Raw genomic sequence first — 144,179 nt, forward strand, 5'->3', positions numbered from 1 at the left:
CTCCCTTCCCAAGTCTATTTTTAATATAACGGCTGGAGGGAGACTTTTCAAATCCAAGTCTGAGGGTGTTACTGTTCTCATCAGAATCGACCAATGGCTTCCTGCCTGCCTCACTATAAAACCCAGAGATCTGCCATCATTCCACAGAGCCTATAGGATCTGGTATTCAGGTAACTCTCTGGCCTCAGTGCCCACTATTCTCCCCTGTTTCACGAACATGCCAAGGATATTCCTGCCTCAGGACCTTTGCGCTTATGAGGCTCTATATCGGGGAGGCTCTTCCCTGAGATGTGCATATTAGCCCTCAGATACCCAGACTGTACACAGGCTCGCTTCCTTAGGGCCTCTGCTCACATGTCCTCTTGTCAGAAAGTCTTCTCCTTACCCCCCTCAACATGTTCTGCCTTTTTAACTTGATTTGTTCTCACCAGCCCTTACCATCACCCAACAGGGCAATACATTTATTTGTCCATGGCTCATCTATAAATCTGATGAAGGTGGGGACTTCATTTTTGTTCACTTTTGTATCCCCAGTCCCTAAGATTGTGATGGGCCCATGTTAAGCACTTAGCTAATATGGCCAAGTGCATTTGCCCCTCCAGGGAGCAACATATAGAAATGAGCCCTTTCTATCCCCCTCCCTTGCCTAGAAATCCCCACCCCCATTTAACCTCAATGAAACCCAAAGTCTCTTCCACTGTAGCCAATCAGAGTTGTTCTCTGCAATGACCCCAGGGCGTCCCTGCATGGAACATGTTTACTCTCGATTTCCTGGCAGTCACCCTTTCCAGGGATGGGAAGGTGGTGTTTCCTGCTCTGGAGTCTTACTGGTGCTTCTGCTGTGGAGGGGGAATTTATCACATTTTGGCTTCTTTTGTCTATAAGAGAACCTTCCAATGCCTCCCCACTGTTTTATTCCCCCAGGGAAAAGCTATCTTATTTTTCAGTATGATGTTTAAGACAGAGAATACGAAGCAAATGGAACTGCTAGAAGTCATCTTCTTGCCCACACGGGCAATGAAGGAGTGTGAAACTTCCATGTCCAAAAGGAATCAAGAATTGTCAGTCCTGGGGGTCATCAGAGTACACCTCGCCTGGTGATGTCATTTCACAGAAGCTAAGACATCTGCCCAAGCTGGCAGCCCCTGGGGGACAGCTGGGGCTAGAAACCCTGTCCTGACCTGTTGGTTGTCCCCGTACTGTGGTGGATGCCCAAACCGATGTTCTTCCTTCTCATCGGGGTCCTCCGCCTTTGCAGTCACCAAGTAGATGAGACAGGGTGCAAGGGAACGCTCAGTCTGGATTATTTTGGTTGAACCCTTGTCATAGCAACTGATTCCATTCATGATTCTGTGCCTGGCCTTCCCGTGTATCCTTGTACGCACCATATACAATATAATCTAGAATAGGGAAGGTGGCAAATCACATTAACAGCTAACATTGATGGGGTGTCACCCCTACCTCCTGCTGACCTTAGTGCTTTTTATTGCATTAACTCAATCAATCCTCAACAAAACCCCTTTGAGTGGAGGTATTACTAATGTCCCTATCTGAAAGGGGAGACAGTGGAGAAACAAAGATCAAGTTGCCCAAGATCACACACCTGGAACGTGATAGAACCAGGATTTGGACAGAGCTGGTTTTGATTCCGGAAATTAGGCTCTTAACTACCCTTCTAACTGTTTCTCTAGCTACTCAGCAGGGGAAGAAACACCGCTTTCTGTTTTGATCTCTGATACATGTAATCCAGGAAAAACTAAAAGAAAAATTCTGCCCGAAATAACCTGCTTTCTCCTGAAGTCAGCAAGTAGACAGCACACATGCACGTGGCATCTTTGGTTCCAACTCTTTGTTTGGTTGTGATCGTCTTCCATTTTGCTTTTCCTGCATAAATACAGACTTAGTGTAAGCTGTATGTATTAGGGCAGTATTAGCTGTTGTAACAAACCAACCCTCTAATTTCAGGGACTTAATAGAAGGTTATTTCTCACTCTCGGACCAGTCCAATGTCCTGCCCTAAGGGTGGCTTTATTCTTCAAGGTGATTCAGGGACACAAGCTGCTGCTTCTTCTTCTTCTTCTTTTTTTTTTTTTTAAGATTTTATTTATTTGACAGGTAGAGATCACAAGCAGGCAGGGAGAGAGGTAGAAGCAGGCTCCCCAGTGAGCAGGGAGCCCGATGTGGGGCTCGATCCCAGGACCCTGAGATCATGATGTGAGCTAAAGACAGAGGCTTTAACCCACTGAGCCACCCAGGTGCCCCAACAGGTTTCTTTTATCTAGTGACTCCACCACCCTCTGGTGTCTTGGAGTCCCCGGCTTCTGGCTAGGCACTTTTTAAACACCCCAGCCTAGAAAAAAGTGAACATCACTTGGCTCCTATTCCACTGGAGAGAACAAGTCACATGGCCAGGCTTGGAGGCAGGGGAGGCTGGGAGATGTATCCCCAGCTGAGCAGCTGTCTGTCAGCCAGCACCCTGTGGAAGGACAAGCGTGACTATCTGGTGGTTACTTAGCAGTCTCCTGCCCCGGGGAAGAATACGTACCTTCTCGGGTTGTTCCTTAGTGTAAGATGTCTAGCAGACTATATACTTACATTAGAAATGGCACGATGAGGCATCTAGGTGGCTCAGTCCATTAAGCTTCTGACTCTTAGTTTCGGTTCAAGTCATGATCTCAGGGTCGTGGGATCGAGCCCTGCACTGGGCTCTGCGCTGGACACGGAGCCTGCTTAAGAGTCTCTCTCCTCTGCCCCCTGTGCCCCGCCCCCACCACTCACATGCATGCGTGCACATGCTCTCTCTCTTAAAAAAAATAAAAAAGTCACAATCTTAGGTAGCCTTCTAGAACCTCATCTAGAGAAATGGAAGATAAATGTCAGCCAAAGCACAGCCATTCATTGATATGAACTAAGATGTCAGGGAGCTTGGAATAGGAGTCAGAGCAAAACCTGAGTCAGAGACTTTGGTTCCAATTCTGACCCGGGCAGCTACTGCCTGGTCATAGGCACCTTAACCTCTTGAGGCTCCCTATTCTTAACAGCCAAATGGGGCTCACAACGTCCACCTTCCATTTTTATGATGGTGATTATAAACAATACATATAAAGGTCCTGGCAGACAGTAGATGGCAGGATAACTAGTATGGTGATGTTTTCTGAACAAATATTCCTCAAAAAGCAAACATACTTTCTTTTAAATTGCTTTGAAAATATAAAAGTATAATAAAGAACAAGTAACGAGACTTAAGTAAATATGAGTTGAAGGGCAGTGCAGGTGTCATGCTTCCAACTTTGGATGTTATTACCTCTGTCCCGTAATGAGAAGGAAGCCAGGAATCAGAGTCAAATCATGTAAGTAATATGATTAAATGGCTTTTAATTGCCTCAATGCCAGCAGCAGTCATGCAACATGAAGAATAAGTATAACAAAATCAAGTATGATATCAATAGCCACGATTTACTGAGTGCATATATTATATCTCTTAATCTTCACACAAGCCCTCATGCATATTATTGTTAGCACCCTTAATACCACCTGCCGTTCTGAAGATGAGAGAGAAGGGAGGCATAGAGAGCGAAAAGAATTGTCCAAGATGGGGGCGCCTGGGTGGCTCAGTGGGTTAAGCCGCTGCCTTCGGCTCAGGTCATGATCTCAGGGTCCTGGGATCGAGTCCCACATCGGGCTCTCTGCTCAGCAGGGGGCCTGCTTCCCTTCCTCTCTCTGTGATCTCTTCCCTTCCTCTCTCCTACTGTGATCTCTCTCTGTCAAATAAATAAATAAAATCTTTAAAAAAAAAAAAAAAAGAATTGTCCAAGATGGTCAGTTACTAGTGGCAGAACAGGGATTTGAACCTGGGCTGTCTGACTCTAGATCTCATGCTCTTAATCAAGCAGCCTGGGATCTTGTCAGAGGAAATGCGTTATCTACGTGAAAACACTTGAGCACAACGCACGATAACATTGTGCTGAAGTGTGGCTCAGATTATAAATGCTATAGGAATTCAGTCTGGAGAGGAACTCCCAGTGCCTGGGTAGGACTGTGTGCCAGGCATTGTACTGGGTGTTTCCATCCTTCCCATTTAAGGATACAAGGCATGGCATGTGTAGAAAGAAGAGCGTGAGCTTTGGAAATGCACAGGTAGGATTTAAATCCTGGCCTTGTGATTCCAGGAAAATTACTTAATTGAAAATAGGGACTATCACAGCCACCTTCCAGCAGAGGGTTTACTATTATCAAATAGTATCAGATACTATGATAAAACAGTATTAAAATAATATCATAATCGTATAATATTGTAATCGTATCAAAATGCTATTCATTCAACAAATACCAATGAAGTCCCAAGCATTTGGGAGCAATGCTGTTAGCCAGAATAAGCTACGTTATGCTGTTTTAACAAACAAACCCCAAATCTCACTGGTTGAACATAACCCAAGTTTAAAAATCTGCTCACACTACTTTTCTAATGCAGGCTAGCTAGACCTGCTCGGCCATCTTTGCAGGGTCTCACACTGGCCGGGAAAGGCTCTGTCATCGCTGTCATCTTCAATGGCTGAGAATATAAGAGTGCCAAGATTGAATTTTTGGGATTGCCCATTGGCCCTTAACAGTTTCTACCTGAAAGCAATGCATAGCACTTGTGCTCTCGTTCTACTGGCCTACGAGAGTCATATAGGGTAGTGGATTACTACCACATCTCTCAGGAGGGAAAGAACCAGGAAATATTTGGTGAAGAGTTTCAATTCCCACTACAGACACAGTCTGTTTACCTGTAACACTGTTCTGCTATTCCCTATATTAAGGAGAAGAAACAGAGGTTCTGAGAGGTTGAGTCCTTTGAGCAAGGTCACACAGCTTACCCACCGGGGAGCCAGCATCATGCACACTTTGCTCACCCAGACTCTTTGATTTTCACACACAATGTCGTACAATGCCCACACAATGCGGATGCACAATGCCCACAGACTTCATAGAAAAAACAATACGCTTTCAGAATGGGGTCAGGGAGGCCCTGCAATTGTGGAGAACAGCGTAGTAAGGAACAGAAATGGCCTTTGTCTTTGTATCATGCAATAACCCGTGTGCTCTTGGGGAAGGCAGGAAGGGGACGAGCGGGGTTAATGTCAGCATCCCTAGGAGAGAAGCTTGGACAGATAAGGACAGATAAGAACTGGACTAGGGCAGAGGCACGGGGATGGGGGATACGATGATGGAGCATTTTAGGCCGCTTCTCTTGCAGCAGGGAGGGGGCCCAAGGGCAGGACAGGCTGTTGCAGGAGTCCAGAGTAAGGTGATAAGCGAGAGATGGGAGCGAAGACAGCAGGAATGCAGAAGGGATGGACCAGAGAGCTGCAGAGGAAGGCTGAGCGGGGCACCCTGGTGAAAAAGTAAAGACCAACCAGGCAGACAGTCTTCCTACCTCACTCTCCCTATCCCAGGCTACTGCACCATTATTAAAAAAAAAAAAAAAAATTCCCTAAAGCCTCTTTTTCTCTGGCCTTGCAGCTTCTGAGGAGGTGTGTGTGTTTTGGGGGTGGGGGGGAGGGCAGCTTCGTGGATGTCTGAATTCCTTCCTGCCTGAGCCTCAGCTTGTGGGGTACAAACGCCGTTACCAACTTCAGGATCTGGTCCTTTCAGTTCAAGGAAAACTCCCAAGGCCCAAGGGGGCCAAGAGGCCTGCAAGTCGCCTCTCGCTCCGAAGGCTCCCGGCCCTGCTCCCTCTGAGGTCCCCGTTTCGCCCACCTCCCACCTCCCACCTCCGAAGGAAGCAGTCGAGGACAGGGTGGGCGCCCGGCTCCGTCCCGGCCCCCACTGCGCCCCACGTCCTCCAAGCCCCCAACTCTGTCCTCCCCTCCAAGGCGGCCGGAGTCCCGGTGATTGTCGGCGGCCGGCGGGCCGGCGGCGGGCCCCAGGTTCAGCCTCCCGGCCTCCCTTCTTCCCGGCCTCTGCCTTTCCTCCGCGAGGGAGCGGGGCCGAGGTCGAGGCGCCCCTCTTGGAGTCCTCCGCGGAGCACAGCCGGGCGGGCCTGAGGAGGGGGCCTCGGAGGCGGGGTGCCAGCCCCGGCTGGGCGGGAGGGGTGCGCACTGCGGCGGAGGGGCCGTGACTCACCGCCTGTAACCCAACACCCGCCCTGCTCCCCTCCCCCAGCCTCTCCTCCGTCTCGGGCCTGGCGGCCGCGGCGACACCTAAAACAAAATGAAGGGGCGCCCGGGCCCCTGGCGACCCCGGCCGGATCGCGAGCGAGCCCCGGCGGCCTCTGGCTCGGAGCGCTCCCGCTTCTCCCGCCCCGGGGCTCGGCCAGCCGCCGCCGCCGCCACCGCCGCCGCCGCCGCCGCCCGGGCGCCAGCAGGCGGGGAGGCCGAGCAGCCGGAGCAGGAGGCGGCGGCGGCGGGCCCGCGGTAGCTGCGGCGGGCGAGCCCGGGGAAGGGGCGCCCGGGCTTGGAAGCCTCCGGTCCGGGTCCCAGCCGAGCGAGGACAAAGCCCCCCGGCCGCCGCTGCGGCCTACCCCGCGCGGCACAAAGGGCGAGTCGCGACACGCACCCATCCCCCTCCCAGCTCGGGTGGCCCCGGGCCCCGGGTGGCGGCGGGGAGGTGGGGAAGCCCCGGCCACGCCGCCCCTAGCTCCCCTCCCCCGGGGGCCGGCCGAGCGCGCGCCGCCCCCGCCCCCGCCCCGTCTGCGCGTCCTCCCGGGGAGGGGTCGGGGGGCGCGGCGCCCCACATAACACTCCCCCGCTTGCGCTCGGAGCCACCCCTCTCCCCTCCCTCCTGCGAACACCGCCGCCTCCCCTGCCACCGCCGCCACCTCGCCCGACGCTCCGCAGCTCGCCGCGGCCGGGGGGCGGTGCGCGGACCGTGCGCGCCGGAGGCGCCAGATGTGCAGTCCGCGCCGCCGCCAGTGACCGAGCCGCAGCCCGAGCGGGATCGGGCCGCCTCTCCGATGCTGCGGGGGCGACCTTGAGTGCGCCCCGGCTTCCTCGGCGGGGACCCCGACACCGCGAACGCTGTGCCCGGTCCAGCCCTCTCCAGCCCGGCTCGCCCAGCTTTCCGACATGGAGGGGGCCGCTGCTCCCGCGGCCGCGGACGGCCCCGACTTGCGGCCGGGGGCTCCGGGCTCCCCCCCGGAGGTGGTGGCGGGGGCCACTGCAGCCCCCGCGGCGGCGGCGGCGGCCCCGGAGCCCAGGAAACCGCACGGGGTGAAGCGGCATCACCACAAGCACAACTTGAAGCACCGCTACGAGCTGCAGGAGACCCTGGGCAAAGGCACCTACGGCAAAGTCAAGAGGGCCACCGAGAGGTTTTCGGGCCGAGTGGTGAGTGGGGAACCCCCACCCCCTCCCCGGAGCGAGGGCCAGACGCGGCTGCGGACCCAGGGCGCCCGGGCCGGGGGAGGGGGTGGGGCTGGAGCGCTGAGACTCTTGTCCGAGAGGGGCTTCCCGGGAACCCCCAGACAGACTCCTCACTCTCTCCCCAGCTCCCCGTGACTCAGGCGTGTTTCTCTCTTGAAACACTTGTTACATCCTGTCTGCGCATATTTTGGGGGTTTTTCTCCCAGCAGCAAAGTAGTGTTTATGATTTGCAAACACTTTGCAGCCGTTGGGACCATGGAGGTCTCCTTCCCGGGCACGCATTCAGACCAAGCCCTGGAATGCCTTATTGCTCTAACTCCGAACAGACCCACATTCTCATCGGGGAGCAGGTCCCCGGAGTCCCGTGTCCTGTACGTGAGGGCGACCCCCCACTCTCCCACTCCTACTCTCCATCACCCGGGTGCTGCTGTGAGCTGCAAGGGAGGGTGGACTCCTGCCTGTTTTTTAAGAGAGGGGGTTAGGGAGCAAAAGTGAAGGCTGCTGCACGCCTGAGGGTGGTGACAGTTTGAAATGCCCAGGGCATGGGTAGCCGCACAGATGCTGGATTGCAGCAGACCTCACTGCATTTCAGGTCCTGGTTGGAGGGCTGCTGAATTGCTTTAGGGGACTGGGCCAGCCTCCCCACTCTTTGTGACAGCTGAATCCCTGCCAGGGTCCCAGTCCCATTTGGAAAACATTGGAGTACCTTGGGGTCTCTGCCTTGTCCCTAACTTGGCACGCTGTCCTTTTCCTTTCTGTGGAACAGGCCCTTGAAATGCACACTGCTTGTGGCCAGAGGGTTGGGTTCAAAGTGACTGACTGTTGCAGAAAGATTTTTGTGTGGTGTGTGGCAGAAAATTAACATGGTTCTTGGATTTGAAGCATATCAGATGTATTTTAATTGATTTAGGGCCCAAGTCAGGAACTAATTATGGTATGCCTCATGTGCACTTTTGGGGGGGATGTTTTGGGGCCCAGGGTTGCTTATAAACTTAACGAATGACCCCGGGGTAAAAGCAAAATGAAGGGTTGAATGAAGTGGTAGGTGGGTTGATGTTGCTATTTTTCTTTTCAGTCTGTACAGGGACCGTTCTGTGGAGAAAATTGGGCCCCATTCAGAAGGTTTAGCCCCCGAATTCTCAAACACTTGGGTCCCTGGATAACTCCCTCATCTAAGCTCCATTGTTTGGGTTGATCCAAATGTATTCTGTAGCTTAAAAAAAATGTCTGGGATAGGTTAATTGGAAACTTGAGACATTGTACATTGTATTTTTAAAGCTGTCTCCAATAAACAAATCCGATAGCCAGCAGTAGTTAAGAATTCACTCTGGGCAGGTGCCATTTTTTCCCCAGAGGTTGAACACGTTAAAGAGGGAGATGATTGTAGAGATGTCCTCTGAGGAACACACTTTCAGGTCAGTGGAAGAACAGACCGAGAAACGTGCACTTCATTCATGCTTTTCTTCTGAGGTGATATTCCCCAGGCTGGATGTTGAATAAGCAAGGACTAAGCCTGGCTCCTTGCTCGGGTTGTCTTAATAGCTGTTGAAGAATCGCACTGGGAAGTTGGAAAGCGGAATAATGAAAAACAGACCCGGTCAGAGCTGCAGGTTGAGGATGTGAACTCGTGAGGGGCTGAGTGGTAAGGGTGTGTCTGGGATCTGCCAGGGGACCCGGAAGCCTGAATGCTGGGGACCTGCCGTTAACTGTTTGAAAGAGTGAAATCTTGTCTTAGGGCCCACTCCTTTGTGAGCTTCGGTGAGGCTTCCTGTCGGGCCTTCGGCTCGCCGTCTGATCCACAGACGAGGTTAGAGTGGAAGGGATTGCATCAGTAGCCGTAGTCGGGAGCCTGCCTTTCTCTTTTGGTGGGTGTCTTTCCCTTTATTTGCAGAAACTCTGAACATTCCGGCGGGGTTTAGTAGAATGGCCACTAGGGGGCGCCCTGAGAACGGGAGAGGCTCGTTTCTCCGTCTGGAGACTGGAGTCCTGCTCCGTTATTGTCCAGCCCTGGTCGGTTCCCATTGTGTTATTAATTTCAGCTAAATCTCTTGTTTTACTCAAACATTATGTAAAGATTTTGAATCTGGTAGCAGATCCAGGCTCAGAAACTAGCAGTCCTCAAACTGCTTTCTATTCGATAGATAAACTGAGAACGTTAGCAGAATCATCTGGTGAAAGGCTTGCATTAACCAGATGGGAAAACTGAGGTTTGGGGATGGGAAGTCCTCCTTGGCCTTGGGTCCTCCCCCTGCGGAGTACAGTGCTCACAGATGGCGTAAGAACTTAAGTGAGAAACAGGAATTGTCAGGTGGAAAATTCCCTGTGCCTGGCTGAACAGAAAATAAAGCAAACACACAAAACAATTGTTTAGCAAGTCGTTGTCGCTTGGACAGTGCTTGGTGACTCAGATTCTGTCAAGAGCAGCAAGACATTCTCATCTGAAGTATGAACTTGGAGTTTGCTTCTGGTTCTAGGGATGGACTGAATAGCTACAACTTGCTTTTGGGGTGCGGTGGAAGAGATTTGAGACAGGGCAGTCTCAGGTCTGCCTTTTCAGGTTTTGAGTAGAATTCCGAAGTGATGTTTTCATGTCATTTGTACCCCTGTCTTTTATGGCACCTCTCAAGAGGACAGCGGCTTTAAGCCGCATTGCCAGCGCGGGTGGCTGGCGTCCCGGGCACGAGACACTGTGGGATCAGCACTCCTACTGAAAGCAGCTCAGAGACAGAGAAGTGTTTAAAAATGAAAATGTTGTGGCTTTTAATTGCACATCTGGAAGGGCCTTCTGAATCAAACAGAGCACCACGCAGCATCATCGTCTGTGTTCTGGGAAAGCCACTTCTGAAGAGGGCTGTAGGACCGGGAGCTTGGAGTGGCCCTCGGCCTGGCCTCGTCCAGGCACGCTCCCTTCTGAATTCCCAGATGTGGTTTGTGGCCACGGCCGGAGGGTGTCCATGACACAAGGACTCCAAGTGGCTTGTTCTGGAGATTAACACACCCCACAAGGACGCACTCTTGCAGAAGGGCTAAGAGCCCTGGTGGACATTCGGATCCCGACTTTCCGGTAGCTCCATGAGCTTGTGCGAGCTCTGTAACTTTTTGAAACCTCAGCTTCCTCATCTGTAAAATGGGCTACCAATAGTACCACATGCGTGGACTTGTGTAATGATTGAGTCAAATAATCTATGGAAAGCCTCAGAAGGTGAAATTAGCCAGTTTAGTTCCTTCCGTGGACTTTCCCTTGGATTTTAAGACCACCAGGGAGACCTGGAAGCTCAGACAAACCAGTGTGCTTTCACTCAGAGAGTGGTAGGGGAAAGAATCCACTTTTCAGATTAATTAGGGAAGGCAAGATTCACAGAAAAGTGTGCCCATAAGAAGCCAGGACCATCAGCCAGCTTCTGATAGGATCTGAATGCATTTCTAAAGCCTTGAATTTGGGCTTTGTTTCTTGCACAACTTTTGTTTTGCTACAGTTCTGGGCAGGGCTGTTGAGTGGAGCCCCTGTGGCATAACACGGCATGCATTTTCTTTGAGCCAAACTGCCTGGACCTTCAGGCTGCGCAAACTATTGCCAAAACACCCAAACCCAAAAACAAACACCATTTTGAGACGTGTCATATGATCCCCTTCCCACCAAGGGCCAAGTTCAACTTTCCCTCTGCACCAGGTTGTCTCTTGCAAGCAGTATGCTGTGTGGGGTGGGCAGGAGGCGAGGTCTCTGGGAGGGGTCTGGCATGGGAGCAGCAGGTCCAGTGGGCAGAGTGTGCCCCCAATTGTCGTTGGTGTCCCTGGGTGTCCCAGAACTCTAGTATGGGTGATGGGGGGTCCTCACTCAGCAAAGGAACTGAGTTGACCAAAAATAGGTGTTTGAAGCACTGGCCCGAAGTTACTCCTTGTCGGTGCTAGAAAACTGCAAATGAGGGGTGCTGTCATATGGTAAGCTGGCCTGCTGGGCCAGATGGCTGTCATCTGTGGTGGCTCAGGTGCCATGTTGCAATGAAGGTCAGTTTCAGGGAGTAAGGCTCGTTGGCCAACACATGGGCCAAATTCCTCATCTTGGGGATGGGAAAAATAAAGCATGGAAGCGTTAAGGGACTTCTCCAGGGTTGCACAGCTGGTAAGTGACCAAGCTGGGTCCAAGAAACCTGCATCACTCTTTTAATAAATCTTTACTAGAGCGGGACATGATGCTCACTCTTAAGGGGCTTGTAGTCTAGTAGCCAAGATAAAATGTACTTACAGATATTGAACTAGTTCTATGTAGGTGCGAGATTTATAACTGTCTCCCGAATGCTGCTTTCCATGTTAAAATGCTGGGACCCAGGTGTGACCAAGGCCCACAAAACCACCCATCTGGTGGAAGAGGTTCTAAGCACTTACAAGGTCTGAGTGCCTCTGCTCTATGGGACTGGGTTGTGTCAGGTGATTTTCCAGTTGGAATGCAGCTCACTGAAGCTTAGTTTGTTCAATCGAGTTCCGTTCTGGACAGGAACACCCCCCCTCCCCGTATTGCCACGGGTGCTGTGATTACTACCAGCTGACATTTTTGAAAGCTTGGTGTGTGTCACGCTGGGCTAACCGCTTTCCAGACATCTTCTCTCATTTAACACTCAAAACAACCCTGAGAGGTGTGGGCTCAAGTTAGACCCATTTAACAGATGGGCAAAAGGATGCATAGGGAAGTTAAGTAACTTGCCTGGGGTCATACAGCTGGGGGGTCAGGTGGTCTGTTTCAAAACCCACTGCTGCTAGAGAAATGGAGAACCTTCCTTATGTTGTACAACGGGTGACCTCTGGATTTGGGTGTGCTGCCTGCTCATGGTGTTGGAAGACTAGCCGTGGGGTTATTCTTCTCCTGGAGGAGGGGGGTGGGTTCCGTGCAGTATTCAGGAAATGGATAGAGAGAAGGGACTGTGACATTCTGCAGGGTTAGGGAAGACAGCTGATGTCGAAGATGATCCTTGATTTGGGCTTCAGAAGATTGAGATACGGGGCATTTCAGGCAAAGGGGAAGTCTAGGGTGAGCAGGTCAGATTACTTATGAATGGAGGGTTTGTGCTGGGATGCAGTCGAAGACAAGATTGACAAGATAGGATGGGGTCGTAATAATAATATTTAGTAATAGTAATAGCAGCTACCAGGTGCATCACCAGGTACCTGTTAACTGATTTAATTCTCATAATGCGCCTGTTATTATCCCATTTTCCAGATGAAGAAACTGAGTCACAGACCACAAAGGTCACATGTAGTAGCAGTGGCCGGAGGTTGGACCCGGGCAGTGTGAATGTAGAGACCTGGACCATATCTCTTTTTCTAGGTGGAGAGCCCACCCTCTAGGTGGACTGAGCTGGGTTCTGGTCTCCACGGGGCTTTGAGCCCAGGAGTCTGGTGTGCTGGCTTGGAGCAGGGTGGGGAGCCTGGAGGTTTTCGCAAGAGTTGAGGTATGAGAAGATAAGGATCGGAACCACAGTAATATGTCTGCTTCTGGCGAGCTGTCTGCTTCTTGGGCCATGAGTCTGTTTTAATGAATCAAGTCAGGGATCTCTCCACTTGGACACACACTGAGTTCTTTGTTCCTTGAGTAGCCTCAGATTCTGGAATCCCTAGCAGGCCTGGAGAGGTCAGCCGGTTCTCTTCCCTGCCTGCAGATAGAAATGCACCCACAGCGCGCAGGACATCTCACTTCCTCCTGGGAAGCAGCAGCAGGTGAGGTTTGAGGCCAGTGTCTCGTCGGGTGGTAACCCCTGTCTTGCTGTCTCAAACCTCCTGTCGCGCCTAGCAGCCTGCCTAGCACATAGTAGGTCCTCAACAAAGGCTTGTGGGATGGACACTGATGTGAATGGGGTCAGTTCTCTGACCCCAAGGAGCTCTCTGATTGGCTGGGATTGGAAAGCGAGGGCTGGGGATGAATGGCGGCTTACACGGCAAAGTCTGCAAAGCCAGGCGAACCGTCCCGAGCATGGATTCCCCATCTGTTACATGCGCTCATGCACTCGTGAGGGAGAGCGATGTCCATCCAGGGCCTGTCGGCTTCCTGGCCATGGCTTCCTGTCCTCAGTGGCTCCGGAGTCAGACGGCCTAAGTCTCATTTGTGTTTCCCACATGAAAGTCCCGGAGCATCTGTAAGTTATGATTTGTGAAGTATCTGTTTTAAAGCAGAACGCATTTATCATCGCGCTGGCCCAGACGACACTGTACAGCGCAGGAATGAGAGGATCCCAGGCCCCAGAAGAGGAGGGGCTCGGCCAGATGACCCGCCCGTGAGTGGAGTCTGGCCGTATTGATAAAATTCTCTGGAATCGGCCCAGGAGCAGGCAGATGTTGACTTCACGGCGGGGCTCTTCGGTAAACTTGTAACTGCCTTTTAAGATGGGGATGGGCGGTTCCCCACCCGGGCCTGCCCAGGAGAAATGCAAACACACGTCCGCACGGAGACGGGAACACAGATGTTCCTAGTGGCGTTCCTCTTAAGAGCCCTCAGTAGGAGCAACCCCAATGTCCATCAGCTGATGAACGGATAAAGAAAATGTGGCATGCTCAGTTTATTTATGGAATATGGCATGTGATTCTTTCCGTAATTTTATTTAGGGAATATTTAGGGATGATTGTTCTGCAGTCAAAAGGAACAAGGTGCTACGGACACGCTACAACACGGGTGAATCTTGAAAACGTGACACTAAGGGAATGAAGCCGGTTACAGGAGATCACATATTGTATGCTCCCATTTCTGCGAAATGTCCAGATTCGCAAAGCTGGAGAGACAGAACGTAGATGAGGGGTTGCGTAGGGCTCGAGTGGGTTGGAAGGAAATGGGGAGTGGCTGCTAATGGGGGTGGGGTTTCTTTCAGAGAGAGGGAAATGTTCTAAAATTGATTGTGGTGATGATTGCACAGCTCTGTGAATATACCGGAAGTCCCCGAATGGTATATTTTGAATGGGTGGATTTTGTGATATGTAAATTAGATCACAATAAAGCTGTTATTAAAAAAAAGACAAACAAAAAAACCGAGGCGGGGCTCAGGGGAGTGGGTGGGGAGTGAGGATGGGAATGGAAGCCCATATCAGTCAGGCCTTCAAGATTCCAGTCTGTGGGTCTCCAGAACTCTCATGCTCATTTTGTGTCGGAAGTGGAAAGCAGTGTCCTGTGTGCCATGGTCCAACCAGTGCTGCTAGTGGCCTTCACCATTCTTTTTATTAGCCACCACTCATCCCTGCTCTATGGCTGAGTAGTAACGTTCAGACACAACATACTAAAAACACACAAAAAACACCCAACTTATGTAGAGGGTTGACGTACCTTTTCCTTTGAATCCATTGGTCAACCAGATGTATGGACAAGTGTTTCCTTTGTCCTCGGGACTGTTGGCCATTTCAGAGAACATGACAAGTCCTGTACTGAGATACGGAGACTTTAGTAGGGGCATGTGAGTCATACATCTGGAATAATCTGGGAACAATGCAAGATAGTATCTAAATGAGGTGTTGAGGAAGAAATCATGGCTGTAGGACCAGATGGATTTGGGTTCAAATTCATCCCTGCTACTCAGCAGCTAGATGGTTCTGAGCAAGCTACATGTTTTCTCTGAGCTTCTGTTTTCTCACCTGGAAAGTGCAGCTCCCTCCCAGCACCCTACCAAGTGGAACTGCCACGAGAAATAGGATTTAGAAGCTTCCGACACAGAGCCTGGTTGCCTAGCAGGCTTTTGAAAACCAGGGTGGGTGTTATTATTTATTTTGGTGAGAAGTACCAGCAACGCCTACCTGGTGGTCTTTTATCCTAGAACATGAGTCTCCTTGCTTGAAACCCCGCCATGGGTTGTGTGGGGGAATTTGCCACATCCTTCAAGGCTCCTTCCAGGGTCCAAACTCCCACTTCTTCATTCTTCTATCCTGGCCCTTTGTGCGTTTCCTTCAGAACACGTGAACTGTGCGGCTTTGATGATTGGTCTGCGGATCTCCTCCCCTTTCTCCCACGTTAGAAGGGCAATAGGGGTCCCATCTTACTCCTCACCACTTTCTGGCCTGTGGCCCGGTGCCCTGCCTACAGTAGGTGCTCAGTAAGTCTGAATGAATGAATAAATGAATGAATGAGAAGTGCAGGAGCAAGCCTGAGAAGGGGAGTTCTGTGACCATGGAGGCAGCAGGAAAGGAAGGCCCCTTGGGTCCACACCCTCTTCCCTTTCTGGCTCACCTCCCTCCTCAGTGCTGTGTGGACAAGTGTGGAGAGCCTAGCATTGTTTGTTTGTTTGTTTTAAAGATTTTATTTATTTATTTGAGAGAGAGAGAGCATGAGCAGGAGGAAGAAGGGGAGAGAGAATTCAAAGCAGACTCCATGCTGAGCACAGAGCCTGATGCGGGGCTCAGTTCCACCATCTCGAGATCATGACCTGAGGCAAAATGGAGATGAGAGTTGGATGCTTAACCGACTGAGCCACCCAGGCGCCCTAAGAGCCCAGGGTTGGGAGCTGCAGCTCTGCACCCCTGCGGGAGAGGAGGAGGGATCCTGTTTCCCACCCTGGGCGGCTGCTCCCACACTTTCATATCTTCCCGGGAGACCCCAGCACCCCCATCTGAGAAGCCCTGGTGATCGGCTCCGCAGGCTCTGCAGGAGTAGGCAAGCTTTAGATGCAAAGTATGTCTGCAAAGATTTTCAAAACATTTTCTCCCTGGGTTGTAAATCAAGTACTTTAAGAATTGTACACCGGCTGGAGTTCAGAGTTAATGTATGTCTGGAAAAAACACCATCATGATTTGCCTTTTAAACTCAAGAGAAGAATTCCACATCGCTTACTTTCGTGAGCGATCCTGAGACAGCAAGAGGTTTCTGGCTGGAGGAGCTGGGAGCAGCTGTGGTAGGGTCCCCTGTCCCTGGGAGGGGAGGGGGTGGCAGTCAAGTGGCTCAGGGCCTGAGGGCAACTTCCCAGGGAAATCAAGGGGAGTTGCTTGTTTGTCTTGGTATGTCCTGAGGGCCTCACCCCTCCTCCTTGTCACATTTCCAACCCCTCTGCTTGCCTCAAGCCTCCTATTGCTGTGGCTCCAAACCCATAAAGACAGAGGATTGCTGTGGGTTTGGGAGTTCTTGTTGGCTCTTGTCATTTCATCAAGAACTGGGTTCCGCTCGGGTATGGTTCGCAGGGATGTTCTCGTGTCTTCTACAGGACAGAGGTGGAAGGGAAGTGGGTGATCCCACCTGTGGATCTGAAAGGGAGCATGAGGGTAGGTGCTGAGCGTGGCCTCTGAGCCAGGCTGCCTGGGTTTGAGAGCCTGCCTGAGCCTCCTGGGTAACCTTACGTTGGTCAGCCTGACTCAGTTTCTTCATCTGTGAAATGGGAGTGGCTGTGAGGCTACATGCACTGGGTGTCAAGGTCTTAGACACGTGTGTGATCCACAGCGAAATGCTCTTTAAGTGTTACTCTTAGAAGGAACCCTCCTGGGAAAAGCAGGACATCCTGTCGGCTGACATCACGTGTCGTAGGTACCCCGGTGTTGAACCCCCTTTCCTCACCTGTGAATCGAGGGGCCAAGACAGACTGGTCTCCAGGCTCACAGGAAGAGAATCTTGGAATTCATGAATGAAACGGGTGAAATGTAGATTTCATTTCCTGTTGCCTGGTTTTTGGCAGAAGGACGCGTGTTGCGGGGGAAGGGAAGTATCTTTTATTTCTCAAAACTCTTTTCAGGTTGTCTGGTGCAGGCTTTGACAAGTGTAAGGAGAGTCGTCCCATGTGGAGTGTCAGCCCGCCCTGGGGAGGCCGTCTTACTCCCAGGCTCCTGGTCCCGGCGGATGCCCTTTAGCCCAAGGCAGGCGGTGCTTTTTTAAGCACGTCTGTGAGGTGGGTTCTGCGCTAGATTCTTCGTGAGAGAGAAGACTCTCCCCTTCCGAGGACCTGTCCGTTTTCTCATGTGTGAGATGAGATGGTGAGAGTAGTACATGTCCCCTGGGTGGTCCTGTGGATTCAGGAACGGTGCTGAGAGCAATGTCTGACATGTAGCCATTCCTTGGCAAGTGCTAGCTGTGATCATTCAAGGTTTGGAGGTGGTCTAGCTCATGTTTTGTGCGGTTGCTTGGAGGGAATTTTTGCTTATTCCTAAGATACCTAGCGTTTCTAGGGCTTTCCATGGGTCCCCGTGAGGCCAGAGCCCATGGCTGTCTCTGCTTTTGGTTGTGACTTTGGCTCTTCCTGGAGACAACATTTTTTCCTCCCCGTGGCTCTAGCAGTGATGGGGGCATTCGGCATCCTGGGGGGCGGGGAAGGGGGTGCGGCTCAGCTCCTTCATCCTGGAGGCAAGACTTGAGGGTTAAGGAAAAGAGAAGGAAGGTCTCTTCCCAGGGCAGGAGATGTTTTTGGCAGCTTCATTTAAAAGGAAGACTGACTCATGGGTTTACTACCATTTCATCCTTAAAGAGGAAGACAATTGATCAATGGATCAAACTCCTTTTTAGGGAGCACTCCATTTTTGCCAGCCTCAGGGTAAGTGCGTCACCTGCTGTCTTCGCTGATGTCTTTGTCATCCTTAGAGCCATTCTGTGGGAGAGATGCTACAGCTATTCCCACCAACCAGGGAGGGAACTGAGGCCCAGGGCCCCACTCTTCGTCACCTGGGGACGATGGCAGGAATTTAACTCATTTCTGTCTCAGCTCTCAGTTATGAGCCTAGACAGCTTCCCAAGAAGGAATGGAAACATCTGCTGTCATTTTTCCCTTGTGGCAGGTGTTCCTTCTGCCTCTCCCACATGGCATTTAGATATGTATTCAGATAGTTGATGAACATGTGTGCCAGGCACTGTGCTGGGCACCAAGGAGACGAGAAGGAGCATGACACAACCTCTGTCCCAAGGGGACCCAACCACTTCTTGGCTCTAGAACTTGCAGCTCCCCCTGGTTATTTCAGATCCCGATTTTTGTGGCCTACAGTTACCCCTCTTAGCTGATCTATTTAAGGAGACTGATTCCCTGGTGTGTGTTTGTGTGTGTGTGTGTGTGTTGCTTTAGTCTGTTGGAATTGTAGCTTTAGTCTGTTGGAATTTCATCTGTTGGCCTCAAGTACATCCCTCATGTACCCTTGACTTTCTCAGAGTCAATTAAAAAAGATGCCAAGAAACTTAGAGAAACTCTCAGTGGTCCTAGACGCCAAGGAATTAGCTTGTAATAATGGTTCTTGGTAGAGCTGAAAGTGAACTTTTCCTTCAACTAGCAGAAGCGGCGGGAGGGAACGGGCTAGCCCTCCATTGATTGGGTGAGCTCCAAGCCCAGCGTGTGAATGTGTCTGGGTGGAAAGGCAGGACAGGGATGTGCTCACTCTAGGGAGAACCCTACCTTGGGTCTTCCTCATGGTCAAATGGTATCTGTTTCCCAGGAAGAATCAAATGGGTTGTTCAGGGAGGGAACAGGTCGGTGTGCAGTGGGTATACAAGCAGCTGGGAACAGAAATCCTGGAGAGGAGAGGAACGAAGGGGAAATATCCCCTGAGTCCTGTGCATCTGCTTGAGTGTGTCATCCGGAGCAGATGGAGGGTTCTTTCCCTAACAGTGTTAGCAGCAGGAAACCTTTATTGAGTGACCAGTGGATGCCAGGTGCTGTTCTGAGTACTTGACAGGCCTTCTGTCCTTCTCTCCTGTATCATTAGGATGTTCATTTTGAACATGAGGAAGAGGAGTTTTAGAAAGCTCGGGTGACTTGCCCAAAGTCTCAGAGCTGGGATTTTGGGGCTGGGCTATCTGATGTCAGGGTCATGGTCATAACCACTGGGTTCCTTTAGCCTTTCATGGGTCTGGGAATTTGGAAGCTTAGGCAACCCTCCTTCTTGGCTTTTTACTTGCACGCTGGATGGTAGGTACCCATTGAACCCAGACTTAAGGCTCAGAGAAGTTGTCTCCAAGCTTGTGAAAACAGTAATTGGAGGAACTCTGTCCCAAAGTCTCAATGATTCTGTCTTAGTCAATTACGTCCTCTCTGTGCCTAGTTCAGGGCCTGCCCCATGGTAAACGCCGTCAATACTTGCCGAGTGGCTGTGGGGCATCTTGAGTCTGGGGGTGGTGTCAGGAGACTTGGGGTCAGTCCCCTCATGGGCCACAACTTAAGCTGCACGAGCTGGGGCAAGATCCATCCCTTTTATAGCGTCGCCTAACTCATCTGTGTGATGAGAGTTCTGGGACCGATTTTGGTGTCAGGCTTCATTATTCACTCAACAAATATTTGTTGAGGGCCAGCTGTGTGTCAGACGTTGCTCTGCTCTGGCTGCAAGGGGAGAGGGACGGTCAGACGACGGGGTTCCTGCTCTTCCAGAGCCCCCTTTCCCGCCTCTTCCAGAGTCTGTCCTTGGCGAGTCTTCAGGTCCTGTCCCCGCATGACTCCGAGGCAGCCGTCACCGAATCCTCCCTTGCTCGTCTTCTCGCGCTAGAATGCACGCTGCCGCCGGGCAGGGGTTTTTATTGCTTTCACTTGCCGATGTATCTCAAGTGCCTGGTCCAGTGTCTGGTGAATCAGGGTCGGCGACACATATGCACGCGTGCCTGGGTGCGTGATTCGGAGATCCCTCTTGCTCACGACATCTCTGGAGGTGAACGTTCTGGGGCTAAAGCCCAAGAAGAAAAGGAAGGAGCAAAAATCCCCCTTTTTCCAGGAAAAACACCGTCTTTCCAAAGCGAGATGCAGCCAAGACTGGGAAGGAAGGTTTATGATCTCCGCGAGCTGCGGGCGAGGGAAGGCAGCAGGATTCCCCCCATTTGTCATCGGGTGATGCTTTTTGCAAACCACAGAGAAAACAAAACAAAAACAAAAACTCTCCCCTTCCTCCCCCCCTCCCCGCACCTCTCCTCCCCCCATGCTTGCTTTATTTCAAGCAGAAAGGGCACTTGCTTCTTAAAACAGCTCATGAAGGAAAAAATTATAACAAATATCTTCCATTTCTCTGGTGGCGGCACAGCCTGAATTCCTTTCAGCCCCACAATGAGTTCTAATTTTATGAAATGTTTGGATTAGCCACCAATTTTCCGGTGGAATTTAGGAGGCTTGTATTCGTACTTCGGCTTGAAGCGGAGAAATCTCATAAAATCCATGCCGTGTCTTGGGCCCAGTGGGACGTTCTAGCCAAGGACAGAATGACCGACCATCCGCACAGCGGCGGAGCCGAAAGAGATCTCTCTGGCAGCTGTGGGCAGGCTTTGCGGGCGGCAGTGTGTTCCCGAACCACGGTCCCTGGGGCTTGGCCGGGCTGCATACCTCTTCCAACGGATCATGGGCTATAAAAATTCCAGCCCAAGTACAATGCCTTGTACCTGACCTTGTTCTTTCAGTCCTTGGAGCCAGAGAACATTAGGGCATCTGGTAATTGGGTGAGAGGCATTTGATAACACATGGTGCTCTAAGCACACTGACCCCACCCCCCACCTGCCACCCGTAGGACATAATGCCTGTGTTATCATTTCTCATTTCCATTTCTTCTTCTGCCTCTAGACCTGCACTAACTAGGACATGACTGGCTGTTAAAATTAATTACAATTAAAATGAAAACTTCAGTTCCTTGTTTACAGTAGCCACATTTTAAGTGCCTGATCACCAGTGTCTTCCTACCAGTGGGCAGGGCTGAAGAGGTCTCTTCCATCTTCATAGAAATTCTGATTCGAGCTGCTCTAGGTGCCGAGTTTAATGACAGAAACATGCTGCCCTTTGCTTCGCTTTATTAGTTCCGTACGCAGCCCTTGTCTCTATCTGTAATTAGCAATCCCATCTGTCATCTTTTCTGTATCTGGTGTCTAGAACACTGCCTGGTATGTTGTCAGCACCCAGTAGTGATGTTTAGAGTGAATGAATGAAGTCTGACTCAGCATTGCTTTGCACGGGCCTTACCCAGAGTGGGCCTTCAAAACACTGAACGAACACTTCGAGAGTCACCTAGTGTTTGTCAAGCACCTGCTGTGTGTCAGGCATGGTGTGAGGCTCTGGGGGATACAGACACGGATCCTCTAGCTTAGCCAATCCAATGATTCTTAATTTTGAGGGGACTTGTGGCTCTGCTGGGTGTGCCAGTCAAAATGTACCATCTTTGGCATCTGCCCCAGAGAGTCTGACCCAGCAGGGCTGGGGTGAGATGTAGGGAGACCTGGGAATCCACAGCATGTGAAGCAGGCGACTCAAGTGAATGTGATGGGATTGGTCCATGGTCTGCACTTTGGGAAGCACAGCTGTGGCTGTGGGCACCTGGGAGACGCAGTAGGGGAAGCGTCCGACTTGGTTCTGGCTCAGGTCGGACCTCTAGAGCTCTTGTGAGATCGAGCCCTGCTTTGGGCTCTGTGCTCCTCTGGGAGGCTGCTTAAGATTCTGTCTCCCGGGGCGCATGGGTGGCTCAGTGGGTTGGGCCTCTGCCTTCAGCTCCGGTCATGATCTCAGGGTCCTGGGATCGAGCCCCGTATTGGGCTCTCTGCTCAGCAGGGAGCCTGCTTCCCCCCTCTCTCTCTCTGCCTGTCTCTCTGCCTACTTGTGATCTCTGTCAAGTAAATAAATAAAATCTTTAAAAAAAAAAAAAAAGATTTTGTCTCCCTCTCCCCCTGTCTTCCCTCCTCCCCTGCTTCTCTCTCAAATAAATAAATGAATCTTAAAAAAACCCCAAAAACAAAAAACTCAGCTCTGGACAACGGGAAGCTCGTTGCTATATTTATCTGGGGGTAGAGCACTCCACTTTCTTTAGTCCACACCTTCTTTCGTGATAACCAGAGGGCCCTCAGACCTTCATAGAGTGGTCTGGAGTTCATAGAGGGGTTCCTAGGGTGGACCTGAAGCGTGTGGTGTCTTTGCCTGCTGTCCCTTCCATGGAGTGATCATAATAGCAAACAATTGCATAGCAGTGATTGTAGCTGGCTGTAGCTTATGTGTGTTAGATCCTGACCTAAACTCATCCTCACAGAAACCCTGAGATGTGCACACCATGACTATCCCCATTTTACAGTGGATACACTGAGGCATAGAAAAGTAAGTCACTTGTCCACACCTGCTGTGCTCATAGGCAGGATCCAAACCCTGAAATTGGGTGACATTGCTGCTCACGGTCACTGGGCTTTGAGCAGCCACCTTCTGTGCACGTTGGATGGACCTTCATATCTTTTTCTGCCAGTTCCTTGGAATCAGAGTTCAGGTGTGTTTATGCAGTACCTATTTCGGGAATTAACACGGATGGACGTTATGAGCTCTGTTGATCTACACATGCCCATCCCTGGCCTTAAGGAGCAGAATTAACTCATTCATTCGGCAGACATTCCCTTGGGCCCACTACGTGCCAGCTCTGTACAGAGAGACTGGCGCTTGGCCTGATCTGCCCTGATCTTGACCCTTCAAGGCTACACCTGCATTGACTCTGGTCCATTTGACCCCGCTGAGGGCAATTCCCGCTACACTGCTGGTTCCTGGCTGAGCAGTAGAATAACCTTTTAAAAGCTCTCTGGGGATGGGGCCCAGGCACCCGCATTTTAAACCATCCCTTAGGTTATTGGCTGGCGCACGCTGAGTGTAGAGGTCCGAGGTCTGCTCTCCTGAAGATGCCTCATGGATGCCTGGCCAGGTGGGGACCTCACCCACGGGGAGGCAAGGCCCCCCCTCGCCAGCCCCCAACCTTGCCCCGGTAAGCTTGCTTTCTCTGGGGAGGACTGGTGTGTCAAAAGCCATCCGCCTGGATCTGGGCCGGGACCTTTTGCTCCTGTTGCATCAGAGGCTGCCCGTAAATGCGGCAGCTGGCTTGTTTTCTTTTTAGGCCCCAGTGGTAGCGACCTTTGTGTGTCTGTTTATTTCAGCGAAATAATTCCATCCTCCAAAATCAATTCCCTGGGGGCTACAGAAGTACATTCGGAGGGACTTCTTTCGGTGGGGTGACCTGAAATGTCCTCTCGAAAGTGGCCCCAGCTGCTCCCCTTCTCCCAGCCCCTTCTCACGCTGCCCCTGACACTGTCCTCTGGACCTCGCAAGATTTGAAAGGTCTCATTGGAGTCGTTTTCTTACTTATGTATCTCTCTGCATAAGGCCTCTTTGTTAACTACAATCGTAAAAGCATTTTGGAGCACTTAGCGTTGTCGGGACCCCTGTGGGGTTATTTTCTGTGTTATCTTCTTGCATTTTGCCTTTTCTTGGCAGTGAGAGATGAAAGAAAAGTCTGAAATCCGGGGCTTTTTATCCTTAGGCTGGAAGGGCTTATAATCATGTCATAGTTTGCTAGCCCTGCTGGAGGATGAGGAGTTCCATAGGCTGTAGAGGCTGCCATATTGGACAGTTGACTTGGCTGGGGTGACGGTGGGTGGGTAGTCGGCTGACTGGACAAGAAGGCTGTAGGGAAGGCAGAGAGTAGCCATAGGGAAAAGCAAGGAAAAGCAAGCTCCTAGCGTTGAACCTGCCATGAGTCTCAGTCAAAGAAATGGATTTATTTTGGAATTCTTTTTCAAGTGCACATACACTTTCTTTCCTTCTTAAAACAAAAGACAGGAACATTAGACTCTCTTTGATGTCCTTGGGGAACTTCTCCTAACTGGTCCTTAGAACTTTATTTTGGGGTTCTCCTGTCTGCTGTAGTCTGTCTGTCTTCTCCCTCATCAACTTTCATTCCTTTCTGTGACCTTTTTAAAGGATAGAATCCTTCTTTGCCGATAGCAAAAATAATGCCTGCCCCATACTTAAAAACCCACAAGACACAGAAGTTGCAGATGGAAGGTAAAAATCAGTTGTCCTGTCTTGGTTCTGTGAGTGAGGCCCCCTCTGACAGCTTTCTCCTTCCATTTTTCCACTTCCCCAAAGATTTGCTGTGACCAAGTTTATTATAAATATTAGTAAGAAAAATTGTGGGTTGCCATCTGTGGGGACTCAGGGCATGGATTCAATGACATTTCTTGGGTGGCTTTTCTAACAGTTTATTTCCTTTCCTCTTATAATCGTCACAGCTGAACAGACCCTGACCATGAGTCTCGTGAACTTCCGTTTTTCTCATGTGACAGGATGAGCCGTTGTGGGGGGAGTAGGGCTGGCCAGGGTCACTTGAGGAGTACATTTTCCATTTCCCCATCTCTTACCTGTGTTTTTGAGTGTGGCTTAGAGGGTAAGTGGCGTTGGAACACAGGGGACACCACTGTATCTGAATGATGAAAACGAGGAAAAACCTACCTTTACCTCAAGGTGGCTCAGGTGACCGATTTTTTTTAAAACTTCTTTCCTGTGGGAGTGAGAAGCAGAACGTGGCCTCCTGTTCAGCAGGCCAGACCCACTCTCTGTTGGAACATCGGTCTTCGATTAATTCGGAGATGGACTCAGAAACACACTTGAAAGCAACTTGCATTATTAGCCATACATAGCTTACATTTTATGACCTGCTTAAAGATGCAGGGAGCATAAATCTTGGGGAAGACTGTCTTATTTACTTGTTCGTCTTTTCTGCAGATGGGATGCTTACATCAGAGCCGGGCTGGCCTCAGATGTCTGATCCAGGACATTTTAGCTGAACTGTATGAGTCCATTAAACAAATGTAAGGGTTTTTGGGAAAAAAGGGCTGCGTCTCAAACCAAATGTTTTACATAGAGAACATCTGGGGAATATTGGTATTTGTGTGTACAGTACATCAGAAAGCAGCTTGGTGGGGCTCAGCTGGGATGTTTCTGGCCTGCGGTTCCTGGGTTTGACAGTTTTGTTGTAGGGGAATGGTTCTTATGAAGTGTTGCCATAAAGGCGGTGCTTGATCCAGGAAGGGGTGTCCTAGTTTAGCCGCACACCCGAACTGTTCTGATTAGCTCCCTGGCTGGATCGTCCACGAAGTTTGAACAGTTTGATATCTGAGCTAGTTTCCCCCCAGGCCTAACTTCCCGAGAAAAGAAGCATCCCAGTGTCGGGACTCAGGGTGTTCCTTCCTTGTCCTGCCATTCTGGGGATTTGATGGAATCGTGGGAACAGTTGTGGCCCCACAGAGGCAGCATTGGCCACAAAATCCAAGTACTCCCTTGACCATTGGGTGTGGCCCTCATGACCTGTGATGTGGGGAGTCCCTTTTTCTCAGTTTCTGTTTTCCTTTCCTGCAACACGAGGAGCCTGTCTCAGGGGCTGGTGGGGCAAGTACAGTTAAGTGGGACAGAATGGTGCGCATAGTGCCTGGGGGTCGTTTACCTATCCTGGTCTTGCATGCCTGGGTTTGCCATCTTCCCCGCAAGGATAGAGATGATGTGGATTAGAGTGGAATCCGGGGTATCATCTAGGTAGGTCGTCTGACTTTAACAACTTGAGGTACTGGGCCAGGTTGGTGGCCTGAGAGGGTGGGTGTTTTCATTCTTACAAAAGTGAAGACTTGATTATTATTATTCACTTGATTCGACTCAACAACTATTTATTGAATGTCTGCTGTGGTGCCAGACTCTATTGTAGATATTGGGGACACACAGATGAACAAGGCACTGTAGGCTCTGCTTGTTATGCTTGGTATTGACTGTGAATGACCCTCCCTTTGGTTGGATTATATGTTGACTGTGATTTAGGTCAATTGGGCAAGGAGTAGATTATTCGTGTGCTCTGGCCGGATAACAGAATACCGCACACCGAGTGGTTAAATAGCAGAAATTAATTTCCTTACAGGTCTGGAGGCTAGAAGTTCAAGATCAGGCTGCCGGCAGGGTTGGTTTCTGGTGAGGCCTCTCTTCCCAGCCTGTAGACTGCCACCTTCTGGCTGTGTCCTCACATGTTCTGTCATGGGTATGTGAATGCTCCTGGTGTCTTTTCATCTTCTTATAAGGACACCGGTCCTGTTGGATCAGGGCCCCATCTTTATGGACTCATTTACCCCTAATTACCTCCTTAAAAGGCTCTTCCTTCAAATAGAGTCACATTGGTGGGTAAGGCCTCAACATATGAATTTGGGGGGGGACACATTTCAGTCTATAAGAACTGGTAAATATAGATATGAACATTATTTGGCAGAGAATATGGCTAGACTCTCTCTACTTTTCTGCAAGATAGGTAAAAAATAACCCTACTGAACCCCCAACCAGCACGGGGAAAAAAAAAACCCCATAAACAGAAACAAAAACTAAAACTAAAGGCAAAACTCCATAACAATTTACTATGGCTTTATTTTGGTGCAAGAGGAAATTATTGTAAAAATTACATCTGGATGGTCCCTGAAGATTGGCATTTTGACTTGTACCAGTCAAGTGAGACATGGCCCATTTCGTGGAGGAGGTGACTGAGTGTAGGCACACAGTATGTGTGAGCAAAGGGGACAGAGCAGATATGTCCTTTTTAGGGATGGAAAAATGAATGAGCAAAATGAGACTCAATTTTGGTCATATTTAGGACTGTGAGTGAAACACAGAGGTAGAAATGGCGGGAGGTGATGCACGGAAGGACTTCTTAGGAGGCCCCAACTCTGCATACCTAAAACAGTTCATGATCTCCCAAAAAGACACTTTGCTGGAAAGGGTCTTACAGTCCTAGAAAAAGCATCATCTTGGCCAAACGCTAGGCTTATGTGTTTGCCTGTTGGCTTGAGGAGGGTGAGATGTCTTGATTGGTAGTCTCCTTGTCTGTGTCGAAGACTTGTATCTTCTGGTCCAGTCCCTCATCCCACCTGCTCCCAGGAGCCTGCCCTGACTTCTCTAGCCCCAAACATAGCAGGTGCTTCCCTGCTCAGTAGTCTTGTTCTGTCTTACCACGCTGACCCATTGACGTCTCTCAGTAGAAGTTAGGGGTCTTGGTTGCTAGTGACAGAAATGGACTCTGTGACTCATGAAGGAGGAAGTGAACTTGGAAGGTCTGGTGTTCCCAGAGGACGAGGCTGGGGAAAAGACAAAACCCAAGGAAGCCCCAGGGAACTAGTTCTTTTCAGAGATTGTTGTTGGGATGAATGGCCCAGCCATTCTCAGACCACTCAAAACTCAATTCTGAGGAAGCAGCCTCTTCTTAGCCCAGTCCTAGGATCATGGGCCCACCTGTTGACATTGGGAGAGTGCTTTAATTTGACTGACATTCTCTTTTAAAACTCCACGTGGTGGGATCCCCAGAGCAATGTCAGAGTGTTCCTATCAGTAGAAGGGTGAACAGGTGCAGGGCAGGGAGAAGCTTTGATGTCCACCGCCCTTTCCAGTAGGATTGTAAGCCCCTTAGAGGGAATGTCTGGATCATGTCCTACGGGGCCTAGATCAGTGCCTTGTCCAGAGCGAATTTGCCCGGATTGCTTGCTGGAGAATTGACTCATGATCGCATCATTTTTAAGGACACACCTCTCACACCCTTCTCCAGCTCCGCCTTTTGTCCAGTTGCATGGGCTGGCCTCACAGAGAAAAGCAAGCAACACCAATGGAGGTGCTTTTGAAGATGGAAGCAGTTTAAAAACTAGCTTAAAACAAGACTCAGGGCGGAAACGAGGTGTTATCTCCAGATACTCGGATTCAGCCCCTTTTCATCAAATCCCCGCACTGAGCCAGGCGCTGTGGCACCTGCTTCGTGGGTGTGGTCCAGAGTTTAAGAATACGGTTATTGGGTTTTGTGTGACCCAGCTTCCCTACTTGTGAGTCGTGTACCCTGGGGCAAGTTACATCACCTGCCTCAGACTCCGTTTATATTCATGGAGAAGCAGAAATAATAATGTTTCTGCAAGAATTTAATGAGGGAAAGGTTAAGCAACAGGACGGTGCCCGGTGCCTGGCTCACAGTCAGGGCCTGATAACCTGTAATTATTAGCATCACTGTTAGCTGTTGTTGTGAATTATCTTCCAGCCTTCCGCAGTGGGTGCTGTTCTTATCTCCGTCTTATTTTTTTAGGAGCTTATAAATAATGGAAATTTATTTTTTATAGTTTCGAAGGGTGGAAGTCCAAGATCAAGAGCACCCAGAGGTTTTGTGTCTGGAAATGGCCCCTTTCCCAGTTCATAGACGACCATCTTCTCACATGCCCCCACTTGGCAGATGGGACAAGGGAGCTCTTTGGGGTCTCTCTACTAAGGCCACTGATCCCGTTCATGAGTGCTCCAACCTCAGGACCTAATCCACTCCTGAAGGCTCCATTTCTAAACACCATTGTATTTTTTCCATTTTAGAGATGAACAAGTTCGGGCTCAGTGATTTCAGGGTAAGTAGGGATTCAACACTTGAGAGATGAGTGAGTAAAAAAAAGACCCAGTGGCAGGTGGCCGTGGAATGATAAGATGTTCTCCTGTGGTTTTCCATTTTTTTAAGGGTCCTTCCTTCCCAGTTCCAGCTTTATTGAGGTATTATTGACATAGGATGTATGTCAGTTTAAGGTCTATGGTGCAATGATTTGATACATTTCCATATATTTGCAGTTTGGTATATTGCAAAATAATTACCATTATCAGGTTAGTTACCACTTCTATCCTTTCATCTAGTCATCATTGTGTGTGTGTGTGTGTGCGTGTGTGTGTGCGTGTGTGTGTGTAACATTTAAGATCTACTTTCTTAACTTTCAAGTACCTCAGACAGTATTTGTTAACTGTAGTCACTATGCTGCACCTGAGGTCCTCACGACTTAGTCAGCTTAGAGCTGGGGGGTGTGGTGCCCTTGGACACACATCTCCTATTTCCCCCACCCCACAGGCCCTGGGACCCACCAGTGCACTCTCTACCTCTATGAGGTTGGCTGTCTGAGATTCCACAGGTACGTGAGATCATACAGGATTTGCCTTCCTCGTCTGGTTTATTTCACTTTCACAAAATGTTAAGGGTCCTGTGTAATACTTGGAGTCCTTTTGAGCCACAGCTTCTTGGCGTCTACTATGTGCCAGGCACTTGCAAGGCGCTGGAGACGTGGAGACAGAAATGGTCTCTGTGTGAATGGTGACCAAGGTTAGGGAAGCGGACCTGTACATGCGTCATGGGGGCTCCTGGTGGGGGACAGATACGGAGGTGCTGGCGGTCAGTTGAAGACAGTTGCAGATGATTGGGCGTGGAGAGGTCCCGGCAGAGAAAATAACAAGCACGAATGTCCGGGAGTGCCTCACTTTCCACCCAGGCTGTTCTTTGGGGTCCTCATAAGAGCCACAGACCCCTGCCCCATACTCCGTGAGGGTAGGAACTGAGTGGTGGGTGTTGGATGAAGGTCACAGAGCTAACCTGCCTCATGGGGTGGCCGGAAATGCCTGCTGGGGGCTGCGCGTGCTCTTTGGGGGTCCGGTTGGCATCGCCTGGGGCTGTGCCTGCGAAGCTGGAGGAGCTGCTGTGACAAGCCTCCCTGGGCAGGTTTGCAGGGGGAGGGGGTCATTAGCGGGCTGATAAGCACCAGGGATGGGGGTGTGTGGGATTTTGCCCTAGGGCTCTGGAGCAGGGCCCAGCCTGTTAACTCTCTGGGCAATGGACAGTGAGAGCTTCCTTTGGAAGGAAAAGAAACTCTTGTTTGTGATGAGATGCTGAAGGAGGCCTCCAGGGGGACAGATCACAGCCAGACTGTTGTTCCTTACCTGTCCTGTGTGTCTTCGCACACTCTCATTGCCACGAATCAGCTTTCCCAACAAGGGTTTCGTCGGGATAAAAATAACATCTGAAGAATCTTCCCTTTCACTTATTTATAAAATCATCCACAGTTAAAATATGCAATATAATTTAAAGCCACACTTTTTTTTTTCATGTTCCTATATATTTTACCATCTTAAGAAATTTAAAAAAACTTTTCTTCTTTGTTCTGCTCACCTGGACCAGCTAAATTCAATGGACAAATTTTTCCCCCCCTTTGGAAAACTAATTTTGGGTCTTAGGTCTTCTGCGTCCCTTGTTCACTGTTCCCAAGGTCAGTGACTTAGTAGCAGCCCGAAGTTAATATTTAAAAGCAGTGTTTTCAGTGAATTAAGAAATAAGGGGATAAAAACTCTCCAAGTATGCATACTTGGGGAGATATGATATGTGTGATATATCACATATATGTGATATATCACACACACGTGTGATATCAAGTAAGACTTCAGAAACTGGAACATGGTTTGGGCTGAATTGGAGTGAATACCATGTCTCTGGCATGTCTGTGGGAGGACAGCCCTTGGCACGACAGGGAAGTGTTGTGACGCGAAACGAGTCATAATTTGCCAGCACGCCCAGGGGGATCTGTCATTCTCCATGTCGGCTTGTTCACAGTGCGGCAGTCCGGGCCCCTGGCTGAGCTGGGGCTGGGCTTCCCAGCTGCATGGTAAATCTTCGGGTGGCAGTTTTGGTCCTGCTGTTAGATGTGGCTTGGGAGTTGGTGAGCACCCCTAGCCCGGAGTATTCGTCCCAGACTGGGGGTCCAGTACCGCTATTAACTCTGTGAACACGGGCCTGTGCTTTGACGTCCCCAGGACTCAGTTTCTCCACCTATAAAGTGAGGGGTTTGGGATAGACCATCCCGAGGTCCTTGCAGCTCTAACATCTGCAGATCATCATACCTTGTGCCCTACGACTGTTTGCCTTCTCCGCCCTCCATGCTGCAAGCAATCTCTGATCCCCCCCCCCCCCCACCTCCTGGTGCTGGCACTGTTGACATCCTCATTGGCAGAGGAGGGCACTGAGCCTCTGGCATGCTGGCCTGGGTATGTCCGCGCAGGGGCACCTGGCCACGTTGCTGTGAGCGAGGACAAGGCCAAGGTGCTGATGTGGTCTCTCAGCTGTTCTGGCCGGGGCTCAGCTGGGCTCGGAAGTTGATAAATAAAAATTGCACAATTCTATGCTTATCCAGACCGGGTTATGAACCGCATCAGAGCAATCAGATGCTACCAGTCGAGGCTGTCCAGTGTCAGCCTTCAGGTCGGGCCCTTCCTCTCCCTCCTCAGGACAGTTGGAACCTGGAAGAAAAGCAGCTGCTCTGTAGAATTCTGAGTTGGTGTTGCATTTGGCTTTCGGAAATGTGAAAGTCCAAAAATAAACAGCTGCTTGGCCATTTGGGTTCCAGCTAAACAGCCTTACGAATTGAGTCCCTCTGTAGGCGCTGCTGTTGCCTGGGTCCCATCTCTTGTGCTTCCAGAGGACTTGACGTGCCACGGGCCTTGGGGTCATTTATTGGGGGGGAACCTGGAGAGACTTCTGGAGCATCCTGGTAAGAGGAAGCTCCTTGAGGTCCCAGCCAGATAGATCTTCTGTCACAGAGCCGGCCGGACAGGAGGCTCCAGGGCTCACTTCCTCTCTCTTCCTTTGGAGACATTGACGTGGGAACCCCGGGTTGAGTGCAGAGCATGGAGAGGAGATCATTATCAGCCAGCTTCTGGGGCCTCCACAGCAGCCACAGGCTCACACGAGCAAACTATCCCCAGGGATCAAACCTCCCTTGCCAGGGTTAAATTAAAAAACAAAATAAAAAATAAATAAATAAAAATAATAAAAATAAATAAATAAACAATAAATAAATAAATAAATAAATAAATAGATTGTCACAGAGTCCCCCTCAGGGAATCAGCTTGTTTTTAATTCCCCTCTCTAGGGATGGACAGTTCATTAATTTTCATTAATCATCTCATGTTTAATACGACTGCGCAGTGTTTAAGTTATGGAATAAGAAGTGCCATCATGGCCGCCATTTCTCCGACGGTTTGCAAACATCAGAGTGCAGCAGAATCCCCTGGGAAGCTTGTAAAAAAGGCTGTTGCTGGAATTCAGTAGATTATTGGGAGGGGTCGGAAGCTGCATTTTGACAGTCAGCCCCCCCTCCCCAAGATCTGATGCAGGCGGTGTGCTCAGCACTCTTTGAGGGAAGGACTGCTCTCCCAGAGAATCAGATCATGTGCTCTGAGCTCTCACTGCTTGCTTTTGGCATTGACACTGTTGTGAAGTTTTCATGGGCCTTTTTCTTTTTTTTTTTTTCCTGCCGCTCCTTTGATTCCTGCCTGGTCAGCCGTGGCCACTGTCTGGTGTTTACAAACCCCGGCCTGGTAGAGGGAGTGTAAATGTGCCCACAGTTTTTGAGCCATGAATTCCACTTCCCTTGTGGCATCACCCCATGCAATAATGACGTACTTAGCCCAGACCTTGAAGAGGGGCTGTGGGGATAAAGATAAAGACGTCCCGGCCTCTCTGAGGTCCTCTGAGCAGTCCCATCAGATAAAAATCTGATTTGCTATTCAATTCTGGAAATAGAACACATTAAAAAAAATATTTATTTATTTTTAAGAGAGAGAGAGAGAGCAGGCAGAGGAGAAGGGCAGGGGTGGGGCAGAGGGAGAGAGAGAATCTCAAGCAGATTCCCCGCTGAGTGTGGGGCCCGACGCGGGGCTTGATCTCCAGACCCTGAGAACAAGACCTGAACTGAAATCAAGAGGAGGACGCTTAACTGACTGAGCCACCCAGGCGCCCTTGAAATAGAACACATTTTTCACGGCGGGAGAAAAACCAGTCAGGCCACATCACCCCTGATGGGGAGTTTTGGGAAATCGAGGCTGGAGTACCACCTCCAACAGAGGACTCTATTTTCAGAACCTTTGATGAGGTTCAAGGGCTGCTGGTGGTGCACGGTGGATTCTGTTCTTCGAAGAAAAAGCTCTTCCACACGCCAAACTTCCTGGCGTTGGGGTGCATCTCCTCCGGGCCTGTTGCTACAACTCTTGGCTCCCGGTCGGCTTCTGTCTGAAAAAACATCCATGTAGTGACATGAATCAACAGCCCGGAGAGGAAGAGGCCCCTGGGCCCCGTGGAGGAGTTGGCTTGGGTCCCTGTGGGGTCGGTTGCATCATGGCAACTTGTTCGAGTGTTCTCCCGAGTTGGCCAGGCTCCTCGCAAAGAGCTGGAGGTCATTTAATTAATTAGGGGCTTTGGCTGCAGGCTGGCCTCCTGGGTGGCATTGCCGCGGTCATGGCCGTGCACAGCCTTTCTTGTGTGGCTGGTGTGGAGCTGTGTCCTGCCCTGAACTCTGACCGTCAACCAGACGCGAGCAGGAACCTCTCCACTGGCCTCCAACCTCATTTGGCAGCTCACCTCTGCTGCAAGTGGCCTCCAGGCCCCTGGGTGAGCAAAGATCCCCAAGCTGCCTCTGCCTCTGTGCCCCGCAGCTCCTGTGGAACGTGGCCGGGGGGTGAGATCACACCTTGTGAATGGCAGGGAAGGAAGCTGCCAGCTCCTGTTGCCGGGGTTAGAATGCAGACTTGTTCCTACTAAGTGATGCTAATGCTGTGTTTCTGGCTGCATTTCTTTGCTGCTACTCAGACTCGAAATGCTGCCTTCTTACACCTCACCTCTGACCCTATAAAACTTCACCTGCTTGAAGGGGGTCCCATCACAGCGAGTTTTGGAGACTCTTTAAGATCCATGGAGAGATTCTGTCCCTTGCCCTGTTGCTGTCCATGCCAGCTTCACCCAGAGCTGCTAGAATCAGCAGCCTCCGTGGAAGTCTTAGCTCTGTCTTTCACAACCTGTTTGAGTTTGGGCAGTATTTGTCTTTTCTGTATCTCAGTTTCCTCCCCTGTAAAATGGGGTTGCAGTTAGGATTAAATGAGATAATCTCCACTGATGCATAGTTAACGCTTAAGAAATGCTAAGAATCTTGCTGCTGATTTTATTTATTTATTTACTTATTTTTAAAGATTTTATTTATTTATTTGACAGATCACAAGTAGGCAGAGAAGTAGGCAGAGAGAGAGAAGAGGAAGCAGACTCCCTGCTGAGCAGGGAGCCTGATGCGGGTCTCTATCCCAGGACCCTGAGATCATGACCTGAGCCGAAGGTAGAGGCTTTAACCCACTGAGCCACCCAGGCGCCCCTTGCCACTGATTTTAAAATGTGGCTATGTCCCGGGCAAAGTCAGAGCACTAAGATCTTGCCCCTCAGATCGGCTTCACTGTTGTCACAGGAAACTTGCTAGGAATGCAGAATCCCAGGCCCCCTGTTAGAACTTTGGACTCAGAATCTGCATTTTAACAAGGTGTCCATGACCCCTGTTTGAGAATCAGGGTTCTGGGATGCTCCCTGCAGGCCGAGAGATGGCAGTGACTGAGCATCATGGGAGGGGCTCTGGAGGGAAGAGCGCAGTGATGCTCTTGCTTAGGGGCAAACATACAGCCTGTCCAGAACTACCCCCAGGCCCCAGGGCAAGCCAGGAGGACGGCTGGCGGCCTCACTCTCTGCCGGCCGGCAGGCAGGCAGGCAGAATTTTAACCCGCTCTGGCCTCAGTACAAATGTGGGGAAGGAGAGGATGTGTGGGGCATGGTGGGAGGGAGGCCTATAAGATGATTTGCTGGAGCTCATCACCCCTGAAACGCGGTCCAGGACCCCATATCTTCCAGGCCTCATCTATCATCACAACCATTTAGTAAACACCTACTGTGTGCTACTTTACTCACATCATTCTCACTCCTTATAACAGCCCCAGGAGGGGGTGGGGTGGAGGTGGGGGTTAAGAGGGGGTTGGGGGGCCATGCTTCCTAGCCCCCTTTAGCAGATGAGAACAGACCTGTGATGCTCCGGCTCCCCTGAGGTCAGCTAGCTACTGTCTCCCCATCCCTGCTCAGCCACCAAGCCCTTAACATTCCTGGCAGCCACAGTGGCAAAGGACGCCCAGCAGGGTGCAGAACAGGTGATTCCTCCAAAAAACGAAAAAGTGCCCTGTAGGGAAGAGGAGGCAGGGCCTGCTCCCTTTCAGGAGGGCTGAGGGCTGAGGGCTGGCTGAGCACCGCTTAAAGAGGCAGGGCAGAATTCACAGGTCCCCCCGCCAGACCTGCTGCTGCATACAGTTTAGACATTAAACTCTAGGGTGGCCTTATTTAAAGGCAGACCATTTTATAAGGCGCACGGTGCTGTCTAGACTTGGGAACATTTATGAATGTGGCCGTACTGCGCGTGAGTTCCCGTTGCTTTGCAGGCAGGGTGACATCTCTTTGGCTCCTGCGGCAACAAATTGGATTTTTTTGGGAAGGTGTATGATTTCAGACATTTGGTAATCTCTTCCTGCTGGGCCTTTCTTCCCTTACCTCTATCTTTCTTTGTCAATGTGGGTGAGGACTAGGAAAACTGCAGAGCACATTTTCTCCAGAATGCCCACACCTCTCTGTGTCTGTTTGGTGGCCTTTGGCCATGAGGAAAACTACGTAATTATTTGTGCAATTTTTGCCACCCCCCCCTCCTCCCCCTAACCTTGAGGGCTGGGACAGAATCTTGTTGGTTCTCTTCTGGGTTGTGCCAGCGCTGTGCTTGGTACCTGGTTGGTGTTCCAAAGAAAGAAGTGAACAAGCAGCCCAAATCCAGAGATGCTGAAGGGGGTATCTTGAGACAGACTTTTGATTCGAGTGTGAATCTCTTATTCCCCTCTTCACTTAATCCTCACAGGAGTTCCTCCTTGGTGGATGAGGAAAGTGGAGCACAGAAAGGTTATGCAACCTGCCCGAGGTCACACAGCGGCTAGTGAGCTAGTGAGTGGTTTCAGCCAGGACTCAAAGCCGCGCCCCAGTGCCCCTGACCATTAGGCAACCCTGCTTCCCTGCGTGCTGGCTCCGTTTCTCCCTCGACCTCATGAAGCAGGCGCTTCCTTACGTTACAGCACCTTCATTGATAGATCTCTGTCTCCTTTTATAAACGACTCTTTAAAAAATACGACAACCGTTCTTAGCTTTCTGGGTCCTCCAGAAACAGGCCACAAGCTGCACTGGGTTGCAGGCTGAATATGCAGCAAACAGAGAAGCCAGAGAATTTCATGTGGTGTGACAGGCCCCCAAGAAGATAAAGTGGGGGACCGTGTGGCGAGAGGGGTCAGGGAGATCCGCGGAAGGCATCCTGGAGCTGGGGCCTGAGCGAGGATCTGGAGATCTGGGGTGGGAAGGGCCGGACTGCTGTTCTTACCGGTGGTGTTACAGTGTCCGAGGTTTGCCACTGACTGGCGCGTCAGCTCCCTGCTCCTGGGAGTTGGGCGGAGGGTCTCGCCCTGGCCTTGACAGTTACATGGCTCTGAGAGATCTCTAGCATTTGTCTCCGACTGACTTCCTCCAACCCTTTGAAAGAGAGGGCAGAATGAGCCCTCTTTTACATTGTCAATAGAAGATTCATTTCAGGAAGAGGGAAGCTTTTGTGGAGGGGCAGCGACCATGGTTATTAACATTTATGGAGCCCTTTTAGTTCCTCAGCACCGAGTGGGGTTTTATTAGAATGTGAACACTTTCCTTTTCATACTGGGCTGGAAGCATCCCCCTGGCAAACGTGCCCCTGATCCACTGTTGAGGGGAGCCCACTGACAAGTGAGCTTCTTTTCTTACCCCCCCCTGTCACCAGCCTCCCCTAACCCTGGAAGGGGAAAGAATTTATGCCTATTGTTATTTGACAATAGGGCCTCCTGGAGGCCAAGTTCAGCCTGCTGCATAATCCAAGGGGTGGTTTCTCCCCTAGCCCGTCTTTAGTTCCTGGAGGAATGCAGGAGTCGATCCAACAGCCACCCACATCCTCCAAGGCCTGTGTGTGTTCCCTGTCTGCTTCCTTCGAGAGCAAGCTCCCAGGATCACAGTCCCAGCTCAGACAAAATAAAGCCTGCCAGTCATATCTTTACATTCCACTTCAGCACAGGGAGGCTTTTCTTGCTGCATACAGAATGGGGCTCCGGGAGGGGCTGGGGTGGCTTTGAGCCCAGCACCCTGGTGAAAAGGGCCTTGAAGCTGGAAGCTCATTCATCTCTGGGCAGCCCCCTTTTATGCAGCTTCGGGAGGCTGAGGGAGAACGGTGCTGGCCCCTGGGTTTAGAGCCCAGCGTCCCGTGTTTCCGCTCTGCTTTATCCATTCCTCGGTTCCTCTTGCAGCAGGATGCCAGAGAAAAACTAAGCAGTTTCCCAGGGTGCCTGTCTCAGGGGTGGTGTCTGATTAGGCTGGTCCTTCCTTTTTTTGCTCCGGCCACTATCACTTCGGCCATCTGGGCTCTCCTAACCTAACGGCAGACATCACCCCTGCTTCCACCCCCTCCCTCCTCCCTTGTGCTCTCCTTTCTGTCGACCTAACACCTGCCCACCTGCTCACACTAAGGCTTTTCTCAGGCCTACCTTGTGCCAACCCAGAGTTACACACTGGAGATCAATGTGTGAATCAGATCCCCAATTAAATCCCCGCAGAGCCAAGTGACGACGTGAATACTGATTTCATTACAGCTGGGGAGGGTTCTGCAGAGGAGACATATGGGGATCTGCCCATCCATTTCCCCGACTTGTTGGGAGGTCAGCAAGCAGCAAAACCAATAATAATAACGATGATGATGATAATAGCTACCCAGTTCTTACTGAATTATAGATGGACCGACTGTATTTTAGAAATGTTTCCACGTATCGTGCTTGGCGGCGACCTGGTCTAAGCCAGGAGATGCTAACGATCACAGAGGGGAGTGCGCTCCCAGGGAGGCTGATAGGAACCTGTCTTAATCCAGGTGGCCTGGTAGTAACAAGGAGCACTTCATGGTTTTGTGGTCTGTGGGATGCGCTAAGAGCCTTCCGTCTAGGAGAGGGTGGTCCAGGTGGGAGCTGACATCACAGGAGGACTACTTTGGAGGGGACTAAGCAGGCTTTTGGACCTGGGCACACACTGATTGGCAGGCTTCCTTGTTATCCATGGATACCTTCCCCCTCCAGAGTACTTTTTGCCTCCCTTAGAGCCCAGGGTGGATTAAATTACGAAGCAACTTGTTTATGAGCGAAGATGAATCCCATTGGCAAAGCCATTCTTCCTTAGTAGATTCCCATTGTCATTTAATACTTTTTTGTGTATGTGTTTCTTTTGAGTAAATGCTCTGTGCGTTGGCCCAGGCAGCTCTCTGTGCAGTTCAGCTTTGCAGACACTGGTGCGGGGATCAGCTGGGCCTGGGCAGGGAGTCTGTGTCCCTCCCTTTGTTTTGTCCTGATTTTTCTACAGCAGAGGCTTTTGGTCTTGTCATGTGTATCAAAGGTCCTTGGGCAAGAGGAAGGGTGAAGGAAGGATTTGGCCGCTGAGCAATTGCACAAACACAGTGTAGGCTGGAGTCTTAAAACCGGACGTTTGAGCAGAACTGGCCTCCAGAAGCCCCATGCAGGAGAGCTCTTGTTAGCCTGTGCTGTGGCAGCTGCCCGGTGGAGCAGAGGGACACTGATTTCACCCACCCATGTTTAATCATCGATACCCTGTAAACCGAGCTCTCCCTTTCCCTTTTTTGCAAAGGATCAGGATTCCTAGAGTAAATGGATCTGGCCACGTGATGCAGCCTGTGCTTTATGGAAAACAAAAACAAAAACATAAACATAAAACAAAAAACCAACCCAGCATTCCAAACCCTCGGCTGTTGAAACCCGATGTTTTCTGTTGTTGGGAGAAGGGTGTTTTTGCTATAAAAGAAAGATGTGACGGGGGTATTTCGAAGCTTTGTTTTGGTTATTGTCGGTTCTGCCAACAAGTAACATCTGTATTTATTTTCCAAACTCCCCCAATGGCTGATTTGCATCTGTTTAGTTCTCTGGGTAACATTTCATTTCCTGACTTTATAGGTTGCTATAAAATCCATTCGTAAGGACAAAATTAAGGATGAACAAGACATGGTTCACATCAGACGAGAGATTGAGATCATGTCATCCCTCAACCATCCTCATATCATCAGTATTTATGAAGGTCAGTGATTTTTTTTTTTCACCCGCGTATCAGTTACCATTTTTCATACCATGGGGCCTGCCAAGATTTTTAGGTAATTGCCCTTCTGGGCAGGAGCCAAGTATTTTTCCTCATGATGCAAAAATAGCTGGGTGTTATCTCTCATTTGGTTACCTTGCATGCAACCAGACACACGTAACACAGCTCACTTTGGTCATAAAATAGCTCTGGCTGGTGCCTTCTTCTGCCTTCTTGCCAGTTCTTGGCGGTTGCTAAGCAACCCGCCTTATTAAAAGCCGGTATGCGAGACAGCCACTGTTTCTGAAAAACGGCAGTTTGCTGTTGACCAGGGTCACGGTGGAGCCGTTGTCCATGTCGCTCCCCAAGGCAGATGCCCCAGTGGTGGAGTCATGAGTTACTCCAAGTGGAGGCTCTTTGAGTTGGGAATTTTCTTTGAGCAGGTCTGGGAAGTACCAAGAAAGAAGAGGGATCTCTTGGTGGGGCAGATGCTTCTCCACTGGAATCCGAGTTGTAGTCAGTGTTTGTAGGAGAGGGGGGCCTGGAGAAAGTTACAAAAGCTCTCGTGCTTCAACTCGTTACTCCTTCCTGGGAAGAAATAGCGAGTATAAACTTCCTCTCGCCTCGATCTCTCTCTCTCTCTTGTTTAATGTCTGTAAAAAAATTTACTCAAGCAATATGTGTTTATTGCAGAAATGATTGAGATACACAAGTTAAAACATCAAAATAGGGGTGCCTGGGTGGCTCAGTGGGTTAAAGCCTCTGCCTTCAGCTTGGGTCATGATCCCAGAGTCCTGGGATCAAGCCCCGCATCGGGCTCTCTGCTCAGCCTGCTTCCCCCTCTCTCTGCCTACTTGTGATCTCTGTCAAATAAATAAATAAAATCTTAAAAAAAAAAAACCAAAAACCTTCAAAATAATTTCAGTTCTAACCTCTCCTGCACATTTTCCTGTGTCAATAAATATTCCCTGTCAGGACATTTTAAAAGGTTTTAGAGTCTCCCACTTATGGATGTACCATAATTTATTGGATCTAATTTCTTTTGTTAAACATTTAAGTTGTTTCAAATTTCTGGTGATTATAAGGAGGGCTTTTGTGACCCTCCTTGTAATCATTTTTATGTTCATTTCTGATAATTATTATTTTTGTCTTACAAAAAAATTTCTAGGCTTGGACTTACTGAGTCAGAGTGTTTCTCCAGAATATTTTTTAATATATGGTTGAGTCAGAAAATGAACCTATTTTTAACTTGGGCTCATCATAGTATTTTTAATTATGGTCTGATCATAATATGTTACACAGTAATGGCTAAGAGGAAACCAGATGGTAACCTACAAGTTTTTCTGTTATCTATCTTAAGTTTTCCTTCTGGTTCCCTGCTGTTTTTGGCCATTTTTTCCCCCCTGTTGCTTCTATTTTTGATCCTCATCTAGAAGTAAATGTTGGTGACAATTTTTATCTTGATTTCTCTAAAGCTCATTTTTGGAGCCCTTGGGGGGAGGGTGCTTAAGGGAAATTTTCATTCACTCAATCATGTATTCATTCCACAAACATCTCTTGTGGAGATTCTCCAAGTGCAGTCTCTGAACCAGGGACATGCATATAAATTGAGATGGATAGAAATGCAGATTTCAGGGCCTCACTGAAGACCCGCTGAATCAGCAGCTCCAGGGTAGGGCCCTGCCTTCTGTGTTTTAACAAGTGTGGGGACCACTGGTCTCCCAAGTGACTGTGTCTGGTTAAGCATCGTGTTCAAAGTGGTTAGAAACTGAAAGAGACAACAGGCTATGGACCTGTATGTCATACAAGGCATGACAGAAGACTGTTCTGTAGATAGGCAAGCAACGTATTCTTGGACCATGGAGTCCTGGAGCTTAGGGGTTTTCGTGGCATACAAACTGGGCCTTGAAGGAGTTATTTGGAGGAAGAATTGGAGAAAGCAGAATTCCTGGTTGAGAAAACAAATCCAAATATGCCTGCAAATGAGGGGAACGTCTAGAGGTTAGAAGTGAGTGGAGATACACAATGCAGGAGGAGAGTGAGTTTTATAAAAATTCCAAGTGGTTTTGCTCCCTGTGGCCTGGTTACCGTGGGTACCTGAAGGCACTTGTGAAGGATGACCTCTACAGTGTAGATCAGTGTGGGTCACATGATCTGTGAGTAGTGCTGTGTTTGGGATTTCTTGGCATAGAGAAGGATCGTTGCTTATAACTTTAAAGACATGTACCACGTAATTTAAAGTTCTTTGGATTACTGACTAGAAATAATTTCCATCAAGGCCTTAGGTAGGAGGTTGGGCCTCATTCATAAAACTATCAGCAGGTTTTTGGGGAATCAGAAAAGAGCTCGAGTTCTCGCATCAGGCTCTTGGGTTTTAGTCCCAAATCCTTCATTGTGGCCTTGACATGAGACTTTGGGGAAGTTGGGGGATCTCTTAGGGCCCTCAATAACCACACCTGTAAGATGGGGATAATGGTTCTACCTCTTTGGGTTGTTGGTAGGATTAGATGATACATGTTCTGGTAGTAAGCTCAGAAAAGATAGTTATTATGAAGACAATTTGTTCACAATTTGTTCACAATAATTATTGTGAAGACAAGTTCCTAACTTGGTTCCTAACTTGGCCCATTGGCAAAGGTCAGTGGGACTGCAGGGTGTTTGCAAGTCCTCTGGAACATTCTGTAATTGCCTTGTCCAATATAGAAGGCACTAGCCATAGCCATTAATTTATTAAAATTAATAAAATAAAATAATTAAAAATTTAGTTCTTCAGTCCCACTAGCCACATTTCAAGGGCTCCATAGCCACACATGGTTAGTGGCTGCCATATTGGACAGTATAGATACAAAATGTTTTCATCATTGCAGAATAGGACCATTGTTGGTGTATAATGTTTTAGGTGGTGAGCATATGGGTTGATTTTTTCTGAGGAGAGGGTATGTAGCTTTCATCAGATTACCAGAGAGATCCTTGACCTCAGAGAGGCTAAAAAACCCAAAAAACCCCAAAAAACCCTCTTTTTCCATCAAGTATTTTGTGACCTGCAGAGTACCATACAAATAAAATGCATTGTTTTTATGTAGAAAACTCCCAGGGATGTGGCTTTTTTTTTTTTTTTTCCTTTCAGTTTCTTAGAAATCTCTGGTTTCTGTTCTCTTCTCTTTCCCTTCTCCCACGCAAGTTCTGTTTCTCCCACATCCACTAAATAACTGTGGAGGAGGGCAGCCCGCCTCCCTTCCCGAGAGGTTTGGAGCAGCAGATCACCAAGGCGAGGTTCCAGTTCCTACACCACTAAATGTGACTCCACAGTCTCCAGGGGCTTCTGACTTTATCTGCTTTGCTGTCCAGGACCCCGGGGACCTGGTCCTGAGAGTGAAATTAGATCTCCTGAGTTCATCTGTGGATTTCTGTGTAGTTTACAAAGCTCCCCCACCTCGAGCCTCATTTGATCCCTACACCGCCACCTGTGGGAGGGGAGGGCCAGGTGTCCCATTTTGCAGTTCTGGAGATCCAGGCTTTGGAATGTTAAGACTCACGGGGTGTATTAGCTTGCCAGGGCTGCTACAACAGAACGCCATGTACTGGGTGGGTTCACAACCGAAATGTGCCGTTTCTCAGTTCTGGAGACTAGAAGTCCGAGATCCAGGTGTCAGAACGTAGCTTTCTTCCAAGCTTCTCGTCTTGGCTTATAGATGACTGTCTTCTCCCCACGTCTTCATGTGCTGTCCCCTCTGTGTCTGTGTCCAAATCTCCCCTTTTTAGAAGGACACCCATCACACTGGATTAGGGCCCACCCTGATGTCCTCATTTAACCTTTATCTTTTTAAAGGCCGTGTCTCCGACTAGGGTCTCATTCCGAGGTACCAGGCTTTAGAACTCCCACCTATGAATCTGGACGACCCCATTCAGTTCATGAAACCGGGTACCATGGCTAGCTGGTGGCCCAGGCACACAGGCTTCCTGACCTCATTTATTTTTTCCTCCACAGGACTTCAGCCCTATGTTTCTGATCCTGTGGTGTTCTTGTTCTCCTGGCTGGGCAGCCCACCTGTGCACCCCAGGCATCCCCTCAGGCTTGGCCTTTTGTCTCCTTCTTCGCCCTGAGGTGTGGGAGGGGCAGTGTGGTGGCAGTGATGGTGTGGACCAGACCGAGTCTGTGGTCTCTGGGCCATTCGCAGTGGGAAAGAGAACCTTCTCCCTGGAAGCTGATTGGTTGTGTGACCAGCCAATCAGGAGCCTTCGCTGGATGCGGCAAGGCACAGATTTTGCTGAATGAAAAATAAGTGCCCAGGCACCTAACTGGCTTGTTTGGATATCAGCCAAGTGAATGGAACTGTGGAAGAACTTATGAGTTCTTCAGCCGGCATGTCTGTGATTTAAAATACACACATGCACAGCAGTAACAGCAGCAAAAAGCAGCCACATGGCAAAGCAAGGATGTGTCTGACCTCGTGTGTTTTAGGAACTTTGGGTTTTCCTGGGCAGGAGCGCACCATCTTGGACTGTACTATCCAGTGATACTAAAATACTAGTTCCAGAGGAAAGGCAATTCATTCATTAAAAAAAAAAAAAAAAAAAAAAAAATATATATATATATATATATATATATATATATATATATAGTGCTTATTACATGCAAGGCTCTGTTCTAGGTCTCATGGGGCGGACATTCTGTGAGTAGGCCCGTAAATAGTGAAGTGAAGTGGTTACCGAGCGGAGGCCTTAAGGGAGCAGGGAGTGAGGCCCCCGAAGCCCTGGGCATTTCAGGCAAGAGGATCGGCAAGTGCAAACAATGCTCAGAGGAGGGAAGGAGCTTATGTGGGCAAAAGTGACAGAGTCTGTGAGGCTGAGGGAGAGAGTGCGTAGGAGGGTGGTGGAGAGAGGAGGTCCCGGAGGGCCAGGTTTTGACCAGATTGGCTAAGGAGAGCTGTGCGTTTTGTACCAGAAATCGGGCAAAGCGACAGATTTTGAAGATGAAAGTAGCTTTTATTTACACTTTAAAATAATGCTAATAATAGCTAGAAGTTACTGAGTTTTACCCTGCGCTAGGATGGGTGCTGGGATATATTATCTCAGTTAATCCTTATGTCCATGAAATGCAGACTGTTAACATGCCTATTCTATAGTAAGGAAATTTTGTCTGAGAAGCCAAGTACGTTTTCCAAAGTCATACCAACTAAGAAGTAGGAGCTGAGTGCTGAACCTAGTCACTCTGAAGTTGGTGCCCCTAAGACAAGCCAGGTCATTCGGTGGTCTGCAGTGACCCCTAACTGGGGGCAAGCATTATTCTGGACCCTGTGATACAGAGAATTCTTGGCGTTCACGGGGGTTGTTGTCCAAAATACGTGAGAGCATTAAATGACAGCTTCATGGGTATTTTAGAAAATATTTTGCATACAACTCAGGAAGAAGCTTGGGGCCCAAATCCCGTCAACTCAAAGATCAGGTGTTTTCTAAATTGCAGTCTATGGAAATGTAAGTTATTTGAACATTGTTCACAAATGCCACAAGCTCACGAAATCTGCAGCTTTACTGAATTAATGCTGCTGTTCACCAAATCTTAAAAATAATTCCTTTCAAATGTTTCTTTCTCGAATGAGACCCTGGGGTTACTCTCCTATTGACCTGAGGGTAAAGGTGATTAACCCTCAAATTTGTCGACTCTGTGTAAACACAAGCCATAACTGGTTTCTAATGCTAAGTAAATAAAAGAGGATAGACGCACACCTTGCAGTGTGTGATACTGGAGGGTAATAACGTAAGGGAGAAAGAAAAGGAAGAAAAAAAATCTCTAGCGCCATCTCTGAGATGGACCCCTGTTTCCAGTCAAAGGAATTCCATTCTCTCAGCAGGGTGGGAATTGACAATATGGAAAGAACAGCTGAAAAGGAAGTGCCCGCCAAGAGCTTTCAACTTGGCTGCCTAGGATGGAAGAGATAAACACGGTTTTCGCCTGAGGTTCTGATTTCAGGACCTGAGTGTAAACATCAAAGGCATGTTGTCTCGCCCTGGCTTCCCCTTTGAAAGCCTAGGAGACCCAATCTGTAAAATCTCGGGAATGAACTGTCTTGCCACACAACACTTTGGGGAAATTTAGCACCCCATCTGGTAACAGTCCCGCTGGGGAGGGGGGGAGGGGAATGAAAAGTCGCGGGAATGAGTGGGGGAGATTGCGCTGGTGCCTTCCCTTGTATACCCTTGGTTTTTGTTCCTGGAAATCTCTCTTCCTGGTCCTGCGAGATTACATAGCTTCATTGACCCTTTGCATCATGATATGCTAGAACAGGCCAACCCTTTCATCCTTTCATTGCATCCCCTGTCTTAGGGAAGGCTGATCCTGGCTTTCTGGAACGAAGTGGGAATCCTGTTGGACATTGGTCAGCTGTGATCTCCCACCTTTGGAAGAGTTTCTGAAACTTAAAAAAGCCAAATGAAACAAACAAACGTGCCTCCCTTGATAAGCCTGTGTGTCTTTTGAGCTTTAAACCTGTTGCCTAGGAGAAGATGTAAAGGAGATGATATTCTAGAAAATTCTCTGAATTCCTGCCATAAAGACACTTTGGATGAGGTGTGTGTGTGCGTGTGTGTTTTATCAGTGAAAAGGTCCTTCTGTCTTCCTAGAAGTATACTTTACAAATGCTTTTTTCAAGCTACCTGTGCCTCCTGAGAATTTGACAGATTTTTCTGGAAGGGCATATGGTTCTTGCCTGGTGGTGAAAATCACTGCTCTAACAATCCAGGCAGAGATGCAGAGGAGAAACCAAGAGACGGGGTTTGTGTGAGAGCCCAGAGGCTGTAGGGTGAGCCTTAGGCTTGGATGATGGGGCATTCCACCTCCTGCCTTCTCCTCCCCCTCAACTTCTGGCCAGGGACAGTGGGGCTGCTACAAGACATGTCCACAGGATGTAGCAGAGGTCCCACACTCACAAAGTGTGGCTGCCCCTGTAAAGGAACCCCTTGAGAATGGCCAGACCCTCATCGGCGGCCCAACAAGGCATGAGGGCCCCGGTCCTCAGAGGGACCCTGGGGCTGTAGCATCCATGTTCCTTGGGCCCACCCTAGTTCCACGGGTGTGTGACAACCAGCCCTCCAGGGGACTCTAATGCACTCTCAAGTTTGAGAACCACAGTGTTAGAGAAACAGCTGCTCCGTGAAGCAGAAACCCAGGCAGGGCTCATTTCTAGCATCAGTTATTTATGGAAATGCTATAGTTGAAGCAGTTCACGTTTTTCTTTTCAGGTTCAAATGCCCCAAACCAGCCTTCTCAGCCAGCAAGCAGATCCTGATCGAGGCCTTTTCGAGGGCAGGGGGTGACTGAATTGGCTGTTGGTCGTTAGTTCTACCCACAGTGTTCTCATTCATTCACGTGATCACTCGTTGCTCTTCCAAAAATGTATTGAGAACTTATGATCCAGGTGCTGTTCTAGTAGGATGAATATATGTTTTATCGTCCCAAGCAGGCTTTGGTTCGGGTGAGCCAACTGCTCTTCCGGTTGCAATTATGTGACTTTGGGCTAGTGACTTAACCTGTCTGAGGGCCAGTTCTTTTACCTATAAAATGGGGGCCAGTAGCTCACTACTTTGTAGATAAGGTTGTGAGGATTAAATCAGATAAGGGATAAAATCGCTAAGTGCAGTGGCAGCTACATATGCTCAATAAGTAATATTGTCCTGCTGTGATGTTTAGGGCTCTGAGAGGTCCTTAATGACTGGAGTATCACCTTCTTCGGGGAGGTGTTAGAAGAGAAGGTCATGGCCAGATTGCATACACCAGTGATTCCGAGTGCTGGATACACATTAAAATCTCATGGGACATCTGTAAAAAATGCTGAGACCTGAGCCTTACCCCTGAGAATTTAGATTTAATTGGCCAGACTGAGAAATATGGACTTTATCCTGCAACCAGGAGGAAATGAGCCCTGCTCTTGAAACTTGTCTTGATCCAATCATTTGTCATCAGTGAATTCCAGGAAGAACGTATGTCTGGCAGTGATCACCAGTGAGCAGGGAGTGATACCTTTTGGGCTGGGTTTACTTACTTGGCCATTTGGTTGCTGCCCTCATCAGGGACTCAGAGCCCCATGAAACAGTTTGTTGAACTTGGCAAAGGGGTGTATTATGCTTGTGTTTACTCTTTTGAACCCATGGCGAATCGCTGAGCATTTTAACACACTCCCCTTGCTGCCAGACCCACAAGTTCCACATGAAGTCTCTGCAGGCTCCATCCAAGAGGAAGGACTCGCCCTTGTTAATAACAGCACCAGAGCTCCCTTCACTTTCAGTCACACACGCGAGCTCTTCAGCTGTGAATCTGTCCAGCCACGTTTCTAATGAGTTTCCTATTAAGTTAGCTGTTTGACCTTCAAGTGTATTATTTTCATTGTTTTCATTTGATTACACCCAAGTCATTTTTCTAGAGGCTGGAGATTAGAAATGAAACAACTGAAAACGCATGCTGCTCCCTGGCTGTCTCGCCTCGCCCTCTCAGGCTTCCTGGAATTCAACATTTTCTAGTGCCTCAAATAATACCACTTGTACTTGAACTTAAATTTTTTTTAAATGATTTTATTTATTGACGGAGAGAGAAATCACAAGTAGGCAGAGAGACAGGCGGGGCAGGGGGGAGCGGGGCTTGATCCCAGGACCCTGGGATCATGACCTGAGGCAAAGGCAGAGGCTTAACCCACTGAGCCACCCAGGTGCCCCTTGAAGTTAATTTTTTAAGGAAAAAAAAAAATGGAACCGTGTTGTTGTGTAATTTAGGATCGTTTTTGAACTTGAGTGTGATGGCTCTGTTAATTTGTCTCAGTGGTTGACAGCATGCATGGAAGATGCTTGTAGGGTATGGAAGAGGCCCCTCCCCTGATGATTTCTGACAGCGGGTTCTTCTGGCAGGGGTGGCTCTGTGGTTGGGATCCATGCTTTGGAACACCACTGGGATCTAAAGAGCGGACCCTAATTAGGAGAGTTAAGCTTGCCTCCACCTCAGGCTTGGCTGCAAGTCCTTTGACATCCCCGAGACTTAGTCTGCCATTTCTCTGTTCTCCCACTTCCCTGTCATCCCTCAAGGGTACAATTGTGATCTCAGGTGCAGATTTTGCTAATACCTGTCCTTGATAATCCTGGATTTGATTCAGGCATGACTAATCATGACTAATTGCTGCCTGCTAATAACAGGCTAACCCACAGATGCGTGCTGTGATAACCTTCACAATGAGGATCGGTGGTCTTCACCTTAACAGATGCAGAAACTGAGGCTTAGAAAGTTTCGGAAGGTCACTAAGTTGGTATGTGGCAGAGCCTGGACTTGAACCCAGGTAACCTGGCTCCGGGGAGTCAGGTTCTTCACGCCAACACTGTGTTGCACGATGAGGTGGACCTGAATTTAGAGTTCACAGGGGAGTCCTAAGCCATCCACGGTGGGGCAAGCAATGGTGAGAAGCAGAGGTGTGATAAGCACAAGGCTGACTTTCCCACCCTGGCTGCTAGTAGGGTGGGATGAGCCCCTGTAGCAAAGCTTTGGGTGGGGAGGGCAGCAGTAGGGCTTTACAGGTGATGGGTTTCTACCATGTTCGTTGCCTGAATTGGAGAAGCCTTTTTTTCCCCCTCAGAGTTCACTGCGTCAAGTACAAGAAGGTTAGCGTCAGCCTGGGGGTGGTTCTGAGGTGTTCTGATCAATTGTCAGTGCTCTCAGATTCCCATGGTGTGAGTGTGTGTGTGAGACTAAAGGCCAGTCAGAGAAAATGATTGGGGAGACCATGGGGGGTGGCTGATGAGTGTGTGGTGATGGTCGATGGTCCACATCACCTCACAGTCCTTGTTCCCATGGAAATATCCCCAGGGATGGTTGTGGAAGGAGGGTGGAATCCAATGGCTTGACAAACATGGTGCCATTGATTCTCTCTCCCATGTAGCTCCTTCCTTTATCCTGGCCACATCCCCTGCCCTCCTAGGATTGGTTATTGGACCCCCAGATAACACTGTTGGTCTTAGCAGGAATGAGTGGTTCTTGGCAAGACATCTGCATCCCCTCTTCTATACTTTCTTACCATTTTTTCTGCCTTCTGTGGAGTCCACTGCTGGTAGTGGGTGGCCTTATTGGCTATGGTTCTTCTTGCACATGCCAACCAACATACAGAGAGAGTTTTGGTTTAAGAAAAGACAATTAGTGAACCAAAGAGCCTTTCATTGTCCTGACCAGGAAACACATTGATTCAACTTGGACCAACTCATTGTCAGTGGGAGAGCTGCCAGCCCAGTATAATTTCGTCACTCTCACTGCCATGGGCTTTGAGACTTAGGGGATCAGAAGACCATTTTGTGAAGCCCTGAGCCTATGAGGTGCTTGAAATTTAGTTCTGGGGAGGAAATTCTTGAAGAATGGATCTTGCATTGACTAAAGGATCTAATTAGGTTGCAGACAGTTGTTGCAAAGGAAAGACCACTCATTTCTGAAATGAAAAATAAGCTACTTTCCATGAGGATCATATGACCTCTAGAAAAGTGCACCCCTGAGGAGTGGAGTGGTCCATCTGTCCGAGGTGTCAGGAAGGCAGTAAAAATGCTGTCATGTGGGGAGGCAACCACATGGAAAGAATGAACTAACTTAAGATATGGGGTTGATTGAAAGCAAAGGCATGAGGAGAATCTTGACTGGTCCACTCTAGGCTGTTGGCCTTTTTGCTTAAAACCAACAAATGAATCTTCCTCTTCTGAGGTTACATGTAAACCAGAAAGACAACCTCCTTTTTTTTTTTTTTTTGTAACCTGCTGTCCATGCAGCATTCTGTAAAGGGATTTCCATTCTCTCCCTTCCTAAAGCCCATTTTTGTCCAAATGGCCTCGCATCTTTGGTTCCAGAATGGCTGACAGACAGTTAAAACCCCAAGATCTCCTCACTCATCAGCATTTCTCCTGGGCCAGAGCATTGTTTTGTAATCCTCATTTGCTCAAGTCATACAAATTGTGTTATTCACCCCGGGGGCAACAGGAGGGAGTTGTTAGGAGTTGGGTAATTAGCATGGTTGGGAAAGCCAGACAATCAGAAGGCAGAGCTGGACCGTCAAACTGAACATCTGATGAAATTCAGAATTAATTTGGAGAAGTAGCTGTTGCTATAGGAACCAATCCCCACTCTCCCTTGAAATGGAAAATAAACAGAAAGCAAGAAAAATCGTTCAAGTTGGTGTCTGGGAAGAAGGCCTTTCTGTGGGACAGTGGAAGAGAGCGGACAGAGTCTGGATATCGGTCTATGCAGAAACAACGGTAAAACCATCCTAGGCAAGCAAAACCCAAGGCGTTTTGGGTGGTTCGCTTGCATGCTTGTTTCTCTAGGAACTTTCTCAGGCCATGTGCATTATCTCACTTATTTTTTTCTCTGATCATTTGGTCCTTAAAATCTGTATCATACAAGTTATCACTTGGTTTATTTTATGAACACTACTATGCTATCCAACTGCACTGCAGCCCCTCCAGGGCAAAGACTCTGCCTCATGTTGCATTCTTATCCCCTTTAACACAAAGCAGAAAATGCTTCAGATTGATTAAAAAAAAAAAAGCATTAAAAAAAAATAGTGATGCTGGTGTCTTTAACGAAGGAGACTACTGAGTATTATGCAAGGAAATTAAATGGATGATGGAGGCAGGTGGTGGGGAGTCGTGGGAAGAATAGAAGCTTTTGAGTCCTATACATTTGGGATCAAATCCTTCCTGGTTATCTGCCCAATAGAAATATGTACAGATGAGCTTCGAAAGAAAGTTTACAGCAGCACTCTTCATAATGACCCTCACCTGGAAACGACCCAAATATCCATCAACAGTAGAATGGATACAGCCTCGGTACATTCATACAATGGATTACTCTATAGCAGAGTGAACAGTCGTCCATTACACAGAACAAACATGGATTATTCTTACACTGTTGAGCCAATGAAGCCAGACACAAAGGAATATATTCAGCATGATTCCATGTGTAGACAATCGGTAGAATTTATCTATGGAACTGACTTATAATCATCCTATTCATGGTATTGGCTTATAGATGTGCTTGGGAAGATGGTTAGTGACAGAAAGAGGACACAGGGAAGGTAGGCCTTGCCGGGTGCTGACCATGTTGTTTGCCTGTCTAAGTGCCGTTCCCTATTTCCAAAGCAGGGATAATGTTAATACCTACCTCCTAGGATTGTTGGGATTAACTGTGACAATCCATGGCATTGAGGAATTGTTCAATACGTGTTACCTATTGTTACTAGTAATAAGCCTTCGGAGGAAGGAGAGACCATTGTCCGGCATGGAAGGCTCTTGGGAAGAAGGGTGCTCTGGGCTATTTCATAGCCCAGGATGCTGGGTGCTTGCCCTGTCCTTTGTTGTTCTTGGTAATGTTTGGGCCCATCTGACTCCCCCCATAGAGCTCCTTGTGGGCGTTCAAGGCCTCAGTGGCTCATTCATAGCTTGCCTCTCCCTTCTTGTCTCTTGGTCCCCAGCCCCTGCCAACCCCTGGTGGTTCTGCTCCTGCTTCGACCCTTGCTCCTGCTGCTGCCTCTGCCGGGCCTGCCTTCCCCTCTCTTCCCCTAGTAAAGTCTTCTCTCAGTAGCCCCAGTGCCAGGCCCATAGCGAGTTCTTTATACGAGTGTATTGTTAGAACTAAAGCCTGAATCTGCCACACATGGGCATGGCCCCCGTGCTGTGGGCTCACTCACGCTGAGCTAAGTTTCTATTCAGGGTTTTGATTTTCCTGGTAGGGCCTGGCATGTCAAGGGCCATAGTTTTCCTTACCGTTCTGGAGCCACTGGGCTTCTGGGTAAAACTGTCTGGCCAAGAGACACAGGCTTTCATTTTTCAGAAAGGAAACCCTTCCCAACTGGTGGAAAATAAGCTTTTGCTTAGTGACTAATAACATAAACACAGACAAGATTTCTGGGCTTATAAATAACCAGTTGTAAAAGTGCCCAAGGGAAGCAGCCCTTTTTGCCAGAAGAATGGCCAGGAGGGTTCCTATCACCTCCCTGATAGTGACCTTAGTGGGCAAGGAGCCTTGGGCCAAGAGTGCGGAAGTTGGTCATTCTTCAGGACAAATTCCCAAGGCCTTGCTCTTACACATTAGAAATCCTGGGCTATTCTGGAGAAATAATAGTTGATCTCTAAGGCCCTTCCTGATCGAAAATTTTGTGATTCTGTGGTAGCCACACAACATTTTTTTTTAATTTATTTTTTTAAATGTACAAGTGTTTCTCAGAAGTAGGCTTTTTTTTTTTTTTTTAAAGATTTATTTATTTATTTGAGTGTGTGCTCATGTCAGGCAGAGAGGAGGGGCAGAGGGAGAGAGAGGAACCTGAGCAGATTTCATGCTGAGCTCAGAGCCGGGCTTGATCCCACGACCCTGAGATCGCCACCCAAGCTGAAACGAAGAGTCAGACACTCTACCGACTGAGCCACACAGGTGTTCCAGCCACAACACGTTTTAAAGAGGGATGGCAGCCCGGAGAGAAAAGTCTTAGGGTTTTGTTTTGCAGGAGCTGGCTAAGAGGCACATGGGGAGTTCTGAGGATAGCTTCCCATTATTGAGCACTGGCTGAGGCACCCTGCCGAAGGAGCGGGTCCTGGGAGCTCCCCAATGCAGCTCCTCATCTGCATCTGACTGATGAGGAGACCGAGGTTCAGTGGGGGGGGGGGGAGGGGGGCGGTCAGGTTTGTGTAAAATGGTGTAGTGGCTAGGAGTGTGGCACGTGCGGTCCGACTGCAGGCTTAGGCCTGCCTTTGCCTCGGACTCGCTCTCTGGCCACGGTAGTCACTAACCTGGCTGTACTCAGAATTTCTCACGGGCACAACGAGGATACTCACAGGACCGAAGCCATAAGATATAATTCAAGCAAAGAGCTTATTAGCTCAGTGCCTGCACACGGTAGGCCTTCAGTAAGGGCCGCCGTTATCAGAAAGGACTCGAAGCCTCATACCTAACACCAGGGTCTCCTTGATGAATCACTGGTGTACCACGTCCAGAACTGCTATTTGCCTTTAGTTAATCGAGGGTTAGAGTGAGGGTCTTGACCTTGAGACTTGGCTGTGGGAGGGGTGGTGGTGGGGACTCAGACCCCCATGTGGCCCCTGGGACAGCTCCCTCACCTGGCTGCCACTGAGGCCTGCCTCTCCTCTCATTCACCCTTGCTTCCCAGACCAGCTTCCTGGTTGTTCCTCCTGATATCAGGAGGGAGGTTGAAATGGCCAAATCAACTGGCAAAATTCAGAGTCAAAGAAGCCAGACCCTCCAAGGGCAATCAGGTATTAGCATTTTCCAAAAAAAAAAAAAAAAAAAAAAATTTGCTGATGCGTGATCATAGGACACTTTTATTTATTTATTTATTTATTTTTAAAATAAACATATGATGTATTTTTATCCCCAGGGGTACAGGTCTATGACTCGCCAGATTTACACATTTCACAGCACTCATCATAGCACATACCCTCCCCAACGTCCATATCCCCACCACCCTCTCCGGTCCCCACTCCCCCCAGCAACCCTCAGTCTGTTTTTTGAGATTGAGTCTTTTATGGTTTGTCTCCCTCCCGATCCCATCTTCTTTCATTTTTTTCTTTTCCTACCCCCCAAGCCCCCCAAGTTGCATCTCCACTTCCTCCTATCAGGTAGATCATATGATAGTTGTCTTTCTCCGATTGACTTATTTCACTGAGCATCATACCCTCTAGTTGCATCCACGTCGTTGCAAATGGCAAGATTTCATTTCTTTTGATGGCTGCATAGTATTCCATTGTGTATATATACCACATCTTCTTGATCCATTCATCTGTTGATGGACATCTGGGTTCTTTCCATAGTTTGGCTATTGTGGACATTGCTGCTATAAACATTCGGGTGCACCTGCCCCTTCAGAGTACCATGTTTGTATCTTTAGGATATATACCCAGTAGTACAATCGCTGGGTCATAGGGTAGCTCTATTTTCAGTCTTTTGAGGAACCTCTACACTGTTTTCCAGAGTGGTTGCACACAGGATACTTTTTCCCTGCAGAATATCTTGCAGGGCCCATGTGTATGGCACGTGCATGTGGAGCTGTTCCCCAGCCCCTTCTAAATACAGAAAGTCAGCCGAGGGGCAGGAGAGAAAGGCAGGAAAGCAGCCAGGATGGAGATTCAGAGCAAGGGGTGCGCAGGGACAGGACGTCAGCCGGGAGGACAAAATCAGGCTGCATTTTAGAGGTGGCCTAGCAGGACTCACTGATGGAGACTCTTCGTGGAGTCAAATACCTGGTGTTGAAACGAATGCTGCTTGGCTCTGTGTGACACTGTGCTGGCCAATTGGAAAGGGAGGAATCCCATCACCGAAATAGTCCTTTTGTCCGCGTGAGACCAGCAAGCCATACTTTCTGGGAGTCACTGAAGGGACCTGTGACTTTGGCCTCCTTTAGGGATGCATCGGACTTCTTCTTTTTTTTTTTTTTTTAAAGATTTTATTTATTTATTTGACAGACAGAGATCACAAGTAGGCAGAGAGGCAAGCAGAGAGAGAGAGGGAGAGAGAGAGGAGGAAGTAGGCTCCCTGCTGAGCAGAGAGCCGGATACGGGGCTTGATCCCAGGACCCTGGGACCATGACCTGAGCCGAAGGCAGAGGCTTTAACCCACTGAGCCACCCAGGCGCCCCTGCATTGGACTTCTTGAGGGTATGAGCCTCTTTGCTTATTTCTCTATCAAAGTACTCTCTTTTCTTCCTCCCCTGCTTTTAAAAATTAGAAAGCCCACTGCCCTCTCCCGGCCTATCATTCCATCGTTCTCGGAGCCTGAGCCACGCATCCCGAGGCAGCTTTCCTAGGTTCCAAAGTTTATTGTTAATGAAAAGGGCACAATGGGCTGAAATCCCTGGCAGGAGCCAAGGCTTCAGGGTACACCGAGGCCAGCAGACGCAGGAGCAGCCAATTTTATCTGGCTGTTCTCTTTCCTCCTCCTCCCTGCTCTCCTCCTTCCCCCTTCCTTTTATCAGAGAGGTTTGGCTGGACTTGAAGGAGGAACTGGAGGGCCTTGCGCTTCTAACAGCCAGTGACAAGGTGTGGGAGGACCGAGGACCCAGGCCTGGGGCATATTCCAGCTCAATTCCGTTCTCACTGAGTGTGTCTAGGAGTCTGGCTCAGTGCTACAGCCCTGGGGTCCAATAATATCAATAGTAACAATAATAGCTCATGTCACTGCGTACATGCCGTAAGTGTAGGCCTTGTTCTAAGCATTTAACATACCCAATATCAATAAACACTCCCAACAGTTCTAAGAAGTACTGAGTAGTAGTAGAAGTGCTAAGAAGCAGTATTATTTACACTTTAGAGTTGCTGAAACTGAGGCACAGAGAGGGCAAGCAACTCCCCCAGAGTCACACAGCAAGTAAGAGGCAGATCCAGGAATCTCACTGAGGAGGGTCTGGTTCTAAAAGTAAACTTTTTACACGTAAAGTTCCAGACTCACAGTCCAGGCAGAAGAAATGGGTATGTAAACCAGCAAACAAATCCATGTATTTGAAAGTGCTATCATACAAGTATGGGGTAGCACAGTGAGAGGGAGAGGGCGGCAAATAGAAGCCATATTTGAGTTCAGTCTTGACAGGTGGGCTGGAGTTTCCCCTACAGGTAAGGCAGGTAGTAAAGGCAGAGGGAAGGAGGTGGGAAACAGCAGTGTGTATGCATGTGTGTGTGCGCGTGTGTGTGTGCGTGTGTGTGCGTGTGTGTGCGCGCATTTACAGGCATTTGGGAAAACAATTTCCATGGTGGTGTGGGGGTTGGGTGGGAAGGGTCTGAGGCGGGGATCCCAGCTTGGGGTGATTGCTATGTCCTGACCTGCCACCAGGCTGTGGCATCATGGGTCTCTGTCCACGCTGGAAGCCAGAGATGAGCCCCGTCCAGTCTGGTGGGCTCAGCCAAACTGTGTGAATCTCTAAACTTCTTCAGGCCTCAGTGTCCCCATTGTTTTTAATGGTAAAATTAGTGGTATTTCTCTGAAAGTCTGTTGCAAGATCTAAATGAGTCAGGACATGTCAGGTACTCAAAACCCTACAAGAGCTTGGCACCTAGTAAGGGCAAGGTAATTCTTTCCTGAATTGTCCAGAATGCACTTAGGAAGTTTTGAGTTCGCTCATTTGATAATTGCAAATGGAGCCCTTCTGTCAGCATTCTGAGTGCTGGGGAGACATCTGTGAATGAAGCAGAGCAACCCTCATGTACACTCTAGTGGGGGAGACAGACTGAACAAATACACAGAATACAGAGAATAGGGCTGGGATGGATCCACGGGCTCAAACAGGACCTGCGGGTTCATGTTTGGAACTTTGGGTTCTATTCTGAGGAGATGGAAAATCTAGAAAGATTTGAACAAAGAGGTGACAAGTCCAGCTACCCATTTTGGGTTCCGAGTAGCTTGTGAGGTCTGGGTAGCTGGTCCATATCGAAGGGTTCATAGGAGGTAGGTGTTACCATCCATTGTCCTGTCGACAGGGACCTGTTCTTGGAGGCGGGGCTCAGGACAATGATCTTGGGGAAGGGTGTGGGGCCCTCAGGAATGAGAGGCACCTTCCCCTTAAGGTTGCCGAGGTGTGTCCGGTAACAAGAGCGGTGATGTCATTGTCCACCTAGCTGGAACACTCGCCCAGCTCCTTGTCACGTGGAATGGCCTGACTTGTGTCCTGACCGGTCGCCCTTGGCCCCTGCTCAGTGACATCTCCATTGTCCCCCCTTGCACCCTCTGGAGCCATAAGCGGGCTTGTTGGATAAACAGGGTTTTGTGTGTTGCTGTCCCCCCCCACAGTGTTTGAGAACAAAGATAAGATTGTGATCATCATGGAGTACGCAAGCAAGGGGGAGCTGTACGATTACATCAGCGAGCGGAGACGCCTCAGCGAGAGGGAGACCAGACACTTCTTCCGGCAGATCGTCTCCGCTGTGCACTATTGTCACAAGGTACGGCCGAGCCCCGTCACAGCTTTGGTCACCGATGGTTTTGATGGTCATGTGATACAGGTAATACCACAGTATACAGGTAGTATACAGGTGATAGCCATTGTTGTCTGCATGGAGAATTTATGAAATAGAAGAAAATCACCATCACCCATAATTCCGGATCCCCAGCATAACCCATGATGGACATTTTTGTTCGTTTCTTTCCCATCTCCACCTCCTAACATTTTTTTTTAATTGAACTTCTTATTTTGAATAGTTTTAGGTGTACAGTAAAGTTTTCAAGCTGGTACAGAGTGTTCCCGTATGCCCCTCACTCGCTTTATCCTAATGGGAACAGCTTACTTTACTATAATACATTTGTTGAAACCGAGACACCAACATTCGGGTGGTGTTATTAACAAAACTCCAGTTTTTTTTAGATTTTCCCCAGTTTCTCTGCCAATGACCTTCCTCCATTTCAGGACCCAGAGTACCGCAGTACATGTATTTTTACATTTGTGTCTTGCCTTGTCACTTAGTATTTTAATCTAAACACGTTCCTATGTTACCAAAAATTCTCTGCAATTATTGTCATTGTTGGACATTTAAGGCTGGTTCCAATTTCTTTACATATTAACCTTTTCCTCTCATTGGAGTGATTCACCTGGGGGAAATTCCAGAAGTGAAGTCACTGGCTGTGAACCTTCCTGTGCTCTTGGTATCTTTCCTTGCATAGGTCACTTCCACATAAAGTTCCGTACCTACACACACATTTTATCTACACACACATAATAAAGCCAGGTTAGCTTACCATTTGTCTCTGGAGGGGGAAATGAAGTACACAGCTAATTCCCAAGACGTATGTCAGCCATCGTCATTGTTCATCACGATTCCCATCGTACTCGTACTTTCCGCCAACGGTCACACCTGGAACGGTCTTTCACTTTAAGGACAATAATGACTTGAATCCAACATGGCATCCAAAATAGAGTCAAATTTCTTTGTTCAAATGATTGCAATGCGGGGCCTTCTGGTTTGCCAAATATTCCGGTTAATCAAAAGAAGCTCCGTACGTAATTAGAAGATACTACTCAAATCTAAAACCCTTTACCCATGTGAACCCTGTTGGGCTTCTCTTTGCCGACTCAAAAGGCACGGATGACTCAGATCATATGGTGCTTTGTACATTATCCTTAGGCATGCATCAGCATAAAGCTCTACAGGTCAGATTTCCATTATCTGAGGTGGGTGAACACTTGGGATTTTGTACGAATGGAGCTTTATCAAGCTCATTCCCTCTTACTCTGAAAAGTAGGAACGCAATAATATAAACCCAAACTGCTCCCAGTCTTTAAAACTGGAAACAAATCGGGGACTTTAGATTCTGTACCCTTCTTCCAGGAGCCTTGGTTTGTGCCTCTCTGAGGTCAAAACACATCCAGGAAAGTTTGCGTTCGAGAAAGGAGTCGAGGGGCACCTGGGTGGCTCAGTGGGTTAAGCCTCTGCCTTCGGCTCAGGTCATGATCTCAGTGTCCTGGGATCGAGCCCCACATCGGGCTCTCTGCTCAGCGGGGAGCCTGCTTCCCTCTCTCTCTCTGCCTGCCTCTCTGCCTACTTGTGATCTCTCTGTCAAATAAATAAATAAATAAAAATCTTTAAAAGAAAGAAAGAAAGGAAGAAAGAAAAAAGAGTAGAAATACAGCTTTCATCTCTTCAGCCGGTACTTTTGGAGATAGTAGGGACTGTCAAATGGAAAGGAAAAATAAACAAGAAAGCACCAGCTATAATAAACAGGCTGATCGTGAACTAAAGAAATCTTGATTGAAAGGCAGAAGTGTTCTAGCCCATTGGTTTGCTCGAAAGAGCAGCTTCAATCTCAGATGTCCTTTATGCACAATGACATGGAGAACTAACTCCCTGCTACTGGTCCACCCAGCCTGAAATAGCTGGTTCTTTTCCGTTCGACCTCTGCCCATGCCCTCCCCTACCCCACTGAAAGATCACTGGGTTTTACGAAGATTTGCGTGTATCCGTTGTTACTGTGGGGTAGACCAGCAGGCTATTAGTTAATGACTCCTTTTCAGCCTCAGCGGGGCTGCTTGCCTGTCAGTGCAGGTTTGTTTCCAGACTTGCCAGAGTTTGCTAGAACAGAGAGGTCGCACGGTAGGGCAATGCCCTGCTGGGTCAGCCCAGTGGCTAGGGTCTCCCCAGCCCATCCACCTTCACCCTCGAGTCTAGCTGAGCAGAGTGGATCTTGCAGAACATCCCTCCCAACTGTTCCGGAAATGTCCATTGCGGGGGTGGGGCAGGCAGGCAGACAAGCGGGACCCGTGAACCTCACATTCTGAGTCTCCAGCAGAGAAATCTGCTGCTTCGCCGAGAAGGGCAGCACAGACAGACATTGTTCGCCCCCGCCCGCGACTCTCTTGCTTTTACGCAGTGGAATGACAGACATTCCGTCGAAGAATCCCCCTGCTGTTTTACAAGCTCTGGGGGAGAATGGATTCCAGTCATTTTCCCCTCACCACACAGCAAGTGACTAATGCTCTCCTGTCGCTGGTCTCTGGCTGGCAGGGAGCGTCATGACAGGGAGGGGAGCCCTGAAGGATGGAGGCAGAGACCACCAGGGCTGGCGCGTTTCTTTAATCTGTCAAACTTCCCCTTTTGCTCACCCTCCTGCCCCCTCTTTCTGTCTCTTGGGCCGGCCGCCCCGTTCATGTCCGCGCCTGTCTTCTCGTTGCAGAACGGCGTGGTCCACCGGGACTTGAAGCTGGAAAACATCCTGCTGGATGACAGCTGCAACATTAAGGTAAGGCTCTTGCCTGGTGGACTGATTCCCAGGGCGAGGACTCAAGGTGCCTCAGGCTGCAGCCTTGAAACCAGGAGGGTGTGGGGAGTCACCTCAGTCCAGCCCTAGTCCTCCAATTCGACCAGCATGTATCTGTCTCCAGCAACATGCCAGACTTCCATCTTTGTGCTGGCATAAAAAAGATGATGAAAATACCATCCCTGTCCTCAGGAAGTAGTCATCACCATAAAAACCCCTACGACCGTAACATATTGCATGTTTGCCAGCTATCGCTTACTTTTAATCTTCACAACCCTATGAGGTGGGCACTGTTATTGACATCATTTTGCAGATAGGGAGAACAAGGCACAGAGAGGTTAAGTAACCAACCCGAGGTAACACAGCGGTACCTAAGTGGAGTTGGGGTTTGAGCCCATGTGTGTCTGACTCACGAGGGTTTGAGTTGTCAGCAGGGCCCCAGGTTATGTAAGAGTTGGAACTGCCTCCCTGCCAGCCTTCTGTCACTGCGGTGCCATGCCGCCTCCTTGTCTCTCCAGACACTCCCACCCCTCAAACCGGCCCAGGAACTGGGAAGCTGACTGTGGTGGTGTGTGCTGCTGGGAAAGGAGCATACCATCCGGTGACAGGGCTGGCTTCCACGGAGAGTGTTTTTGCTGGCTGCCGCTGGAGTTGAAGCAAACTCTCCTGGCCCACAGGGGTTCAAGCGCCTCCCACGGGGCACTCTGGATGTCCTTTTGATCATGGCTGCAAAATAAGCAAATACAGTTTCAAAATAAACGCAGCTCGTCGCATGGGTTTCATTAAGAAATGGCCTCAGTACTCCTGACACCAGGGGATCCCTGTAATTGGCCACTGGTGACGTTAGTGCCTCATCCCTGGTCCCCGGACAAGGCATGGGAATGACCTTCTGTTGTCCCCTTTCCCGGTTGCTCTTGCTCTCAGTAGAGGGGGTGCATCGCAGGGAGACTGTTCCCTTGCTCCGTGTTTGGATTCTGTTTGCGGATCATGGTGGCCGCCATTAGTCACCATTGTTTCCTTTGAGAGGCTCCTCGAAGTCACTTTGGGGATGACCTCTTGTTTTTGCCAGAGGTTGACCTCTTTCTGTGTTAGTCCATAGAATACGGAGGAAATGGTTGGTCAAAGCAGTTCTTCCTAGGATCAGGAAGTGAGAGCTCAAGGTCTCTCCCTTTCTGGATTCTTCTAGCAGGAGCACTTGGTGTCCAGTCAGAAAATTCCCTCCTGTGTGGCTTCCCTGCTGCATGCCATCAGGAGAGCCACTTCACTGTGTTCCTGCAACATAATACGGGGGTAGCAGTCATGCTCACAGGCTTGTGTTCAGGACCAAACAAGATACCCTGTGTTTAGCTTTGTACACTGCTGAGCACTGTGTAGTGAGTCAAGATCAAGAGCGGTGGCTTTGGAGCTGGGGGGCCTGCAATCTGATTTGAATCACGGCTCTGTCCCTGACTAATGGCAGTGTTTTGGGTCAATGACTCCCCTAAGCCTCGGTTTTCTGACGTGTCCAGTAGGGATGCCAGTCCTGCCTCTGGGGGTAGTTGTCTATGGATTCATTTTCTCAGTGAATAGTTTCCTGAGCAGTTATGTGTGCCGTGCCCCGTGCCCGGGGCGCCTGGGGAGTCAAGAGCAAATGTGGGGATTTTCGTATGCAGAGCACCTAGCACTCAACTCCTAGTATCCAAGGTCCCTGCACCAGCAGTTGGTCACCAGAGAGGACACTGAACAGGGAGTCAGCTGCTGTGAAGGTGCCTGGGTCCTTGGCACCTGGCCAGGCCAGGGCTAGAGAACTGGATTCTGGTCCGAGGGGCACATTTCTAATGGTTTGTGTCATCCACCCTGGTAACTTTCTCTGCAGATTCTTCCTGCCACCTGCCCCCTGGAGCTCTCCAAATGAAATGTAGTCTTTACAAGGCCTGGAATGTGAGCCTCTGGCTTGGGGATTGGGTTCTGTGGGACAGTGTGACCTCTTGGTCCCATGATGTAGTCCCAGAAGTGATAAGGCACATAGCTTCCTATGGAGTCATAGAATTTCCCAATGGAGGAGAAGAATAGTTAGAATTCTGAAAGCAATTGTGCTGGGAACAATGGGGCAGGAGCCCTGGGGAAGGGAGCATTTGCAGGAGCAGGGGAGCAGTGGGGCAGTGGTGCGGAGCCTCCTAGCTCCCAGGACCGAGTCCTTCCATCTGCGCTCCCTGTCTGTTGTATAGATAAATAATAGATACATAGAACATTACAAAAATTGAATTTTCGCTCATTTTTTTCCCTCCTTGTCTTTTCCTTAGGACTATCTCCTCCTGGCCTTTCCCAAGGTAAAAAAAAAACTCTTGGGAGCGCGTGTGCGCACACACATACACACATATGCACACGTGAACAGAAACCAAACCTTCCTTATTCCCCAACACGGATTCTTCCTTCTGCCTGTTCAAGGAATACCACTAGGACCTGAGAATCCTAGAGCTCCAAGAACATTGAGGGCCATTTTCCAGCCCCCTTGTTCAAGTGATGAAGGCCCTGTAGGTCTAGGTCACGTGCAGGGAATCAGAGTGGGCTAACTGTGTTTCTGGTTCCTTGGGGTGTGGCCCAGCGCTTGCCACACAGTAGGTACCCTTAAGTTGTTTGGGTTTGGGGTCAAGGGATGACAGCCAGGAGGAGAACTCCCATGTTTGACTTCTGGGCAAATTCTCTTTCATCATCTTACACGCACTTCCAAGAATTTTTTTTTTAAATGCATTTCAGCTGGTGTTGATTTGCCTTCCGGCTGTATCTGCCTGGCTCTTCCTGACTCAGCATTTTGTTGGGAGCACATTTATAAAGGGCACTGGGGTGGCAAAGGCAGTGGACACATGGCCACACACCAGCCTCCGTGTTTAGGAGAACCCGTGGCATCAGCATCTGGCCCCAGGCCGGGGAGGGGAGAGAAAGCCCACGGGAGATGGGCAGCCAGGTCCCTCTGGGAGCCCCCTCTGCTGCCTCTCTAGCAGCGGTTCCGTCTTCTGTACTCCGGGGGTGGGAGGCCTGTAAAAATGTTACTGGTTTAAACTGGTCACATGTCCTGGTACTTTGGTGTGAGCTGTGTAGCTCATTTCTCCCCTCCTCTGGGCCTGATGTTGATTTGTAAAGAGCACATCTGGCGTTGGAAAGTATTTATCTGGCCAGTGTGAGAGGGTGTGGCTTCTAAAAATATTCACATAGTCTGTTGGCAGAAGGAATGAGAGCAGTGTGCTTCTTTGGGTTGCATTCCGTCCCCCGGAGAAGCCCGCTAAATCCTCAGTGGAGGAAGCCTGTGTCTACTAAAATAGACACCCAGCATAGCATTAATTTGCAATTAATAAAAATGGGCCAGATCCACATCCCACTCTCTGGGAGAATGCCGGCAATTCCCATAGAAGGCTCCTGTGAAAATGTCTTACGATAAGAAGAGGTCTAAGCACTGGGGTCAGCTCGCCTCCTCAAAGAGGGCTGGGAACTGGGTGAGCTCCCAGGGCTCAGCGTAGAGGGAGAGAGGGGAAATGGCCTGTTGCTCTGATGACAATGGAATCGCCACAGCTGCAGACAAAAAAGGAGCTTTGAATGGCCCCGGCTAAGAGGAGCTAGAAATCTCCGAGGCCACACGGGGCAGCTCGGGATATGGCCCCTGGGCTTTGATTATGTGCGTGTGAGAAGTCTGCATTCAGGAACTAATTCACTGATGGATTTGTTTGTTCATCCATCCACTTATGTATGTGTTTGTGTGCACGTGTGTGTCCACGCATACCCGCATTCACTCTTCTTTTTCTTTTTTTTTTTTTTTTTAAGATTTTATTTATTTATCAGAGAGAGAGAGGGGGAGAGAGCGAGCACAGGCAGACAGAATGGCAGGCAGAGGCAGAGGGAGAAGCAGGCTCCCTGCTGAGCAAGGAGCCCGATGCGGGATTCGATCCCAGGACGCTGGGATCATGACCTGAGCCGAAGGCAGCTGCTTAACCAACTGAGCCACCCAGGCGTCCCCTACATTCACTCTTCTATTCCTGCACTTGACGCAGTCAGCAAACTGTGTATCTCCTGGGGGCAGGATATACTAGACAAGAGATATTTACTAAGTTCCGACCGTGCATCTGGCCCCATGCTGAATGCTGGCCTTGAACAGTGAGCCAGACGGCCAGGTCCTTCTTGAGCTTGGAATCTCACAGTTGTCCAGCCAGCAGTAACACGTTGCCGGGAGAAGGGTACGGAGGTGAGTGAGGAAGAGAAGGCACTTGCCCTCCAGTGGACTTAGAATTCTAGTTGGGGACACAAGTAGCAAACCAGGAAATATAGAACGTAATCATCTGGTGGTGAAGAGAGTCAGTGCAGAGTGGAGGCTGGCAGGTGCTGTTTTAGCTAAGGCGGTGAGAGAAAGCAACTTGTGTAGGACTCACACTCCTCAAACCCAGTGAGCTCTCTCTGGCTTCCTGGCTTATGCACACCTGGGTCCCTGCTCTTGGGATGCTCATCCCACTGCTCTTTGCCTGCCTCCTCCTTTCAGTCTTAGTTTGAATGCCTCTTCTTCCAGGAAGCCTTCCCTGATCCTCCTTTCTTGGCAGGGCCAGAGCCGCCCTGCTCTGTACCTCATAGTGCCCTGGGTCCTGTGTTCTGGAAGCGTTGAGCAGGAAGTGCTGCCTTTGTTAACTATAAATGCACCAAAAAGCCTCTAATGAGGCAGTGGTGATTGAACTTGGTTTTGAAGGCTGGGTAGGAGTTTGACAGAAAGAAATGTGCTGACAGCCTTCTACAGGGAAGCAGCAGCAAGCACAGGAATGGGGCACAGAGGCTGGAAAAGGAAAGTAACCTTTCCTGAGCCTCATGCTAGAAGCCAGAGTCCTGTGCCAGACCTTGCATGTGCCTTATCTCATTTGGATCTCAAGAATGTCTCTAGCAGTGTGGGTCTGATGATGCCCCATTTTATGGATGGGGAGGTTTTTGCAGCTAATATTAAGAATGGGGCTGACTGCAAACCCAAGGCCTTTCGACTTTAAGGCCTGGGCACCTGATAAATTCTACCCTCTACTGCTACCACCCAGACTTGCCCCAAATCTAAGAGAGCATCACACGTGGGGACGTTTTTGGTCCTTCCTTGCTTCAGTCTGCCTTACCTTGTCTGCAGGCAGCTTGCGGACAGCTGTTCCTGGGGAGGTTTCTCCCCGGGGAGGTCTCTCTGAGGGCCGATGGCCAGGCTGCCTGAGTCGTGGTGGCCAGAGTACCCACGAAGGGATGCCTGAGTCGAATGTGTGATGAGTTGTGATGGGTTACTCATTAGGGTCCTCTGAGACCCTGCTTCGTGGAGGTGCCCTCAGTTAAGAGCTTCCCCAGATCGCTTGGGGTGGTTCATTTCCCAGCTGGTGCTGAAGCTACAGGTCCACGGACCTCAGTGGAGCAGGGAAGGATCAATTAACTGCCTGAGTTCAGTGCTGGTAAGAGGCAGGGTTGGGATTTGAACCCAGACCTTCAAACCCTGCATCCTTTATTTCTCCCATCATGCAGTGCTGCCTCTCACTCTGGGCATGCCTATTCCAGAAGTGGGTGATGATAATTCCTCTGGGCTCTGGGGTGGGCACTGGCTCTTAGCGAACCATTGTTAAGCAGACCAACCCACCAGCAGTGTCGTAACGGCTGTCATCTAGAGCCAGCTGGCATGGGAGCCGTTACAAGGGCCCTTCATGCCTGTTCTTCAGTCCCCACACAGCTTTCTGAGGTGGGTTCTATGATTATTCCCACCTTGCAGATGAGGAGACCCAGTGGCGTGGCAGGGCCCGCCCATCACCCAGTAGGGCCAACCCGGAGGCTAGCCCCAGGTTCTTCTGATCTGTCTAGTCCGCGGCACTTCCCCTCAGACCCTGCAAATGGCCATCAGTCTGTCACTCACTACCGACCTCATCAGTATTTTCCCCCAGCATTTACCCACCAGCAACCGGATACTTCCTTTTTCACCTGGTGAGCTCACAGCGATTATTCACAGAGATCCGATGTTAAACCCCCTTTAGGTACCACGTAGACGTGGATATTTATCCTTCCGCGTCTGGTTCGCTTCACTTAGCTCTGGTCTCCAAGGTGCTTCTGTGTTGTAGGGAGGCTCATTGTTTGGACCAATGAATAATGACTTCCTACTTTCTAACTCTGATGTTTATCCAGCAGCGCACACCTCTAGAGCAGCTTGGTAATACCAAAAACTCCAAAAATTAAGGACCTGAGAGTTGGCTTCTCAGATTCCTTTCCAGAGCCCAGGCTGAATGGGATATCAGCCTAGTGTGGGGACATAATTTGGAGCCCATAATGGGCAGGGGTACAGTCCCATCACCAGCAAAAATGTGGAGTCGTTAGCTTTCTCCAGAGGTTACCCATGTGTCAGCAGTGTAAGACTTTCATTCAGTTGTTTTTGCCTTACTATGTTTAAAATCACTGTTTCCCAAATTTCAGCTTTGTTCAAATTTCCCAAATTTCTTTTCTTTCACTCTCTTCCTGGCTTTTGCCTTTTCCCTCAAATCTTCTGTGCTCTTTTACTCAAATGTTTTTATTTAGCTCAGTTCGCTTCTAAAAAGTATATTTATTTGAGAAAGAAGCCTTAAAATAATTACCTGAAATGGAAAAACCAGTGTTGTTTTGAGTATTGCGAGGTTGATAAAGCTACTATTATGGATTTAAGGGCGAGAAGCAAAGATTTCTCGAGCCCCAACTCTGTGCCAGTGACGGTTCTAAGCATTTTACATACTTTTCATCGTTTAATTTTCACTACGACACTGTGGAGGTCAGTCCTCTTCCTCCTCCCACTTTGCAGATGAGAAGCTGAGGCTTTGAGAAGTTTTATAAGCAGTGGCCATTGTTGTGCTTCTGGTCGACGGCGGCTCCCTATGGCGTGAAATCTTAGAGCTGCTGCCCGAGTTTAGGTGGTTCAAGGTTTGAGAACTGTGTGTGTGTGTTGATTAATACTCCTTTTCCGTTGAAGTGCCGAGAACACAGACTAATCTACATTTCTATTAATCTTCTGTCAGCGGCAATGACAGTTTTACTGGGAGAGGCTGATAAACATCAGTTTGTGGGGACTGGATTGGGCCCTAACACAAACACCCTTCTCAGGACGGATGCAGAGAGCAAGGGCGCCCGGACTGGGAGCACTCCGGGGTGATCGTGTGTGTGCAGGGATCCGCACGCTACGGCGGTGGGCACCTTTCACAGGTGCATGTATTTGGAAGCCGTGGACACTGGCGGTGGGAAGGGGAAGTCTCCCCCAACCCCCCACCCCGTACTCTGCTAGGGCCTGGCCTTGGCTGCGCTCACTGAAGACAAAGCCCTGGGGTGTGCTCTGGGGCTGCTGTGGCCTTCCATTCCTTTTCTGATGGACGGGGCACACTTCATAAGCTTCTAACCAACTTCCTGCAAGCGAATCAGAGGCCTTGATAAGAAAGAGGAATTCAGGGCAATTAAATGCAATCTGAGCCCGGAGAACGCGTTTTCTGAAGGCAGTTCTACACCAGCTGCTTTCAATGGCATTCCATTCATTCATTCAGGGGCGACTTTTAGAAAATAGGCTTATTCTGGGGCTGCATTCAGAACAGAGTCTCAGCGCCACTGGGGCTGGGCTGCTCTCTGGGCATGTGAATCGCTCAGCCTATTTATAAGCCTCCAGTGGAAATCCGGTCAGAGAATGGCAGAAGCCTGCAGCGGCTCATCTCGGGAGGCTGGAATGAAGGTTTGGAGGTGCGGCTTTGTGTTGCCACCTGCTAGCCAGATCTCCTGAGACGCTTCCCCACATCTCCCGAAACCCCACTTTCTTGATCTGCCTAAAAAATGGCAGCAAAATAGCCAGAGCATGAAATTTGCCACCCGAACCATGTTTAGCGCTACCGTTCAGTGGCGTGATGTATGCTCGCGTTGTCTGTAAATGGGCTTGGATTCGAAAGGGTGAGTTGCTCAGAGCAGTGCCTGGTAATTGGAAGTTGTTCCGTACGTGGGGACCAAGTTTCTTCTTCTTCTGCATATTCTATTCGTTGTCTTGTGCTTTTCAAAATATTTTGAGTGACAAGTATTTCTTGGGTTGGAGGCAGGTATGAAGTCGTGGATAAAACATAGATGAGGGAAATGTGGAATGTGCCACTGCCTCAGGGGACTCAGAGTCAGATGGACAAGGAGAATTTATTCTTTATATATATGTGCGTGTGTATCTATATGTATGCATATGTATTGATATATGCTCCATATGTGTATATGTACATACATAGCGTGACACGTGTCTGTGTGACATGTATATATGTGATTCTATGTGCTTATGCACCTATGCACTCACGCACACGCTCACACAGGGAAAAGTGCTGCCATAAAGGATAGTGAATAAAACACTTCAAGAATCCAGGAGAGAAGAGAGTGATTGCACAGGTGTGCCTGTCAGAGAAAGAGGGCTAGGCAGAGCGTTCATACAGAATTTGAAGACTTAACAGATTAATATTCATGGTGTCATCTTGAGTGATTGATTCCCCCCTACCCAGCACTAATCCTGTGATCCAGAACAGGAAAGGATCCCGGGTTCCCATTTTCTGGCTAAACTGAGGCTCAGAGTACCTAAGGGACCTGTCCTATGTCACACAGATGGCTAGTGGCAGAGTTTGGGCTGATATCTGGTGACTCAAAAACTAGCACGCTGGGTCTGTTTTACCTAGGGTCATGGAGTTGGCAGAATGGAATTCTTGGTAGAGCGGGAGTGGAGGAGGAGGGGGTCGAATTAGTGGCACTGGCCACAGTTTTCCAGAGTCACTGGGGGTACGATGTGATTTTAGGGGGACTGTTTCCAGATTAATAATTGTGTGTTGTCCTGTGCATTGGAAACGTCAAGCCTGTGATTCTGTGGATGTTTCTCAGAGCAGGTCTAAACCGAAGGTCAGGTCCCTGCAGAGAGCAGTTTGGAGTAACTAAGAGAAGGTGTAGGGTGCAGATCCAGCAGACTCTGTTGTGATGCTAAGGACTGCAGCTGGGAGTCACTGGCCTGGTCCTGTGGGCTGGTTCTTTGATGGAAACTGAGGACCGGAGAAAAAATGGTGACCCAGCTGGCAGACCCACATAGGTGCTCTAGTGCTCAGATGATTCAAGGTAGGTGCCCCCGGAACGCTAACCGGCCTCTCTGGGTCTTTCTTTTCTTTGTAGATTGCTGACTTTGGGCTTTCCAACCTGTACCAGAAGGACAAGTTTTTGCAAACCTTTTGCGGGAGCCCACTCTACGCTTCTCCTGAGATTGTCAATGGAAGGCCTTACCGGGGGCCTGAGGTGAGCAAGTTGCTGGGGTGTATGGGGGTGTGGGCAGGGGAGGAAAGGTAGCATGGATGGCAGGAACTGGATGTAAGAAATACTTCAAACAAACAAAAAAAACAAGCAAGCGAAGAAAGTTTTTCCTCATATGATTATAAAAGCCACAATATAGATATCTGGGAGGAAATTTGAAAAATCTAGAGAATAAAGTTACCTGCAGTCTCCCCTACAAGAGATAACCACTTAATATTTTTGCAACTTCTCTTTTATACTTTTTTCCAGTGTTGATCTCTTACATTTCAAAAAATAATAGCAATCATTATATATACATGTATACATACATGCGTGTGGCCTTTTACTGACTTAAAATTATATTCTGACATATTTTGAATTTGTTATTATTAAAAACGTGGTTTTGGAGGATGATATAATCTTGTATTGTATGAATATACATTAGTTTAATCACTTCCGATCGTTTTTAGTTTTTCCCTATTAGAACAAACCAAAGAGCCAAGCAAAAAACCCCCCTAACTTTGCAATGAGTATCTTTTTGCATATATCTTTGACAGCATGTATCTTCAATTAAGGAAATACAGGGTTTTTTTTTTTTTTTTAAAGATTTATTCATTTATTTTAGAGAGAGCGAGCATGAGTGGGAGGGGCAAAGGGAGAGGGAGAGAAAGAATCCCAAGCTGACTCGGAGCTGAGCGCAGAGCCCAATGCGGGACATGACCTCACGACCCACGAGATCATGATTTGAGCCGGAGCCAAGAGGCCCAGCTCAACCGACTGCGAGGTTCCACTAAGGAAATACAGTTTTAATCACACCTTCTAATGCATGAGAAACGCATTTCTTTATATGCCTAAAGCTCTCGGGCCACGGTAAGAGATGTGTATGTGAAAACGCTATTTTGAAAATGGATGAGTTGCAAGTCATTACTCTCTTTGAAAGGATGGTTCTCTTTACAGAGAGAGGCCTCCACTCCTTATCTCCTTTAACTAGCAGCAGCTCGGTAGGTGGAAATGTCTCCCTCCAAATATTTATCTGTTGGACAGTGTTGGAAGTCAGGGCTGGAGGGGGAAGAGAAGGATGCCAACGGGCTCTACCAGTTGCAGTGAAGAGAAAGTCTTTCTAAAATAAGAATGTACGGGAGGAATATCGGATTCAATTTATAAAACTCTAGAAACTTGACACTGTCCATTCATCATAGGTAATGAATGTTTCTTTGATCTTTGATGATCTCTTTCTGGGATTCTAAGCCTGCGGCCTGTGATCTGGCTAGCAAGCATGTTTTATCTGGCCCCGTTAGTCTTTCTAAAAGAACTGGACAAAGCATTCAATAATTGGGAAATTTCGCATACAAGTCTGGTTTCTGACTTCCTGAAAGGATCTGGCAGTGCTGGGTCTACATTACGGTGCGGCAGCCGTTAGTTGAGGGGAGGCTGCCGCTGTCGGGGGGGTCCGTGCACTCCCACCTTGTACCTCACATTCTCTCTTGCTTTGTTCATCCTGGTTGCAGGCCTGGCTCTTGTCAGCATTTGAGTTGGCAGCCCCTGATCCATTTGAAGAAGGTGCTGGAAGGCCCTGGTGCCTGGGTTTGGAGTGAACAGCCCCGTGTCCCAGTCTGGCACCCACCCTGGCAACACAGAGGGGCTCTGGAGAAATCATTTAGCTCTCGTGTGCCTCAGATGGGTCTGTCAAATGAGGCCAAAAATAATCCAGGCCCTCCCTGTTTCATAACATCATCCTGAGGATTTAAAAAGGAGATAATCTTTTTAGCCCTTCTACAGATTGGGACTCCTGGTCTCTGAGATGGGAAGGTCAGGCTCTGCCGCAGCCCACAACTGCACCACATATCAGTTGTCAGGCTTCGGAAGGGGGGAACCCTTCTGCCACGCGCTAAATTCAGTTCCTGGGGTCATTAAGGGTGGCTTCTCAGCTCCTGTATGTCCCATCTCTCTGCTCCAGGTGGACAGCTGGGCCCTGGGCGTGTTGCTTTACACTCTCGTTTACGGAACGATGCCCTTCGATGGTTTCGATCACAAAAACCTCATTCGGCAGATCAGCAGTGGAGAGTACCGGGAGCCCACGCAGCCATCAGGTGCGTGCCCTGAGAGGGTCAGTGGTTGAGCGGGAGTGGTTGGCTTACCCTCTGTAGCTCACACTTTTTTGCTTCTGTTTTAACATTTGTAAGGAGTCCCCTGCTTTTCCTCTTCTTTTTTGCTCCAGATTTTTGCCTTCTGGCAATGCTGGCTTGCTAGGCTGCTTTGCCCAAACCTTCCCAAATGGAATTTCTAGAACAAATGTCCTCTACACCAGGCAAGCCGAGAGTCCTGTGTGCTTGCTGGGTGAACCTGGGCGAGTCTTTACCATGTAGATTCAATTTCTCCACTGTAAATTCACATTTTGGAAGAGAGATCACATGAAGTCCTTTCTAGTTCGTGTGGTCATATAAACCACCGTCATTAGACCCAGTGCCATGAGGGGGACAACTGCTTTTTTTCACCACTGTGCCCTCAGTTGGGGCATGGCCCACAGGTGCTGTTGGATTATTCATTATTTATTGCTATAACAACTCGATCCCTGTCCTCCCCCACCTCCCTGGGTCAATTTGGTGGTTTAGACAACAGCTAGGTACCCTAGCTCTCCGTTCCCTGGGTTGGCTAGAACTCTTCTAGCCTTGCTTGGGTTGCTTCTACAGTGGCATCCAGATGGCGGCTGGGCTGGGTCTGACTGGGTGACAGTTGCTCAGGGCTCCTCCCCATGGGCTCCCTCTCCACGAGCTGCCTCTCCAGGCCCCTCTTTCCAGGAGGCATCCTTGACTTATTTCATGGTGGCCCAGGGTTCTAAGATGGAGGAAGAAGAAGCTTCCGGGCCTTCTGTGCTGGACAGGCAGATAACGTCACTTCTACCCCGTTCTGTGGGTCAAAGCAACCAAGATTATAAGCTCCATCTCTTGCTAGGGGAGTGTGCTGTGTGACTGAAAAGTGTGTCTACCTGCCTGTCTTTGGAAAGTACTTAACACAGACCTTCCTATATAGACACACAGCACGCACGCGTGTGCACACACACACACACACACACACAGCCAATTTCTCACTCTTTGCAGTAGTTACATTCCACAAAGTTGCTATGGGCACGGAATGAGTGAATACCGAGGCCACATGGTTCCTAGAGCAAATACAGGGCCCGCGCTGTGGTCACAGTATATTGGTGTCGACTGATCAGTACATAGCCTTGTTTTACATATATTTCTGTCCAGAGACACCTCATTTAAAATATCCTGTGGACTCCTTCACATCAGACTCTCAGCCAGCAGTGCGATGGCTCGTACCTAAACGAAACCCATCTGACACATGTGTTTTCTCCGTAAGGTCCCTCATCACAGCCTTCTCGAACTCGGGAACCAGAGCTAGCGCTTTGGGCCACTTTAAAGGACAAACAAAAAGGACAAAAATGTGAAAAACATGGACAATGCAGGCTGTGAAAATTACACCTGTTTGCAGTATGAGAGTGGAAACAAGAAGGCAAGGAGGCGTCGTCTCCTTCGACCTTGGCGGGGAGCATACGTGCATGCTGGGGGTGACTCGGATTTTTTGCCACTTTGCAAATGGACATAAATGACAGGGAGAGTGCCTACACATTGATTTGGGGGTATAAATACATTTTAGTGAGCGGGAGAATTTATAATACAGAATCCTATGAATAATGAATACATACACATATAGATAGGTAGGCAATTAGGTGTGTGTGTGTGTGTGTGTGTGTGTGTGTATATATATATATATATATATTTTTTTTTTTTTAGACATTTCAGGTGACTCACCTGGTACCAACACAGCTCCTGGCACATTGCAGGAATCTAGAAAATATTTACTAAACGACTAAAGGAGCATCCTGTTACTTTTCAGGGGCGCAGCTCACCCGTGGTCGCATTGCCTGACCCCTGCCAGCTACTCATTAGCCCACATAAGTGGCTGAGGGGGAGGCGGCGCCTTCCCAGGATATAATTCACCTCCCGTTGGGGGAGCACAGTTTGATCTTAAAGTCAATTTATAAGCTGTGAGAGTCGGTTGGTTCCTGTGGCCTCCTCAACATCCCTTCGAGGCTTTCCCCTAGTTGTCTGGCAGCAAAAACGTGCCCATGGAATGTCTCAGCCAGGCTGTAAGCAGATAGCGGGTCTAGATGAGCTGTGTGAGCTGATGGCTCGGTAGGCTGCGGAGTATGTCAGAGAGGGAGAGGAGGTGAGCTCACTGGGCGTGGGTTTCAGGACTTGGCCAAGGCCCAGGGTCAGGCCAGCCTTGAGGATGGCCCCTCGCACTGCCCACATGTGCCATCCTTCTCGTTCTGCCTCTTTGACAAAGAGCTTCGCTCTCACCGTCTCAGCCCTAGATGTCCTTTTCATGCCGACACACTTTCCCCATGACCTTGAGCACTGCGTGTTTATACGAGACCACCTCACAGGCCTATAGAAAAGCCAAGCTCATCTCCCCCTGTTTTCCCTTTTGGTAAAATGATATCCACTGAAGAAATGGTGGGGCCCTCCTTGGGGTCAGGTCTGGAATCTGCTCCAGTTACCTAGCCTTCCCCATTTAATGAAGATCTGAGTTGACGGAGAGCTCGGTAGTTCTAGGACATTCCTTTGCATGGAGAAACATGCCAGAGGGTGACCATGCCCTAGCCTGTGGTTTCATGTCCTGATGATGCTTTTCAGGGACTGTCTGGAAGACTTTGGCTCCTGCTCCCTGGGGTGGCAGGACCAGGTCTCCCACTTGCTTGAGCACGTCACCCCACGCCAGCAGCGTCAGCCCCATCAAGGCCAAAGGCTTGCGTGATGCATCATTCTCTTTCTCTTGTGCTACAGATGCCCGAGGCCTCATTCGGTGGATGCTGATGGTGAACCCCGATCGCCGGGCCACCATCGAGGACATCGCCAACCACTGGTGGGTGAACTGGGGCTACAAGAGCAGCGTCTGTGACTGCGATGCGCTCCCCAACTCCGAGTCGCCGCTCTTGGCTCGCATCATCGACTGGCACCACCGTTCCACGGGGCTGCAGGCCGAGGCCGAGGCCAAGATCAAGGGCCTGGCCAAGCCCGGGGCCTCCGAGGTCATGCTGGAACGGCAGCGGTCCCTGAAAAAGTCCAAGAAAGAGAACGATTTTGCCCAGTCTGGCCAGGACTCGGTGCCCGAGAGCCCATCCAAGCTGAGTTCCAAGAGGCCCAAAGGGATCCTGAAGAAACGGAGCAACAGCGAACACCGCTCCCATAGCACCGGCTTCATCGAGGGTGTCGTGGGCCCTGCCTTACCCTCTGCTTTCAAGATGGAGCCCGACTTGGGCCGGACCGCTGTGCCCCTCCCAAGCTCCCCCGAGGCGGAGGGGCCGGGCAAGCTCAGCCCCAAGCAGTCGTCCACGATGCCCAAGAAGGGCATCTTGAAGAAGACCCAGCAGAGAGAGTCGGGTTACTACTCATCGCCAGAGCGCAGTGAGTCTTCGGAGCTGTTGGACGGGAACGATGGGCTGGGCAGTGGCCTGCCTTCCCCCAGTCCCCCGGACCCTGCCAGGGGGACGTCCCATGGCCTCTCCTGCCGCAGGAAGGGCATCTTGAAACACAGCAGCAAGTACTCAGCAGGGACCACGGACCCGGCCCTCGTCAGCTCTGAAATGCCCACACTGGAATCCTTGCTGGAGCCCGGCGTCCCCGCCGAGGGCCTCTCCCGGAGCTATAGCCGGCCCTCCAGCGTCATCAGTGACGACAGCGTCCTGTCCAGCGACTCCTTTGACTTGCTCGATTTGCAGGAGAATCGCCCTGCCCGCCAGCGTATCCGTAGCTGCGTCTCTGCTGAGAACTTCCTCCAGATCCAGGACTTTGAGGGGCTCCAGAACCGGCCCCGACCCCAGTACCTGAAGCGGTACCGGAACCGACTGGGAGACAGCAGCTTCTCCCTCCTCATGGACATGGACGATGTGACTCAGGTCTACAAGAAAGCTCTGGAGATCTGCAGCAAGCTTAACTAGCTCCCCAGGGTGTGGGGCTGGGTGGTGGGTGGGTTTGGGGGAGCCGTGGGAGCGATGACTTGTGCTAGTGAGCTGGTTACCTCTTTGCTGGCCGTGACAATAGACTGAAGAAGGATCGGTGCCGTCTTGGTTGGCCCAGTTTGCAGCCTTGAGCCAGCACCTGAAAGGGAGAAGTGGGCTGTCTGCCAGTCCTGCCCACTGCCAGTCAGATTTTAGGTCCTAATTGGCATTTACTTTGTGGCACTTCCTAGAGGACCAGCTGTCCAGGCGAGGTGGTATTGGCCAGCACTAAGAGGGAGGGGGGGAGGAAGCATATGGGAGAGGGAACATACACCTAAAAGTTGTCCAAATACTCCTGGAGGAAAGGCAAGAGAGACTGGGGCCATCTGCCTGGGGTGAGCTCAGACCTTGCTTCTTCCCTCCTCACGTGAACAGGCTTGGTCTGACTGCATGGGGTAGACAAGTAGATTTCAGCCACCTGAACCTGAATCGGTGATTGATTGGTAGTGGCTGCTGGGTGTGCTGGTGCCAGTACCCTAGGCACATGGGAAGGAGTGCTGTGATTGAATAGCAAAGGCTGCCTTGGGAATGGGAAGGGGAGCAGTAACATCCATGCCATGTGGTTGCCATCCCTGACATGGCTAAGCCCTGAAAGTGTTGGGTTGAGGCATCCTGTGGGATCTATGCTTGTCTTTCATGCCTCTAGTGGGTCCTTTGTTAATTTGCTACTCTACCTGGAATGAAAGACAGGGCCTTGGGCAGGGAGAGAATGCTCTGAACACCGCTAAGGTTTAAGAGTCAGCCCGTGGTGATTTTTGGGCTTCTTGCTGTTTCCCACTTCTTTCCCAATGTCTGCCTTGCTCTTTAGCACAACCTCCCAAGGGTGGTCAGGGAGAAGGAGGAGGATGTCAGAGATCAAAACTCTGGTGTGTAACAGAACTTGGGACCCTCTGAGGTCTTTGGGCAGATGAATGAAAATTGGTCCACACCAGCAAGAGGGCAATTTGTCGATTTCTTTAACATCTCATTATTAACTGGAATGCTGCCTCTTGGATTCTCACCTGCATGAATTGGATGTGACGCTGTCCACAGTCTCCAAAGGAATAACTGGCTCAACGATTTACCCTGTTTACTACTAGCAAATGGTTTTCCCATCCACCAAGTGTAGCATCCGCAGAGGCGGGCGAGTTTGCTTCTAGGGAGTTAGTGTGTAGGTGGGATATTTGGATGAGGAAAAGAAAGGTAGGTATAAGGTGCTCCCCCTGTATCTAGGGATTCTGTCATGGGTTTGAAGTCCTAGACTTTGGGGGAAAAGAAAGTTCCACCCATTCAAATAAATAAGGTGTTGAAAGAGCAGAGTGGGTTGGGAGGAAGCATATAGAAGAGGGAACCTGTCCCAAGAAGCCATCCAGATGGTTCTGGAGGAGGCAGAAAAGAGGTATAGCAAGACTCTTATCATAAAAAGTAATATAACTAGGTATTTAACATCTAGACACCCAGATTACAGGTGATAAGATGTCAGTCCCACAATGGGACATCTTCAGATACTGGGTTTGGAAGTAATGTCTCATGGGGGAATTTGAGATGACTTCAGATCCTACTGGCTATGCAAATGGAAAGGCTTGTTTCAAGATGGTCAGCCTCTACTAGCCACAAAGGCATACAAGGAGGACTAGTCTTGAGGGGTATTTTTGGGAAAACCAACAGATGTAGTTTATAGGGAGAATGCAAAAGAATTCACCGTAAGGCACTGAGAACATTCTTTGGAGTAAAACTGCCCTAAGAAGATGGCTCCATTTCTCCCCTTGCCACCAGCTCTGGTGGTGTGGCTTGTGCATGCCTTCAGGTCCACCTGGGTGGTGTGTTATGGGAAGCTTCTCTGGTGTCTTTCATTCAATTATACCTCCTTCCTGAGCTCCAGTATAGGTTCAAAGGGAAAAAAAAAAATCTGTAGATAGCCAATTGTGTGTGTGGGAAGTGTGGGTGCATGGAGGGCATCCTGCAGCCTCCAGGCTTCCCATTCCTTGTCTCATTTGTGTAATCTGTTCTGGACAGCCTGTATGGCCACACTGCTGGTCCCGCATGCATGGCAGCTGGCCTCGTTGGTTGCTGTCAATATGCCTAAGGTTTAACACCTATCTACTTGGTGAGACATTTTTTTCCTTTTGCCAAGTGATTGTGTCCGTTTAGTATTTTCCATCCTTCTACAATGACACTATTAAGGAAAATCATTCTACTTCTCCCCTTTCCCCCGAAACCCCTCCCCCCACATGCATGTTCTCTTTTGTCCATCAACCCAGATCGTGGATTGTGACAAAGACCGTCCTCCACTCAGAGGCAAAGGGTCTGAGTTGAGTCCTGGTGTGCTGCTAACTAGCTGGTGGCTTGAGACACCTGCAGTGTTTGGGCGGCTAAGTTTTCCCTTTAATGAGGACTGGAGGGGTGGGGTAGCCCATCTCTCAGGCCCCCTGCCTGCTTGTGACATTCTGCTAACACCTTTTGATTCTACATGCTGTGTTGACTCTGTCCTTTCAAGGAAAAACCTGGAATAGAAAAACCCTGACACGCAGCTCCCTGCTTCCTGATTAAGTCCTATCATCCCTACCGGCCAATCCCCGAACAAGGAAGTCCTGCGTGATTCATTTCCATGGAATTACAAGTGAGAGACACTTTTATGACCTGGTGGACCAAGCGGGAGATTCCATGTCAGCTCTCCTGGTCCTTTCCTGGCCTCTTTTGGCCTTGCCATGTCTTAGTTTACACATTTGCCAAAGGAGTAGAATTATACTTCTTTTTACAGGTAAATTTTAAGGCATGATCAGTTTTCAGGAAGTGCTTCAAGACCCTAGGCGAAATGAAAATGCTAAGTGCTCCCTAACTTTCCATCCCTGTTATAAGGTGCTGCTTCTTCGGATGATGGGGAGCACTTTTCAGGGGGAAATTCAGGGGAGTGTCGCCCTGGCCTGCTGTCTTGAGTACAAATGTGAATGATCAGCTGACTGCTTTTTGCCAAACTGGAAATGTTCTGTAGGGATTTACTGGCATGGTATCATTCCTAGAAGAAAAAAAAAAAAAAAGAGAGAGAGAGAGAGAGAGAGAGAGAAACTTGACTGCACATTTTTTTTTTTTTAAATCCGTGTTGTGACTTTTATTTAATTTCTATTTTTTTTTGTTTTGGTAATAAAAAGTTGACTTTTTTTATTTGAATTTGTCTTTTTTTATTTATTGGTCTGAAAGGCATTTCAAAGGTATTATAATAATATATTGGTGTAATTTAATTGGTGCAACATGCTTTATGGCTCCAGTCAAAATTGGTTTTTGTTCATTTGATTGGTTTGAGCCCAGAACAGCCTACAGGGGGAAAAATGCTGGATAACAACCCAAAGTGTTTGTATTTTCATTGGAAATTGACTTTTGTTTTGTTTTTCTTTTTTTGTTTGTTTGTTTGTTTCCATTTTTATTTTTAAATTAAATAAATTGTAATGAACTGAACCGAACTGGGACCTTGTTTCTTTATTTGGTTGATTTCCTCTTACTTAATCAAGTAAGTGACAGAACGCGTTTATGTAGCAGAAACCCACCCAAGCTAGTTTATACACAAAGGGGGAATTTATTTGAAGTTTTTGGAAAAAGAAATGCAGCTAGCGGTGCAGCTGGAACCAGAACTGGAGAAGGCAGAGCCGAGGGAACGACAGGCCCTTTTTTCTGCTCCTCTTCGCACACTGGCTTTCCTCTCTTCCTCCTCTTGTAGCCTAGCTTTCTCCCTGATTTTATGACCCAGTTTGGTTTACCCCACAGCTTCCAAATGTACACGTTCTCTGGTTCCAAAAGAGACGATGGAATGGGTTCCTTCAAACTGGACTAGAGACAGCATGGAAGGTTAATACCCAGTCATGCTCTCTCCTCCTGGCTCAGCTCCCTCTGCCTGGCCTTTCTTCAGCAACCTCCTCTGTTCTCAGGGTGGCCAGACTGCTAATCTGATTGCTCAGGGTCCAAGATCAATGGGCCGTATTTCCCAGTGGGAAAAGCCACTACTCTGTCACTGATAAAAATGACATCTGGAGTCCCATTTTGCCATTATTCCTTGCACGAACAGACCCTCTAGGAAGCTCTTACAGGAATGAATAATAGGGTAAGACTGGATCCCAGTCACAATAGCAAATGACATCAAACCCTATTGTAGTATCAAACAGAGTCATGCTCTATGCTGAATAGCAGTGTTTGGGGATCCGTGCAAGAAGTCTGACTTTGCAAAGAAATTGCAACTTAAACCCCTTATCTGGTCTACTGGGAGAACATCTGATACATCTTGTCACATTTAGCTGGTAAAACTACAGGGCATCCAGTTAAGCAATAGATGATTTTTTTAGTGTAAGTATGTTCCATGCAATATTTGGGTCATGCTTATACTAAAAAAAAAAAAAAAAAAAAAAAAAAAAAATTATTTATCTGAAATTCAGGTTTAACTGGGCTTCCTGTATTTTATCTGGCAACCCAATCTGATGGAGCTAATTTGGCTAAAATGGCCTCATACCTGATAAGGTGGAGGGCTGGGGAATGGATGTTTCTGAGGCGGCCTGCCGAATTAGGACCTCTCTCCGTGCCTCTGCAGCTGAGCTGCCATGGGAGGATTCTCAATTCCAACTTGGACTTAATGATAGCTAATGAGGCAAACTGCTTTGTGTCTCTGTGCCTCTGTTTTCTCGTCTGTCTGACGGGTACATGAATTGCTACCTTTATTGTAAAGAAGGGATGAGAGAACTAATATGAAGATGCCTTGAGTGTAAAACTCATTATGAATGGGAGTCCATAATCCTTTCGTTACAGAGCAACATCCACTGACATATAAAGGTTAGGGAGGTAACAGGAGCAGCTGGATTGTCATGGCGTGCCTGCTAACTGATAGGTTGGTGAGGTCAATGGAGGAAGACTCAGAGAACAGTATGTATGGAGCTGCTACAGGGCGCTCACTTTATCCTTATTCAGTGGTGAGTGGCAGACACCCAGCTCAGACCATGTTAAGTAACAAGACAAATTTACTGCTTCATGTAACTGTGAAGTGTAAAGGTCTGTCTCAGTCAGGCACGGCTAGATCCAGGCTTCATGAGATGCCAAGGCCCTGCTTTGCACCCACTCTCCCTGGATCTGGGTTTCATTCTTAGGCAGGCTCTCGCCACATGGCAGCAAGACAGCTTCTGGTAGTAGCAGTACTACAAGGTCTTTTTAGCATGTGATCCTGGAGGCAGGGAGGGATGCTCACTATTCCAGCATTTACGTGCCAAGGAAGGAGTATGATTGATTTTGTTGGGGCTCTCGTGTCTTCTTCTTGCCTCATCGTAGGGGCCAGATGGAGAGATGCTCTGATTGGCCTGCCTGGATCATGTGCCCACCCTCCTGCATACCTGAATGACCGCGCCTTCAGAATCGCAGGAAGTCCGCGGAGGCGGCTCATCCAAAAGAAGGGAGGCAGAGGTAATGAAATAAAGTTACACGTTTTGGGTCTCAATTTCCTCACCTATAAAATAGCATTAAATAATCCCGGCTTTCAGGGGAACCTCGTGGCTCAGTGGGTTAAAGCCTCTGCCTTTAGCTCAGGTCATGATCCCAGAGTCCTAGGAACGAGCCCCGCATCAGGCTCTCTGTTCAGCAGGGAGCCTGCTTCCTCCTCTCTCTCTCTTGCCTGCTTCTTTGCCTACTTGTGATCTCGGTCTGTCAAATAAATAAATAAAATCTTAAAAAAAAAAATCCCTGGCTTTCAGAGTTATTGTGAAAATTAAATAAAATAAAGTACCTAATACAGGGCTTGACACATAGAAAAAATTTTTTTCTTTTCTTTCTTTCTTTCCTTTTTTAAGTAAGCTTCATGCTCTGCAGTGGAATCCAACATGGGGCTTGAACTCATGATCCTGAGATTAAGGTCTGAGCTGAGATCAAGGGTCAGATGTTTAATGGACTGAGCCATCCAAGTGTTCTGACATCAGAGGATTTCTAATTTATATTGATAGTGTCAGGGAAGACAACAATATAAAATTGTTATATTATATTATTAATATATATTATATATTAATATATTTTATTTTATTTATATATAATATATATTTATATATAGTATAATATTATCACATAATATTATATTATATAATATTGTTATATAATATTATATTATATAGTTATTATATTATATATAAATATATATTATATTATACATATTATATTATATATAATTATAATATGTAATATGTAATATATAATATATAATTATAATATATAACATTATTATATTATATTTTATATATATAAATGTTAACAATATAGAAAGCAAATACGTTCATTAAGAAGATTTTAGTTGTCAAATTTATTGTAATAATATGAGAAGATCCAGCTGGAACTGGTTTAAACACTAAAAGGTTTTTATTAGCTCATACACCTTGAATTTTAGAAATAAGGTAGATTTCACGGTTACTTAGATCTAGTGAGAAAATGGACAATAAACAAACTAATAACCCCTCCCCCAAAATTACAGATTATAGTAAGTGGTATGAAGGAAATGGATAGGGTGCAGAGATAGAGAATTAAGGGAGAAGGTACCTCTTACAGCAAGAGTAGTCAGGGTAGCCATCTCTGGAGAGGTAACATTTGGGTAGAGATTTGAAGAACTAGCTGTATGAAGAGTGAGTATTCCAGGCAAAGGGAACTGTATATGCCAAGGCCCTGGGTTCTTCAAAACAGAGCTTTATAGGGTTAATTTGTGGGTCTGTTGGCATAGGGCAACCACGGTTCAGGGAAGGTGGTACTTTGCTAAACATATGTGGCCAAGTTCTCATGTGGACTGGCTATGATCATTTAGGACGTTGTGTACCCTTAATTACAATGACCGCTTCCTTTGACAGGTGGTCCCCAGATGAGATACATGCCATGACGTGCAATTTTAAATAAGAATATGTTTCCACAGCAGAAATTCACTGACAATTTATTGAAATTTATGGAGAAGATGTTTTTAATCCACAGAATCGTGCGAAGATGCGAAGCTGCGAAGCTTGGGGTATGAAAGTGGAGTAGCTGTGGTGCTCTATGAAGACCAGAAAATGCAGACTAAGGTTTTCATGTCACAAAACCTGCCCCAAGCTGTCACAACTGTCTGGTTCCAGTGGGGGCTTGTGGGGAAAATGAGCAATCAATTTTTAAAATATTGTGCCAATTTTTGTTCTAGTGATGAAAAATTTATGGTGTTCATCTCCACCTGACCGGGAAGATGCATTGTGTCTTGAACTGCTGGTTTCCCCATCCACTAACCGTGCTAGTTTTCATGTGTGTAGTAGTCTGGATAGGCTCTTTGTTAAAGTAACTAGCTTGCTAAAATAACAAGCCCTGAAATGGCAGTGGCTCAATGTGATCAATGATTATTTCTCACTATCACCAAGTCTAGCACGCATTGGGCAGCTATCTTTGTCATGTCTTCTCTGCACAGGCCCTCAGGGATATAAGCTTCCTCCATCCTGTGAGCCTGCCACCTTGGGGCCCTCTGTTTCTAGCTGTGCAAATGAGAGATAGAGAGAGCACAAGCGAGCACCTTTCAAGGGTCGGACCTGAATGTGGGTATATCACATATACCCTCCTCCCACTGGCCACAACTCAATCCCCTGACACCAACCTGACTTCCTGGGAAGTCTTCAAGTCTGTAGGACTTAAAAAGTGGAAAATATAATGGAGTCAGATGGACACATCGTAATGGCTCTGTCATAGCTTCTCTCTGCTTCCCACAGGGAAGGGCAGCATAATATCAACAGATATTACCTGAGCATTTACTGAGCTGCGGACAGTGGACTTAACCCTTACATGCGGCCTCTCTTCTAATGCTCCTTTCATGTTTTAATATTCCCTGATTTCTATTTTTATAGACGAGGAAACAGTGTTAGGAATGTGCAGTATCTCGCTGAAGTTTAATAGTTGGGTGCAACTATTAAATGTGGAGCTGGATTCAAATACAAGCCTGACAGACCAGCTTCTGAGCCCAAGCTCTTAACTGTTCCATTGTGCCCCTGGAATAATCCTTAAGTCAGACTCCTTGATCATAAGCCCCATCTTGTACACCATCCTTGTCCATGGAAATGACATTTTCCTGCAGGAGCTGTGAACACCATCAAGGATGATGACATTTACCCAAGTCAATGCATTGTCCAAAACAAATATGGTATCAGGTTCTAGAAGATTCAGTCTCAGTAGATAAAATAAATAGAGTTGGTTCAGGTTTCTTAACTCCTCTAGAGTGGAATGGGATGGAGGAATGAGTCTTTCTCCATCCTGAGCACATGCTGTGGGGCAGTAAGGCTCCAGTGGCTGGGTTTCTTCTGTCCAAAGCTGTGTACTTACACACACCTAACTGTGCTCTACACACTCTTTCCTGTGCTGATGGGTCTCAGGGGAGACCCACTTCTGGGTACTGAGAGTTCAAAGCATCGAGATCATAGCCAGTCTACTGCTCTGGAGCCATATGGAAACACAGGATTGCAGGCTGGCTGTAGGGACCTCCCTGGCATCCAGCATTGCAACAACTTCATCACAAAAACAGAACATTGCCATGTCTTCAAAGCCAAGAGCAGGGGGAGGATACAGGCATGGCCTCAAATCCAATTTCCAGAGGAACACCTCACTGTCAGATGAAACTGAGGGTGGAAAAGAGCTCATTTTCGAGTCAGCTGGAGAAAAGGGGCTCCAAAAATATAGCTACTCTGAAAAAGTCCTTCAAGTAGGAATTCATGAATCACTGAAGCTGAGAAACATCTGATGTTTCTGGAGTATTCCAGAAGCTTCAGCCATTGGGCTTTGGCGCCCAGACAGAAGAATGTGTGCAGAGCAGAAGACCAGATGCAGACCTCTGGACCAGGCCTGCTGGTCAGCAACTAAGAGCTCATGCTTGTGGGTTCCATCCCTATGAGGTACAGATGGTTCCTGGCAGTGGAAGCTGCTGAGATGGCTTCTCATAAACATGTAACTCTGGGCACCGTGGTGATAAAGGAAAGTCATGGATGCTTGGGAAACATTGACTCCCCTGTTCAGAGAAGCAACTCATAAGCACATGCTCAGATACTTTTGGGATCCGGAATCATGGGATGCTGCCTCCCATGGGGCTAAGTTGGAGCTAATGAGAGAGCATCTGGAAATGTGCTTCTGTGTCCAGTGCACCAGTGCAAAGGGAGTGTGGGGGAAATGCATCCTGGCTCTTCACATTTCCACTGGAAGTGATAACATGGTGTGGGGCTCAGGTCTCATGGGACTGCGCAAGTCACACAGACGTATCCCGTCATTGAAGAGGGACAGGAAACGCAATCCTTTGAAGAGGGACAGGGCAATGCAGTCCAAATCTGGGACAGTGGAAATGCCAGGTGACCAGCACAATAGGCGACCATCTCTTTCCTGAGAGATCATTTTGGACAGGAAAAAACCCCTCACTTTCTATCCTGGCATTTACTGTATTTTGTACGCCTTTTCCTTCTCTCTTCAACACTACAACTTAGAGGTCTAGGGGTTATGATTCCATTATCCACATAATTATGAAAAAGGTGTCTTTTTAAAAATAAACCTTATTGAGGCACAATTTACATATAATAAAATATACATGAGTTTGGTTTTGGGGAGTTTGTGCCTGTGACCACCACCACAGTGAAGATCTAGGACATTTTCACCATCCAAGAGTCTTTCTAGTGCTTCTTCCCGGTTTATCCATCCTCCGCAGCTTTGGTCTCGGGTCAACTAGAAGCCTGCCTCCTGACACGACTTCATACAAATGAAAGCATATGGCATGTATTCCTTTGTGTCTAGCTTCTTTCATCCAGCACAGTACTTTTGAGATCCATCCGTGTGGTTACAAGTAGCTGTCGTTCATTCTTTTTTATGGCAACGTGCTGTTCCATTGTATGAACACACTACAACTTGATATTAAAAGAAGGTTTCTCTCAACATCTGTGTGAAAATCCTTATGTGGACATATGTTAGCATTTTCTTGAGTAAACACCTAGGAGTGGAACGGCTGGCTTATATTCTACATGGATGTTAACTTTAAAAGAACCAGAGAGTTTCCCATAGTGTTTGTACCATTTGACATTATCACCAAACACATACAGGGGAGAGTTCCATTTGTTCCCCATACATTCTGGCACTAGGCCGTGTCAGACTTTTAAATTTTAGTCATTTAGTGAGTTTGTAGTATCTCTTTATAGTTTTAATGTGAATTTTCCTGATGGCTGATGATAGTGAATATCTTTTCATGTGTTTTTGGACTGAATATCTTCTTTTTGTGAAGTGTCTCCCCAATATTTTGTCCACCACTTTAGAAATTGGTTTGATCATCTTTGTATTTTTTTAAAAAGATTTTATTTATTTGACAGACAGAGATCACAAGTAGGCAGAGAAGCAGGCAGAGAGGAAGGAGGAAGTTGGCTCCAGAGTAGAGAGCCCAATGCGGGGCTGGATCCCAGGACCCTGGGATCATGACCTGAGCCTAAGGCAGAGGCTTTAACCCCCTGAGCCACCCAGGTGCCCCTGATCATCTTCGTATGATTCATATCATATTATTCATACGATCAATTGGATTGATCATCTTCATATCATTTCATCACATCATATCATCATATTATCATATTATCTCACTGTGAGAGTTCTTCATATATATTAGACAGAGGCTTTTGTGAGATATATATTTGCAAATATTTTTTTTCCCATTCTGTGGGGTTTGTCTTTTTATTTCTTGACAGAATGATTTGAAAAGCACACACTTTAAGTCTTGACAAAATCCGTTTCATCAAATACTTAATGGTTTGTGCTTTTCATATCCTAAGAAATTTTTGCCTATACTCAGGTTGTACTGATTTCCTCCATTTTCTTCTAGTAGCTTTACATTTAATTTTTTACACTTAGGTGTATGATCCACTTTGAAGTAATTTTTGTTTACCATGTGGGAAAAAAGTTGAGTTTCATTTTTTTTTTTAACATACAGATCTTTAGTTGTTGGAGTGCAGTTTGTTGAAAAGACTATACATTATTACCATTTTGGTTTTAAATGACCTTAAGATGATCTTTTAAATAAGAGAAAAATTGAATTATCTTAAATGTTGAAAACCAGGGAGGCCTGGGTGTCTCGGTTAAGCAACCATCTTCTGCTCAGGCATGATCCCTGGAATCAAACCCCAAATTGGGCTCCTTGCTCAGTTGGGAGCCTTCTTCTCCCTCTGCCTGCCTCTCCCTCTACTTGTGCTCTTTCTTTCTCATAAATAAATAAATAAAATCTTTTTAAAAATCCACTTTTCTTTAAAAAAAAATTGAAAACCAAATAATATTTTTCATATTTATGCATAACTGTATGTTTGCTGTGTTTTCAGGCCTCTGTGCTCTAAGCTGTCCGTCATTCTTCTACTTCATAGAGAACTTTCATTAACATTTTCTTGTAGTAAAGGTCAGCTGGTGACAACCTCTCTAAGCTTTTGTTTGTTTGAAATAAAAAGTTTTGTTTTGACTTCATTTTGGAAAGATATTTTGTCTGGTTATAACACCTTAGGTGATAAACTTTATTTCTCTTGTTCCTCGAAGTTACCGCTCGACTATGTTCTGGTTTGGGTAGTTTCTGATTAGAAGTCCCTGATAATTTTCCTCTTTGTTCTCTGTGTGAACATTTTTTTATACTAATACTTTCTATTTGTCATTTTTTTCTTTGGCAATTTGATTATTCTCATCCCTTGATGTATTTTTTTGTGCCTTTACCCTTCTTTGGGTTCACTGACCTTACATTTTTAAGTTTATACATTTCTCCAAAATTTGGATTTTTAAAATTGCCATTGTGTATTCAAATACTTTTAATATTTATTCCTCTCCTTCTGGAACTCCAATTACATACATGTTAGACCACTTAATATTGTTGATAATTTTGATAATAAATAAGGCTGTTGACATTAATCAGTCTTTTTTTCTCTTTGTGCTTTGTTTCAGATTTTTTTTTTCTTGGTCTGTCTTCAAATTCACTAATCTTCTCTTTGGTAGTGTTTAATATGCTCTTAATTCTATCCAGTGAAATTATATTTCATATATTGTGTTTCTCATCCCTCAAAGTTCCATTTGGTATACATATGCATTCAGCAATGTCTCTGTACTCTACTTGGTGGGAACTTGAATATTTCCAGCCCTGGGTGAGTTCTGAGAATTATTCAGCTTGCAGCTCCCCAGTGATCGATAGTTCTCTCTCTCTCTCTTTTCTGATCTCCTTTTTTGCCCAGCTTCATGCGTTTTCTCCTTATACATGAGCAGATTAGTATTTAGCTAAAGGCTCAGAGTGTCCCTATGCAGATTTCTGGAGCTCTTTGCATAGTGCCCTCCTTTCCAGTGCTTTGTGCCCCCAAATCTGGCTGCCCTTGGCCTCCATGATCTGTTTGGGTTCCTCCCTCTGGTGAGAAGATTTTCACCAGAAACTGCTCCTAGGTTAACCTGGTGCAATTGGAGGGTTTGCCTTGTTTTCTCTTCTCTATTGAGGGTCGTAGTTCTATATTGCTTGTTGCCTGAAACAGCAATTGTTTCATATAATCTGTTCTGTCTTGTATTTTGTATTTATTATGGGAGCAAGGGACATTTCATAGGAGTTTCTCCTTCATGGATAGAAGTAAAAGTTGAAATTAAGCCATTTGTCCAATCACAGACCAGAAAGAAGTCAGGTAAAAACCCAATCAGTAAAACGTAAATTGGGTATCTGCTTGCTATTAATTTCAGTAAAAAGGATTAGCTGGGGAGTGTGCTCTTATAGTTAGGCTACTTCTCAGAGGTGCCCTGCCAAAGTGAGATTTCATTTATTTTTTCCTTGGGGAGTGAGTGGAGAAAGTATGGGGCAACTCTTCCTTTATTTACAGACTCATTCACTAATTTTATCATTTATTTATCTATTCACTTTTTAAAAAAGATTTATTTATTTATTTGACAGAGAGGGAGAGAGAGACACAGTGAGAGAGGAAACACAAGCAGGGGGAGTGGGAGAGGAAGAAGCAGGCTTCACCACTTAGCAGAAAGCCTGATACAGGGCTCGATTCCAGGACCCCGGGGATCATGACCTGAACTGAAGGCAGACGCTTAACAGCTGAGCCACCCAGGCGCCCCCCATTCATGCTTATCTGTGAAACACTGACTACTTTCCAGGCACTAGGCTTCTCTTCACATTGGGAAAGAAGAAGAAACTCCTAAAGGTTTTTTTTTTTTTTTTTTTTTTTTTTTTTTTGCTATTTTTCCCCTTTCTTCACTCACTCTCCCAAACCTTCAACATGATCTTGTGGGAAGGGCCCAGGTGGTGACATTTTAGGGATGTCTCCCTGGACTCTGGGGGAGCTTCTGAGTGATTAAGGAGAGAAGTTAGGGCCTCTTTCCCTATCAAAACAAATACCAGTACCCTTGGGATGAATCCACACATGAAGCCATTGTCAGCTAAACCTTAGGCAGCTGTTACTGTTTCAGGAGATATTTATTAAGTGTGAACTGGAAGTAAGAATGGAGAACAGCACAGGCCCCTCGGGCAACAGGACAGGATGCGAAGGCAAGGGAATGCTCACGAGAAAAGAGACAGAGAGAGAGCTTTTGCCTCACACCAAGCTGCCTCAGAATCTGACTCTCGCCTTCTTTGGTCTGGGGGGTTATAACAGCAAGAAAGGTGAGGAGTGTTTTGTAGATTTCAGCCCCCCCCCCCCACCTCAACACACTCCTCTTGTCCTCCGAGCCACCTCTCAATCATCCCTGGAAGTAAACTTAATACCACTGAGGAAATGGAAGCTTGGAGAAGGAAAGTCATGGGCTCAAGTCACGCAGCTGGTAAGTGCGTGGCCCGAATCTGAACTCAGTCCATCTGACTCCGGGGCTTCTGATCCTCAATTCCGCTGCGTCATCTTAGCATGCAAAGTCGCTTGCTTTGGCCAGACCATCTCTGCCTCCATTACCCCGGCCATCCATAAAGCTGTTTGCACGGGCAGCCCCTCTACAAAGCACTGCGTTTTGTGCCGAAGGTCATCCGGGCTCTCGCATGTCCTCCAGATGTTTGTGGCCCATCTTGGGAATGAGTTCTTCCCCTGCGTGGCTGGTGGGTTGGAATGGAAGTAAAAAGCAGGACTGGCCAACAACTGCCCGGGAGACCAAGAGATGACAAACAAAAGGACACAAAGATGTTCTCCTCTTAAAGCTCTGTGCTCCATCTGTGCAACTAAACTGGGCAGAAAGTACTTTCGAGGAGAAGCAGGAACAAAGTGATAGCCGAGCCCCGGGCTTGCTGCTGCTGAACAAAACACAGTATATTTGCAGGGCGAGGTTGCAAGGCTGTTTCTAAGAGAGGCCCCGGCAGACCTTAGATGGAGGCTACGTGGGCTAATGAAATAAATGCGCTTCCTGCTTCCCCATGATTTATCTTTCTCAGCCTGCACTCCATAGTAATTCAATAAAGCTGCAATGGCAGGAATGTCTGGCAGATTTTTCGAGAATATGATCCTTGGCTCATGGCGGTGATTCAAGTTCAGTTCGGACGGGGACAGAAAGGGACTCCCGAAGTGAGCTTCGTTTTTCTCTTTCAGCCTCTCCTGGGGCAGCACAGCCTGCTTCTTCTCACTTTATTCATGTCAAAGTAGCAGGTTATGTCCTGAAGGCTTCCTGAAGATGATGGTCTATTGGAAAACGAGGAGGTTTTCTCTGGCCCCCAATCACGGTCCTTAAAATTTGCAAGTTTATCCTTCAGTTCGTGATTTTCCTTTTCCTCTTGATGTAACCAGAGACTTTAGCTCTGTCCCCCGAGTAATACTGGGATCGCTCCTCACAGCCATGTCCCTGTTAGGGCTACAGGGGCTGCTTGAAACCTTGTCCTTGTCTGCGTGTGTGGAGGGGGTGGGGTGGGAGGCAGGCAGAGAGACTGTCAGAGGGAGGGAGAGAGAGAGGATGGAGACAGAGAGACAATGAAGGAGAGGGAGAGACCGAGAGAAATAGAGAGAGGGAGAGAGAGAGGTTTGCAAACAAGCTTTGCAAAGTGGGCCTATGTGGTCGATCTCCCCGCGAAGCCCACACGGCAAACGCTGATTCTTTTTTGCTTGCAAATCACCTTTTAGTGGAATCATCCTAATAAACACGAGGCAAATCGACTCCCCTTTAAGACTGATAAGGTAATGAGTCATCTTCATGTTTTCTGCTCTAGGCTCTGAGTCTAGTGAGAAACCAACCCAGGTGTTAGCTTTATTATTAGCTTTATTCCTGATAAAGCAATATTAGAGACTATGGCTTGGATCCCAGGCCATATGGGGCTTTACTGCTCTTTCTCTTCTCAAGCAAAGCCGAGAGGGGAGGAGAGGCTGGATGAACCCAGCCTCCGCCGTGCAGTGTGAATCGCTGGGACCAATGGAAGGAACTGGAATTCCTGTGGGTAGCTGGTGAGCCCAAGAGTCACACAAAATGGAGTGAGCTTGTCTTATGCCCCTTTTCTGGTCTTACTGGCCAGGTAATCATAGTGCACCATAGGAGAGAGGAATAAAGAGAAAGCCAGGATGTGCCCCTCTTAAAAATATTCCCTCCTGTGGATGAGGAAGGTCATTCCCTCTCCTTTGTCAAAACAGCAGCAGAAAGTGCTCTCCTGGCACCATCATTAATTGGGGTCTCCCTCTGCCTCAGACATGCTACTGAGCACTTTATAAAAGGGATCTCATTGAATTTTCATGAAAACCTGATGAAATAACACCATAAGAGCTAACACTTATTTAGTGTTTGTGCCAGCAAATGTTCTAAGCCCTTGGCATATATTCATTCATTCCTCACCAGCAGGGTTCTGGCATGAAATAGGAGAACTTGGGGAGATTTTAATAAAAGGACAATTTCCAAAGGGATGGGTAGGGAGTAGGCAGATGCCCGGGAGCCGCGGTACCCGGGGGCGGTGGGGAAGGGGCGAGGATGGGGCGGGTCCTGGGCTCCAAGGGCACAGCGGTGTCAGGATGGCCTCCTGGACAAGAGGTGTCACCAGGTGAAGCGGCCGCCCAGAGGTGACCAGGGGCAAATGTTGTCTCCCATGCAGTTTTTCAAGCCCTGCTTGGCCATGGACAAACAGGCCTTCTCGGGGCCAGAACACTTCTGTCTTGAGAGATAAGGACCTGATACAGCCTGTGCCAGGTTATCACCTTGTGTGGGAATATCTTCCCTGGTTTCAGGCATGACGGATACTCCTGTCCAAAGCATGTGTGTCCTGTGGCACTTGGCCAATCCCACTGTTATTCTCCGTCCTTCGCAGGGAGGGGACCGTTTTCTTCTGCTGGGGCACAGAGGGGTACATGGAGGCCAGTTTCCCAGTATCAGCTTCTGGGAGAGACCTACTGGCCCCGAGGGACCCGTGCCCACTATGGAAGCTGACCTTTTCTGTCTCTTCTCTTCGTGTCGTGTTCTTCTTTGCAATTCTGATACCAAGATGCGGTGGGCGGAAGTGTTTCGAGTCCTTGCTGGGATTGGAGTTGGTGCATGATATTTTGCAGGGGGGAGGAGGCGGGAGGAGGAGGAGACTTGGAGATGACAACATTGGCCCACTCCTCTCCCTTCCTCTGATCTGCTGGTGGGCCCCTCAGTTGAGCTGGAGCCAGAAGGCAGAGATATGCCTTGGCCTAGTTGACACAGGTCACTTGAGCAGGTGGGCCCAGCGCAGGTGAAACAAAGTGGAGAGTAGACCTGGAGGGCAAATGGGAGGTACCCGGCAGAGGCATAGGCTCTTTTTGTCCCCATTTTCCAGACAAGGAGACCAAGGCTCAGAGATTTTGGATTGATAACAAGCCCAACATGATATCCGTAAGAAGTGGCATAGACAGACGGCAACTCATTCCTCTCACTATAAAGCTCACAATTACCAGTCATTCTGGCCCTGGGGCCTCTGGCTGCAGCTCCTTACCTCTGCCAAGAGACCCACAGGCCTGCGCGCTAGACTGGAGGATGGGGACTGACATCGACTGGGTTTCTGCTTTGTTCCAGGGTGCGAGGCAGGTACTCGCCACAGGCCTGTTGAAACAGGTATCACCGATTCCATCCCGCGTGTGAAGAAGCTCAGTTTCAGGGAGGTTAAGTAACTTGCTCAAAGTCACATAGCTGGTTAGGTAAGATACTAACCCGGGTCTGTCGGATTCCAGCGTCCACGATCTTTGCATTGTATCATGGGGCAGGAGCATGCAGAGGGAGAGGAAGGAGGAAGGAGAGCCCGATGAAGAAGTGGCTGTCGTGCGGGACGCTTCGAGAAGGTGGGCAGGAATGGAGAAGAATTCAGGTGCTGACAACCCTCTCGGGCCTGGGAAGCATAAAGCGTGTGGGCAGGAATCCCGGAGTGCCATCTGGAGTGCCATAAAGTCCCAAAGCAGCATTTATTCCTACAAAATCAGGAGCGCAGGCCCGTGCTGGGATGCAGCTTCCCAGGGAAGCAGACGAGCGAGGGCTCTGGGAAGAGGCCTGCATGCGCGGCGCTGCCGCAGATGGGAGCCTCAAGTCCCACGTCGTTGGCACAGGGGCCCCCCACAGCATCTGCCTTTGCAGCGTTGTCATATGTTTGAGCCGCTTTCCTCCTTCCTGCCTCGACTGCACTTTCTCCTGCTTCCTCCTCCCTCCCTGCTCTCTTTCCACTCTTTCTTGCTTTAGCTTTGGTGTTCTCAGGTTTCCCAGGCACCTCCCAGGGCTCGGGGAGGCATTTTTCACATTGATATACTTCAGGTCTCTCCAGTTCCTTGCATTCAAATCAAAATCACTTCTTCCCACTCAGCGAACCTGCTCTGAGTTCTTGTTGGGTTCCCCTTTTGCTTAATGGCCCTGGTTGAGCACAGGATAGAAACCCAGGGAGAGCCAGTCCTGCTTCCTGCCTCTCCTCCCCCTCCCCCTCTCTGTCTCCACACTGCCACCACCTTCGTTTCTACCTTCATCTTCTTTCTTGGGAGATGATCTCCCCAACTGCTGTACCCCTTCTCCCCTCTCTCCTACAACGCTGCCTTGGGAGGGAGTTGTCTTTCGAGAACACAGATCAGACCTCACTTCCGAACATCTCCTAGTTGACATCAACAGTCTTAGCAAGGAGGGGAATTTGACACCTTGCAAAGTGGGCTTTGGGAAAGAGGGTATGGTGGACACACTAGGGGCCCCCACCATGAGATTCCGACTGGGACATGTGATTTAGGTGAGAATCAGTTGACTTTAAGACAGGGAGATGATTCTGGACCACCCAAGTGGGTCTGGGGGTGATCACATGAACCCTTCCCAGCAGCCGAGGAAGTCTAAGGGAAAGCCACGGAAATGTGAAGTAGGAGATGGATTCAGTGGCCGCCATGGCTGGCTCGAGGATGGAGGGGGCCACAGATCAAGGAAATGGGAATCCCAGGCCTACAGCTGCAAGGAACTGTGTTCTGTCAACACTGCGAATGAGCTCGGAAGTGGGTTCTTCCCTAGAGCTTCTAGAAAGGAATGCAGCTCTGTCAGCACCTTGCCTACCGCCTTGTGAGCCCCTGAGCAGAGAGGTCAGCCACGTCAAGCCAGACGTCGGGATGACGGAGCTGTGAGACAGCAAATGGGTGCTGTGTTAAGCCCCTCAATTTGTGGTCCTTTGCTCTGGCAGCCCTAGCAAAGTCATGCAAACAGGAGGCCAGTTCCCAGGGAAAGGAGCGCACCCAGCCCACCTGCTGCTGACCAGGCTCTGTGGCCAGTCCTTCCCACTGTTGGGCCAGACCAAGCAGCTGAAAGGGGCTCCAGTTGATCTCAGCAGAAAAGGAATTTATGAAATAATATGAAGCAACTCCCCAGAATCTCCAGAAAGTCTGGGAAATAAGACTTGGCAAGCTAAAGGCTTGGGGATATAAAGGAAGCAAGTAGTCAGACCTCAGCCAAAATTGGATCCCAGGTCAGACCTCTGGCCATAGGGCACTGCTGCCCTAGGAAATGAGATGGCCCAGGTCAGAACAGACAAAGCAAACCCCTCCCTTACCCTACTTCTGGGGATCCTTATTCTGAGATTTGAAATCCTGTGCAGATGTGTCTGCTTGGTCTGACCTGGGTCATAGACTTAGAAGTTTCAGGTGCTGGGAAGCCAAAAATGACCCACAAGGAATGATAAATCATCCAATGTCCTCTCATTGAATCCACCTAATGACCCAGCAGGGGGCTCTTATTATCCCCATTCAGTAGGGGAGGAACTGAGTCTCATTGGGGAGATAAAGCTCCTTGAATTCAGCTCACCTGAGTCTTGAGCTCATCACATGGGATGTCTTTAGAGACTTCAGCTGGGTGAAAGTCAAGGTTCAGATCCCCTTTGAAGGAAAGGGGAGCTAGGTGGACTCTGTTTCGCCCTTGGCTCAGAGGACTCTGGGGAGAAGGATGGAATGGGGTCCTGACCTGTTTGCTTGTGCAGCCCAGGCATGGCAGAACTTGATTTTCCATATTTGGTGAAATAGGCCTTCTAACGTCTACTCTGAATCGGTCCCCTTTTTGTTACTATTCATTGTGTGACATAGGTCTGCCCTCTGTCAACCCCACACGTAGGCAAGGGATGTCTGAGCCCTTCTGGTGAGACCGCCATGGGGAGGTCTCACTATTCTCTCCGCCCCACACACCACGCCAGATACCAGCTCTCTTCCCCTGCTCACTATCCTTCTCCACCTGGCCTTGCACAGGAGGTGAGATGGAGTCCCAAGAAGCCCACTCAGTCAGGATTGTGCCTGGTCATGCCAGCACCAAATCCCAGCATTTGTGGGTCATGGTGCGTCCAGTGCTCTGAGCATCCTCTGACAACCTTCGTGCAGTTATCTCTTCTGCCCTATATCCCCTTAGCTTTGAGCCAGGCTAACACCACAAAACAAACAAACAAACAAACAAACCCCAACAAACAAACCAGAAAAGCCCTAATTTGGAGCCCATTTCTGGACTCAGGATCTTTCTGGAGCACCTCCAGGCACAGGCCATTAATCAGAAGAGACTTGAGTTGACTACATTGGTGTGAGTACCAGGCTACGTGGAAACAAGCCATGCTCAACCCCAATAAAAGCCATCTGAGAGGGTGACCAGTAGTACCAGCAAGAATTAGAAATGACTCAAGTTCATATCATCAGTGTGGACTTCAACCCCGGCATTCAGACTCTGGAGGCTTCTTGCTTTACCACTAGGCCATTCACCTCCCAGTCAATGCTAACCTTTACTACATCTTGAAGGTATAGGATTACCTGATCTTGCTAACCAAATAGCATGTCCAGTGCAATTTGAATTTCAGATAAACAAATTTTTAGTATAAGTTTTCCCATGCAATATGACTGTATGATGGGTGTATGAATTCTGTTAAACACCTAGCACATAGTTGATACTCAAAGTCTTATTTCCTTCTCCAGAGTCAGTGACTACTGGCTGCCTACCAACTCCTATTAACTATCACTATCTTTCCTCAGTAACAGACCACAGTTTCCAGCTGGGCACATCATCCAGAATAAGGGACGATGTTTTCCAACTTCCCTTACTTTCCAACTTCCCTTATATCTAGGGGTGACCAAGTGACTAAGTTATATCAAATGAAATGGAATGGAAAATATTGTCTAGTACTTCTGGGAAGTTTCCTTAAAAGGGAGTGGACAAACCGTTCTTTCTTTTTGGTCTTTCACACTTCCCCCTTCGTCTGGCTCTAAGGTAGATGAAATGGCTGGTACTCTGGCATTCATATTGGGCCAAGGAGGGACCTTGAGACAAAACTATAGGATGGGGTCAGTGGAGCAGAAAGATAAATGTCTGTGTCCCTCATGACCAGGGATCCACCCTCCTTGATCCTCACTGCCTCCCTCTAGACAACTTCTGTGTGGCAGTCAAGTGCACTTCATAGCTGATGTACATCTACTCCATGAACATGTAATGAGTAGTTGTGGTTCTGGAAACAAAAGAATGACATGATGTTGCTCACAGCCTTCTTGATTTTTCTTTATTTAAAATTTAGACGTGAGCAAGGAGAAATTACTCCAGCCAATACTCAAGTCAACTCATCCATTTCACTTGATTTCATGTCCGTCCTACCTCTCCCTTCATGCTCAGACTCTTATGAGTCATTCCTCTCGGCCCATAGCACATGGTCACCAGTAGTCCGTGCAAAGACTCTCTTGATCCATTTTCCCCCTTTTTCCTAATACCCGTGAGCTCCTCTCTTCCTACAATGGCATTCCCTCTAACTCCATCCTCAAATGGGGGTATGTCCTTGTAAAATAGTACCAGTATATGTGTTTCTAATTTTCACAAATGGTGTTATGCTATAAATCCTCTTCTTTCCTAATTTTCTCACCTAAACTATGTTATTTAAAAAAAAACACAAATATTATTACTCACAATAAAGCTACTGAGTAAAATTTAAGAATTCTTTGTAAAGTTCTTGGGTTGTTGTGGTTCTTAGAATAAAGCCCACTCAGGATGAAGAGTTAGGACATTGTGTTTAAAAGCCTGCTTTCCATTTTGAAGTGTGTCTCCCCCACCTTTTTGCTTTATTTCTTGACTATGTAAAACATGGTTGAAAAGACAAAAGCAACTTACAAATTCCACTAGGAAGTCTCTTCCTTCCATTCCTCCCCCTAGATCCTATCTGCTGGCTCCCATTCCCATGAAGAGTAACCATTATTAATATTGGTTTTTCTTTGTGGTGATGGTTTTTGGCAAAAAGCAACACATCTACATATGTGTATATATACATTCATATTTCTTTTTCTTATTATATGAAATGTAGTGCTTATATAAACACTGTTTATGCTCCCCCCCCCCCCCCACTCCATATGTCCTGGAGTTACTTCAAATTGGTAGATTGAGATCTTCATTCTTTCTATGGTTGCCTGGTGCTGCACTGGGACACAGCACGATCGTTTCTTACCCCCATTTCCTGTTGTTGGAGTTTGGGTTGCTTCCGATCTGTTTATTCGTATTATAGGGTTCTCCATATGTTTCTGGCTGCTTGCTTGTTTTACCCGTTAATACTGAGCTGACATCTCTCCACCTTGGTCTAGGAATGTCTAGTTCCTTGTTTCTTTTTGCACCACTGCTTCCTACAGACCATATTCATTACATTTAACTTTCTTTCCTCGCCTCCCTCCACCGCCCCCCGCCCCCGGCGTCACCCATTACCATGAGCCAGAATTTCTCTGGGATATATGTATGCAGTGGGACATACACACATTCTATTTCACTTAGGGCTGGTGGGTTGCTTCCTGAAGTGTCCGTAATCCTTGACCTTTCCACCAAAATGCCATAGAGTTTTTACTTTATGAATTTACCCATTTTGCAGATAAGGCAAGGAGGCCTTGATGGCATCACAGAATTTTCCAGTAAGAGTCGGGATTTGAAACCCTGGGCCTTTAAGTCCATATTAATCATTGTTGACTAATGCAATATACATTTCTACGGAAATGAGTTTATTCAGCCAACATTTATGGAGTACTTACTCTATGGCAAGAAATGTGCTGGACACTGGAGATACAAAGAGGAGGCTATAGTCTTCCTACAGAGGGGAGATCAGTAAACAGGCAAAACAGTTAGGATTTATAGTTTCCTTCTGTTAGATATGTGTGTATCACATGGGTGGTCTGTGTGAACTGGACAAGACAGCTTTTCTTCCGACTCTTGCCCCTGTCTGGGCAGGATGCAGGAGGCTGGTGATTCTGTTGGTTTGCCTTCTCCAGATCTACCTGCTGGTCCCATGATCATCTTATGAGGCTCTATGGGAGTGTTTCCATTTCTAGAGAGGTTGGCCAACTGGGTGGCCCCAGTAAGAAGTTCTTTGGAAAGTTCTATCCACATAGAACTAGAAAAAAGAAATACATTTATATGCACACTTCTTCCTCTGACAGTGTCCTCAGAACTACGAATTTAGGAAAGTTGTATTTTCCCATTTATGGTTTTGTCCAAGTGACTCACATAATTTCCCATCTTCATTAGGAGTAACAAGATTGGACTGGAAGAAGGTCCTAAACTTTTTAGTCCCTGGGCCTTTTTTTTTTTTTCCCTGATTCCTTTCCTTCCCATGTTTTGAAAGATACTGTCTTCTGGGCTATTTGCTACATAGTAACCAATTTTCTTTCCAGCTATCTATTATTCAGATATAAAAATATTTCTTATTATATAATAAAATCACATTTTAGGAATTTTTATGATGACTCTGATAGTCAAATGGGGCTTCTAATCAGCATCTGGTAAGCTGTCAGCATGCCCACACTCCAAGATGGGACTCACAGACCTTGATGACATCTAGCACCTTTTCTGGCTCCATAGTTCTGGTTCTATTTGTCTGTCTATCCATCCATCCATCCATCCATCCATCCATCTTATCTGGGCTTATGTCTCAGAAATTCCTTAGATGTTACCTATGATTATTATCAAATAAATTTAGAACTCAGTTGATGGAAGGAAAAAAATCTAAGGATGGCATGGTGGTTAAAACTTTTGTCCTTGCTGGCTGTGTGATCTTGGCCAGGTTACTTGACTTCTCTACACCTCTGTTTACCTATCTGTGATTTATGTCAAATATTTGTCCCTCTTATGAGGTTGTTGTGAGGATTATAAAAGATAGTAAGTGGAAAGTGTCTGGTAACACCCAATACATGTTAGTTTGTGATGATAATGATGGTGACAATGACAGTCTTTATTTTTTAATTTTTAAATTTTTCTTGTCAACAGAAGCATAGCATATTCATTTGTTGATTATGGAAGTTACACAAGTTATTGATCAATAACATTGGTCTACATTAATAGATATTAATTAATGAAAAATAATTCCATTGATGGAAAATATTACTTACTTCATTTTTATCTTCTACACATTTCTCTTTTTGTGTTTGTTTCCTAATGAGTGTAGCATATTAGAAAGTAGTTCTTGGTATAATTTAATTATACATAAACAAATGTATATATAAATATATAAATACACACACACACACACACACACACACACACATTAGGGGTGGGTGCATGCTCAAAATTTTGTTCCTGATGGGATGTGTTGGCAAAATAGTTTGGGAACCACTGGCTTTCCAGATAAAGTCAGGCCCCTTATCACATTTCTAATCAGCCTTTCTAGTCTTATTTCCTTAGTGTTCAATCTAAACACATTGTATCAAACATTCCTTTTTAAAAAATTAATTTATTTTTTAAAAAGGATTTTATTTATTTATTTGAGACAGTAAAAGGGAGTGAGAGAGAAAGAGAGCGCATACACAGAGAGAGGGAGAAGCAGACTCTCTGCTGAGCAGGGAGCCTGACTCAGGGCTCAATCCCAGGACCCTGGAATCATGACCTGATCCGAAGACAGAGGCTTAACTGACAGCCACATCAAGCATTCTTAATACATTATTTGCTTCCACATCTCTGTGCTAATACTTAAAATGCGTCTTCTTCCCTGTGATAGTCATTCCTTGCTATGTGTTTGTTGAATTCCTACTTAGTCAGACAATGACGCTGCTTTAGAAACTTGTATGTTTTTTGCCCATATTGCTGTTCACATCACTATCATGTAATTTGCATTTCTAAACTGTCCATTAAACTCTCCAAACTTCACACTGCTTGTGTCTTTGGAATTTGTGGGGTCTTTGGGTTGTACATTTCACCACCTAGATTACTCTCAGTGGAATGAACATTCATATGTTTGGTCTAGATTAGTGGTTTCCAACAGAGATGACTTCTGCCCCAGGGGACATTTGTCAAGGTCTGGAGACATTTTGGTTGTCCCAGTTCTAGGGGTGCTACTGATATCCAGGGGGTGGAGGCTAGAGATGTTCTGAACATCCGACAAGGAATAAGAAGGTCTCTATAACAAAGAATTACCTGGCACCAAACGCTAATTGTGCCAAAGTTAAGAAACACTGACTTTGAGGCGACTGAGGAAGGAAGTCCCTGGCTCTGCTTTGGGGCATGAGAAGGGGTGAGACCTTTCCTTCAGTGACCTGAGGATGGGAAAACGGAGTGTGACAGTGTTCAGTCGGCTGCCAGGGGCTCCAGGATCAAAGATGCTTCACAGACTCCACGTAGTTACTCCCTTTGCTTTATATAACACAGACTTAACTTAAGTTTCCTTGAGACCTTCAGTTCAGGCTTTAATCACTAAGGTGGACTTGAGGATAATGGCTTGCAGATACTGAGTGGATTCTGTGTACCAGGCATGGCTTTAAGCACTTGGAATCTACTATTAAATTAAATGCTTTATTAGTTGAAACCTTCAGTAACAGGTGACATCTTCAACTGGTTTCATCAAAATAAAGATAATTTATTTATTTGCATTGGAAAAGTTTTGTGCTTTAGGTATGGCTAGATCCAAGATGTTAGAAAATGTCATCAAGTCCTACTCTTATTTTCTTCATCCGTTGGATTTGCTTCTCAATCAGGCTGCCTGCCCCAATCAGGCTGACAAATTTTCTTCCAGCAGCTCCAGTTTTATAATCCACCCACTTCAAAATCAGAAGACATTCCCTCTTCTTAAGAGTTTCAGTAAAAGTCTCAGAATGAAACTACATTCGTGTCTGTTTCTGAGCTGCTCAGTTTGGTTTTAGGCATAATGTCATGCTCAAGTTCAGATCTCTGTCAAATGTCCACCTTGGACCTGAGGGTGAGATCAGCTTAAGACCATGGCCTGAGGGGGTGGGGGTGGGTAGTTTTTCAAGGATAACCAGGAGCCTCTTACTAGAAGAGGGGCATGGATGCTGGCTGGGCAGAAGAACAGATGCTTCACCCATTTCACAGATGAAGAAACCGAGACTTAGACCATTATCTTAAATCACAGCTGATAAGGGAAGCCACCAAACTGCTGACCCAGATCTTGAACCCCAATGTTCCGCCGCTCTGCTATGTAGTACTGCCCCTCATCTCTCCTCCTCACACTCTCTGGCTACTTCTGGCTTGGAGATCCTTTCCTTTTAGGATGTCTGTATCTTTGTACTAACCATATTCTTCTCCCTCCATCCTAATTAATAGGGTTTCTTGGTTCATGGACCACCTTGTCATTTCCTATCTTGTTTCAGCTGGTTCTCACAATCACGTAGGGAGGTAAGCAGAGCTAAGATTATTAACTCAACTGTTCCTGTTGTGCCACCTACTGCTCAGGGGACCGAAGCAGAGGCCCGTGGATGATGATGGCCTGCAGTGGCTGCCTCATAATGGCATCACACCCTTGAACATGAATTGTCTCCTATGCTATTTGTTCCTCAGGAAGCAGCATGAAGTGAGCTAGCTGTGGGTCAGATGGCCAACTCGTGTGTCCTGATACTAACCATGCACCAGACAAATTTACCCACTTACTACAGGCAGCTAGGAGTACCTGCCTGCTGAGGGGAGAGCCTACCGTGTTGTAGGAGAACAGAATGGATATCGTGCATGACCAAAGGGCCCTGTGGGGGAAGGAAAGGGAAGGAGAAGTGAGAGGGGAGAGGAGCGAAGGGAAGGAGCGGGGCTTCTTTTCAACCTCTCTAGGCATGTTATGTCACCCCTTCTTCCCTGCAGGGAGGGGAGAGAGGTGTCCACAGAAGCTGAGAGAGTTACCCTAGGGGAGCTCCTGCACTGAATGGTGAGAAATATCAGGATTGTATATTGATGCAGAGTCCTGACTCTGGGAGTCATGTAAGGTTCTAGGGAGGCTGTCTTGCCCTGGCCCTCCCATTATTCACATACCACAGACGTCTGAGGGGAAGAGCAGGGGAAACGAGGAGGGGCAGGCATTTGAGGGCTGTGAAGAGGAGGGAGGAAGAGGAACCCACAGAGGCCCTGTCACCGTGAAAATCCTACCTTTTTACCAAGCAGGAAGTAGTGGTTAGCTGCTTGGGCTTTGGAGTCTGGCAAATGTGGATTTAAATTCCAGCTCTGTCATTTGCTGCAGGAGATAAGACACATCCTGTGAGCTCTTATGTCATAGTGTTGTCATCTCTAACGTGGCGATCATTACCTCAAAACTGGGTGGTTAATGTGAGGATTTAAAGAGACAGTGTCTGTAAAAGGCCTGAAACACAGTAGGTGTGCTCAATAAAGCTGTGAGCAACATCCAATCTCCTGGTCATGGTCTACAAACCCCACGTAATCTGGCCCTGTGTCTGTCCCCTGCCCTGTCTCCTACCCTCTCCTAGCAGTTTATTGTGCACTGTGCAAACACAATAATCTTCCTTTGGATCCTCAAACATGCCAAACCTCTTCCTACCTCAGGGCCTTTGCACATGCTGTTCCATCTATACTGAGAGCTCTCCTCCTGAGTTTTTGGCCTCATGGCCCCTTCTTATCACTAGGCTCTTACCTCCAAGGATATACTTCTCATCTCCTTATTGAAGTTTCTCCTTGCCCAAGCTCTTCTCTAACACATCACCGTGTCCTATCTCTTCTCAAACATTTATCATCTGTCTGGAATTTTATGAAAACTTTTTATTGTCTCTCTTCCATGAGCATGGGAGTTCCACGAGGGCAGAAAGCTCCTCCATCTTGTGCATGCAGTAGGGCTGAGCACCGTGTTGGTGCTCAATGAAATCCTCCAGGAGAGGATGATGATGGTGAAGGTGACAAGGACATTGGCGGTGATGAGGAGGACTCATTGATCTCCCTCCTTCCCAAGCTCAGATCTTTTTTCTTTTCTCTTCTTTTCTTTTTCTTTTCTTTTCTTTTCTTTTCTTTTCTTTTCTTTTCTCTTCTCTTCTCTTCTCTTCTCTTCTCTTCTCTTTTCTCTTCTTTTTCTTTTCTGACCTACCTCAGCTTCAGAGCCCCTCCCTGGGCCTTGCAGGCATCTTGAGGATAACAGGCAGTGTGGGTTGCAAAGAACACAAACCACAGGGGGAGCTTTTTTGAAGGAGGCGGCTCAGCCTTTGGGAGGAAGGCAGGGCCCCAGAGATGATGACGTGAAGCAGTGGTGTCTTCTTGGCCTAAGGCCTGAGATTCTGGAGTGAGTTTATAGAATGCTATCTAGTTATTAAATTTACATATCTCTCAATATTGGCAGGGCTTTTTAATGCCTTTTATTGAATTGGCCAAGCTCTTTACAATTTTTTTAAATTAGCTATTATTAACCTAGCAGGTTAATAATAATACCTGTGTCAGAAAATGGAACATTTGTGTTTTGTGGGAAGGGAATGTTTTTTATTCTCAGATGTCTGGGTTCCTCTCCTCCTCTGGTTGTGTAAATATCAAAGACCAAATTGTCAACGGCAATGTTTGACCCTTCCCCTGGGCTAGCAGTGCAGGAGATTTGATATGGGGCATAACAACTCAAAATTAACCAAGCGGGCTCTGAAGGGGTCCTGGAGAAGTAAGTCTGGCCACAGCTTCTGTGGCTCAATTGCCCTTGCTAAGTATCTTTGTGTTCTTGCGTGGGTCATCACTTAAGCTCTCTGTGTGTACTGTCACTGCTCATGGTGTAGGATCTGTCATCTGTCTTTGGCATTGGGCTGTGAGCTTTTTGAGAGTGGGGACTACCTCTGAATCATCTTTTGGATCCTTTACACAGGGCCTGGTGTGTAGTAGGTACTTCATTAATGTTTCTTGAATGTATCAATAGAACGAACCGAAGTTGAGTGAACACGTGGAGCCTTGCTAACTGAGACACACACCATATGCAGACAAAGCCATCAGCAAAAGTCAAGTCACCTACTGGCAGAGGTTACCTTTTCCCTCTGTTCATGGGCTGTGGTCTATAAGCTCTTTCCTTTTGTAACCGCAGCTCTCCTCCGGGGGCTAAACAGGACCAGAACAGGAAGAAGAGCTAAATTTGGTCAATGGCAAACTTGCAGGTCTCTCCTTCCCTGCCACCAAAAGCCCACGCTCAGGTCACCGGGATGAAAATGTTCTTTCGTTAACTGGCTGTTGATCAACTCCTTGTAGATCATTGTGTTGCAATATAATTTTAAGACTGTCAAAACACAGAACACTTCTAAAATAATAAAAACATTCCTTAAAACGTGTCATATAAATAACACATGCTTCTTGTAGAATAGTTAATAAATATAAAGAAAAAGAATAGTTAATAAATAAAAGAAAAAGAAGATATAAAAAAGGAATCACCTAACCATTCAGAATTATTAGTTGTTATTTATCTATTTATCTTCCTGACACCCTCTATATAATTTATATAAGTGATTTTTGACTCCAAATATGGAATCAAACTGTACTACTAATTGTAATAGCTGATATTTATAGAGGACCATCCATGTGCAGGTGTTTTTCTAATGTCTTTGTATGTTCTAGATTGCTTAATCCTCAAAAATAATACTATGAGGTAGGGATGAATATGACCATCCCCAATTTAGGGATGAGGAAACTGAGTCATGGGGAGGTTAAATAAGATCCCATCAGCAATGAAGCCAGTATTTGAATCTTGGCAGCTTGAACCCAAACTTTTTTCATTTAATGATAGACGGGAATATCTTGCCATCCTAATCTTTTGTTCATAGTCATGGCTGCGAAGTTTTCTATCGTACCACAATTCATTTAACCCAAGGGGCAGACAGGTTTCAAATCATGTGCCAAATTAAACAAAATAGAGGAAAAAGAAACTCATGATCTGTTACATTCCAGAATTTGAAAATTGAGCTACAATGTTCTGGTGTTAGGTTGCCAAGGGCTGCCATAACAAGATACTGCACAGTGAAAGGCTTAGACAACAACGTTTGCTGTCTCATGGTCCTAGAGGCTGTTAAGTCCAAAATCAAGGTGTCAGCAGGGTTGTTCCTTCTGAGGGCTGTGAGGGAAGGACCCACCCCAGACTCTCTCCTGGGCTTGTGGATGGCCACCTTCTCCTTGTGTCTCTCCCCATCCTCATCCCTCTCCTGTGTCTGCCTCTGGGTCTCCGTTTTTACAAGGACTCTAGTTATATTGAATTAGAGTCCACCCTAATGATCTCATGTTACCTTGATTGCCTCTGTAAAGATTCTATCTTAACCCATAAGAGTTCCCAATTATCACCATAAGGACATTAGTCCAGATCATTTCTTTGTTTTTTTGAAAGTTTATTAATTTGTTTGTATGTTTCAGAGGTAGAATTTAGTGATTCATCAGTTGCATATAACACCCAGTGCTCATTCCATCACGTGTCCTTAATGCCCATCACCCAGTTACCGCATCTCCCTCGCCCCCTCCCCTCAAGCAGCCCTCCATTTGTTTCCAGATTGTTTCTTTTTTATTTTTCTTGATGAAATTAGTGATGTTTTGCAATTGTAACCTGCTGTGCCAAAAAATTGTGAAATATACTAAGGACATAGGACATCAGCTAATACTTCAGAAATTCATATACAGTGGGATTTCTAGGTCAAGGAATAAGAATATTTTTAAGACACTTGACATTCATTGCAAAATTTCCCCTCAAAAGACTGGGGGCGCCTGGTTGGCTCAGTGGGTTAAACCCTCTGCCTTCGGCTCAAGTCATGAGCCCAGGGTCCTGGGATTAAGCCCCACATTGGGCTCTCTGCTCAGCAGGGAGCCTTCTTCCTCCTCTCTCCCTGCCTGCCTCTCTGCCTACTTATGATCTCTGTCAAATAAATAAATAAAATCTTAAAAAAAAAAAAAGACTGATCCATATGCTCTCAGTTGGGGCAACATTAGTCCTCCAGGGTTAGTATTCTGTTTTACTACTTTTGTTTACTGGATCATGCCTGGAATCTATTAGAAATATGAATACATATTTCAATATAAAACACAGTTATACAATCATGCTTCATTTTTTTAAAAAACATGGGTATGTATGTAGGGACACACTTATGCTGAACAATCATTTGTTTGTCTGAAACCCAAATTTAACCAAGTATGCTGTGTTTTTAGTTGCTAAATTTGGCAACCCCATTCCTTTGTACAGAGGAAATAACAGCAACCCCAACTCTCATGATCATGATATGATCACCATGATCACCTATGGAGGTCAGCAGCCCAGTGGCTGGCATGGAGCGGGACCTCTATAAAAGTTAATTAAAATAGCAATTCATTTCTCTTGACACCTGCCTTTGCAGGCACCTACCATTTATTTGAGCTCCTACAAAGTCTCAGGCATCTTAGAGACATTATTTCTAATCTTCACAACAACCAAGGTCAGGATAATTATGATTTACAGCTGAGGGAACTAAGACTTTAGAGCCTTGTGAATTTATCATTCCAGATCATGTGGAAATGAGACTTGATTCCCGGCTGCCGGGTTGCTAAACCGTGCTTCCGGCTGCCTTGAAACAGCCGAGAGGACCATTGATAGAGATGCAATCCTGGCGATATTCCTCCTTTGGTTCAACATATATTTATTGAGTCCCTAGTCTCTGTACAATAGAGAACAACACAAAGTTGATGTTTCCATTTTAATAGGGAAAAGACAATAAATAAGCAAATAAATAATATAGTTTCAGATAGTGCAAAATGGAATAAAGAAAATAAAAATCAGGTAAGGGACTGGGAACTGATGGGGGAGGTTGGGGTCTCATGGGGTGAAGGATGTGATCTCCGAATGAAGGGGAGCATGATGGGAAGAATCAGCCAGTGAGAGGTCAGACGAGCAGCCAGTACAAAAGTTCTGAGGCAGAAATAAGCTTGGGAGTTTTGGGTTTTGGTGTTCAAGAAACAGAAAGAAGGCAGAAAGAAAGATGGCAGGTGAGGGGAGAATTGTGGGAGGTGAGGTTGGAGATGTAGACAGGGGCCAAATTGTGAGGAACTCTGAAAGCATGGAGGGCAGAGCCCATTAGGTATTGTCTTCCTCACCCTCCTGGCCACAGAGCTAGACTACATTTCCCAGGCTTCCTTGCAGTCAGGTGTGGTCATGTGACAATACTAGCCAATGGCATTTTCAATGGTGCAGTGCTTGCCGGTCTTTCTCCAATATGTTGACCTTAAAAGTAACCTGTTTAAGATGGTAGAGCCATAGAGGGCAGGAGCCCGAGTCCTTGAATCACTGCTAGAAGGTCAGTTGCCCATTCATCAGAATCACTTGTCTGGACTTTATGTATTATCTTAGTCTGCGTGGCCTGCTATAAGGAATACCATGCTGGGTAGGTTTTGTTTGTTTGTTTGTTTTGTTTTAAAGATTTTATTTATTTGAGAGAGAGAGAAAGAGAGAGAGAGATGGCGTGCACATAAGCAGGGGGGTGGGGCAGAGGGAGAGGGAGAAGCAGGATCCTTGCTGAGCAAGGAGCCCAATGTGGGGCTTGATCTCAGGACCCCGAGGTCATGACCTGAGCCTAAGGCAGAGGCTTAACCAACTGAACCACCCAGGCACCCCCATACTGAGTAGCTTTAACAAAGATATTTATTTCTCAGCTGGGAAGCCCAAGATCAGGTGCTAGCCCTCTTGCAGATGGCTGCCTTCTTGCTGTATCCTCTTGTGGCAGAAAGAGAGAGAGAGAGAGAGCTCTAGTCTCTTCTTAGAAGTACACTAATCCCATAATGAGGGCTCCATCCTCATGACCTCCTCTGCACCTAATTACCTCCCAAAGGCCCCACTTCCTAATACCATCACACTGGTGATGTTGGCTTCAACATATGACTTTTGGGGGGCACACAGACATTCAGTCCAAAGCATATTTGCAAGAAGCAAACTTCTATTGGGTTTGGCTGCTGAGATTTGGGGATGCCCCTGATTCAGGTGCTAGTCCTGCCTTAACACCTGGATCAGGAACATGAATTTTTTTTTTCCCCTTTAAATATAATGGGAGCCCAGTAGTAGATTTTCAGCAGGAGAACAATACCACCTGATTTAAATTGTGGCTGATATACTATTTCGAAAACAGTAGTCTGTAGCTGACTTAGTGAGTGTGGGATTAATGAAGGGAGTGAGAATGTCATTTGTCAGTGCCTCTGTGAGTCTCATTCTGTTTCTGCAGCCAGGAGGCTGTTAGGCCATTTCCAGAGAGATCTCTGGGCAGACAATATGCAACTTGCTCAAATCATGTCTTGTACTGGGCAAATGGTCCCAAGTGTCCAGCCTCCTGATGGCCAGTCCTGCTGGCTCTACCTCATACCCTTTGTAAGCCCATTCCCCTCCTCTCCCACTTCTCCACCTCAGTGAATGGTGCCACATCTACCCAGTTTTGGAGACCCCCGAACTTAGGAGTTGCTCAAATGTCTTGCTATGGCTGGCAAAGCCCTCATGATCTGACTCCTTTCTACTCTGGCACCTTCCTACTTTGTCTCTGGGCCCCTGACCTTGATCACTTAGTGCCAGTCACACTGCTTTCCTTTCTGTTCCTCAGACAAAAGCCAGCTTGCCTTGGCCTTGGGGATTCTGCACAACCTCTCCTTCTGCCTGGGCCACTCTTGCTCTAAGCCCTTTGCACAGCTGGCTCTTCTCATCCGTCAGGTTAAGGGAGAGCTCAAACCTTATTTCTCAAAGATGTCATGCCCACCCCATTAAAGCTCCCCTCCTGTGACCCTCAAGGGACACACATATCTCTGTGTTTCACCATCTTCCTGACACCCATTACTGTCTAAAGCAGAGCTCCAGGAGGAGGCGATGGTAACAAAGTAGGAGGCAATGTTAAGGGAACCATGCCAGCTGCTCTTGCCAGACCCTGGTGACTCAAGGCAGCCTGGGGTGGTAGCCTTTGCAGGAAGAGCTGGAACAAAGAGTGGTCAGGCTGTAAGTGGTCCCGCTTGCAACACCCTCAGAGAAGTAGGAGAGGCTGGAATTTACCCAGACCATTGGAGGGACCGCAAGATGCCATTGCTGGAGCAGCAGAGAAAGAATGTCCCATGCTACCTGGTGGCTGGGAGGTGACATTGGTGAATACACTTGATTGCCTTCCCCACCCCAGGACTTTCAGAACTCCCTGGGGGAAGTCTAATGGTAGTTGGAGCTTCCTCAACTGTGTGGGGGTAGAACCAGAGAAATTATATTACTGGTACTAGGTAAAGGGGAAAATTGTGGCTAAAATGACAAATCCTCTTCTTTAAGGGAGCAGGGGCATGGGTAACTGGACTAAGTCAGAGAAAGCTATAAAGAATGCTGATTTCACTCAGCCCTCCACAGTGAGGAAAGGTCAACCTCACAGGACATTTTTGTGGTCTTGTTATAAAGGGCAATCCTTGCCCAGGAGGGACTTTTGGTCTTATCAGTCTTCTGGTTGCATCGGTCCAGAAACATTTGGGCTGGGGAGATGATGGATATGTGTTGTGGTGTGGGGAGGAATTTTTACTCCAGCCAACTAGGAGCTGGATGCTGTGAGCTAGACAGCCCTAGGGGAAACTTCTTCTCCCATCCTCATGTTTCTATGAGGAAATTTTACCCCACTTTCTAGAAGGTGAAAAGTACTTGGCAAAGAATCATTTCCTACTTTTTGTTCACTGAATCTTCCACCAAAGAATGAAGAAGGCCTAATCCGATTATCCAAACCAGGAGAAGGAATTGAGTATATATGCTCACCTTTCCTCTCTCTTCCATTTTATGATGGCCTGTCTGCAGGATAGAAGCTTTCTCCCAGAGCCCCATATACAGCTGCTCAGGTTGTGCACTGCAAAACTCCATGGGGTATCATCTGCATTAAAGGAGCAAATGGCACCTCCTATGGTTGACCAGGATGCCTTGCGTTCTCTTCCAGTTCCAGCCCCCAAAGTGGTAAACACCTCTGGGTCAGGCCCCAGAGACTGGCTTCAGAGGCAGATCTGGAAGTCCAGTTCTCACTGTCCCAGTATAGGGCTCTGTGGTAGGCAGAATAATGACCTCCCATTCCCAGAGATGTCCATATTCTAATTCCCAGAATCTTTGAATATATTATCTTACATGGCAAAAGGAACTTTGCAGATATGATTCAGTTAAAGATTTTGAGATGAGACACTTATCCTGGATTCTCTGGGTGGGCTCTGTGTAATCACAACATACTTATATGAGAGAAGGTGATGTGATAAGGAAAGAGAGAGAGTAGAACCCGTAGTGCTGCTAGCTGTGAAGATGGCAGAAGGGACCATGGGACAAGGAATGAAGAAAAGATTCTCCTTTAGAGCTTCTAGAAAGGATGCAGTCCTGTGACACCATGGTTTTAGCCCCATGAAGTAAATATGTGTTGAGTTTCTGACAACCAGGACCATAAGTAATATATTTGTGTTGCTTTAAGTCACCATGTTTTGGTAATTTATTACAACAGCAATAGGAAACAAATACAGACCCATTCCCCTTCTTGCTGCCATGCTCTCTGGCTCCTCCCCAGAGGGTGTGCTCCAAGGTCTAGAGCTGTGTTGTCCCAAATAGTAGCCACTAGCCATGTGTAGCATGTAGAATTGAAATTAAGTACAAAATTAAAATTTACTTCTTCAGTTGTACTAGACACTCTTCAGCTACTCAATAGCCACAAGTGGCTTGTGGCTTCCCCTTGGACAGAATGGATATAGGACATTCTCTTTATCACAGAAAGTTCTGTTGGACAGCACTGGGCTCGACTTCCGGGAAAGGTGACGGAAACCAATTAGCCAGGGAGTATCAGTCATGTTCTCCATTCAGGCAATCCCAGTAATACAGCTGGCAGTTGATCCCCTGCCTGACTTTTCTGCACTTATAGTTCTAGATGTGTTTTGCCTTCGGGGTGATGGGGCAGGGCAGGGGTGAGATTAAGTCCCAGTGCAACCAAGCAAAGACAGTAGTAGAACTGGGACAGAACCCCAACCGCCAAGGACCAGAGGATGCCAGGCTCAGCACACATCTGGACTTCTTGACCCCTGAGCAGGATCTGGGGGAGAGGAAGCGGTAACATCTTTCAAAAACATAACCCAGATGACAGCTGGGTCTGGGAATCCTCTGATCTAGATCAGCTCAGTTTGAAAGTTCATTCCACTCCCTGGGAAGTCCAACTCTCTTCTTCAGAGTTCTGCGTATCTTGATATCCTCAAGGTCAGTTTTGTGTTGAGGTTAACCTCTCTCACTACGTAAATCCAGCCTGACTTCCAGCTCCTTCTTGATCTCAAGGCAAACAATTTCCCAGGTTAATTTGTGGAAATTTCCAAAAGAGTTGCTGGCACATAGTAAACCTTTATTTATTTATTTATTTATTTAATTTTTAAAGGTTTTATTTATTTATTTGACAGACAGAGATCACAAGCAGGCAGAGAAGCAGGCATAGAGAGAAGGGGAAGCAGGCTCCCCGCCGAGCAGAGAGCCCGATGCAGGGCTCGATCCCAGAACCCTGAGATCATGACCTAAGTGGAAGGCAGAGGCCCCAACCCACTGAGCCACCCAGGCACCCCACATAGTAAGCCTTTAAAAGGGCTTAGCTAATATTTGTAGGTATATTGGGCTTTACTGAAAATTTCAGGTTCACAGAGAGAAATCAGATTGTGTACCCTGCTGTCAACAATTCAAACACCCAATTATCCATTCCTCATCTTTAGCATCTGCTTAGTCTCTGCCACTGATGGTTCTAACTAGCCCTTACTGACCGTGGTAACTGTCTCCTGGTCTTCTCTTCTTCCTTCCCTTTCTTTGGCAGGAGTCCTCAGAGTGGGGGTCCCCACAGGCTGCACTGAGGTAGAGAGTATTATAATGCAAGTCCTTGGCAGCTATTTTACAAGGACATGGGTTTTTTTTTTTTTCCCACTCCAGATTTATTACTGTTCATATAATTCATGAACAGGATCATTTGAGGTTACAATTGCTGTTATCTATTTCAGAGGAAGTGGGAGATGGGCGCTTCCAGACACAGCCTGTGAGCAATCGGCTGTGGCTATGAGTCAGGAATTCCTGGTCCCCTTTCTGCAGGGTCCAGCCTGGGGGCTGTGTGGGAGCTGGTCCAAAGTTGATTCCTGGGTGTTGCCTAAGCCCAGGGCCAGCACCATTTTGAGAGAGAAAATGAAGAGACCATGAGTGAGGAACATGGGGAATATTGGCTTGGTCTTAGAGTCCAAAGAATCAGGTCTCCATCCCCCAACCCCTGCTCTTGACCTCGGACAAGTTAGTTCACTTCTCTGGGCCTCTGTTTCCTTACATGTGAATCACTAGCAATAGCTACTTATGAGGCTGCCATTGTGGATCACCATGATAATGTCTTTAGAGAAGGAATGATGTACTGTATGGTGGCTAACTTAACATAGTAATAATAAAAAAGGAAATACTAAATATTCCATCAAATAGATTAATAAAAATAGGTGACAAAAATGAAAACAAAATTCAAGATTAAAAAAAAAAGGCAGTAGTGCATCTAAAAAGCCTGGTGTACAGTAGGTGCTCAGTAAACAGTAGTTATAATTTATCTTACTCAGTGCTCATAACGTTATGATGAGGCAGGTGTTGTTGCCGGAGTTTGACTGAACCAGTTGCCACAGGTGACAAATCTGAAGTACATGAGAGCCAGGACGACAGCCTGATGATCTGATTCCAAATGTTATGATTTTCTTTGTCTCTTACATATGACACAAAGGAAATGCATGAATTCATTCTCCTTGCAAAAATTTGCCAATTCAGAAGCTTATAGGCTAGGAAGTGAAATTCATCCTTCTCTCACGGACCCCATCCTTCTCAGAGATAAACCACCATGAATAGTTCATTACAGAGGAGGGTAGTTCATTTTCCATGCTGTTTTATAAGAAATTTCACATGCACTTTTAAGACATGAATGGGATTCCTCTGTCTATGGAGCCAGTTCCGGGACCTGTCTTGGACCCTTAGCTCTGTATTGTGGAATTTTTACCAAAGCTGTATGTGTAGCTTTGCTCCTTTTTTCGTAATGACTACTTAAGATCCCATAAAACGTATCTATGATAAATGGGGGTGCTTGGGTAGCTCAGTGGGTTAAAGCCTCTGCCTTCGGGTCAGGTCATGATCCCAGGGTCCTCGGATCGTGCCCCGCATCAGGCTCTCTGCTCAGCAGGGAGCCTGCTTCCTACTCTCTCTCTCTGCCTGCCTCTCTGCCTACTTGTGATCTCTGTCTGTCAAATAAATAAATAAAGATCTTTAAAAAAATGTATCTATGATAAATAATGTAATCACAGTGATTAATAATTTTTCTGTTAAAAAATGGAATGTTTGTAGTGTTTCACATTTGAACTTTCACTTGGTCTTTAATTTCATAGAACTTTGTTTTATTTTTTTTTTTAAGATTTTATTTATTTATTTGAGAGAGAGATCACAGAGGAAGAGTAAAAGGGAGAAGCAGACTCCCCGCTGAGCAGAGAGCCTGATGTGGGGCTTGGTCCCAGGACCCTGAGATCATGACCCACTGAGCCACCCAGATGCCCCTAATAGAACTTTAATTACTGATTTAGTCACATCTTTTAATCTTCCTTCTGTAGCTCTGAGTTTTGCATCTTGCTTAGGAAGAGCTTCTCCACCTCTCAAACTTGTAAGAATGTTTTCCCATGTTCTCTCCTAGTGTCCTAAAACCCCATCATAATGCTGGAAGTGGGGCCCAATGTATTATCACTCAAAATGTGGGGTCAGTGTTACCGTGCTGAAAGGGAGAACTAATGGGCAAGCCCTAGTTGTGTTATATGAATTCATTTGCTATAGGGCATACTCTGCAGTTTCAGGTTTTTTGGATTTTTAAAAGTTTTAATTTAAATTCCAGTTAGTTAATATACAGTGTAGTATTAGTTTTAGGCATACAATACCATGATTCAACACTTCCATACATAACCCAGTGCTCATCACAATGGCACTCCTGAATCTCTATCACCCAGTTCACCCAACCCCATCCCAGCCATCTCCCCTCTGGTAACCATCAGTTTGTTCCTTATGGTTAAGAGTCTGTTTCTTGGTTTGGGTTTTTATGTTGAAGCTTCATGCATCTGGGATCTATTGTTTACAATGACGTTGAGCAGGATCTAATTTTATTTTTCCCCTTGCAAATGAGGGGTTGTATCAGTGCCACATACTGGATGGTCTTTCCTTTCTTCTTTCTGATTTAATTGTCACCTTTACCATTGAAGTTACTCTCTCCGTATGGGTCTCTGTCTAGAATCTCCTGTTCCATTTATATATTTATAGGATCAATCATGTTCATCCATCTATTTTGCTCTACTTCTCTGTAATTGGGCCAATAGTACATTGGCAAAGAATGTGTATTCAAATAGCACAATAAACAGTTTTGAATGTTAATGGAGTGAATTACAATAAAAGACATCTTACTTCATGATTCTTGTATTTCTCTTATTACAGTGCTGAATCTGATCTGTTAACATTAATTCATTCATTTATGATCTCTTTTGGTGAATATGGACTATGGTTTTTTTTCTATTTGTGTAGTCTCCTTGTCTAGTTTTTAGCACAAGCGAGTCCCTCATCTTTTCAAGGGATCCTACCTCCTCTCTGTTGCATTTCCACATATGTTAGTGACAGATTTTGTTCCGGCTGTCATGACAGAATGTATCTTTGGAGCATCAGTGAGAGGCTGTAAGTGGAAAAAAAAAACAAAAAACAACCCTCAGATCTTCATCCTGGATGAAATCACTGGAATCTGGGGGGTGTAGGGAGGGGATTTACAGGCTCGGTGACTGGGCTCAGTGGAGGAATGCAGGCATCAGTTTTATGAACTTGACTAAAAAAATGTGCCAAGGTTACTAAACTCCGCTAGAGGTGAATGTGTGGGGATGTCTTTCTGTTTGCATGTTTGTCACTTGTTTGCATGGACGTTTGCATGTGTGCTTGCGGTGAACCTCTAAGTATGAATGTATAGTGCATATGTACATGCGTGGGAACACGGGAGTGAGGGTACACCCATGTGTGTGTATATGTGTAAGAAGGTGTGTGTGTTGAGGTGGTTGCTTGTGTGTGTGTTGAAGAAATGTCTGCTTCAGTGCAGGCTGGTCAGGCAGGATGCCACAGGATTGCTTAAGTCTTTCTTCATGGGTTTTGTGGGTGGGTGGACCATTAGGCCAAGATGAGGTACAGCTGGGAGAGGCTGAGGAAGGGAAGGTGAGGCACGGGACTGAAAATATGGTTTGGAGAAACAATTTGATCTTACTTAACCTCAGTCTCTCTGTGGAAAGACTCTTTCTTGCCCTGTCCCCTCCTTCTCTCCTCAACTTGGTGGGAGCCCACGCCTGTGAAAGTCCCTCATAGGTCACAAGGGAAGGAAATGCCATCAGGCTTTGGATTCTTGTTTCCTGGATATGCTGTTTGTCTCCAACAAGCCTGGGCCGGTGACGTGGCAGCCCATGAGCAGGTCTGTTTTGTATGTCCTGGGCTGTCAAATAAACACGTGGGAATGTGCTTTCCCCCAGAAGCTGTTGCCCTGGTCACACGTCACAGCACTTAGATGATCTTCAAAATGCAAGCTGACTTTACTTCGCTGTGTCCTATGGATGGAGGTGCTGGCTCCCCCTCCCCTCCGCTCCCTGTGGCATACAGACAAGCCAAGGCAGACAAACTGCCTCTCTCTCCAGAGCAAGTTGTGCACATGATGCCCACTTTAGAAGCCATTTGTCTAGGTAACAGGAAAACTTCAGTTGCTCCCTCTTGCTGACCCTGTTTGATTGGCAGACTAAGTTTTCCTCAGAAAACTGGATTTGCAGATATAAAGGTGCCTGGAATAGGCTCTGGCAGAGTAGCTTCCACTCTGCCTTCCCTGTTGTGGTGTGGGCAGCAGGCCTTACATGGGTCTGTGGGTGTGATACCACCCATGCCACCTGGCAGTTGAGGACTGGGAAGCCAGAAAATGAGGCTACAAGGGAGTCTAGCCACTGTCGAGTGTGAAGTAATGTGAGAAACTTGCTGCCCCACAGTGACCCACCTGACCAAATGTTCCAAAACTTTCTAGTCAGGTTGTGTATCATGGGAAATGTATTAAGACTCTTTTTGATAGAAGTGACAGAAGAAACAACCAGCACCACAAACCAATCCAGCCAAGTCAAATTAACTCAAGGAAAACATAAAAATTGTTGGCTTACATGACTAGAAAGTCCAAATATGTTTCAGGCATAGCTGGATCCAGGCCTCAGCCATTTTCAGATAGTACTCTATTTCTTCATCTCTTTGCTCTTTTTCCTCCCTTTCTGCATTGTTCTCATTTTCTCCTACAGACAGGTTAATTCCCTGTGGTGGAGGAAGATGACCACTAGAAGTCATGACTTCACATCCTCTTAAGAACCCTCATAACAGGAAGCCATCTTCCCAGACTGCTTTAGCTGAAAATTCTCAGTGAAGACTGACTTGCTTGGCTCAGGTCATGTGTCCACCTCTCATACAATCACTGTGGCTGGAGAGGGAAATAACGTGTTCTGACTGGTCATTCTGCAGCTGGAGTGGGTGATTGGCAGTCCCCAGAGAACACCTGGACTGGGAAGGAATATATCCACAACTGGAAGTGATCTTGAACAATCAAAATTTGTGTTTACTATAGAAATAAAAAATGATGGCTCAATCTAGGGAAGATGGGTCTCTTCACTTACGTTGCTTCCTGAGCCTTGGTGGGCAATGTTTGCCATCACTCTGAAGCCATCTTAGATTAGAAGAGTAAGATGAAGTTATCACACTATTGATGTCCAGTGTACTAACTTCTCCCTTCACCTCCCATTTCCAAGGATCCTTGTAAGAAGGCCATCACTGGAAGTTATGTATGCATGTTTATTTCCTTCTTGAGACTCTTAGAACCCAGTCTAGAAGGACGAGCCTAAAGTCTCCCTGCATGGTGCTTTCCTTCTGGTCTGATCTCATGTGCAAAGAGAAAGTTCCATGTTGGCTGCAAATGTTTGAGAGACATACAGGGTCTATTGGCCAATAATTGTATCTATGGAAGAGACTGATACAGAAGTGTATTAGTCTGCTCAGGCTGTTGTAACAAAATACCACAGATGAGTGGTTTAACAACAGACATTTATTTTCTTACAGTTCTGAAGGCTGGAAGTCCTAGATCAAAGTCTGGCAGGATCTGCTTTGATGAGGGCCCCTTCCTGGCTTACAGATGACCACCTCCTTCCTGTGAGCTCACGTGGTGGAGAGCTCTTTGATATCTCTTCTCATAAGGGCGCTAATCACCTTGGATCAGGGAACCAACCCTTATGACTTCATCGAACCTTAATTACCTTCATGAAAGTCCTGTCTTCAAATATAGTCACATTGGTGGCTACAGCTTCAGTGTATGAATCTTGGCAGGGGCGATGGCCAAAGATTAAAATTAAGATTTATTCTTAATCCCAGAGAACCTCATTCTCCTAGGATTGTGTGTCAGAAATGATGCTAGATGACTTAAATGAATTATCTTAATTAGCCTTTTCTACCTCTATGAAACAAACATTTTTTAAAAAAGACTTTATTTATTTATTTGAGAGAGAGTGTGTGAGCATGAGCAGGGGGGAGGAGCTGAGGGAGAGGAAGAAGCAATCCCACTAAGCAGGGAATCCCGTGCAGGGCTCAATCCCTGAACTCTGGGATCATGACCTGAGCTGTAGGTAGACACTTAACCGATTGATTCTTCCAGGTGCCCCGAAAAAGATATTTTCATTACCTCAATATCATGTAAGAGGTAATCAGAGTCAAAGGCAGTTAAGTAAGTCACGTGAGGTCACAAAGTCCCAAGTGGTAGAGCCAGAACTTAACCCAAATCCATTGAATTTAATCTTAGCCATGATCCTTCCAGCCATTGATAGTCTCCCTGCTGAGGGTCTGAACTGCAATTCTCTCAGAATGTCCAGGATCCCGGAGCAATCTGGGTTTCTATGTCTGCCTATTTCATGAAGTACCTAATTTTTAAAGACACAGTTTCTTAAGGATAACAGAGAGAACTACAACCCAGGGAATCAAAAGCCCTCAGTGTGTTGGTTTTAGAAGAGTCTGATGTGCCCTGAGACACTCACCCTAGGATATGCTCTGCTCACCATGCTCTTAGTGACCTTCAGCATATCTCTGAAGTTAGGTAGCACCAGTGTTCATGGTTTCATGGAATGATATTAAAAAGCAAAATGTGAAAAACTCAGGAGTTCATGGTCTTAGTTCCTCATTGTAGCAGGCTTCCCATGAAGCTATAGAAGCTTCGGAGGCCCCTACTTGCCTCGGAGTGGCTTCATGTTTATGTGGCCCTGTGTTTTTGTAATGCATTTGGACTACAAGGTGGGCTAGGACTGTTACCTCTTCCCACTCTATTTCCCCTCCCTCAACCTTCTCCTTGGGTTGGATGGTGTTGGGGAACCACCCTTTCATGCAAGATGGTCCCAGATGGTCGAACATATTTTATATGCAGAGTTTTGTCTTATTCTTTTCGAAGAGGGCTCCCAAATTGTCTAAGCCTCAGCCCACCAAAACTGATCTGGCTCTCCTTCCCTCTCATTATTGGCTCTATGACTCAGGCTCCTCTTTCCAAGTAGCCGAGGGCCCGTGAGCAACTAGTAGGGTGGAGATCATAATGCCTCTGTCTTCATGTCACCCTCGGGATCCCTTTCAGCTCTAAGTGCAGAATCAACAGCCAGCAGGCCCAGAGTGACTGCCTGACCTAGGAGTCTCTCAGGAACAAGCCTATTATTCATTAACAAGCCTGGTTATTTTATGGGCCAATTAACTTAGGAGGCTACGGAAGGGAAGTTCTGACCTTGTGCAAGCCTGCATCTCCCCCTCCTCATCTCCTCTCTCTCCCCACTCTAGTTTGAATCTCTGCCACTGTTTAAATTTAAGCTGATTTGCTATCCCAGCATCTGCAGTTTGATTACTTGACTATTGCCTGGCTCCTGGTCAAACCACCAGGGAGCCCACTAGCCAGTGATTAAATCTGAGCCTTGATTATAATGGTTTTATTTTAGTGGGGCCTCTGTTTATGGGCCCACTGGTATTAGAGTGCAGTGTTATTGTAATGAGGTAGTAGCCTCATAGAAATAATCAGGTGAAGCAAGTGGGCTGAGAAACACCAGACAAATGGAGTTGATTATTTGGCCAATACACCTCTACTCAGTCTTTCATTTTGTTGTGTAGGAAGAGATGAGAGGGGCCTGGATGTTACCAAGCGTATACCTGTGGTCAAGCATGATCTAGGCACTTTTCCATGCTATATATTTTATTTTGAAATGATCCAGTAAAATAGCATTATGAGCGTGCCTGTATTTATTCAGAGGAAGCCCAGAGAAGTTGCACATGTTGCGCTGAGCTGCACAGCTAGCAGGTGGAAGGGGCATCTGTGCAGAGCGGTTCGACTCCAAGTGCTGTTCTCTTCACTTTAAGCTGACTGATGTGGATATACTTGTCAGGCACTCCAAGCTCCTACAGAGTCTTTGTTTTTGTTTGGTTTTGGCCTCTCGATAGTCTCAGTATCAGAGAAACACTCTGCGGTGGGTGCTGCTTGGTGGGAAGAAGCCACGAGAAGTAAGAATTCCAGCGAGGCCATCCGCAGAAAGAACCACCAAGACTGTTTTGGAAGCAACTCTCAGTTGCGACTTTGTTTCTTGGCACCTTAGTGAGCGCAGGGGGATCCTGAGATGGACAGGTGCACTACCCCAGGGGCAGGGCCCACTCCAGTACAGCCACCACCTTTTGCGGCTCTTTAGGCAAGTCCCTGCCTCTCTGGGCCCTGCTTACTTTTCCAGCATTAGCAGCTGCCATTCTCAGTCTTGCTACGGCTTGTGCTTTAGCTTCGCAGAATGCAAGTAGCTCATTGGGCAAATGGTCCCAGGAAAGGCTGAAGAGGCCGAGTTGACAGGAGACAACGGTTGGGAGAAAGGGAGAAAGGGTGATCGGCGTGTACAATCCCCTGTGGGCACAGGGAGCTTCACCCAGAGAGAGGACGGCAGGATCCAGAGTGGAGCCCACTTTAGTTATCCCACTCACACACAGAGTGACCTTCTGTGACTTGGGAAAAAGCCCCTGTGGAGTTGCAAGTTTGGGCAGTTGGAAGACTGGATGGTGAGCTGGGTTTTCTGCTATTTGCACCTGAAGGTATTCCCAAGGCGAGCACTCCTATAAGGGCACTTCACTTCCTTGTAATCCCATGAGCATGTCGCTTCTTTTCTTGTCTTATATAGGGACTCCCTCCCCTATATAAGGGGGACTCCCTCCCCCACCCCCTGACTACTATCAGCCCCATACTAATGCCTCTGTCCACTGTGCTTTTTCCTCTCCCCTCTCCCCCACAGGCTCTTTCCATCCTTTCAATGCAGCGCAGTTTCCAAGAGGGGCAATGTCTGACCAACCCAACAAAAGTGGTTTCTTCGAACCCAGGTTTGCCCAAATCCAGACAAAGCACAAGTCCAAGTTTTGTTTTTTTTTTTGTTTTTGTTTTTGTTTTTTTCCTTTTCTTATGGCAAGATTCATCAAGGAAGAAATCACCCTGTCCAAAGCACTTACTCTCAAATCTATACTGAATGATAACAATTAGTCCATCCTCCAGCCCTGGACCAAGAACCACACTCCTAATAGCTCCGCTTCATACAGTTCTGGCCACTGTGTGCCCACCGAAGGCTGCTCCAGCTAGCAGTTGCCACATACAAAAGCCACTCCAGAAACGTCCTGGCTTTAAGCCATAATTATCTGGGGTGCTTGGATGGCTCAGTTGGTTAGGTGTCTGCCTTTGGCTCAGTTCATGATCCTGGGATCCTGGGATCGAGTTCCACGTCAGGCTCCCTGCTCAGTGGGGAGTCTGCTTCTCCCTCTGCCCCTCCCCCGACTTGTGCTTTCTCTTTCTCTCAAATAAATATAAAAATCTTTTTTAAAAAACCCACAATTATTTTTATCACCTCTCATCATTTCTTTGGGTCAGGAATTTGGAAAGGGCTCAGCTGGTCAATTCTGGTTTGGGGGTCGGTCTCTCCTGTGGTTGCAGCCAAATGGTGGCTGGAGTTGAATAACGGAGTGGCTGGAGCCACTGAGGGTCTGTCAGGCTTCTCCCTTTTTGGGTAACCCCAGAGCCATTCCATGTGGCCTCTCTGCATGGGAAAATTTGGATTTCTTTCCAGTATGGAAGTTTTAGGGTTGACTCCTGTCACGGAGACAAGGGTGGAGACCAACGTTCTCCAGAGTGAGTGTCATGTTGGGCAAAGGGGTCTCTGAGTCACCTTCAGGAACTAGCCTCAGAAGTCATGTAGCATCACTTCGGCATATTCTCTTGATTGAAATAGTCATAAAAATGTACCTATATTCAAGAGAAGAGGAATGAGACCCTACCACTTATGGAACAGCAGTAAGATTCTAGAAGAACAGGTGACATGGGAGATGGTGTTGTAATCATCTTTGGAATACACACTCTGCCTCCATAGGGTGACATATATAGGGTACAAGTGAAAGAGGAAGGCAGAAAGTCTCATTAGTAAGCTGGTCTGGGTGAAAAATGCTGTGGGGGTATCATCTAGGCAGGGAGAAAAGAGGAGGGGCTGATTTGTATCATGTAGGAGGAAGAAATCGCTAGGACACAGTGACCAGGAGATGAGGAATGAAGGAGAAAGTGCAGCAAGGATATGCCAAAGATCACCAGCTCTGGTGTTGGGTGGATGGCGGGGGGTTCGCCAGCTTGCTGACTTGGAGAACGTAGCAGGAAGCAGGAGTGGGGCTGTTGATGGGTTTGGCTTTGACCATGCCATGTCAGTTTCATATTGCCTAATTGATTACAATTCTTCCAAGTGGAAGACAGCAACAATGTGGAGCTGGGAAGAGACTATATCCAGCTCTTAGAACCTCTGCTTGGGATGCGCCCGGTACCCAGAGAAAAACTGGGTGGCAGAAGGGCGTGGTTATTCCGCCCATCCACGGAGCTGGGAAGGAGGCTGCTGAGGGCAGCACTGCACGGTGTTGACCAAATTTACCTGTCAGGAACGCCGGGGGGAGCCTGTTAAAAATAAAAGTTCCCAGGCCTCACCCCAAACTTACTGAATCAGAATCTTTGGGGGAGGGGTCTGGGAATCCCTACTTTTAACAAATGCCCCAGGTGATTCATGATCGGACGAGTTTGGCTCACACTGGGGAGGTGATTCCAAGGCTCTGTGTTGCACAACACTGGAGCATCGTTCACATACACAATGGGGAAATGGTACTACTGGCGTTGTGTTGAGCTGTCCCCTGAATTTAGAACTCAGGCTCTGGAGATCAACATCTGAGTGTCGATTTGAGCTCCTCTGCTTCCTGTGTGATCATGGGAACGTGACAGCTTCTCAGTCTCTGTGTCTTGTCTCTAAACTGGGAATAAGGATTATATACATTATATATGCATATATATTATATATGTGTATATTCTATATTATATGTGCATATATTATTTAGGTATATACATTGTATATGCAGATACATTACATATGTGCATATATATAATGATTACATGTGTGCCTTCCCACACCAGTCTCTGACAAGTGGGTGTTCAATTCAATTCTGAAGGTAACATCTGCAAGGGCCCCAATCATAGAAGCTTCTGTCCCCAGCTGACAATGACATGTGGTTAGGTTGCAGAACCACTGCCCCGAGGCTCTATGTGAAATCAGCCTGTCTGATCTGAGAGGGAAGGCTAGAGACATGGGGTTAAGACATGGTAGACACCTTTGGTTTCCTACCCAGCCCTGCTGTTTCCGTACTCACTACCAGGACAATTTGGTTTTGCATAGTGATGACTGTGCTGTTCTGGAAAGACTGAGCCCTTACCCAGCCCTGGGATGAGTCATGCTGGGTGAGTGCCAATCAAGGTGCTCTCCTTCCGCTGACCACCCTGCTTTGGGTGCAACCCGGTGACATGATGCTGGCAGGGAGGCAGGAGGGGAAGTCGACAGGAAGTTTGGGAATGTCTATCCCTGTGGGTTAAAAACGTAAGGAAGAATCACTCCCTTTTCTAACCCTGGTGCTATTTTGTTTTGTTTCAAGAAAGTATGGATGTTTATTTTTATGAGTGAAAAGCATTCTTTTTCCTCCCTGCTCCCCGTCCAGGTCCCTCTCATCTAACTAATGTGTGGTGTAGGATTTCCCTTGACTTGTGCAGAGTAAGTTGGCTCTCCTTGTACAGGTCCCCTAGCGCCCTGTACCTACCCTTCTGCGACATCTTCCAAGCTTTGGTTAATGGTCACCCCTTCTGTTTCCTGGTGCAAACCCTGAGAGGGTGGGCTAGGCTTGCCTCTTTCCCTGCTGGGTCCCTGGCTCAGTTGGCCTAGTAGGCGCTCACTAAATGAAGGCTTGCCTACTGAGTGACCCACAACCTCTGCTCTAGCCAGGACCATCCACTCACCCTGTGGGGCTGCTTTTAAGTGGCCTATCGGACAAAAGGGCACAGATGATGAAAGCATGGATGGAGAAAGGGGTTGAGGAATTTTGCGCAAATGAACCACATTCAGGAACAGCAAATTCACTGCATTCTTTAGAAGCCTGTGAAAATCTGGCAGACAAAAAAGGGCTTTGTGAGTGGGTGTCAAGTGATGAGTGTGACCATGGAAGCATGGACTTATTTATTTATTTATTAGGAGTTGGGGAAGGGGTGAGAAACCTCTATGTCCTCTGGACAACAGATAATGATGTCTTTTCATTTTAAAATATACCTCTTTTTAAGGGTCCAGTGTGGTTTCAGGGTAATTTTTCTCCTAGATAAACAAATCTACTGTGCTAGCATCAACAAGGAAGGTTTCTCTGGGATGAAGCTGTATCTTTAGGTGACACTGCAGAGAAATTCTGCTCTAGACTTGGTAGTTCAGGGGCAGTCTGGCAGTGAGAAGACTGATTCTTCATGATTCATTTCTCAAAACTTTTTTTTTAAAAAAGATTATTTATTTATTTAGACAGTGTGAAGGGGGGGAGCAAGAGCAAGAGAGAGAATCTCAAGCAGACTCTGAGCCTGGAGCCCGACACAGGGCTCGATCTCACGACCCTGAGATCATGACCTGAGCTGAAACCAAGAGTCAGATGCTTATCTGACTGAACAACCCAGGCGTCCTTCCCAAAATGTTTTTATTTTGTAATAATTCCAGATCTAGAGAAAAGCTGCAAGAATAGCAGGGAGTCCCTAATATTTCCCCCTCGATTCTCAAAATGTTGCCATTTTGCCATTTATCATTCTCTCTCTCTCTTTCTCTTTCTCTCTCTCTATAATATACATATTATCATTCTTTTCTGAACTGCTTGAGAGGAAGTTTGGACATGATGTCCTTCTGTCTCAAAATACTTCGATGTGTTTTTTTCTCATGTAATAAGGGCATTCTCTTACAATAATCAAAATCAAGTGACTTCTGTTAATATAATGCTAATATCAAACCTGTAGATCTTATTCAAATTTTGCCAATTGACCCAATAATGTCCTTAATAGCAAAACCCCTTACACGTTTCTGGTTCTGGGTCCAATCCAGGATCATGTGTTAAACTTAATTGTTATGTCTCTTTAATTTCCTTCAAGATCAGACAACAAAAGGAAATTAAAGGCATCCAAATCGGCAAAGAAGAAGTCAAATTATCACTCTTCGCAGATGATATGATACTATATGTGGAAAACCCAAAAGACTCCACTCCAAAACTGCTAGAACTTATACAGGAATTCAGTAAAGTGTCAGGATATAAAATCAATGCACAGAAATCAGTTGCATTTCTCTACACCAACAGCAAGACAGAAGAAAGAGATATTAAGGAGTCAATCCCATTTACAATTGCATCCAAAACCATAAGATACCTAGGAATAAACCTAACCAAAGAGACACAGAATCTATACTCAGAAAACTATAAAGTACTCATGAAAGAAATTGAGGAAGACACAAAGAAATGGAAAAATGTTCCATGCTCCTGGATTGGAAGAATAAATATTGTGAAAATGTCTATGCTACCTAAAGCAATCTACACATTTAATGCAATTCCTATCAAAGTACCATCCATCTTTTTCAAAGAAATGGAACAAATAATGCTAAAATTTATATGGAACCAGAAAAGACCTCGAATAGCCAAAGGGATATTGAAAAAGAAAGCCAACGTTGGTGGCATCACAATTCCGGACTTCAGGCTCTATTACAAAGCTGTCATCATCAAGACAGCATGGTACTGGCACAAAAACAGACACATAGATCAATGGAACAGAATAGAGAGCCCAGAAATAGACCCTCAAATCTATGGTCAACTAATCTTCGACAAAGCAGGAAAGAATGTCCAATGGAAAAAAGACAGCCTTTTCAATAAATGGTGCTGGGAAAATTGGACAGCCACACATGCAGAAAAATGAAATTGGACCATTCCCTTACACCACACACACAAAAATAGACTCAAAATGGATGAAGGACCTCAATGTACGAAAGGAATCCATCAAAATCCTTGAGGAGAACACGGGCAGCAACCTCTTCGACCTCTGCCGCAGCAACATCTTCCTAGGAACAACGCAAAAGGCAAGGGAAGCAAGGGAAAAAATGAACTACTGGGATTTCATCAAGATCAAAAGCTTTTGCACAGCAAAGGAAACAGTTAACAAAATCAAAAGACAACTGACAGAATGGGAGAAGATATTTGCAAATGACATATCAGATAAAGGACTAGTGTCCAGAATCTATAAAGAACTTAGCAAACTCAACACCCAAAGAACAAATAATCCAATCAAGAAATGGGCAGAGGACATGAACAGACATTTCTGCAAAGAAGACATCCAGATGGCGAACAGACACATGAAAAAGTGCTCCATATCACTCGGCATCAGGGAAATACAAATCAAAACCACAATAAGATATCACCTCACACCAGTCAGAATGGCTAAAATCAACAAGTCAGGAAATGACAGATGCTGGCGAGGATGCGGAGAAAGGGGAACCCTCCTACACTGTTGGTGGGAATGCAAGCTGGTGCAGCCACTCTGGAAAACAGCATGGAGGTTCCTCAAAATGTTGAAAATAGAACTGCCCTATGACCCAGCAATTGCACTATTGGGTATTTACCCTAAAGATACAAATGTAGTGATCCAAAGGGGCACATGCACCCGAATGTTTATAGCAGCAATGTCCACAATAGCCAAACTATGGAAAGAACCTAGATGTCCATCAACAGATGAATGGATCAAGAAGATGTGGTATATATACACAATGGAATACTATGCAGCCATCAAAAGAAATAAAATCTTGCCATTTGCAACAACGTGGATGGAACTAGAGCGTATCATGCTTAGCGAAATAAGTCAAGCAGAGAAAGACAACTATCATATGATCTCCCTGATATGAGGAAGTGGTGATACAACATGGAGGCTTAAGTGGGTAGAAGAAGAATAAATGAAACAAGATGGGATTGGGAGGGAGACAAACCATACGTGACTCTTAATCTCACAAAACAAACTGAGGGTTGCCGGGGGCAGGGGGTTTGGGAGAAGGGGGTGGGATTATGGACATTGGGGAGGGTATGTGATTTGGTGAGTGCTGTGAAGTGTGTAAACCTGGTGATTCACAGACCTGTACCCCTGGGGATAAAAATATATGTTTATCAAAAATAAAAAATTAAAAAAAAAAAAGATCAATAATCCTCAGGTTTGTCTTTTATGACCTTTACTTTTTTCGAGAGTATGGGCCAGTTATTTTTTTTGACTGGCCCTCAATTCAGGTTGTGTGATGTTCCTTTATATAGTAAGATACAAGTTTGCATTTTGGACAGGAATGTCCCAGGAATAATACAGTGTCATAAAGACTAATTTAAAAAAGGCGATGATTTCGAAGGGTTTGGTGTTCAAGAAAGATTGGCAGCATTACTTAGTGGCTATGATCCCAGTCCTTAGAATCACTTGCTAGAGACACAGTTTAGGGGTGTGACCTTGAGAGAGTCACTTTGCCCTCTAAGCCTTGGTCTCTAATCTGTAAAATGGGAAGAGTGGTGGCAGCTTACGTTTACTGTGAACTTATAATTGCCAGAGATTGCCCAAATGTCTTATATGTAGTGACTCATTTAGCTCTGAGGACAACACTATACCAGAGATTTTTTTTTTTAAGATTTTATTTATTTATTTGACAGCCAGGGATCACAAGTAGGCAGAGAGGCAGGCAGAGAGAGTGAGGAGGAAGCAGGCTCCCTGCTGAGCAGAGAGCCGGATGCGGGACTCGATCCCAGGACCCTGAGACCATGACCTGAGCCGAAGGCAGAGGCTTAACCACTGAGCCACCCAGGTGCCCCCAGAGATATTTTTCAGCATTATTAATCTTTTGCAGATGAAAATGAGGCATAGAGAGGCAAACAGCTTGTCCCCAGTCACACAGCTGCTATGTGGTGGCAATGAGTTTCCCACCCAGGTGACTGTCTCTAGAGGCTACCTGTTTAATCCCCCCACCATACTGATTCCTTGAAGTGATACTTGAGAAAGTTGTTTATGAGGACTAAGGAAGGATATGCAGGACAAGATCATTGTTCATATCTTCCTTTATTCTTTTTTCAAAAGATTTTATTTTTTATATATTTTAAGATTTTATTTATTTATTTGTCACAGAGAGAGAGAGAGACAGAGAGCACAAGTAGGGGGAGAGATAGGCAGAGGGAGAAGCAGTCTCCCCCCTGAGGAAGGAGCCTGATGTGTGGGACTTGATCCCAGGACTCTGAGATTACGACCTGAGCCAAAGGCAGCTGCTTAACCAACTGAACCACCCGGGCATCCCCAATGTTTTTCATTTTATGAAGGACTTGATCAAGATGTTCTAACTTAGTGACACTGATGTGATCAAGGATCTAAGACTAACCCCAGTCCAGCTGATGTTTACAAGGCCCCTGGGCCTCATGGAGCAATGAAGTCAACCTTGGGCTGTGTTAAGAGATGGGAGAGAGAAGGGCAACTCAGCATCGGCACTTGGCCTTGGCTCTTGGGCAGTCACAGATGGTCCATGTCCAGTGGTGGCTGAGCCTATGGAATGAAGCCTGGTGAGGAGACCACTGATGCCATTTCTGTTGGGTTTTGGAACACTTTCAAGTTGCCTTATCTTAATGACGTGTTTCTCAGGCCATCATAAAGTATTCACATTTCCCAAGTGTGTGCTGGCTAGGGAATGTGGGCGGAAGCAGGCAGATCAGATTCCTCTAGGCAGGACCACTGAGGCTTTGGGATTCGAATGTGTCATGTCAGGGGAGGGTGGAAGAGATGTTTTGAAGTGAAATGAGCCTATCACATTTTTGCAAGGATGATCACCTGCCATCATTTTTTTCCCCTTGCCTGGATGAAAGAGATAGGAAATGAATGTTTTGTTACCTATGAGTAGGAGAGGGTTACTAACTGGGTTCCATGGGTAGGTTTCAGGAATCCTATGAACTCCTTGAATTGTATATAGAATTGAATATATTGCAGTTGAATTGTGAATGAAAATGCATGTGTTCGCATATATTTCCCAGAGAGAGATTCCCAGTTTTTAATCAAACCTTCAATGTATTTATTATTTAAAAAAAAAATCCTTGATGGTCAGGAAGAGGATATGAGATAGAAAGAGAGAGAGGGAGAGGGAGAGAGAGAGAGAGAGAGAGAGAGAGAATATTATTTCACAATAGTTCTACAAGAAGTTGCTAGGAAACCATTCATTGACTTTGTGAATTATAAACATTTTCTTCTTAACCCAAAATAAATAGACCTCATATCATTCCAATCATGAGAACACAGCTGCTTGTGTGTTGGGAAGGAGTGGGGCTGGGTGGTGTGTGTGTGTGTGTGTGTGTGTGTGTGTGTTGGGAGGGGTAGGAGTGGGGGAGAAGGGGAGGAAGGAAGGTTGGGTGGAGCAGGGCTCTCTGAGAGTGCAGAGAATAGGAATGTGGGCTTTTTCCTGTCTTTAAGAAGGAGCAGAGACTTTCCTGCAGCCAGCCCTCAGCAGACGCCCCAAGTTTATGATTCTTGATGACAATGATGATGGCTACAGGTGACAGACCTGCCCATTTGTACCCAGTGGGTGCGTGGAAGTTTCTGCTTGCTTTCAATAATTTGCAAATCTCATAAGTGATTCATATCCCCTGGAAGGAAAAATGAAAGAGTAATAGGCTCCTTAGCTACTCAGCTTCTGCTTCTCCAGTGGAGCCCTTTGAATCTCTGGGGCCTCCCTCTGGGTGTGGCTGTGGCCTGTCCCCCGTGGCTTATAGGGACAAGTGATCAGACTTCTCAGATGTTTAGGGCATCTGGATTTCAAATACTTGTTTTACATTCTACTGCATTTTGTTATCTCTGAAATGATAATATGCTTGAAACCCGTATTTCTATAATTATCAGAGTTGAGGGCCAATTACTTTTAATCCCTGAATCCATGAGGGTTTTTTTTTTTTTTAATCTTTTCATCTTCTGCCTCCCTTCAGCACTTATATCCTAAGGTTTTTTTTTTTTCCCCTCAACTTTAAACTGAGATTATAGAGCCAGCTTCTCTCATTACTACTTCATTTTCTCATGTATTTTTGTGAAGCCATATAAATGTAATCCTTTGTTATAGTTTTGGGCTTTCAATTTAAGTATGTACACTGGTTTTCCATAGATGCCATAACATGTTTAGCTAGTGTCCCTGTTCACACGCAACCCTTGATTCTGTGCTCTCCCTGGCCTGCCGTCCATGCTGCTCCTGGGTCCACATCCACCCTTTTAGCCTGCCCTGTCCTTCCACTAAATGTGGTACTCAGGCTTCAGTCTAAAACCAATTACTCAATGATATGTCTAGTGATTTGCCCCTCTCACCCCTCCATTATCGATCTTTGTTCTCTGCTAGATCAAACCTGCAAACATACCCATGTGCTATTATCTCTTACATCTTATAAACAAATGAACTTCCTGTGACTCTCCTGTCCCAAAGCCTTTCTCTTCTGTGTTTCCCTTTGCAGGAAAGTTCTTTTATCTCCCACTTGCTCTTAAGCCTGCTCTGATCTGCCCCATTGTTCCACTGAAAGTACTATGGGCCGGGTCCCTGATGCTTAACCGGACAACATACCCAAGCCTCACTTCTTCGTTCTTGTCTTACTTGTCTTATCAACTGCTCCTTAACACTGCTGATCACTTTCTCTTTCTCCAATTTACTTCCTCCCTTGGATTCTAGAGTACCATCCTCTTGCTTTTACTGTCTCTCTGGCTGCTCCTTCTCTGTTCCTCCAGATGTTCCCTCATCTGCTATTGGAGAGCCCTAAGAATTGGACTTGGTCTTCCTGATTATGCTCATTCCCTTGATAATCCCATCCAACCTTTAAATGCCACTCATACACTGAAAACTCTGATTGAAATTTCCCATTGGGTGTCTCATCTGAACTCTGCACTCAAAATGTCCAACTACATGCCCAACATCTCCCCTGGCATGTTTGATGGATTTCTTAAACTCAAATATCAAAACTGAACTACATTTTTGACTCCTAAACTTGCTCCCTCAAAGCCTTCCCAAACTTAGTCAGTTGATAACGATTCTATGCTTCTGGTTGCTCAAACAATGTTATCATCACTGATCCTGTTATCATCACTTGAGCAATCCATCAGGAAATCCTACTGACTTTTCCTTCAAAATGGGCCCAGAATAAGCTCATCACCCATATTCCACTGTGGTCTAAACCACTGTCTTCTCTGAGCTGGATTATTGTGATAGCTCCTTAGGCTGGTTCCCTGCTTCCATCCTGGACCCCCATGATCTAGCCTCAATACAGCTCCCCGAGTGACCCTTTTCATATAGACTCAGTCATGTATACCCTAAACTCTTAAACCCCCAAAGTCTCCAGTTTCCTGCAGAGAAAGAGTCAAAGACCTTTAAGGGTCTTTGTGGTGAGGTCCCTTTTTACACCCTGTTCTCATCTCCTCCTACCCTCCCCTTGCCCACTCCAACTCAGCCACCCTGGGTGGTTGTGGTTCCTGGAACAGCCAGGCACTCCCCTAGTGGAAGCCTGTTGCACTGACTGTTCCTCTGCCTGGCACACTTCCCCCAGATACTCATTCCCACAGCTCCTTCAAATCTTTCCTCAAATGCCTCCTCAGGCAGGCCTGCCCTAAATGCTTTGCAGAAAGCTGTAACCTACTCCACCCCTACCCTCCTACAACTGAACACTTCTGATTCCCTTACCTTGCTCTACTTCTTTCTCAATTTTTCTCACCACATGTATCACTTCTAGAAATTATGTAACTTATGATTCTTCCTTATCTTTTGCTCATCCTGTTGAAGATGTTTTTACCTTTTGGAGCTTCCCTGTAGGTTTTTGAATAGGAGGTGTGGACCAGGCATACCTATAATGTCACAATGGCTATCGTGTGAACCCAGACACCACTCCACCAATCCATGGCTCCTCCTTGTTTAATTTTCTCTGTATTCCAATACCTGTTTGATTGGCACACAAGACATGTTATGATGCGCTTTCTCCCGTGCCACCTCCAATCTTCCCCTTTTCACAAAATCTGCTGTCCCATTGAACTATTTGCAGTTTCCCCTTAATTGCTGCTTTTTCTTGGCTACTTATTCTTTAAGACTTAACCAAACATTATTTCCTTTCTGGAAGCCTTTCCTGATCATTTCAGTCAATATGTTAATCATGATTTTTTTTTAAAATATTTATTAGAGAGAGAGTGAGCACTAGAGAGGGGAGGGTCAGAGGGAGAAGCAGACTCCCCACTGAGCAGAGAACCCACTCTGGGGCTCCATCCCACATCCCAGGACTCTGGGATCATGATCTGAGCCGAAGGCAAATGCTTAAATGATTGAGTCACCCAGGTGCCCCTCAATCATGATTTTTTTTTTCCCCAACAAATATTAATTGAGCACCTACTAGGTACTATGGAGATAAAGTGGAAAACGGAACAGATATGTCTTTGTTCATGGTCTGGTGTTGGGAATAGGAATGAATACATCATCATAGTTGTTACACAGGGAACGGGTAGAGGGGAAATTCTTCCCCACTTTTGGTGTTTCTTTCCACGGAGGCTTCCAGCCTTTCAAAGTTTCGAAATTGTAAATTTTGGATTGGTAACTGTGAATAAGAATCCAACCCTTACTTTCCTCTTTCTCTGGCATATAATCCCCTTTACAGGAAGCACACATTCTACTTCACTTCTCCAAAAATTGGATTTGCCATGGTGAGGCCCTGATGCAAGTCCAGGTGTGTTGTATACAGTAAAAAAATCCAATACTGCCTGCAATATTGGATTGGTGGTAAATTGGTCTGATTCTGGGGCTTAGTACGAAGTTTACTTTTCCTTAGAACTAAAGTCACATCCTCTGACAGCAGTTTATTTCTAAATTTTATTTCTCAATTGGCTCGAGGCAGGGAAAGAGGACACCACTAGTCGAGCTCTCTCAAACCTTAGCAACTGTATAAAGTAAAATTCTGACAGAACTCTTAACCTACCCTCTTGTAATGTCTTTTTCAAATCTCTTTTACGGTATCTGTTACATTACTGTAATGATCCATTTATATGTCTTCTCCTCCTCCAAGGTGTGAGTCTCTGTCTCTGGTTGTGAAATCTGTGCACTGGACAAAGGGGTCTGGCTAGAGGGACAAGTGGGGGCTAAAATTCTGGCCAGGTATCTGCTGGTTGGTAGTTGTGCCTTTATTGGGGGTCACATCAGCTCTGAAGGTAAGGCAGCTATTTGTAATTTGTACAAAAGCTCCTTGTGTTTCCTGAAAGCCATATGTCCTTGTTTTTGATGAATGAGTAAATGCATACTCTTTAGATGGGCAGCACTGTTAACTTACCAAAATGTTGTCATCCAGAGGGAGGAATCACATCTATTTAACTCATTTTTCATCATCCCTAGTAAAATATAAGAAGCCAATACATTAGGCAAGACCCAGACAGAATTTTGTATGTGTATGCAGGGGGAGAGGGTAATATCACCTTTCTTGGACCATTCCTTTAATTTCCTTTATTATTTGTATTATTCTTATTACTATTTTTTATTATTACATTTAAGAGTGATAAAAGAAACAATGGATTTGAATTCAGGAAACCTAACATCTGAACCTCAGTACTCTTCTATCTAAATGGAAATCTTGGGGCACTTGGCTGGCTCAGTTAGTTAAGCATCTACCTTCGGCTCAGGTCATGATCTCAGGGTCCCAGAATTAAGGCCCGTATTGTGCTCCCTGCTCAGCAGGGACTCTGCTTGTCCCTCTCCCGCTATCCCTCCCCTTGTCTAATGCTCTCTCTTTTTCTCTCTCTCAAATAAATACATAAAATCTTTAAAAAATTTTTAAAAATGGAAATCCTGTAGATCTCAATGGGTTGTGGTAACCACAAAACAATACAATGTAGGTGAAAAAGTATTGCATAACGTAAAATCATACAGATGTTAAAGGTTATTATTATCATTCCTTGATTGTTTAAGTTATACTCAGATGCATTTTCTAGTTCAATTAATGTGTCAGATTCACTCTGACAATGTTGATTCGAATGATAACAACACAACATGCTTATTTCTGGAACACACCTGGGTTCAAATTCTGATTCTACCAGTGACTTCCCTGCATCAGACTGGGTTTCTTGTCAGTAAAATGTGGTTACAGTACTCATTCCATAGCACTAACAGAAGGATCAAATAAAGAATACACTTCCAGAACAGTGCCTTGAAATAATAAGTTAACACTGTGGTTGCCATGATTATAATTATTATATCAATAGTAATGTGTTAACTGGTAATTTCTAGACCCCATAAATGTAAATAAAGCAGTCATGGTGGTGAAGAGCTTGGGAAGTTAGTTGACCTGAGTTCAAACTGAGCTCTGCCACTTACCAGCTGTGTGAACTTAGACATGTATCTCAACTTCTGTAAGCCTCAGTATCTTCCTCCATAAAATGGGAATAAAATCAATATCTACTTATTGGACTAAGAGTCCTCAATCATTTTATATTCTTTCCCATGTTTTGAAATTGTTACTTCCAGGCAGGGAGGGCTTGGAGGATTCTGGCTGGGGGACATGGGGAAGTCAGAAGATTGAGTGTCACTTCAAGCCACTGCCATGTTCCTGAAGTTCTTTCTAGGAGGTGGCTCATGGGGCTTAGGGGTTTCCCAGGACCGCCATGATGTCAGGACACAGTGTCTCTACTAGAAGGAGCTGACAAGGAAGGACCAAGCTTCATGGCTAAACTGTTGGGGTTGAACAGTTCAATTCCTATATCTACCCCTTATATCTGTGGGACCTTTGGCAAATTACTTAGCCTTTCTGAACCTCAGCTTTATTTATAAAATACAGATAAGATGTCTGGTGAGGCTTAGACAGAATTGTGTCAGCCTGCTTTCATAGGCCATTCCCTTAATTTCCTATATTATTATTTCTCCATAAAGTTGATATGAGGATTAAATGAGATAATAAATGAAAGAATATGCCCAACTAGGAAAATAGAAACTATTTTTATTAGACCAGCAAAAAATCATTTAATCATACATTTTGGTGACCAGTTACTGAATACTCCCTCTATGTCAGATACCATGCCAGGTACTCTGATACCACTTTTGATTTATTCAATAAGTTTTTTTTTTTTAAAGATATCTATTTACTTATTTGACAGAGAGAGAGAGACAACAAGAGAAGGAATACAAGCAGGGAGAGTAGTAGAGGGAGAACTAGGCTTCCCACTGAGCAGGGAGCCCTATGTGGGGCTAGATCCCAGGACCCTGGGATCATGACCTGAGCCAAAGGCAGATGCTTAATGACTGAGCCACCCAGGTGCTCCTATTCAATGAGTTTTTTTTAGTATTTTCTGTGCGCTAGACATCATCCTAGGTGCTTATCTATCAAAACCTCCCAAAGTCTAGATAAAACACCCCTCAAGACTGTTTAATATTACTCCTATGGGAAGCTCCAGGTTGTGAACCAGTTTTTTCTAATTCATACATGGAACATGATGCCAAGAATTTAGGAACAACTGAAAATATAAAGAGGAATAAGACTCGGCTCTACCCAGCAGAGGTTTCTAGCCAGGTAAGGCCATTTTGACACTTCTGTCTTCTCATTTCTTTCTTTCTTTGAATGTCGTCTGTGGTTGACTTCTCTTTTGTTATGTACTTAATGGTTATAATAATTAATTAATTGAAGAGATATGTACTGTGTTTTCTGTTATGTCCAGGTCATAGTAGGTTTTGCTTGGAACATAATAGAGAAATAAGATATAGTCCCTAATTTGAGGAAGTTCTAATTTAGTAATTGAAATAAGGTATCCATGAGAAGTCAAACAATCATAATCTAATAGTGTTCTGCTGAATAAAATTAATGCCTGACTGAAAGGATGACTTTGAGCAAGTATCATGGCTTCTCCCATCCTTTATAGGCAGACGGACCTGACTTCAAGGCCTGACTCTGCTCTTAACTAAATCTTGACTTTGCCAAGTCACTTAATCTCTCTGAAAGTTCTGTTTTAAAATAGAATGAAGCATTGTGAGTATGGACTGAGTCAATGCTCGTAAATGCTTAGCACAATCCCTGGCACGGAAAAGCTTGACTTTAAGCCCCTATTATCTGAATTAATAGTATCATTACCGTCCATTTTGGAGGTGAAGGGAGTTGGGGGGTTGAATGGGCCTGGTGGTGGGTATTAAGGAGGGCACATATTACATGGAGCCCTGGGTGTGGTGCATACACAATGAATCTTGGAACACCGAAAAAAAATAAAATTACAAAAAAAATAGTATCATTATAATCCTCACTCACAAACCCTTGTTACCCCAGGTGTGTGGGTGTGCACGCATGTCTGTGTTCATCGTGTGCATATGGTTAGACATTTTACTTGTCACTCCTGATCCAATCTGATCAGATAGATTCATTCAACCATTCATCCCATTGAAGGAATCACTGAATGCCTACTAAGTATCAGGCAGGGTCCTGGACACTGGAATACAGCAGAGAGCAATCAACCCTGCAAGTCAAGGTCTCTGACCTCATGGAGCGTATCTTACAGTGGAACAGCCAAAAGATACATATAAAACATCAACTGTGATGGCAGGCAGTGATAAAATGATATGCTATGAAGGAAGGGGACTGAGCATCTTCTCTCTTGCTGCGACACAAAGACTATTTTATTTCCGGTAGTATCTCCCCATATCCAGACCAGTAAGCGAGTCACTCCTTTGCTCAGGTCACCACTCTCTTTTCACAGATCAGCCTCTGAGTCAGCAGGACACGCCTCAGAAGATACTCCTGTCATCAGCAGGGGTATGTCTGGTCTCCTAAGACTAGGAAATGGGAGGCCGAGAGATAAAAGGCCAAGCCCAAGAGAGTAGCTGGGTTTTGCAATCACGATAGAAGTAAATAATTATGGGTGCTCCAGTTTGATCTGATTATGGTCCAGATGCATGACTTGAGTGGCTAGTGGCCAGCAGAGAACAGCTGCTTTTGCTGTGACTGGTCCCTTCAGTGAGAGCAGGAAGAAGTCTAGTTAGCCTGATTTATTGAACTATTTAACATCCTCTGGATGTTCTTTATTTTGCCATTATTTATGACTTGCTGAGTCCTGGCAGTAAGCTTTGGATGAAATAAGGTGCAGGTGGAAGGCATGGCCTGGGGCTGAGGGGGTTTCCATGCAAGGACAGGACAAAGCAAAGCTTCCATGGCTCTCATGAAGCACATGGGCTGAGAAGGTGGTGACATCTCCAAGGTGTGAGTCTAGCTCGTCTCCCATTCTCCAGATTCCTTTCACACCTCCGACATATTCCCTGCCTCCTGGGCCTTCTCTCCCTCTCTTCACAGACATGTTTCCCCGCCACCAGCAGGCTGGGCTTTGTGGTAGCTAATGAACCTCACGTCAAACCCATCCAAATATCTCTGGGATTTGGTTTGCGAGTCCTGGCACCACATTTTATATTTACAGAAGTCGGGAGGAAAGAGAGATTGGAGAGGGGAGGCAAGGAGGAAACAGAGAAGCACACACAGAGGCCATTTTACTCCCGTGAAGAGGAGCAGATGTTTCCCATGTTATATTTTCCACGTCTGGAGTGGCTGAGATGTGGGGGCATCATCCCTGGCTGCTCCCAGGGCTCAAGGTGGGGGGTCTGACCAGAAGCCTGAGGTGGGCCAGGAGCTCTTCCTCTGCTTCAGTCACGCACGGGGCCCTGAGACCATGCATTGTTTACACTCATAGCCAGGGAGCTGTCGGGTAAAGAAACTCTCTGACCGCCAAGCTGCTTCACGTTGGCTCCAGAAACTTCTGCTGGATGGCCATTCCTCTTGACCCCAGCCTGTCCCGTTTCTGACCCCAACTTGCCCACTCAGGGAATCCCTGGAAACCTTTCCGTGCTCACTCAACCTGGACCAGCATGTCACCTCAGCTGGGGCTGTCCTGGGTTTGGCGGCCCTTTGAGTGAGCTTCATTCCCCCACAGATACCTCTGGGCCATGTTGGGAGCTCAGCTAGACCCTCCAGAGTCCGTATGCACACGAAATGCCACAGACTAAACACTGAGTCACTGCTTGCTTGCTGCTCTCCCCGAAGCTCTGGTTTCAGAGGGAGGACCTGAGGGCTTTACTGAGAGAAATAGTTTCCCCCTTTGCTTGCTGGGTGGTTTTAAGGTGCGGCAGCGGCAAGATTGCTGGGAAAGTTGTGGGTGGGCCAAGGGCCAAGTACAATGGAGGTATCACTGGGTCAGCACTTCGTGGGAGCACGAACCCCAGACTCTCTCTCTCACCTCCGCCCCTCGGGCTCCCCCCAGACTGCAGCTAGGAGCTGTGGCTTTTAATACGACCACCACCTTCTGCTTACAGAAGGGGAACAAAGTGGCAATCATTTCCCTGGATCCTCTTCGCAACCCTGTAGGAAGGCAAGGGAGGGCCCTCCCATTTTGCAGATGAAGAAATGGAGCTCCAAGAGGACAGTGGACTTGGAAGAGGGCTGGAGACTGGGTCTCGGGGGCAGGTCTCCCGGCCCAGTGCTCACATCCCAGCAGGCGGCTGCAGGAAACAGCTGACTTCTGTAATGAGAATAGATGGACTGGGAAATTCAATGTTGGATTCTTGGGGAAAAAGGAAACTGACCTCCCACAGTGAAGTGATCAAGGCGTGGCTCACGGGCCAACTGGGCATTGGTTCAGTGGCCTATGCAGTGACCCGAGCCGCAGTGTTCCATGGGTGGGGAAGAGTACAGCAGGATCCACTGGCTCTTAGGATCTTGACCTAATAGCTGGAGCCCTAGGAATTTGCTTAGCTTGCTTATCAGGGACTGGTTTACCCTGAGCCACCTGGTGAACGCAAATGCTTGGCATGGCTGTCTGAAGATTAGGGTTGATCTTGTTTATGGATGGGAGGGAGGTTTGGTCATTTTGTACCTTAGAGAGACAGTTAAGGGTCCTGATCAGTCATTGTTAAGGCATTTCCAGAAATAGCCCTTCGGAGAAATCCACGTTGAGGTTGATGAGCCACAAATTCTTGTCCACACCATGCGTCAGTATTGCCTAGCAGCCTGTGCTGTCTCTATTTTGTTTGCTCCATATGGATGGACCTATTAATGGCTTAGAAGGAGGGTAGGAGTAGAGAAGGAGAGGAAGGTAAGAGAAGTATAATGTAGCATGACGTCCATCTCTGACTCCTTTTTAGAATGCAAAATTCAAAAGCTGGAGGATTCTTTTCTGTTGGATTTCTGAATCTTAGTAAAGCATCCAATTAACATCAGGGACCTCCAGCTTACTTTCTCCCAAAGAGCCCTTTCCTCGGGAATAGAAGTTAATAAAAAGACTCTGACTCCGGCAATGTTCTTAAAGATTTTGACCATGACCCTCACATTCATGTAAATATGACTAAAACAAAAGTTTTACAAAGCAATAATTTACCCTTACTTTTGCAATTAATTATGGTATGTTCTCTTCTGCTGTGTTTTATATTACTAAAAAAAAAAAAAAAAATCCCCCAAACCTGGTTGACCTACTAATGCATGATTGGAAAAATACTGATAAAGACATTTTTGCAAATGGTTTCATCAACTTCTCACAAAAAGGCTTCCTTTAATTAGTCATTCCCAGACCCAGTCCCCTGGACCACACCAACTATGCCAGTTATGGTCAGCTCCTCTTTGCTGCTCATCCACACAGAGCAGGATGATGATGGGGAGCAAGGTTTCAAATCCCCGAACAGATTGTTACCAAAAAAAAGGCTTCACAATAAGGATCTGTGAGCTAAATGGTGGTGGTGGGGGGTGGGGGGAATATCAAAGGACAAATGAGAATGGCCAATTTAACTTCATTTTTCCTGCCTCCTGGTGTTTGTTCATGCTGTTCCTTTCTCCTGAAACACTTTTCCTCTTCCTCTGCCTCTGTCCAAAGTCTGCCAGTCTCTCAAGAATCACCTCTTCGAGGAAGTCTTCCCTGACTGCCTGTCCCTGCTTGGAGCTTGCAAACATTTGACTACCAGTCATTTCATGCAACATCATGACCTGCCAGCTGAGTTGGAATACCTTAATACCTCGTGACTGACTTCTTTGAGATCAATATCTACCCTGCTTCATATACTACCAGGAAACCATGTCTATGAAGTGGGCTTTTGTGCCCTGGTCCTAGTAGAGTGAACTAGGGTGTTGGCCTTTGGCCAAAGCAGGACACTCTTCCTCGTGGGCCCTGGGACAGAGCCCTGTGTCTTTATGGCTTTATAATCTATTCCTAGGGTGACCATATGCCTTATTGCGTGGCCAGTCCGGGTTTATGCCTATTACCCAAGCATGATTATTTCTAGTATCCCATTTGCTCTTAAAGTGCACTGGTTTTGATGATATACTCACCCAACTTACACTAGGTAATGTTGGCTTCTGTTACTTCCTATTGTATATTTATAATATCTGTAGCTTATAAAGCAATTTCACCTACGTCAGCTCATTCTCTTTCTAAATTAATTATTTTACCCTTAGAACTGCTCCTTCTTCTGTCTGCCACCATTAGCTCCCTGTCCTCATTAGCCAGAGATCTGAGAGTTAGCCTTCACCTCCACCTCCTGAATCCATTCATACATTCCTTAAAAAAATTTGAGTACCCGTCAAAGACCAAGCACTGTGCTAGTTGCTGGGCATATAGGTAGTGAATGAAATAGTCTTTGTCTTCTTTGAATTTATATTCTGGCTCAAGAAACACCCACAAATATATAGTTTCAAGTTGTGATAAGCATGGCAAAGGGAAAGAACAGGCTCTCTGAGAGAGAAGAAGGGGGGAGGTATGGGGTGGGCTTACTTTGTTTCAGGGACCCAGGAAGGTCTTTTTGAGGAAGGAACATTTGAGCTCATATCTGAAAGATCAGAAGGAGCCAGTAGTAAGTGTTGAATGGAGTTTTCACATTTTAGGTTGATCACTCTGGAAGCCATATGGATAAAAGGCAGAGATGGAAGCAGGAGACCAATTAAGAGGTGATTACAGTTGTCCAGACAACAGTTGATGATGGCTTACCCTAGGGGGAAGTGGAGATAAATACAAGTGGACAGATTGGGCAAGTATTCTAGAGGTGAAAATCAACAGGATTTGGCTGTGGATTGGATGTGGTAGGGGAAAGGGCTGGTGCTAAGGGAGAGGAAGTTGTCTACTGGGGGTGGGACTTCAGCAGAACAGTGGACAGTGGAACCAATTATTGAGATGAGGAGGAGAACATGAGGAGAATATTTGATAGTGGTAATGGTGGTGGATCAAGACATCAGTTTGGGGTGCTTTTATTTGGAGGTGTTGGTGAAGATTCTAGATGCCTGTTTCAGCTTCGTGGGCATGTACAGGGCTTTTTGCTCAGAAGGATGGGCCCTGTGCTTAGTTTAATCCTCTCCTATTGCCATCTTGAAATTCTTCATAATTAGGTGAAGCCGGATTGGACAACAGAACATGTGTGCAAGCAGAAGAATTACAACCAGTTTGTATGTCTGCTAATCCTCACCAGCCTACTCACATATAGTGGTTGTCACATCCCCAAGCACAAATTTTAGTAGATTCATTATGTGTAGGAGTTCAGTAATACTCAAAGTGAGTATAAGGTAAATATGTTACATCTATTGGCCAAGTAAGGGCACTGACAACCCCAAGAAGCCATACCTCCATTTAAAACAACATTCTTAGAACACAGAAAGAAGACAATGGTGTTCTAAGAAACACAAATGAGCAATCCTATCATGGCCTTACTTAGGCTGAAAATGTAGGTATAGAAGGAGAGGGATACATAGATGACCCATAGTCCCTTTTCCTTTCATTCCTTCCTTATTCATCATTCTGGGTAGAATGTGGGTGAATTAAGAAATGGAAACAACTGAGTTAGTTGGGTGCACCATTTCCACTGTTCTGGTAAAAATGAAATCCATATGTATGTGGGATCCAGGAAACAAGAATTGTGCACTTTTGGTGATTCTGCCATTCTTCTTTTTTATTTAAAACTGACATTGTACGATATAAAGGTGAATGGTAAAATTCATGTTACTAATTTAAAATTTTAATTTTTATTTACTTAGAATGAATATAAATAGCAAATAAAAAGTACCATGAAAAGTCATAAAACAGACTGTGGGAGAAGAGAAAAAAACATTTTAGTACCTTTGATGGCACTTTTCTTCCTGCCTTTTGAACAGGATCCCACATTTTTTTTTACTGGACCTGTAAATTATGGAGCTGGCTTTAGGTAGTACATCAAGGAAATGGGTCAAGAACCCCACACTAGCAAGCTGTTGGTTTAAATATCTTTTCATCTATCCTGTGAGACTTATTAGTCTGGCAGTGTCTTCATTATCTTGCCTTCTTTCATATCCCTCAATTCCAACACTCTGTGAGACACCTGCCTCTCACTCTTTAAAGATGGTTGGCATGTCTAGGAAAAAGCAAAGCAGAGATACTGTATCGGGAGTGGCTTACAAAGAGAACTGTAGGACCAAGGAGAGACAAGAGAGGTAGAGGACAGGTGGAGGGGAGACCCCATGTGGGGGAAGATCTAGAAGTCACTCCCAAGACCCAAGAGGCCTTGTCCTTTGTATTTTGGGAAGAGATAAGTCCTAAATGATTTCTGGTATTGAGGCAGAACAACCCATGAAATGCTACCTTTCTAGGCAAACAGTAAGGCCAATTCTCTCCCTACATTGTTTTTCCAGACGGTAAGTAGGGACATACTCTACAGGGCTGTACCACCCACTATCTGTTTGAGGGTCTCATGTCCAGGAATGACTGGACATTCCTGGACCCATTCTACTCTAGGACTGGGCAACTGTCCAATCTCTACAGATCCTACCATCTCTCCATAGCTGCTACACTGTCAGCCAAGTCATGCTAAGGGTAAAGGAAGATCCCACTGTGAGCTTCCCTGAGTGTGAGGGACCTTGTGGAGGCAGAAATGACACAAATGTAAGAGTCTCTGTGAGAACTGAGCCATTTCTCAGATCTAGGACTTCCAGGAAGACCATATTACCCAGACTCCTTTGCAGTTACACTGGGGCTATGTGACTGGGTTCTGGCCAATGGGATCTGAATAGGAGTAATTTGACAGTGTGAGATCGGTGTTATGATGCCTGATGTTGTGGGTGGAAAGTCAGACTTATGCAATTTTATGCAGGCTCAGCAGGTGGTTCTTTTATCAACGCTTCTTTGGGGGATGTCAGGGAAGGTGGGGTGTGGAAAACAATCTAGTGGAGCAAGATGGACATTTCATGTTAAATAATAAAGATAATTATAATTAAGAAAAAAGGTGGCCATTTCATGGCAGCTTTATTTTTAAAATCTAAGGTTTTGTTTATTTGAGAGAGAGATGGAGAGACAGGGAGAGAGAGAGAGAGCATGAGCAGTTGGGGAGAGACAGAGGGAGAAGCAGGCTCCTCACTGAGCAGGGAGCCTGACCTGGGACTTGATCCTAGGACCGTAGCATTGTGACCTGAGCTGAAGGCAGATGTTTAACAGGCCGAACCACCCAGGTGCCCCTCATGGCAGCTTTCTTAAGAGCATATAAGATACTTACAGTAAATTATTACAGTGATGGTCCCAGGAGAATTCCTTCTCCTGATGTGGTTCCCTTCCAACCTGATGGCCATGTGACTTTACGTGGCCAATGGGATATCAGCAATCATGATGTAAGTAGGGGATTGCTCTCACGGAACACAACCTTCCCAGCCATCCCTGTGAACATAATCCATAGCCAAGCCACCAGGTAACAGGAGCTATGTATGTGAGCCCAAGTGAAACTAGCTGAAGAACCACTGGGCCAACCCACAGAATTGTGGCATTAAAACTATTGTTTTAAATCATGGAGCTCTGGGGCAGTAGATAGCCAATACAATGTCTCATTTGTGTTTGTTTCCCCAGAAACTACTCTACTGCCTGGCATATTTCTGCCCTCCCTGTGTTTTTATTGACATAAAGTTTATCTTCCCAACAACACTCTCAGGTAAGTAGTATTACCGTTTTCTATTTATTTTTAATAATAAGAGTCACAGAAATTCTTATCCCAACCCCACATGCTGAAGAAACTGATTATTTTATAGAAGTAATTGAGGGTTAGGAAGATGAAGAAGCTTGCATCTGGTCACCCCATAGGACTTCGATCACCTATATTATATGCCCCTTTACTTAATAAAGAATTGATAGCCTTTGCTACTTGTTGAGTGTTGACTAAGTGCTGGCAGCTAAGTGCTTTAGTTATACGGTATCACTTTCATCCTTCCAAAACCACATGGACTGGGCACTATTAGCATCTCGTTTTAGAAAAGGAGACACTGAGGATCAAGAAGGAAATGAGACTGGCTCCCCAGAACTGGTTAGTGGCAACCCTGAGCTAAACCATGTCTATCTGACTTCTTCCTCTTTTGGTCTTCACAATTTCACTTGATGTGGAGTTGCAGTTCACATGGAGATTAAGTTCCAATGTCAATGCATGGAACAAAATTCACACACCATGAAAAGTACTCTTGAAAATCTTCCAAGTCTCCTTTGAAGTAAAGTGTATACTACTTTACTTAGTAATAGATATGTAGAACTGTATAATATATTTCAGGGTTGTATCATGTTTAAAAAATGGCTTTCAATGCAAGAATCACACTGTGGCAGAGTCTGGCTGGATGCTCACAAATTCCACTGCTTTTCTTCTGGGACTCACAGAAAGACTCCATTTCCTAGATTTCTGCAGTTAAATTGGACCATGTGACTGAGTTCTGGCCAGTGGAAGATGAACAGGGGTGATCTATGTCATTGCTAGGGTTGGATCTTAAATACTTCTTTTGTTCTCTAGTCTAGGAGTTGGCAAACTATGGCCCAGAGTCAATCTGGCCTTCTGGCTGTTTTTGTAAATAAAGTTTTATTGCAACATAGCCACACTCATTTGTTTACACATGGCCTCTGGCTGCTTTCATGCTATAACAGCAGACACAAGTAGTTGTGACAGAGACCACATGGCTTGCAAAACCTAAAAGGAAGAACATCCTACAGGGAAAGACAGTCTCTTAAACAAATTTGGTTGGGGAAACTGGTCAGCTACATGCAAAATAATGAAAAGAGGCCACTTTCTTACACCATACAAAAATAAATTCAAAATGGATTAAACATCTCAATATGAAACCTGAAACCATAAACACTCTAGAAGAGAACACAGGCAGTAAGTTCTCTGACATTGGCCATAGCAACATTGTTCAAGAAATGTCTCCTGAGGCAAGGGAAATAAAGGCAAAAATAAACTATTAGAACTA

General features: G+C 46.8%; 1 protein-coding gene across 1 annotated transcript; it reads left to right on the forward strand.

Annotated features, from left to right (window-relative positions):
• The first annotated feature begins 6,726 nt into the window (after positions 1-6,726).
• Positions 6,727-78,376, forward strand: NUAK1 (NUAK family kinase 1). The gene is made up of 7 exons (XM_004743057.3): positions 6,727-7,310; positions 38,744-38,864; positions 56,659-56,810; positions 59,533-59,598; positions 68,764-68,883; positions 70,835-70,967; positions 73,731-78,376. The coding sequence occupies exons 1-7, from the start codon at positions 7,050-7,052 to the stop codon at positions 74,882-74,884; spliced, it is 2,007 nt and encodes a 668-aa protein (XP_004743114.1). The 5' UTR covers positions 6,727-7,049; the 3' UTR covers positions 74,885-78,376.
• The last annotated feature ends 65,803 nt before the right edge of the window (positions 78,377-144,179 follow it).

Source organism: Mustela putorius, unplaced genomic scaffold (assembly GCF_011764305.1).
Source record: "Mustela putorius furo isolate JIRA1106 unplaced genomic scaffold, ASM1176430v1.1 tig00000788_pilon_pilon_pilon, whole genome shotgun sequence".
NCBI classification, from domain to species: Eukaryota; Metazoa; Chordata; class Mammalia; order Carnivora; family Mustelidae; genus Mustela; species Mustela putorius.

Coding starts and splice junctions, on each gene's coding strand:
- NUAK1 (XM_004743057.3), top strand. CDS start 7,050: ATGGAGGGGGCCGCTGCTCCCGCGGCCGCGGACGGCCCCGACTTGCGG. Junction 7,311..38,743: donor AGAGGTTTTCGGGCCGAGTG/GTGAGTGGGGAA, acceptor CTGACTTTATAG/GTTGCTATAAAATCCATTCG. Junction 38,865..56,658: donor TATCATCAGTATTTATGAAG/GTCAGTGATTTT, acceptor CCCCCCCCACAG/TGTTTGAGAACAAAGATAAG.